A 123,930-nucleotide genomic window follows, 5' to 3' on the forward strand; every position below is an offset into this window, starting at 1 on the left:
TGTCCTCAGCACCAGATCCTTTGTGTCTGGATAATCGGATCCTGAATCTTGCAACCTGGTATTTTACAAACACATCCTAATCATATCCTCCTACACACCTCATAAGGCTTTCAAGATTAAATGTTCCTCTTGAAATACACTTCTTAAAAATTAGGCTGATACTTCAATTAATAGGAAGTAATTTTAACATCATCTCTCCTAATGCCAATGTCTTGCACACAATTTCAATCAGCCAATACACCTAACTTAATCTGTTCTAAATGAAAAACAGGCTCAAATCTCTTTGTACTCAATCAGAACTGAATATGAGGATTGATTTCTGCTAATTTTAACCTGGTTACGGGAATTCAGGTTTTAATTCCTTTATCTAAAGAGGTATCAGTATAAGGAAGCACTAAAATGCTATAAACATCACTGAACATGATAGCTCTAAGATATGTATTAAAAATAAATGTTATTACTAACATACAAGTGTCATTTTCACTGAGCAATGAGACAGGTCTGTCCTGTATACCTTGAATATCCAAAATTTCCATTGAAACTTCTAATGTACACACATACTGCTAGAGAAATATTTCTTCTTTCTTTACATTCATAGTGTGTAACTCTGAACAGCAAACTACCCTGCAAGCTCACCACATAGAAGAGTTTCTGAGGTAGATAAGCATCACCATCCCTGCGGAAATTATAAACAGGTTAGGTTCTCTACTTTAACAGTTTTCTATATAACACATTTCATCCATTGAAAGATTTAACTTTATAGTAATTGGAATAATGATCAGAAAGGAAATTAGTATGTGGTCAGCCTAAAAATTCTCAAAGGACAACAGAATGCTTCAAAAGATTTAATTGTGATGACTTTGATACAGAAGCCATGTAAGTGACAGAGCCCTTCTATAGACTGTTAGAACAGTAATTAATGCACATATGATTGTCTTCAGGCCCCAGTACCTAAACAATACTGGAAGTAAAAAACAAACAAACAAACAAAAACTACAACAACAACAACAAAAAGAAAAAACCAACCAACCAACCAACAAAAAAACCCCACAACAAAACAAAACAAAACAAAACAAAACAAAACAAAACAAAACAAAAAAACCCCACACAACTAAAAAACAAAACAAAAAAAAATCCCCACAACAAAACCCAAAAAGATCTTGCTGATTTCCAGCTGGAGGGGAAAGAGAAACATAAAACTGCATTCATGCATTTTATGGGACAGATTGCATAGCTTGTTTAGAAAGAAAATATCTTTTCATGTCCTTAATAGTAGTAGTTCTGTGCTTCTTCAACTTCTTCATGAGTTACAGATGATCATGTTCCTCCATACAACATTATCAGCCCATAGAATGAGTAAAATGCAGGAGACCCTTTGAGAATAAGGACACAGTTTGAACATTTATCTCGGGAAGAAATGAGTCATGTACACAGTTATCACATACAAAAGGCAAATATTTCAAGTTTTATAAGGACACAACAATCCATAAAATATTGGTTGAAGGTAAGCACCAAAGCCAGCAGTTGTCATTTCAGTGGCTGAAAGGCAAACCTGGGCTGTGGTTGTCTTCAACACTGGGAGCTTGATCTCGACTGCAGTTCTTTCACCTCAGGTATTTTCCATGCAAGATCCCAGCTGTACAACACAGTGATAGAGGCATCTCATTATTTAAGGCCCGTGCTTTCTTTCAAATACTCTTGGAAAACACACCAAAGCTAATCTTTCTCTCAATTTTTTTTGCACTTTTAAGAGCAGTATTAAATATTCATAAATATAAAACCTCTATGGAAATACCTTTAACAATATTCTGATTCTGACTGTTAAAAAAAAAGGGAGGGAAAAAGAAAAACCACAATCCAACAATCAACCATCTTTGCCAGAGTGCTTGGCCAGCAGTGAAGATAAAAATGTGTCTGTTCCAAATATCCTGTAGATCACATGATGCTTCTGTCTGTCTGTGAACCAGAATTATTTCAGTACTTTCTGCTGAGTCCTAAGAAGCCCTCATTAGAGGACAAAAGCCTCTGGAGTGCCTGAGATTCAGAAAGGCTGGACTGGCAGAAACATCTTCAGATTCTTATGTGGAAAGTACTGCAAAGGAAAGAAAAAGATTAAGATATACAAACACATTTGTCACTATGCAAAAAATTTTCCATAAAGTACAAAAAGGAAGGTGCTATGCAAAAAAAGAAAAAAATTACTTTCTTCTTTCACACTTTGAGAAGATTTAAATCTCATGGGAGAAAATTCCATCTTCTGAAAATGTTAGTTCAGGGGCCAAGCTCAATAGTGGATTAAATCAAGTATAAATTGCCCAGTTTGTTGGATGTAGAGCAGAGCTAAGTGTTTCCCAATGGTACTTCTGTTATGGCACAGCATTTGGGTCCTACCCATGACAAATCAGGCAGGTAAAGTTTTCTCTTATTGGACCAAAGAGATCCTGTAGTTATCCTCTATTTGCTCTTTAAAACAGGCAAGCAGGATGGCTTTCAATTGCCCCCAGGCTTCAGAAGGGCTCCCAAGCATCTCAGCAGGACAGGGAAAGACAATTTTAAGAGGGTATGCTGAAACCCCACTGTCTATAGGCAGCAATCTGTTCAAGGTCACGACAATATCAACTGTTTCTTTCTTGATTGACTGAAATGAGAAGAGATTATTATGTATTTCTGTATGTAAATTCTGTAATTTTGTTGCCTACACTGAAAGAAAACATTTTTGGAACATTTGAGAAGCTGCAGACTTTCTGAATGCAAACTCATTGGATTTTGTTTTACCAAATTAGAATCAGAATCTGAAATTCACTAAAGGAAGCTTGTGGTATTTGGAGGAGATAAAATTTCATATTCACCACAGTCCCTAGGGATGTTTCCTCTAGGAATTTATTTAATCTGGGTGACAGTAAAAGATATGCTGTATAGCAGCCTGGCACACCAGCTTAAGCACTGTGAGGGAAAGCAGATAGTGATGCAAATAGTTTATTGACACTAATATTTTTTAAATAAAAGAATCAGAAATATCTTGTTCACAATTCAATAAATGTCTAGAGACTATATAAATCCAAGCTCTCAAAAAATTTAACTCCCACACAGGTAATATCTAGGAGCTAAAAATCCATCACATTCTATGTGAAAACATTTGAGGCGTGAGTCCCCAAAAAAATCCACCCCAATCCACCTAACTGGAAATCTATTTATTAGAAAAAAAGTTCTGTTTTTATCAGTATCATTTCAGCCTTTGAAGATTCAGCTTTTTACTAAGAAGCAGCTAAAATACTCTGAAAAAACACTGACAAAAATTACTCCCTTCCACAGTTTCTTTGCTAAGCATGTCTTGCCAGTTAGTCACTAGCTCTAATATTAGTCCTTAAGAACTAATTAATCTGCATGTTGGGACAGTCTTATGAGATGCACATTCCCTGTAAGAGAACTTCCTTTACTTCAGCATTTGGCAGGATTGTGGTCACAACATCAACTGGTGGCTGGGCAAAGGCCCACAGCTGTTTCAGAAATAACTGCATTTCCAATGTTTAATGTGTTGTTTCTCTCTTGTTTACCTGGCAGCTCCCAGGTATTATTAATGCCATATTCCTCTCAAACCCCATTACGGATTGTTATAGCATGCTTCACTCTCAGGCATTCAAATAAGCTGAAACTTCCAGGATGATTTATAAAACAATTTCCTGTGGAAAACGTGACCAGTCTTGTAGAACAGAACACTTAGCTAGTGCCAGCTCAATCCGCCAATGCTTCCATTAAACTACAAGCAGCTTCTTAATGATAACAATTTTGAGTGAAATAAAACTACTGGGATCAAATTTTCTGAACTAGTAACTGTCATTATCATTTACAGCTCAGTTCAGCTTCTGGGATAACAGCCAACTGCATAGATCTTCCCTGGTTAATGATTAACAGTGGCTTCTTCTAGTCTGGAAAAAATTCCTCAGTGACAGCAGTGCGAATCAGGCAACAGACTTTACTGCATCTTTATTTGCCTGACAGCATCACAAAGCTGGCAAAGGCTGTCTGCAGGAGATTAAACCTACACAGGGTCATTAAGCAAAGGTTTGAGAAAGGAGTGATGAGATAAGGAAAAATCAGTTAACGCAGAGTAGATGAACTTTAGCTCCTAGCAGGTCAAAGCCTGGATCATGATGCCAAAGTTAATGCCTGCTGTGCATGTTAAGTAGGCATAATAATGTGACAGCTTAAAAAACAACCAACATGTGTAAAAAAGGTGCCTCAAAACCTGAGTGCGTATTGCTATAAAAAGCTGGCCTTCAAAGATTTTCCACAGAATAAAGAAGATATTCCTCCTCAGTAACTTTAAATCTCATTTTGATGATGATGATAATGATGATAATTTACAGCCGGATGAAATTTCTCAGTGTTTGTCACAAGTCAGGTGAGCACTGGTCCCATGTAAGAGAGGAGAGAGAAAAAAGTGCTCTATGGCTTTGTACAGATTGCCTCCTCAAGCAATGGCAGAGCCAGGGATAAAACTTAACTGCCTGGAATCCTTTATTTCCTCCTTTTATGATATGAAGAGGTGGCTTTGGTGGGGAGACAAGGAAAAGAACAGAGTAAGAAATCCTTTACTACAGATAAAAATCATCTGGAGCCTTGCAAGACATTCAGTGTTTTCAGAAGGCTCTCATACCAGGTGCCATTCTGATCAGAATACCATGGCTTCACAGCAAATCCCTGCAAACTGCTGTTACCCAGCATCTTCAACTGCTCACTGGCAATCATTTTCAGTGTGGCTATTGCTTTGGTTCCTAGGTATTCCATTTTCACAGTTGCCGAGCAGCTCGAAGTGTAAATAATTAGACCCTTGGGCTTCCTTGAATTTAAATTCTGGAATGCACTCAACTCAAAGTTGGCACAAAAAGTGAAGATGTGCAAAAAAATGAAATTGTGACATTAATGGATTGGTATTTCTTCCACATGGCTGCTTAAGATTTCAAATGGACAATTAATTTTAGGTGAATGCATGTTTTTATATCTTTTCACAATAGTAAGAAGCTAGTTCAGTTTACCACTGGCATATAGGGTTAGTTATCTGCTGTTAAGACACTTCCTGTGCTTTGCATGCTCTGTATTAGATTAGCCAGTGAAGCTGCACAGCCCTGCCTGCCCTTTGGCTGCACACAGCCCAAGGCTATCATTTAAGATAACCATTACAGCTGAAGTCTCAAAAGAGAAGAAGATGAGAGGCCAAGAATAGAGCTAGAGATTAATTCACAAAGATGTAAGAAAGCATTGTTTCAGTAAATGAATAGGTAATGTGCCCAAGACTGCTATGGCACAATTGAACTTAATGAACAGGAACTGGGGTTTTTGTGGTGAGAGATCAGCCACAGAAATTGCATTCTTGTCCCACGTCACAAAGTCTGTCACACGCTGGCAGGCACTGGCTCCTGCCAGAGAGTGCTTGTTTAGTTTTAGTCCCAGTCAGACTTAGGTGAACCTATTGTGGCATTAAACTTCAATGAATCCCATTCCAAAAGTCAAATCTCTCTTTAGAATACAATATTTATACAGTATTTTAAAAATTAGAATAAGTTCCTCAGAACAGGAAGTTCAGTATTAACAAATATGTCAGTCTGTGATGCAGTGCATACAGGAAAAAAATAACTAACAATATCCTAAAAAAATACCTTTACAGACAAAAAGAAAAGTAAACCACAGGAAGGCTCAAATCTTCCATGGTAAACTGGTTTGGATAAAAGTAGTCTCATGACCCTGTCACCTTCTTTTCCTGCAGCTGTTAAACAGAAACCAAACTGGAGAATCTACACATTCTCGGCTCTGACACTTTTTTCCATTACACTATCATTTTCCAATAGAGCTTCAAACACATGTTGTCAAACCATGAGAAACATCAGATTCCATAAGAAATGGTTTTCTTTGTACTGTTATGCCCACAGAAGATGCTGTTATATAGAAACTGCCTGGTCAGAGGCTCTAAAGCAGTATTTTGGTTAGGACGTGGAAAGAGACCCTTCTTTGTATCATCAGGAGCTCTTAGGCCTGAGGACTTCAGAGATGAATCCTATGACCCAGCTAAACTCCCAAACCTGAAAGGGGAAGGAAATTATGATTCCTCTTGAAGCCAGGGATGCCAAACATCCACCTTAAATATGCATGTTGCCTTGTTAAACATGAAGGAGGTATCTTGTCACAGACATGGATCCTAGCACATGTGTTTAAACTGAGCAACTGGATGCTCAGTCTTCCAATACTTGGTAGCCTTGTCCTTTGATTTTATTGGTACTCTCCACTTTCTCTTACCTAATCTGTAATACCTATCTCACTTCATCCCACTTTTTACTCATCATCTTGCCCTGCTGAATACCCAGCACTCAGTGATTTTCACTCATTTCCTCATCTTCCCACAATATCACCAAACTGGAAAAGAAAAATAATTGTGACAGTCATTTCAATGGCTACACTGGCAAACATTCCTCTCTGCAATTTTCTCAGGAAATGGCTGGACTGCACAGCATCCTCAGCTTGGAATTCTCAGTCAGCAGTTTGCAAGCCTCTACAACACAGCAGTAAAGTCAGTCATGGCACAGGAAACTTCTGAAACTGCAGCTTCTGCTGAATCTTCAGATCTGCCTTTAATTCTTCACATTTGATCACTGTTCTCTACCAGATTCATAGGAGCAGCACAGCCTTTTGATTAATTAAAGGAAACTCTACCGGACCCCAGCAGCTTCAACATAGACAGCAGTATAAGGAAAATGTTTTCTTAGCTGGAAATATCTGTAAACAAAATATTGGAATACCTACTGAGCTGAGCCTCACCATAATACATATATATCTTGTATTAAAGAGGTTTCTGTTAATACACTTGATTAGTCAAGGAATGCCTGAAATGTATAAAAGACATTCACATTGAGTGTCTCCTCTCCAGAAGCTGATGTTTCTCAAGGTTCACAGGAATCGTGTGCTCCTGCTTTACTGAATCACTTTAACATCTTTCCTCAGAAGTTTCATGTGTGAAAGAAATACTATTCTTGTTCTGCAGGACACTTTATAGGTCTTCAAAAAACACTTCCACTTTTTCCACAAAGAGATCAATGTGTTTCCCTGTATATTTGTAACATGTACACAACATTTACACACATTCCTATGCAGACAGCTGGGATCCTTGCTATAGGCTTAAGAAAAATAGGAATTTGAGCTGATAAGGGATCAAAATATTTCCCTGAACCACACCAAGAGGGATGGAGGGGCAGGAAAGGTGGTAATTAAAAGTCATTGAGCTTTTGGTCTTAAGTTAAGAGAGAACTGGAATACGCCCTAGAAAAGTAAACTGAGTTAGGTAAGAAGTCATCACCTAGCCAGTTCTCTAGTAAAATACTTATGTCTGATAATTCCTCTATTAGACTGCACAGTGATACCCTAAAAAAATACCTGCAAGTATTTTAAAAAAGAGACTCTCTTTTTCTTAAAATAATACCTGAGAAAGTCCGGTGCCTTGGAAATCATGTTTTCAAAATCTGCAAATCCTAATTTCCCATCACCATCCATGTCAGCTTCTTCTATCACTTTCTCACAAACCAGAGTGATTTCCTCTGCTGTCAGCTCTTCCCGGGTCAGCTTATTGAGGGTTTTTTCCAAGTCTGCTTTACAAATGAAGTTATCTGTGTTAAAATCTAAACAATAGAAGAACCAAAGATCACCAAGTGTCCCACTTATTTACTCCAAACACAAAAAGCACACCAGGGCCCCTCCACACAGTACCATAGATCTTAAAGGCATAGATTGCTTTCAGCTCCCGGGGAGCCATTTCACTGAGCACGGAGAACATATCCACAAAGTCATTGAAGCTCAGGCTTCCCTCTCCATCTTCTGAGAAAGACTCCACAATCCTTTCTTTGAAGGGATTCTCCTGTGAAAGACACAAACAGACTGGTATTTGGAAAATGAAAAAACCTGCAGACTCCCTGATAATAAATATTTAATTGCATGGTTAGCTCTTTGAAGACAATTTTTTCTTTTTTTTTTTTTTCCCAAAAATGCATCAAAAAACTTACATTTGTATGCTTTAGCAGGAAGTTTCAGCAGCCCTTGCTGCTGCATTGTACCACTTCTGCCCTTTTATTTTCACTGATACATGTCAATGTCCAACCTGTGGTTGGACTGATGAAAAATTTCAGAGATTTAAATGAAATTTAATCTCCACAGGAGATGATCCTGAAATCATTCTAGCATCTTAGAATAAGACAATATTCTAACACCATAAACACACAAGCAAACATAAGAAAAGCTGCTTTATTACTCTGAAATCCAAAACAAATGTTTTTTACAGTAAAAACCTGTCATCTGTCTCAGAGCTATACAAAATCCCAACACTAATCTGTAGCTGTATTGATAAAACTTGGAAAATCAATTCAATTCCATTGAATATGAACAGAACACAAACATCACTTGGGCTGTGAGTAGCCTCTCATTAAAGCTGTGCTACAGATCTTTTCTTAAGCCAAGACACTGATTAACATACTGATCCATCAATTTATGCAGCTGTGGTAGTGACATATCAGGTTCACTATTTTTAATATGCATGCAGCATTTTGTTTGGCTTTTAAAAAAGCAGTACTGTGAAAGCTCAGAAGTTCATTCATATATCCATTTAATTTTTTTCCTGTAAATTTAATTACCTAACAGGTATTCATAAGCCATCCAATTATTTAAAATGAAATTTTAAAAAATAGCTATATTTGAGAGACAAATGACTAGAAAATGTTATTTTTCAGTTGAATACTTGAATTCTTTCTTGATAATTCCCATATAGAACAAAAGTATGTATAGAATACATATTTGGCACAATAGTGGAAACTAAAAAAGTAATGGCCAGGAACAAGGCTGTTTTTATGGACAGGTGAAGTAGGGACCACAGAGCCTTAGGCTCAAATGACCCAGTACAGTAGTCAATACTAAATACAAATTCTCCTGCAGGGTTTGATGACTGAAGGAATCCACAATAGGGAACAGGCCTACAGATTTCAAAAGATAGGAGATTAACAAGTTCACTGTTCAGATGAAGACAAAACCAGACCAGATAAAACCAAATTAAATAGTATAGAATAGAAAAGAGAGATTCTTGAAAATAAAAAGCAGCCTCAAAATGCAGCAGGGTCACATCTCTCCAGAGCCTGAGAATGAAAAATAACACCCCAGACCCAGGCAGATGGCTGAGAGAACCTCACTGTAAAAGGATATGTAGTGATCACTCACGTCTCCTGAATGATATGTAGGTACAGCAGGTGTGCAGGGAACTGCTTAGGTTAAAGTACCTCACTTAAATGCCTGGAAATGTACCTGGAATTTTTGTAGAATACACATTCACCTACCTGTAGGATTTACCTGTGGCTATACACGTATACCTGTTTGTGGGATATGTACACACACACATGCAGGGAAGAACAATTGGTTCTATTGTTTTAAAACTGCCAGTTTATAAATAAGCCAAAGATTCATTTGGGCTGAAATATATGAAAAGGCCCACTTTCTTCCTAAAAGCATACAAAAAAATGGTGTGTTACATGTTTAATATTTGAGAATGCCAAACATCAGAATGGACATCAAAACCTATTAGAAATTTATTTTTCATGTCTAAAATGCTATATAGCTTTATTTGGAACAAACCTGATCAGAAGTAAGTGTCATGGTAACAGTAGTAAACTGACATCTTAGAGGCAGCATTGGGTAACAAACCAGGAGCACACAGATGCAAATATCCCTATCAGCAGCGAATATCAAGCCCGGGACTTTGTGCCTTAGAAAGGCTGAGGCAGGATCTCACTGACTCAATAAGCATCTTGCAGTTGTATAAGATGAGTTATTTATTTGGCATGTCAGAGGTCTTGAAAATACAGATGAATTAAGAATGAATTAAATGAACCTAAGCATACTTCTTAAGTAACTCTTTGCCAAATGGATCTCTAAGACCAAAATGAAAAATAAAATCTTTCCTCATATTGATTTCTTTCCCTTAACTTTCTCATATTATGTGTCTTCAGACAGTATATCTGTGGCTTACACAATGGAAAGTATTAGCTTACCTTCACAGATACTTTTCACATCCTTTCTGTAATTTCATTACCTCTACTCTAAAGAGCACAGATTAGGGTTCCATTATATTTAAAGGAAGAGCCATGGGGGAAGGGAGTAAAGGGGAAAATTATATTGTTCTTTCCTAGATTGCTTTCCCATAAGCACTAATTGTTGAAAAAAGATTCCTTTTAAAACTAGAAAGTTACACTTGTCTTAAAAAGCTTTTTCTGTACTCTCATGATAAAAATGAGAGAGGAGACAGAAACAATAAAGAATTGCTACAACTGAAAAGCAACTGCTGTCTCGCAGATAGATGTTGTTGCTGTGGTGGCTGAGAGAATCCTAAATGTGCAATCCATCTTTGTATAGAACACTCCTTTTACTCAGATAATTGTGTTTCTATGCATTTTTAAATCTCACACAGCATCTATTCCAACATACATACCTATAACAGCTTACAACAAAACACAACCACTAGTTTTCTAATAAACTGTTAGAGGGTTTATTCCTGGCATTGCAGCTAAATCACCTGTTATATTCCCCTGTTCTCCAGTTTCCACCCCAGACTCTAGGAAAGCACTCTGGTGGCTTTTTGCCTGATCTGTTTTGCAGCTTGAGGAACTAATTTCAAGCATCCAATCCCATTCCCACAAGCTGACTGCATTTTGGAAATAAGAGGTTGCAAGTGAAGTTCAAAGACAGGTCAAGACAATTAAGTTGGAGATACCAGAGAGTCATTACAAAATGCTGCTTAATTTTCACATCCAGAGAAACACAATGATGATTTTCCCTTTTGTATCTGAACATAAGTCCCCACTGACTTTAGAGAATATATTTAAAAGCATAAAGCTGTCTGTTTTGCAGACTATTGCAAGTCAGAATCCTTTTGGATGCTTTAATCAGAACTTTTTCAGCAACAGTAAAAACCAACCTTTCTCAAATTTCAGGAGTAATTCCAAAAGAGGAAAGGAAAAAAAAAACCAGAAAAAAATTGCCAACAGACAAACATTAATATAAAAGTGGCTAAATTGTTCATTACCAAAGCTCCATAGGAAAGACTGGTGCTTAAGAAGGGAAGAATATTGAGTGCAACAGCAAATTGTCCCTGGAGCAGAAAAAATTGAGTTTCTTTGCAGGGTTTTTTCCTTAATTTTCTTCTTCCTCAAAATCAATAACTTGGGTTTTATGTGTCTATGATTATATTAATGTCATCAAACTTCTCTATGGTGCCTGCAGGGTACTGTTTAAGAAATTCCTGCAGAAACCAAGGCTAAGATAGAGCTAAATTGAAAAGTTTATGTCTTAATAGAAAATACCATTTTGTTCTGTCAGAAAGCAGAAGTGTAAGTTCAGCAATGACTCTTTACTGAAGTAACAACAGCCAAAAAACCAAAGATTCAGGCTGTACATAGAATTGCTTAAATATTACAGAACCTACCAGCAACTCATGGGAAGATAAGGCATTGTGACAAGAACTGACCCAAACTGTGCCAGGGAAGTGCACAGACAATGCTGCAGGGCATCACAGATGTGCAGGCCTGGGGTTTGATGCAGAGAAAACAGCCCTGCTTGTGACACTTGGAGCACACAAAGCAGAGATGCTCAGATAAAGAGGCTCCAGAGAAGCAAGGAGAGTGGTCTGAAGGGAGTAAACATCCCAACATAACTAGAAACAACTAACAGAATGCAGCAAGGATGTTGAGATAAGCTAGAGACAAAGACTGGCCAGAGCAGGGCTTGGGAATATCACCCTGCTCTCTCAGGTGTCATTGCTCATCACACCCAAAGCTTTGAACCTGAAGACTCACTGAAATCACTAAGACCTTGTCCTATTAACACTGTGGAAAGTATTTTTATTTTGAAGCAAATTGATTGCATTCATGTTTTATACTTAGTACAAATAGGCTGCTAACATTGGTTCTGAAATGTGCAATGGAGTCAGTGTTCCCTGTGTGTCCTTCCTGGCTCCTGGCTTATTCCTGCTCCTGCTGCCCATACGGTTTCAGCAGTGGATTTATGAACTCCCTCCCTCCCAGTGCAGCTTATGACAAGGCCTGCAAGGATCAATGAAGTTCCCGTGTGAGCCAAAATGGAGGAAGCAACAGACTGTAAAGTGAGTGAAACAAAACTGGTTCCCCTCCAGCAGCCCTTTGCTGCCGAGCACTGCAGAGAAGGATTGCTGTGCACTGCAGAGCCCACAGAGAGCCCACAGTCTGGGAAAGAGGCAAACTGGGATGTGGGAATGGACACTCACCACTGCTGCCAGCCACAGGGGTCTCTGGCACCACGCTACATTCCCATCTGCAGCTCTGTGGCAATGACAGCGATAATGGGACTGAAATCCACACAGAGCAGTCCATATTATGGCTACAGTTTTGCAGTATTAATTACTGCAATCTCACAGGTGTCTAAATACCCCAAAGTTAATTTATTAGACTGGTGCCTGTGTTACCAAGACTGTGAAAATTAGAGAACAGAGACTGCAATGAAATGGATGGAGTAAAGTAGCTCTGTTAAATTCAGTGTAATGGTAGACCTAATCAACTTAAAGTACCTTTCCCTTCTTTATATATTTATTTCTTGTCCCAACTTTCAACTTTTAAGAATCAGAAATGAGTGAATAATTCATTACCAATTAAAGTGAATTACCATCAGCATTTTTTTCCTTCAAGCAGAAAAACCTGGCTCAAAACATTAATGCATGAGGTAAAGATCTTTCTTTATATTAGCAGAATCTAATTTAGAAAAGTGCATTATTGATTCTATCCATTTGTCAGAACCTGCACTGCTATTGAGCTCAACATTGCCAGTAACTAGGAATGTAATGTGTATATGAAAAAAGCCAGGTGCATTGAAATTAGTACTAACTTTATTAGAATTCAGTAGACATTTAGATCATTTATTTCTATTTTAAGATGTAAATGTTGTCTTTGTCTTCACCTTGATGAAAAGTTACTGAAGAAAGAAAACACCATAATGATTTGTTAGGCAGTCTGGTCAAGTTGCAAAGGTTTAAGATATTTTTTCTTAGCGTATGTGCTGAAGTGAGTACGTAGGTAGCTTCAAAAATAAATTCTTGAGTAAAGACTCTCCCCCTCACCCCTGTCTGCACAGGTGCCCACAAGATGCTTCATGACCAAGATGGACCCCAGTTTATAACAAAGATCCCAGGAATTTTAAGATCTTTTAATGTCAATGCTTTCAAAGAGTTATGGAGTAAGACCTAGTCTCCTCTTACTAGGATGTTAGTGGAAACAAGCTCAGTAGCTATTGAAAGCACTGTTCTCTGTGAGCTCCTAGAACTCCTGAAATAAAATGAGTGGTTTGACATCAATATTTCTAAGGTTCTTCCACAGACTTACGAGACCTGAGAGAGAATTTGTATAAAATTCAGCACTGAGTTTGTACTGTTACTATCATAAAGTCAAGTTCCATTACCTGGAGACATCTTCTAAAGCAGAAAGCCTCATAGACTTGTGGTGCCAGAAGATAGATTATGATCCACCTCATACATGGAAGCCTCTTAGGAAGTCTATTGTTACCACCTAAGTTTGCTAAGCTAGCAAGATATGCTCCTGTATCTCAATAGAGATATGATCCTGCATAAAATTTCTGGTTTGTATGTCAGCTTAAGTATCAGGCTTTCCATCTTGAAAGTTCTCATAGAATGAGCTACTCCTTAAGAGTTCAATCTTCTGTCACTGAAGCCAAAAATACTCTGTGTGATCGTAATTTCTCACTTTCTTTTCCAAGCTTAGCCTTGATTTGTCACAAAGCAACTCTCAGCTGTCTGGCAGTTAAACTCTGAGGAGTCAAAGAACGGTGCCAAAGGATTTCATGCTGTGCTATCAAGATCTCAGAGATGATAACATAAACCCTAAGGAATACTGATGCTATTAGAAAAAGCATAAACATATTTTGCTGAAGAAGCCCATGCTTACTGTGAAAAAGAATTATAAATTATTTCTCAGCTTCTTCAGAAACCCAAGCTGTCCATAGACATCTACTAAATCAGAGTCTGAAGTATAACTAAAGGACAAAAATTTTCCCAAGGTTTCCTATTGAATTAAACACTTGTATGTGTTTAATGTTTCCATTTAAATGAAATGCTGGTCGAACATTTTTCAACACACACAAATTAACAAAACGTGCTTTTTTTCAAGAAACTATATTATTCCAGAATCAAACATACAGCAAGTATGTTTGGTATTAAAGGAACAAAGAGTTCTGTGAACTTCAGCTTGAAATCTAATTCAAATGTTTTTCACTTCATGTTGACTTAGCGTCCTCCACAACTGAATTTCTAAAGCGTCGCTTCTGCTTGTAAAATATCAGATATTTGAATAAAAATACAACACTAAGGAAGAATTTCTAGATCATTAAAATTAAGTGGAAAGCCATCAATTACAAGGTTCTTATTGTAATGTTCTTAAAAAGCTTAATAATGCTTCATGCAACTATCAGATTGAACACATAATTGTTTCCACATTACAGTAATTTATAGACATCAATTGACTAACATACACAAAAAATAGACCATGTGACAAAATACAACATAATTCAAGGAACTGTCTAAAAAATAAATGCTAAAAGTCCTCATTTGTCCTGTTAACACCATAAATTATTAAGCTGTTGAACTGAGAACAAAAACAAACACTGTCTCAATTTTTTTGCACTGATTGCCTTATATCTACTGCTTCTCTTATTTGCAGTTATTTGGACTGTTTCTCCACTTCCTAGCATGTAATTTCCCCATGAAAATGAAAAATTAATAAAAAGAATACTTATTGTGAACAGGTAGCTGAGAAAAAAGGGGAAGACCTTTACTTTTTATTAGAAATATTCTGCACATTGCTAGCAAATTTCCTATGAACAGACCTCATAAGAACTTCAGGTTTCTAACCAGCTCCTCACACAGAGATAGATCCCTGTGGGGACATGGCTTCTGTGGGGGATAGACACAAAAGGCAAAGATTGCTAAATTTAATTTTATTTCCTATTCATTTCCTTTAACATCTACCCCAACTATCTCTTCAAGAAAGAGATTCACCTAAACATGTTCCAGTTTCTGTGGCTGGTTTTGCCCTTGAATAATGACAGGAAGGGGAAGACCTCAGCTTGCCACAGCGCTTCTGGATATCAATCTTGGCAGAAAGTCTGGCAGATGAGCTACAGAAGTTCAGATACAGTTTGCAAGCAGTCAGAAGTGATACCTTTAGCTCAGGCATGTTTATTATAAGCTGCATAGGTAGTTTAACATCTGGGTCCTTTGTATAGTCCATAGGCACAACGTTTGGTGCCATTTCATAGTACCGGCCGTGCAACCTGTAAACAAGCAGAAACAAACAGCCAATAACCAATTTTAAATAACCAATTCCATTCAGACAGTAATCAGATACAAGTTTGTCTGGCAGCTATAATCATTGGTTTCAATTCACAAGTCTGAGCCCACAAAATTCCCATTTTTCTGAAAAAAAGAGGACTTTGATGCAGTATCCAGCATAACTGCTACCAACAGCCACATGTTTCTCATGTAACTGAGCAGGGTTTCACACTGTGTGTATGTAAGATTTAGGCACTGCCAGGTATGTGCTCACAAGGGCTGAACCAAGGCACATACTGTGAAATGCAATTCCTATCATATGTGGAAGCTTAGTCTTACACCTAATTCATAAACTGCTTAGGACAGAAAGTGGTCCCTTTGTCATGTCCTGTGTATTAATACAGTGCATTCTGATGGCTCAGTAGGGCACATGTACTACTTGTACACATTATAAAGCTGTATTTTGTGACTTATTTTCCTTTTAATGAAAAATCCTGCCTACTCACTAGGGATACTAACAACTACATATAGAGATTACCTTTTTTTTAACAATAGATCATAAACAAAGCAGCAATACAGGAAGCAATGCCTCAGCAACCCCTTCACTTCCTCAGCTTTTGCTGCAGCAGCCCTGCAGCCAGCCCCACACCCAACTGAACTACTTCAGATCCCTGTGTGTAAATAAACTCAAAAACTAGGAGAAAATCATCTACAGGCATCTCTTTGCTTACGATTATGATATGCCCCAAAGAACACATGAAATGAAACACAGAAACACATCTTTTCTCCATTGTAGGAAACTGATGTCTTCATCCTGCACAACAGCATTTTGTGCCATACCAGAAACTGGATATCCACTGATCTCAGCACATTTCAGCTGGTCACCACAGCTCACCCTGACATTTCATAAATACTGTGTAATTCAAGATACAATAGCCATCTCCCTCTCTAGCAACTGATTTCTCTATCGTAAATAGCAGTTAAAAAGATGCTTCTAAATACAACAGAAAAAGCAGCTTAAAAGCACTTAAAAACTTGAAAGTACATCTTTCAAGTCCAATATCCATCTACAGGTTACCTACTTTTTGAAATATTAGAATACTGAAATGGTGTTCTAGTCTTCCAAGAAAATTGAGCCCTCATTAAGCATCAAGCAAAACTTGACCATTGTGGATAACACTTGGAAATTCAGGAGCTGACAATCCCTGCTTATTTTAACTGCCAAGATTTCCTTCAGTACTTTAATAGTAGACTTATCTCTTTATAACAAGCAATATCAGTGCAAAGTAAACCTGTCACTTCTTGCTGACAGAATTCACTATCTTGTCCACAGAAACTGCAGTCTATTTATACTGAATTTCAGCCATATTCTTTGGCAGCTGAAAGAAGGATATGGCTCCCAACTCTAGACTTTGCCAGAATTGTCTGGAAGGCAGGTGCTGGACACAGAAACATGCAGGTAACTAACTGCAGATTTGATGGCAGCTCTAGTATCCTGTTTTCCTCCCAGCTAACTCTGCCATTAATTTACCAAACCGGTCAAAGATCTGTGGATGTAAGAGCTTTCTGCCTGAGTGGGTTTCACACTAAAGCATCCAAATGAGCCTGTAGGAAGTGGCTCTGATCTAACGGCTTCAAACTAAATTACCGCAATAAAATACATCTTCCACATGCTTTTATCTGCAAGGATCCAGCAACTCTATTTGTAATAGCGTTATCACATGGCATGATTAGCATTTATGGTGGTGAAAAGTGCCATAAGATTTCCCTATGCCCAACATACAGTATGTTGCACTTACTCCATTATCCTTCAAAATGAAAAACAAAAAACCCCAACCAACCACAAAAGACAGTAACACTGTGGATGCCGAAAGCCTGGTCAGAAGACAAAGTCATATAAACTTTCCCAGGCATTTGCTCTGGGGGGAGCTGTGAGAAGACATTTTAAACAATTTCTAATCTTTGCATCTGCTGTTTTTCTAACTTGTTTACCTGCAAAGATGTTTATGAAGAGGTGTTGGTTTGAATAACCAGTCATGTCCAGTGGTATCAGAACAGTGTATAAAAAGGGGGTGCTTTTTAACAAAGCTTGCTATATGCCCTTCAAGAAGATTTGGAGTCATATTATTTCAGCCATCCCAAATACAATAATGATATAACAACTTTTACTTCTGTAAGATCTTGATGCTGGAAGGTTCTTCAGGGACACTAGGTACTGTTTTATAATAAACAGGATTGCTAGTATTAAATGCTAGATTTTGTAGAAAAAATAACAGCCTTGCTTCAGCCTCTTAACAGGATGCCAAGAAAACCACCTGTCATAAGGAACACAGTCCTTTTTGCAGGAATTCCACCAAAACTCCTGTTGAGTTGAATAACTTGTGTTACTGGGTGAGTCCTTACTTTTTGACAAGGAAACAATACATGTCTGATCAATTACTCTGTAACACAATGTAAAGCGCAGTAGGCATCAGGATTATTTACACCCATAATCCTCCTGCCTGTATGCAATACTTCACCATACCTTATTGTGCACTATGACAAATCCTGTGAGTCAGACTCAGCAATCACTTCCCAAATGCTGCTCTCATTACTGACTGTTCTCTCACATCTCTCAGTAACATTCATTCCTAACTGCAAATAGAGAAGAAACAAAGCTCTAGTAAAGGCTCTGATATTTCTCCTGTTTAGGAGAAGCAGAAGGCTCTTCAGATGACTTCTGAACACATCAGAGCAGTTGTCACCTAGAGGAAAGGCTTTTTGTCCTTTTACTCAGCATGCCCTTCACAAGAAGCATGTTTGAAAACAACCTAAGACCTCTTTTTCTGTCCTTAGACAGAAACATTTATGTCTTGTCAGGGAGGCAATGTAAGGTTTTGCAGTGCTGTCTGAACACACAGATTTGGAAAAGCTGCCATTATCATACAGAGACCATCATGTATATTCAGAAGCCTGAGACCAGCCTCACTGTCATTGCAGCTGTAACTACTACAGATCCTGCGGCTGTATTTCCTTTATAAGATTCTTCTGGATGCATGAAGCATTTTCCTATTCCTGGATGTGCTCTCTTTGTCAGCAGGATTTCTTATTTACTTTGCATGGAAGTAGGAAGTGAAAAATCAGTGTCTTCCTGTCAGAGTCCAGGACATCCCTCTGGCCGCCCTGGAGGGTTTGGAGACCAGACCGGGGGTCTGGGATCTGTACAAGGGGCTCAGGCAGCCTCACACAGAGCCCAGGAGGACACTGCTTTTGATCCCTGTCCACGGGAGTGAATGCCCACATTGTATGAAGAATCACAAGCTGAGAGAATTTGAAATAAGCAGTAGTTAGTTAATCACAGAGTGTAAATGTAGCATCTAGGATTTCTAGTATATGGGTTTGAAGAGGCAAGATGGAGGAATTGGGGAGTGGTCCTGTCCTCCTTGTTCTTGTTCTCATCCCCGATTTTCTGCTGAGTTGGATCACAAGGATTGGTTTAGAGTAGAAATGACATGTTAACATAGGTAGTAAGTTCTGGTAAGGTTTTGTAAATACAAAGTTCGTTGTGGACGGTGGTACATAAAGTCTGGGACCCTCTGATCTGCCCAGTCCTGCCGCGTGTCCTGCTCTGCTGGGGATGCCCTGCAGAGCTGGGAAAGGACTGAGAGATAATGAAAGGATAAACAACCTTGGAGGCACAGACTGGCAGACTCAGTTTGTCTTCTCTGGCTCTGGCACTGGACCTTTCAGGCAAGAAAAGCTCAAAAACCCCACATACCTCAGGGAACAGCAACTCTGAGGTGAATCTCAGGGAAAAGCAACCCCAAGATCTTCCCTGCCACAAATGAGAGTGGGAGGGAATGTGGTGATAAATCTAATGGCAGATTCCATTAACCAATGATGCTCTGTCCCCACAGGTACTGGTATATGCTTATGCTTCATGTACAACATTCAAGGATTAAGGCTGTGATTCTGTACCATTTTAATCCAGGCTAAACCCAGACTGCTGATCTGCCCTTGCAGAAATTTGAAGCCCACCAGCTACTCATGTCCCTTGTATAAGCAATAATACTTAAGAATATGCAGTGAGGTTCAGGAAAATGATGTGTTTGAAAACATAGAATTTTTCACAGTCAGTTCCTAGAGGTTACTGAAGCAGTTGTGACAGCAGTGGAAGAAAATGTGGATTTAATTTTTCTATTAAATTAATCAATAAAGTAAAGGCAGAACAAAACTTACCCTTGTAGACAGCAGTAGTTTTAAAATCAACTCAGCTGCCCATCAGCCAGTGAAAACCAAAAATGCTGTATTCAGAAAAATACAACAGTTTTGTCCCCACAGCCTACTTTTGATTGATTACAACATTCATTCTACCACTTCAGGTCTTTTACATGGCAAAAAACGTAGGTCAGAGTCTGTTCCTATTTCTCAAGGCTGAAACATCCTAGAGTCAGCAAGGGTGATGCTGTGGGTATTTGCTGGACACAGTTTGGGATGTCTCCAAACTTAAAACAGAGCCTCCAGCTATACCTGAATAGATTTGAAAAAAGAGATTCCTAAGCTTACACCCTGCAGTGACCATTTAAATTCACTACTGAGCTTTGGGAGGGAGTCAGACTGTACCCAAGGTCACCAGTGCATGTGTTAAAATACAGAGCAGCTCTTCCTTGGCCTGATGTATATTCATCTCCACCATTAAATGTAGTGACAATACATTACAGCTGGCTGAGCTGCCTTTTTAACAGGAACTCTGCACTGAAGGAGTGCTGAAAACAAAACACAGAAACTTGCAATGGCTCTCTGATTAGAAATAAGTAGAGGCTTTCAAGTAGCCTTTAGAAATGAATAAACATCTCCCCAGTTTGGGTCCCATAGCAACAGTCACTTGATTTATGCTGTAAGGGAATACATTTTTATTCAGAGCAATATATATCTCCTATTTATTCCTACATAAAAGGGATGCATTCAAAGACTTGTACATTACACTTAAGACCACCTCAAAGAGTAAATTCTAGATTGTTCTGCATGTTCAGAAAAAAATAGTAAATGGCTTAAGTAGAGCAATGGAAGCAGGCAGTGAGTGCTGATGGACAGTCCCACCAGAGGTTCACAGGAGCTGTGGCATCACCTGAGCACACACTGTTTGTACATGATGGAACAACCAGTGCCAGCCACAGGACCAGAAGTGCACAGCTGCTGTTCAGTTGCACTTTTGGTTTTCACCACAATCAGAGCTATAGGCTCCTGTCCAGATGCCAGTGCTGAATGGAACAGCTGGAGAATGACTTTGTGTAATACACAGAGAAGAATTCACCACTCCAGAGACCAGCAGGAGAACTGACAATCAACATAAAGCCCTGGAAAGAGCAAGGTCTTAGCAATCAGCCCTTCCAAGCATCTGGGATGGCTGGAAGTAAAAGAAGCAGCAGCACTGAAGATGGGATTACACAGAATGCAGGACAGAATGCACTGATCGGAAATGATTTACAACCCTTGCTACAGAAGCCCTGTACTGATGCAAATCAGTGAACTGCACATGCTCTCTTGTCCTGCAGTCTTTTAATGGACAGCTAGGGAACAGGGCCAGAAAGACAAAAAATCTACAGGTCTGCCACACAGGGAGAAAAAGCTGCTATAGCTCAAAGAGCTCAAAGAGAAGGAGGTTCTTTAATCTGGGGCTGAGAAACTGAGGAAGAAGGGGCCCTTGGTGCTGTCAGCAACTGATAAAGAAAGTACTTGCAGGGTCTCAGATTTATGCCATACATGCACAAACTGTTTTTGCAACTATAAATGTTAAATGCTACACATGGTAACAGAGGCATAAATCTCTGTGCTGCACCAATTCCTCAGTGAATCATTGCTTGCAAGAGGTTAGAACAGTCTGTCAGAGAAGGGGGTCTACCATGTGAAGCTGAAACCAAAATGACAGGAAACTTGATACAAGAAAATTCAGACAGAAACTGAAACCATGACTCACTAAATTGCCACAGTTTGGCAAATAGATAAAGAACAAAGAACAGTGAGAAACACAAGCAGGAAGAGTTGAAAGTTGAAGGAATTCTGTTATTGATATGTCTTGTCCCATTTATGCTTTCTAGTTGAAGTTATTTTCATTGTATCACTAAAATACAGTAACTGGGCACAGAAAACAGATTTACAAAAAGGCAGCATAATAAGATGAGAAAAAGTGGATGGATGCTAGTTTTTAGATAGCATGTATTTATTCATTTTTGCAATGCAAAATGAAGTAGCACAAATTAATTTAAGAGAGTACTAGATAAATATCTTCCTAAATCATCTGCAGTAAAATTAAAAAGAAATTGTGAGAAATGTTCTTGGCAGACAATTTATAATACATTTATTCTAAATCTTATCATCGGTAAGAAAGCTCTGACTTTCAATGTGTGTACTCTACTGTTCCCAGAACGACATGGTGCATAGTGAGTATAGATAAGAACACTTTATAATGTTTTTCCTTCCTTGAAGCACCACTCAAATCCCTGCTCACAGGCCTCTTTTCTCCTGGTGATTCCAAGAATCACATAGTGACTGAAATTGCAAGAACTCCTGAGATGAACTGGTCCAACCTCCTGCCCAGAAAAGACACCTGGAGCAGGCTGCCACATCCAAGTGGAGACTCCACAGCCAGTGTGGGCAGCCTGTTCCAGTCACCCTCACAAGTATTTCCCTATGTTCAGCCAGAACCTCCTGTGTCTCTGTACCCACTGCTCCTTTCCTGGCACGAGCCTCTCTCTCCTTTATACCCTCCAGATCTCAGCTCTCTCAGCCTTTCCTCATATGAAAGTCCTCAGTCCCTTATCCATCTCAATGGCCCTTATGCCAGACCCTGGAGCAGCTCCTTATTTCTCTTGTACTGGGGAGCCCAAAATTGGACACAGTACAGACTCCATACAGATCAACATTGACTGGGGTTCTCTCGTCTCACAAGCCTTAGCAAAACAGGTAGAAGCTGACTCAAATGTAATACAGGAAATGTTTATGGTACAAAAATGCAGGAACTGCCTAACCCCATTTTTTTTCTTTTTTATTCAGAGGATACAGAAACATTTTTAACAGCACGAAGAGTAACATAATTAACAAGATCAACAGTAGCTTCAGGATATATGTTTTTTGTTTATGTAGTTTCTTGCCTAAATTCAGGAAGGTTCCCAAGGGTATAGAGTTCCCCTCGATTTCATTTTTTTGGCTGATGTTTTTTCCCCCAAAGCTGACAATAGGACAGTTCCCCTTTCTGCATACAAAACTTCAAACTCTTCAAAAGAAAACCAGCAGTTGTGTTCTAACTCCTCCTTCCATTTGTGTTGCAGCTTGCTCCACAGGGAGCTGCCTCCCAAGCAGTTTGCTGCATTTGCTCCCTTATAAGGAAGCTTTTCAGACCCTTGAAGGAAACCACTGCTTAATTCTCTGGCAGATTTCAGATTTAAAATCTAACATTCAGCTAGATTGGCTAGAAGGCCTCCTGTCACCTCACCTTTCACCCATCAGGAATAAGCTACGAAACAGATGGAGAGGTTCAAGGGTTTGTTGATATCCCAAATGATGCCCAGTTTGGTCATGTAGTGCCATATTCCCCAGGCTGTTGTCTTACTAGGTTAAGTCACTCTCAAGTAATACAACTTGAATTTACAACTTTTGTGCTTTTTGGCTAGTACAGACATCCAAGAAGACCTGCATTTGAGTGCTTGTTTGGGTGCCAAACTGTACCAGTCTACAGGGAGAAGCAGAAACAGATGGCCAGTGAGCACATAAGCATTATTGCTGGAGTAAAAGCTTGTCTGCCAGAAAATCAGATTTGTAAAACTAAGTAAGATAAATAATATGAGAGACAACTCTGCCATTTGTTCCCATTTACAATCACAAGAGAGGCTTGTTATACAAACAGATTCATTGCTATAACTAAAGTGGTTTTTCAACCTTTCTTCACATCATTTTTTCTTTTTATTCCTGTTTCTCTCTACAGGACATTTTCCAGGATAACAAATCTTTTTTGAATGGTGATGCCCAAAACTGGACAGTCTATTCCTACTGAGGTCACAGTACTGCTGACTGGAATTCTGCCATTTTATAAACACCGTAGAGGCTAATGCATTGTAGAAATGCATTTCTCTTTTCTGCAAGAGCATTGTGGGGGAGGTGTTGTTAAAATTATGTTCCCTTTGCTCAGATAACTAATCCTCCAGCCCATTTTTTTGATACACTGCATTCTGCACTTGCAAATTTTTTGTCAGTTCTCAGGACTTCAGTGTGTGAATTTCCTTTTGCTCACTTTGACTCTAGTAATTTCTCTAACATACTGAGTACTGTTGAAAAAGGTACTTAATAACAAAGGTACTTCATAACATCTGCAACTCTTCCCCTCAATGTTTCTTACCATTCTCACCAATTTTCTATGTTCAGGAGTACTTTGACCAAGAGTTCAGAGCACTTACACAAGTAGAATAGGACTAACACAAACTGGAATATGTAAAAATAAACACAGGTTGCAGCTGCTTCTTTTCTCTGACTCACAAAAGCAGACATTCTCAGGAAGATCTGCTTTTAACCAATCTGCAATGGCTGCCTCTGAGCATGTATTAAGTTCTAGGCACTTAGAGACTGATTGTCTACCAATGTGTTCTGGCATCTCTCCATGCAGAAATCTTGTATCCCAAAGCTACACACATTGGTCTAAATTTCCACATTCTCCATAAGAAAACTGGAGCATGTTTTCACAGCCCTACCACCACCAAAGCAACCAGTAGCAGCTCTAAAAATTTGTCAGCTGACCTACGAGTATTTTAAACAATATTTTGAGTCAGTGATAACATAAATATGTCTACAATAATCAACATTCTTTAATATGTTCTTGCCCTGGGCCCATGACTGAAAGCTCATAGCTCTGATCAGCACTTCCAAAAATTAACCATCTTTAACAAAGACTTAGGAGTGTATTTAGGTTTTCTAGAGATAAACAGCTATCAAACACCAATAACAAACTAGGGTTTCTATTTTTCTCTTTCACCAGGCACACTTGCCTCTGCTGCAGTCTTACTTTTTCTTTTTCCTAGATCCATTTTCAGCATTTTGTGTTAATTTTTTCTTCACTTTAAATTTGTAAGTTATACTATTTTCTAGTAATTTGCAAATTATCCACACTCAAATTACTAATCAAAAAACATGTCTTCAACCCCTCTGACCACAGCCTGCACAGTCTTAAGCTGTGCCAAGGGAAATATAGGTTGGGTATTAGGAAAAAGTTTTTTACAGAAAGGGTGATAAAGTATTGGAATGGTCTGCCTGGGGAGGTGGTGGAGTCACCATCCCTGGATGTGTTTTAAAAAAGACATGGTTTAGTTGAGCTGTTAGGGTTGGGTTGGACTCAATGATCTTGGAGGTCTCTTCCAACCTCGTGATTCTGTGATCTATGTTGACTGAAGCTGATGCTGACACCAAAGCCTTGAACACTAAAGACCGTGTGTAAGTCAATCTAACACCTTACTGATAGGGAAATGCCCTCTTCATTTTCAGTTGCATTTGCTTCCTCTGGCTCTTATGCCAGCTTTGGCACTCATCTCATCCCTTAGATGAGCTGATTCAGCTTACTAAACCAGCAGAAAATAGATTTGCTGTTGTTTGGGGTTTTGATGGGCTACTTTCCCTGTAGGGACAGATAAAAACACTTAGCCCATTTCACTAATTGCAATCTCATGTTTATAGTTTTAGTTTATAGCAAACTAAATTGAAGCTGCCATATTAATCCCTTCATCCCCACCTACACAACAGCCATTAACAGCCATGGAAATACATGGTGAGTCAGACAGGGCTTTCTTCTTTTATTATTTTTCTAAGGTTGCTCCTTGCTGGACCATCTCACTGAAGTTGGCAGCTGCACAAGAAATTGAGTTCAGCCAAAAGAGGACTGGACCTGCACTTCCTCCACATCACCCCTGAGAGCATCCAGCAGTGTAAATAAATGCCCAGCAGTCCCTGGCTGCCCCTTCACCGAGACAGGGAGATGCTAAATCAGTAAGTGCTAATTAACCAGGGGGTCATAACCCGTTTTATTCCCGCTTCCTAAAACTTCACCTCAGACACGTAGAAACACCTCTGGATTCTATACTGACTGCAGGATGTGCCCTCACTGGTGTCTCCGAGCAGAAAAGCAGCAAATCCCTTTCATACAAGTCACTTGCCCTAAAAAAGTTTATGATATTCTCCTTAAACTAATCACTACCTTATGACAATTATATATTATAAGTGTATCTTAAATCCAAACCTATTCTCATTAATTCCTGCAGAGTAAGTGGCTTTATCTGGTTTCCTCACAAATCAGATAAAAAGATTTAGCCCCTTCCACATGGATCATGAAGGAGAAATTTAAAACTATTTACTTACCGAAGGATTTCCTTCCGAGTGAAGAACGTGCAATCCTGTTAAAGAAACAAAATGTGTCATTGTACTAGAGAAACATTGAAAACAACTGCAAAGATTTATTTCTCACCCTTTTGGAAGGAAATTCAGATCTGACAGAAGAACATTAAAGATGTTGTTTGGTTGCTATCTGCTTTTGATTTGGAAAGCAATACACACTATAAAATAACAGAAATATTCCAAGGACAGGCCTATCAGTAAAAAGAAAGATATTGGTAATGTGATAGTTCAGGAGGAAAAAAAACAGATTGCTGAGATACTTCTCCAATATGGAATGACCAGACCAGAAACAAAATTAAATCCAAAAAAGAAGGTATATGCCAAAACTATTCAATAGATGAATATGGAAAACTATAAACAACAAACAGATGACAAAAACTGTTTTCTAACTTGAAGTATCTCCCTGCAGGAGACAACTGGTTTAATAATAAAATTATGTGGTTGTTTATTAGTTATTAACCCTTTTTGCTAACAATCAGTTTGCACTGTAATCACTTTGCTGAATGTTGCAAACTCCTCTATTTTAGGAGCATGGTTAAATGGACAGCCCCTGTCCTGAACAGCAGAAAACTATTCAGCTCTCCCTGTGCTATCACAGAACTAGAAATAGCTTACTAAAATGCAAAAGTAGAGCCTGCTGAGAAAAGAGAGAAAAGCATACAAGCATTCATTTGAATTCTAGATGGCTCTGTCATGTGCCTGAATTGACATTGGTTTAATTCACTTCATGAACACCTGCAATGTACTAGAATTCAAACACTTCACCAAAGAACCACAATATGAGCAGTGGAAGAGTTTGCATTTCATGCATTTCTATGTCAGTCACAGAAAAAGTTATAATTTCTCAGGTGCTGTGAGGAAACAATAATCAGTCCCATCCCATTCAAAAACAATCCCCTAATCTCCACTCTTACCTAGTATGTATTTTATGGACATTTTGCCCTGCATCCAAGACTAGGAACCACTAGGAACACCAGTGGTAATGAAATACTTGATAATCAGTTGGGAACATCATTCATCAATTCAGAGAACGTGCAACTCAATTTCAGAGCCAGCTCCTGAGAGTGTATATATAGGGAATAACCACCAACACAGAAAATTCTTCCTGACTACCCATCTCTCTCACAGGCCAATGTGATATGGCAGGGCATTTACCTAACAATTCATCTCTTTGTAGTTTCCCCCCTTTAATGTAAAGATATTTAGACTATATCATCTTTGAAAATCAACTTGTGACGAGATAACAGTATCAGACTCGGTCAGACTTAAGTCATACTTAAAGAGTACATACAACTTCTTTGACTCTCCCAGCCTTGTTCTTCAGTCAACCAGTGAAAATAGATTTCTTTCTCAAGCTGAGACTCATTGGGGCTAAATGCCTGCTTCTTCCAAGGAGGGGAGAAGCAAAGGATCCCCACTGCAGAAGCAGAGAGCCTGTCTCAGGTGTCCAGGAACGTGATCAGTACCACAGGTATCAATTATTGAGCTGCCTTGCCCAGAGCAGCAGCTCTTCCTTCAGTGGATTGTGCAGTTACAAGACCCAGGAGGAAGCACCTCGGGAGCTGCTAACACCGATGTCACATTGTCTGCAACTGCACAAAGTGACACCGGAGCCAGCTGGTCAAGTCTTCCTTAATTCCACACAATCAACACAGTCAAACTGTCGCTTAAGGATGCTTCATCTGCTACGAAAGGGCAGGTGTAATCTCACAAATAATTGTAATGCCCTCAGCAGCAATCATCTGTAATTATGTAAACAGGCTGGGGAAAACAGCAGCCACTTACCTAGAAAGCTGATAGGGAAGTGATATACAAAGGGAGACCAAGATTAAAAGGAAAAGTTACTCTTTACCTTGCAGAAGTCCTGCAAAAATCCTATTGGGAGACAAATTAGGAGGTCAGATAATAAACCATTTTTGCTGACAGTCCACACATTTTTTATATTTTATTCTGAGTTGCTTCATGACATTGACAACAAACACTGCTGCCTGCCTGTTTTTTAATCAACAAACTTTTTACTAATGTAGTCTAAATCCCACTAATACTGAAAACCTCTACAGCAGAAGTTGCAACTATCTGCCTGACCACCACTACTGACAGCTCTACTTCAATTACACCTGCCGAGTGCATGGAATTGTCAGGGATGAAGGGCGTCAAAAAAATTTCAGAATGGCCTCACTCTTAAGAGAGATCTTAAAGCTACTCAGGGTCAAAGCACCACAAACTCATCATGACCGGCCTAGACTTTTGATCCAGCCAGAAGATATCCCCTATGAAACAATTTATCATTAAAAAGCCTGTCTGGAGTCAAATGGCAAATGCAAAACTACAGCTCCACATGACCTTTAAAGGGGATGTCCAAACATCCCTCTTGCTTCTCCCTCTTTCTTTTTTCTGCCTGTTCCTTTATGCAGACTTCACTTTTATGAGCAGAATAACTGCATCAGAGAACTCTGAAGGAAGGAACCAGAGTGTTGTAAATGAATCTAGCAATAACAGATCCATTTCCAGCTTGGATCATTTCCTTTTAGTGACTTAGAATATAGCTTTGGCAGCACTGGTACAAGAGATGAAGGTGAAACAAGCATTTATTGATGGCAGGAAAGGGGTGCAGGACTGGCAGGACTAGCTTTTTTTTTTCTTTTATTTTTTTTTTTTTAAGCCCAGCCCTCAGTTGGATTAAAATCATGATGGAAAAAAGGTCTAAATAACATAATTACATTTTACAATTGCTGGAACTTCAGCTATTTAATTCAAGACTTTTGTCCAAAGAAACCCAGAGCTGAATCATCCAATTTTCTTCTGTCTACTTTATTCATACAGAAAAATACACAACAAAAGACAATAAATAGTAAATTAACACGTTAAATTCACTCTCTCATAAGGGTAAGGGAAGTGGGCTCTGGAAAGCATTTGTCATTTATGCACATGATAACTTTGATTTTTCTGCAAGCCAGAGATATCATGGAACACATATGCTACTTTGTGGACTATATTTGAGTTTGCTAAGAGCACAAAAAGCAGCCTGTCTGGTCTCTCTGGACACTAAAATGACTGGGAGTCCTGCTAGAAATGCAGAAACTGAATATTGAACAAATAAACATTACCAGAGTTTTCATAATTCTTATCAGTTCAACATTACAGGCAAGAATTGATGCTGGGAATTATCGCCTTTATTTCTAGTGCTATACAATGGTCTGAAAGGCTTCTGCTAACAGCAGGCCCTTGGGGGTTTTAGCTTCTTTAGAACAGAGGCTTTGCCTTGACAGGTCACCTATTTCAGCCCCTGAGAACAAACATGCACCTTCTCCAAGATCAACTCTCCCACTCAGTCTGTCCTTGTGCCCTTAATAATCAAGTTGATTAAAAGTCTAACAAGGGATCACTGATGGTTGTTTGGAGGTAAGATACCACTAAAACAAATCTGCAATTATTTACTTAACATCTTGTAACAAAGTGAATAGAATCACGCAAACAGAAAATAAATTTCTCATTGATTTCAATAAGATCATGACCTTGTAAAATGGGACTTGATTCTCAAATTTAGCATTTAGATGGCTTAACTGCTTCTTAAAATAGTTTGCAGAGAGCAGAAGCAGATATTTGGTGTATTTAAGTTCCACAGGTAGCTTGGTTCATGGTGGTAATTGGACTTTCTGCAAGTTACTCCACATTGTCCGTAAAGCACAATTAACAGTCTCTGCTCTTAAAACTTATTTTTATAGCAGAGCAGCATGCACATGCTGTTAGTTTTATACTTGTATTTCCTATGTCAGATTAATGCAGATTTAGGACAGAACAGACTCAAATATGGTGGTCCACCACTCTGTCCACTCGTCTGAAGGACTTGACTGCAAACTCCTTGGTCGGTTCTTCTTTGTATTGAGTTCTGCAGTGACTTGAACAAAACAAGAAACGAGAGAGAGATGCTCTGACAATGCTGCTACTTAACTGTGTGTAAAGTGTCCATGCAGCACACCAGGAGGTGTGGCTCCACTCAGCCCAGTGTCAGCTGCTCTGGCCATGGACTGCCAGTTCCCGAGGGCATCACACAGCTTAGGAACGGCAGCAGAGCCCATGGAACGGGAGGTTCGCAATCACCACTCCCAGAAACAAGTACTGTGCACACAGCACAGCTCTGAAATAAAGCTAGTCTCATGGTGGTATGCAAAACACTCCTCTACCGAACAAAAACTGGGGAAATGATCAACAGAATGAAAGAATAGAAATACTCAAATATGCTTTCAGTATTTCTGAAAGCCATTAATGTATATTTCTCGTCTAAGACAACACATACATATTCTGCATTGTATATGTACAATTTCATAAGGTCAGGTTTACCTTGATCCTGCAACAGCTTCATTGGAAACTTTTATAAATAAGAAAATAATGCAAATCAGTCTTACAAAATCACTGGAAATTAAAAAAAACCAAAAAAAACCAGCCTCAAACAAAAGCCAGCAAACTACAGATAATGCGGATACTGTAAACCATATAGCTATCTGAGAAAGCAGCTCATAAAAAATGCTAACTATTGGATGCTGCAGCACTTTAAAAGGTAATATGTCAAGCAATTACTTCATTTCCATTTTTAAGATCACAAATGATGTTTTGTACTGTGCCAAAGTATAAAATGTGTGTAAGAGCATTTAATCAAAACACCATCAAAATATCATCCTGTGAAGCAACCAAGAATCTGGTACCAGAAGCAAATGAACTTTTATATAAAAGATCTAGTATTACCTCTGTTCTGGTAATGTTTTACAAATGCAATACTTTTGTTCTACATTCCACACAGCTAAGACTGGCATAGAATTGTGCAAGATTGAGTCTGCAAGATATTTATGTATTTTCATCACTGTTACTGTATAAACAGTTAACAGAGTCAATAAGTTAAAAATGCTGTTTATATCAGAACACCAATGAAATTTTACCATAAAGCTCATCCTTACTTGTCATCATATATACTTTACAATTGTTAGAAATGAGATGCTTGACATGGCCAATATTTCAAGCAGCAATTCAATTTAATAATTAATTAATTAGCATGGTAAAGTGTGAGTAAAGGCAGTGTGCTGGGTGCAGTGGTAGGGGTTTTCCCTTCTGACTGCCCACTGATTGCTGGACTTGCTGGTATTTTATTTGCTATATTCATACATATTCATAAGCTTTCTCAGCAGTTTCTATTTCCAATTTTTAACGTCATTATTCAATACCTATTGTGGTCCATTTTAGATTTCAATATTCCAGGATATGTATCCCAGGTGGTGGGGTCCAGCTTCTATTTTCCAGGTCTATCAGTCTTTGATAGTGATGTTCAGTTTTCCTTTTTCAGGAACCATAAATCAGCGAGCTGAAATCCTTCTTCCATATCCAGGATGGTTTTTTTACTATTCTGTGAGAAAGCCTTTTTACATTGTAAAACTACGGTTTAAAAGTCTTTAATACAAAACAAGCTTCTAAAGTTATAATTCAAAGACTCTTATTACAGAATAGCTTGAGATTTATAATAGGTAATTGCAAGCAAAGTTTGTTCAAAAACCTTCTCCCATGCTTTCCTCAGTTGTTTATTAGAACTCATCTTTATAACTGTCCCATGGCCGTGTTCCACAATTACAACTACACAGATTGTCTTTATTTACCTGACACGAAACACAACTTTGTATTTCACACAATTACACCCAAACCAATCAAAACACCCATTGAGTTTCAAAAGGAAAAAATCTGCATCTTAAGAACTGGTTTATGTAGTCATACAGGGGAGCAACAGGGGAGTAAAAACAAGTCAGACATTAGCAAGGACTGAAAAGAAGCTGCCAACAAAAGTAATTTTGCTCAATCTACAGATGCATCAAAAGGTAACATGAAACCAGAACCTGACCAAAGGATATTTTCACAAAAAACTTGCTCCATTAATATGCTACCTCTACTTGCACAATAACAGTAATACTGTATAAAATGGAAAATACTTTTTACAGAAGATCCTGGGGAAACCATGAATGCACTTGTTTGTATTCTTGCAAAGAGTTAATTTTCCAAGACCCTGGATGAAGTCACGCACAGCATTTTACAAGACAGCTTGATGAACCTGTTTTACTTTACAACTGGTGCTTCTTGACAGATCAGAACATAACTTGTTTAATCCGGTTTTGCAAAATTCTCATGAAATATAGTCGAATTGCACTTTGGTTTCAATTTTGATAAAAGGAAAAAAGTGAGTTCTGTAATAGAGAAATTCTTGTGTAAAAGAAGAATGTCATTACTTCATCGTACTATATTGTATTGCAATATTGCCTGTAAGACTGCCAGGGTAAACATCAGTTTGTTTTGAGACTGCATTAAATAATGCAAAGTAGATAATACCACAAATGAACAAATACAAATGGCTTGCAATAAAACCAGTAATATGCCTTATAATATCTAGGTTCTAGAAAGGAAATAAAAAACCCAAAAACAAACCAAAAAAAGAAGAATCACTGAATTAGTACTGCATTCAGATCTCTTAATTCAAGTGATCACAGAAAAGGGAATGAGATTGACTGAACAGTGCAGGTGTTTGTCCACAGCCCAAGTACAATTTCTCTGCATTTCCAACTCAATTAAATTGTTTTACAGTTAGAAATGTTGTGCATTGAGGTGAATAAATGATTCTGATGTTGCTTTACTGCATACTTGTATTTTCCATTGCTTCAAGCATCTGTGCACAGCATCACTCAAAACACCCTAAAATTTCAATTCATTTTCTTTTCTCAGTATGAGACTTCACTTCCAAAATCAGTAGGCAGCTTTTAAAACCTTAATTTTAAAATGCTCTTTTATTGCAATGAAACCCATCTTTCTTGCCTATCAATACTTACCTTTCCCTCACCAGATCTTGGCTAGATTTCCCATTTTTTACATAAAAAACCCTCACCAACCAAAATCCCCTAAAAACCACAACCAGAACTCTAAGGGTATAAGAATCATAAATGCCCAGTAAAATTCCTTTCTTTACAAGGCCAGTATTTTAAGTAACGTGAATCTCTATGGGGAGCCCAGTGCTAGCAAAATCCTAACTTGCAAAACATTTCACTAATCTTATGAAAATGTAAAGAGCTGACAACAAGAACACTATCATAATAACAGGTGATATGATCTTAACAGCAGGTGTTACACACAAATCTCCTTTCTTTACTTTGCCTCTACCTACCTGAATTTTAAAAAAAGAAAAAAAAAAGCTGAATTTAGAATTGTTTAGGATTATCAAGTTCTATTACAGGTCTCTTGTACAGTTTCAACTGGCTACCCATCACCAGTCAAGAGCATTTAAAAATCTTGTCCATTGAAAACACTCAGGTCATCCTGTGGATGACCACATTTACAACTCTTTAATTTAAAGTTAAAAGTTCTGCTAAAAAGTGGCTCTTCAATATGACAATTTACATGCAAAAAAGGTGCATACACAGGCTTTTCAGAAAGTTTTAGATAAAACAATTTGATTTATTTTATTTCATTATTATTACATTAATGATGTGAGATTTTTGTAAGCTAGCTCTTAAAGCAGATTTTCTGCAGCTTAATCTTCATTCTCTAAAGCCAAAGCCATTTGCATAGGTTTTACCATACTTTAAGCACATGAACTTCTCACTTTTTCATCTCATAGTGTCTTTTATCAAACAATCATGTAAAACACAATGAATTTTTTAAAAGTTATAAAAATTCTCCTCTTCTAACAGTATTAGGTACTATAAGTCCAAAGCAATTTGTACAAAAGACAGAAATAATAGAAGTTACAACCAGATAATACAATGCCCAGAAATACATTTCAATAAAGAAATGACAAGTCTAAGAATGAGGTAAGGTTTTGAAAAGCCTTCCAATAGGAACTAGGAGGAAGTAAAAAAAAAGAACAACCAAGATATATTTTACAAAAAAAATCGACACTTTTTGCTTCTGAATGCTGATACGATGCACACCGTACCCTGGAGTACTGCTGTAAGAAGTACAGTACTAACTCACAGACACATAAATTCACAAGAAACTGCTTTAGGAAAAAAAAAAGACTCAATGATCGATTTATAAAAGCAATTTATATGTAGATGCCTTCCTGATCACTGGGGTACAGATATGCACAACAGACAGTTGCAAAGTGGACTGTGGTACACACAGTGTTTTACTTTGGCCCATGGTTTAGAGGCCCTGTTAACTCAGCTGCTGGCTCAAGACATGAAAAACCTGCACTAAAAAATATGGAAACATTGCTCCATTCCTCCCTTTTCTATTCCGAAGAAATTCCACAAACGAGAAGGAGGCAGGTAAGATGGCAAACTCCAAATCAAACAGCTCCACTTGTATTATATAAAATGCCTTCTCCCCCAGGATGCCGTGGAAAGGCAAGAGCTCTCCGTGTGGGTGGCTCCAGCAGTCAGCCCAGGATCTTTTTGTTTAAAAGACTCAAGATGGATGCAAAACTAATGGATCAGAGGCAAATCACAACCAAAATTACCTTCCTAGCAAATTCTGCAGGTCAGTTATTGTCCTGAAACCTCTTACTTTATAGTACTTGCCAAATATAACAAGTGCTATTACTAGTCAAAAATCGTCTAGCTCTCCACTAATGAACTGCAAGTCTGCCTGTAACAGAGAAATCCCAAAGGCGACTCAATCCACTGGGCCCAACTCCTGCCAGGCTTTGAGATCAAATATCTAGCATTATGAAAGGCAGGGGCTGCAAAAGCCATTAGAGAGAGGCAATTTCTACATGAAGAGCACTGAATTAGGGATGACATTTCAGCTCTTGCATTTGCCAGTTTATGTCAAGAAGATAACATTAATTACATTTGGATTTTGTTTTGTTTCGCTGCAGTTGTGCTCTGTTCTGTGTTCACTTTTATTGTTAGTAGGAAGACAGACACTGGTGCTTTACAGATCTTTGATTTCTCTCTTGCCTATCCAGCAGGGATGTGAAAAAGCTTTTTTGGATCTTGGACTGCTAAGTCTAAGATCATTAACTTAGATTAATACATTACAGACTGCTGGTGAGAAGTGTGACAAAGTGGAAATTAAAAAGGCTCATTGTCACGTTTCCTACAATGACAAAAAACCTGCTAGGTATTTATAAAAGCATTTAATTTATGCTTTACTTTCAGTGTGGGATAATGGTTGAAACTATTTTAGCATATACACCTGGCCTCACTCTGTGGTTCAATATCTACACCTGTGACAAGTCCATCTTAGCAGTGACTTGAAATAAAAATAGTAACTAAAATAATAGTTTCTACTTCAATGGGTTTCATCAAAGATCACAAATGTAAAATGTTATTAAGTTACCCAGTCCATTAAGGGTCTGTATCTGTCCCTTGGTTACCACAAGATAAATTAAATCTTGATTTCTTGTGCTTCTAATTCAATGTTTGTCACTTCATGTAGGAGAACAGAGCAATGCAGCCAACCCTAGCTGCCTCTCTTAATGAGTAGTCAGCTGCCTCCTTCTTTAGCCCACTTCTACTCAACACTTTGCCTCACTGTATTTCCAGAAACTTGTTCAAGATGCCCACTGTGAAGACAGCTTCTGCAATCCATTTCAGTGAGATCTGCAGTGTGCTGAAACATTACTAAAACCTGGGGATTTCTTTTTTACCCTATTTAAAAGCAGCTGATGTAATGTTAAGTAAATAAAGAAGTACCAAGTTATCCCCGACACAAAATGCACACTTACTTATGATGAGGTAAGAAACTGCTTTCCAGGAGAGGATGCAAGCATAATGACACCTATTCTGGAATTACAAAAAGCATATTCCTCTGACTTATCCTTAGGAAGATTGAATTTAGACAAAATCTATTTTTTCCCTTTCTGCTATATTGTCAGCAAAGGCATTGGGGAGAGAAGGTGCTACACTTTTGTCAAGCTAGTCACAATCGTTATTCTGCTTCCTAGTTCAGACACTGAGGATGTGACCCTTCTCCCTCTATACAGAGAGGGAATTAAATTAGTATATTCAACAACTCAGCCTCAGAATATTAGTACAGCTGCTGGAAGGAGGAGTAGAATACATACATGCAGGTTACAAAGAAAGTTTTCAATTATACTGGGAAACAAAACCACTCCCCAAACCAAACAAAAGCCCAAATCATAAATTACTCCCTTACGTCCCCTAATGCAAACCAAGATATCTTACCTGGTAGGCATCTAGCTGTTCATCAGTAAATATAGTTTGCTTATTACCCATCTTAAATGAGGAATTCTTTCTCTCTGCAAATGCATCCCATTAGAAGTAGCTGGATTCCTCTGTATTGTAGGCATTTAGAGCACGTATACTCCGTGAGCGTGCTGAAAAAATCCCAGAGCCTGCATTGAAGTGGTTTGGACTGCACCTGCCCAGCGAGCAAAGCCACAGTCTGGGAAATCTTTGCAAAGGCTTGACTAGAGTCTGCCAGGAAGGAAAGCGTTAAAATCACAGGCAGGTGTGCAAAAGCAGGGATACCAATCTGCTCCTTTTCAGATGCTTTTCTAAGAGACATACGGAGCGTTTATAACCCAAACCCCGAAGAGCCGCTCCCAGCAGAATGCAGCTCTCTCTCGCCTCGGGGGCTCACTCAGGGCGCTCCTCACGGCACCTCCAGGTTTTGGAGCAGCTCTGCGTCAGGCGGCGGCGCTGGGCGGCGCAGCCGTATTGCCTGGCACCCCCAGCCAGCCGGGGAACGAGGGAGCGCACGGGCACCGCGCAGAGCCCAGCCGGGGCTGCCCTGCCCCGGGGAGCCCGGCTGGGTGCAGCCCCAGGGCCTCCCTCCAGCACCAGGAGCCGCGGGAGCTCCGCAGGAAATGTTCGTGTCTGCACCGTGCCTGGTGAGGATGTGCGTGCACGACCAAAGGTCCCAAACCGCCGGGTACAGCACTGAACGCAGGGACTCCTTCGCGTATTAACTAAATTTTTAAAAGTCAGCAAGATTAAAGTAGTTTAACAGCCTCTAACCTGCTTCCTTAGGCTCATCAAGCACAACTGGGAAGGAGAAACCGCTACCACAGCCTAAAGCAAAAGCAGAAAGTGCCAGTAGAGGGCTCACGGGGTGTTTTTAGAGCACCAACAACCCCGCTGACGGGAAAATAAAAAAAAATAAAAGAGCATCTATGAGAAGCAGAGAGACAAAATCATATTATCTAACATCTGCAGAAGGATAAGCTCTTATAACAACAGCAGGAAGAAGTCTGAGTGAGAAAGGATGGCAACGGGGAAGAAGGACTCATTATAAGTTCACTTTCCATTCATGCACATTGAACAGAACAGAGGAAAATTCCCAACTTCTTTATTTGCAGTCTGCCAGTGGTCTTTATTTCCTCATCAAGATAGCAAGTTCAATAAAAACACTTGGAGAATTCTCTTGTGCTGTTACCTACAGCTTCTAATGATCCTGGCCTGATAGCAGGATTGGACAATAGGAGCTCACTTTATCTTGGCGTGTAACAACAAAAAACAAACATTTAAAAATAACAGAGAAAGCAAACATCTTGTATACATAGCAAAAATATCCTATGAAGTGTGTTGGATATGTAATAAAAACTTTCTAAGAAGTGCTGAACCACAGACTTGTAAGAGATGGCTTATTCAAATTATAACATTTAGAAATGCAGGTTTGATTAGCTACAAATCAGCACTGCCCTGAGCTACAAAAATTACAAGATATATTCCATACACAAAATAAATGCCTTGGAAAGAGAATGTTGGCAAAGAGGCTTATTAGCAATAAGCAAACATCAGAATTGTAACATCAAAGAAATGCATTCTAGCAATAGAGCATATTGCAGCACAGTTTCAGAATAAGAGGGAAGGAAGAAGCTACAGTGGTAAGGAAAATGCAAACTGAATGATTTACCATCAGATCAAGAGTGCAGCAAATATCTGTTCAAATATCATAAACTCGTACCGCCTGTTACATGGCTAAACCGATCTGTTTTCCCAGCCACTAGTGCATGGTTTTTGCTTTTCCCTGGTGTGTAGTGGCATTGGATTCCTATTATGTTACAAAAAGTTCCCCACAGGTAATTCAGAACATTAAAAATAGTTTTAAAAAAATCTATAAAATACAGTATTTCATTTTTTTTAATCAAAAACCAACTATAAGGGCTCCTTGAGACTAAGAACTTGCACTGTTCTGAAAGTTCTTACCTGTCCTCAAATCTGAATGAGCTCCATCGTTGGCCTTAGTGGTTATATGTATAATTAAGCATGGTTAATATCTCTGATCTGGTGCTACTAAAATGCAAGAGATAACAGCTGCTCTCAATCAGACCAGGCCAATACTTAGGCAAGTGATTTGCATGAAATGGCGTTCCATTCACAGCCACCTACTTCAAGCTGCCCATCTATGTAAATCAGATTAAATATAAATGGCCATATTACCTCTAATGTCATTATACAGAAGTTAATTGACAGCAGGGGTGGAACTGGCTCCATATCTTTTAATCTTGTGATGCTGTATGCTTAACAGCACTCTTACAGTGAAAACCTGACATCCCATCTCTTCATTTTTCACCTGCATTTATATCCCTGGCTGCTTCCCCTGTACCCTAGATGACACACACATCAGAAAGTCTCTATCTTTTGAATAAAGCTAACAGCAGTAAAACATCAGCAGAGCTTAATGGAAAGCATTAACCAGGTAAGGTTAATTTGTGGTTACAGTGTAGGCCAGAGGATTCAGATATCACTGTACACTACACCAGCTGGCTCTTCTCAAGCATATCTCAGTGGTAACTACACCTCAAAGCACAATTATCTTGCTGTGCTACTTGAATAAAATTTAAAGACATTATAATGCACAAAGTCTTTTTCACTCCTATTAGTTTGCACATTTCAAAGTTCAGATGATCTTCCAATTTACTCTTCTGCACTTCTTCTATCTGTTCATATTGATCAAAGATTAGTTTATTTGCCAGTTGGGTGATAAGCAAACTTACTGCCAGCATGTTGCTGTAACAAATCAATGCTTTTCAATGTGCACAGCAAGAACTGACCTTAAGTACTACCAGTACCACCAGATTTCACTGTATTTCAGCTTTTAAAAACTGTTTGCCAAATCAAGCAGTTTTAAGCTATTAGAAATAAATAACAAACATCTTGCATCAGTTGCAAGGTAAAGTTCAGTAAGGAGGACAGTATATATAGAATAGTCTTGCCATGTCACTGCCCATAGTACCCAAGACAATGGTTAAATAGCCTCTGTAATAAATATTGTATATTAATTTGTGGTTTTGGTGTATGTAAAATGTAAATATGTTTTGTGAAATAAAATACAAGCAGGTCGGGCACAAAACCAACTAATTTCAGGACAGGCAACACCCAGGGGCTGCTATTCCAGGAAGGACAACACCTTGCCTGGAGCCCACTATTGACACCAGAACAAAGGGCAAATCAAGATTGGAATCAGTCCTCCAGGGGCAGCAGAACTGCGAAACGCCCAGCCATTGCCAAAGATACAACCAGGAGGACGCCTCTCATTCAGAACCTTTTCCCTCCCATTCATACACCGGAGGAATGAACTTAGCACCCCTCTCTCCGCGGGGAAATCCCATTCAGCAAACCGGACAGCAGAAATTAATATGAAGAAACTACCCCAAAGACAAAAAAGTGTGGGGAAATGCTCTGCCGCTGGCCAAATAAACTGTATAAAACAGGGACCCCGAAAGGGGCCAATTCATGAACAAGGGAAGTTGCGGTGCTATAGAGGCTGTAAATGAGGTTCACTCAGTGCCGATCCCGGGCATTGACACTGTGCTTCTGATTGTTGGTTTGCCCAAAATTTTATCCTGTAATTCTTTAATTAATAAAATTCTATTTTATTAATTGGAATTGGCTTGGCATTTATAACAGCCCCTGCTCATGTGCTCTCCAAGTTTAAATCCCAGAGCAGGAAATGCACTGTTACTCACACACCCCAGCAGTATTGACAGCTGCGATAGCCTCACCTGGGCACAGCCACAGCTCAGGCAGCAGGACACACCAGGCTGGCAGATCCACACAGCCCTTGCTGCAAGTTTCTCTGCTCTGAAATGTGTCAAGCCCTGGCTGTCACAGCAGGTGACTGACCTGATTTATTAGGGGAGCTGTAAGTTTAATGACCTCCAACAAACAGGTCAGAGTACCTTAAATTGCATCTGTAAATTATGTAGTGTGAATGCAACAGTAGTTTAAGTATAAACTCGTACCTCTTGTAATAAATGACATAGAATCATTCGTGTTATAATGTATATAAAATGTGATTTAAGATATGTTCTGTAAAATAAAATGAACAAGAGGGTCGGGCTTGAAACAAATGAATTTTAGGATGAACAACAGCCGCTGCCAGGAATCCGAGATGGACAAAAGCCTTGCAGAATACTTCCTTGCAGAATAACTGTTCATAAAGAGTTACTCTGTTAGCAAAAAGAACAGTTTTGATTCAGAGGGGCTGCCTGTACATTTATTCTGTTGTTACCTTGCATGAGTCCTTAGAGCCCACTGCTGCTGCAGGTGTAACCACATGCAATGGGAGAAGTTCTGTCCTTCACTGATGCTGTAAAAATCCCCACTGAGTTTTTGGGACTTACTTACTGGAAAGCTGTTCAAAATTCTGTTTGCATACAGATAAAGAAGAAATAATAACATTCACCTAATATGGCAGCTGTGGAGATAAAAGAAAATCCTTAAAGATGCTACAGAGCTACAAAAAATTACAATTGAACAAACTAAAAATAAAAAACGAAATGTAAACACACAGTTATGAAAACCTAAAATAAGTGAAAAATGACAGGTTTTGCTTCTGCAGTGGGTTAAAAAGTTGCTTTTTCAACACATGGTGGATGGGAGGATGCACAGACCCCACTAAATTTGCCTGGAAGAGATATCCTGTGAGAGAAGGCTTCATGGGCCTGAGCCCTGTCTGAGGAATGAGTAAAGAGCTTGAGAAACATGCTAGACCCATGTCTCTCAAACTGGGGAAAGCTGCCAGCTTTGCTATGAGGAGCAGGAACCTTCTAGGGAGTTTTAATGTTAAAGAAAGTAAACAGAAAGGAACATTTTGTGTGACAATCTGTTGGCTTTATGATCTCATCTATCTAGTTTAAGAAATACACTGTGTTAGAAAAGGGAGGTTTCTGAGTCCATTTTGTTAAGCCAAATTTATCCATAATAAATAGAAATTACCTTTTTTGAAAAAAAAAAAAAAGATGTTTTACACAAGACAATGTCTTGCCTCAAGGACAAAATAATAATAATAATAAAGTAATGGTTGCTTTAGCAGGCTAAATGTAATATAATGAATTTCCCCATAGGGAGTCTCAATATAGTGCCCACAGGGAGTCTCAACACAGTGATCACTAGGCGAAAGACAGTATTGCTATCTCCACACAGGCATAATTTTCTTAGGCAAAATAACTACTCACGAGTTTATTACTGTCTTGTGCAGCCCTTAGAACAGATCCAAACCGGCCACTGTTAGCGCCTGATTACTGTGGCATTATTATGGTAATACCCATATGACACAGACAAATGGGTGTTGAAAATGTGTAAAAAAGTTATCCAGAATATCTCTCCTCCCCCCAATTTACAATCCAAGTGCAATCTAACAATGCAAATACAGATACAGTCACAAACACAAGAAAGCAACATTAATATACATGTTAACTATGTATAAAGCTACCAGAAGAAAATCAGTATCACGAGAATTCTGCACAACAGCCAGTACTGACATCTGAATGACAATTCTCAATTCAAAGCAACACTAAAACCAAGATAAAACAGCAACAGAGGAAATGTGAGGACCTCTTGTGTCCTATCATGAAAAAAAGCGAGTCTCAGTAAATGCAGGGTACTAGTGCTGTATACTGTCAAATATCAATTCTAAGAATTTCTACTCACAAATTTAAAAGAAGAGGAAACTAAACACAGCCTCAGTCCTCAGCTTTCAAACACACCCAAGATCGAGCTAAGTAACTGGAAAAGCTGCTAGTAATCTGCTAACTCCATCACCAAAAACTGGTACGAAATTACTCCGAGACAAAAGCCAAATTTTAATATTGCCAAGTGTAAAAGGCGGGAGGAGTTTTTCAGAGCAGTCATTCCCAGAGGTATGAGCTCAAACCGCCTTAGTCCTGGCTCGCTGCTTTACCCTCCGTGAGGCGCCGGGCTCTCCCGCCACCCCCGAGCGCCGCGCCCGGGGCGGGGCGGGCCCGGCACCCTCAGGGCCCCTCAGGGCAGCGCCGCTCTGCCCGCGGACACGGCAGCGGCTTTTAAAAAGAGTGAGACGAGTACCTCAGAGGCGAAGGCAAATGGAAGTCTTAAACGGTGCCAATTTCAACAGCTTTGTTTTTAACACTTTAAAATACAGGGGCTCAGGAGGCTTCTTATCTACTTCAACAAAATTCTAGCGTCTTTCTTAGCAACTGTTTTTTTCCCATAAACGATCCCATTCTAGAGGCTGAGATTGTATAAAACCATCAAACGTTTCAAAGCTGGGGCCTCATTGAAAACTGGTTGTTTTTCTCCATAGAAATGCCACAACGGTACCTCCTCAGACACCGCACCTTGAGGTCCCGCAGCCTCTGGCGGCACTGGGCCGTCCGTCCCGGCATGTCCCGCAACGCCGGGAGCGGGAGACCCCGGCAGCGCCTCCGGGGATGAGGGACAGGGGAGGAGGAGGCTCGGACCGCCTCAGGCAGCGGCGGGCGGGGATTGAGGGCCGGGGAAGGAGGCTCGGACCGCCTCAGGCAGCGGCGGGCGGGGATTGAGGGCCGGGGAAGGAGGCTCGGACCGCCCCAGGCAGCGGCGGGCGGGGATTGAGGGCCGGGGAAGGAGGCTCGGACCGCCTCAGGCAGCGGCGGGCGGGGATTGAGGGCCGGGGAAGGAGGCTCGGACCGCCTCAGGCAGCGGCGGGCGGGGATTGAGGGCCGGGGAAGGAGGCTCGGACCGCCTCAGGGAGCGGCGGGCGGGGGCTGGAGCACGTCGGGAGCTGAAGGACCGCGGTCGCTGCCGCAGCGGCGCTCCCGGGGCGGGGCCTCTCGGGGCGGGGCGGGGCCGCAGCTCCCCGCGCGCCGGTTCCGGTTTAGCGGCGGGCGCGGAGCTCTCGGGCCTCGGTAGCCGCGGTCATGGCCGCGACCGCGTGGATGCCCACGGTAGGCAGGGGGGCGGGCTGACCCTGCCCTGCGGCGCCCAGGACGCGCTCTGGAGCTTGGTGGCTGCTGAGGCGCGGCCGCCCGGCCACAAGGTCGCGGTGCCGCCGGGCCCTGGCAGCGCTCCGAGGACGAAGGGCCGCGGGGCTCGGGCCGAATGGCGGCCTCGCGGGTTCTCTCCTCCCTCCTCCCCGGGACGGCGGCGGGAAGGGGCCGTGGGGGCCGCTACTCGAGCGGGCCGGGCCGGGGGGGCGCCGCGGCATCCCTCGGAGCGGCCTGCGGAGAGGTCGCGCCGTAGAGGTCACAGCAGCGGCGGGACCACCGCGGGTGCGGGCAGGTCCCGGTGCGCGGGGGGCAGCCAGCACAGTCTGGAAACGCCATTCCCGCCGAGAGCCCGCGGTACCGGGCGGTGCAGGGACGGCTGCGAAGAGCTGTTACCGGGCTCTGGCCGGCAGCTTTCTGCCCCCACACCTGTCCCCTGGGATTTACAGCTCTGAACCATCCTGAAACGCAGGCCTTATCCCGGGACTGTCATAGAGATGCTGGTTTTTTGCCTTGAGTAAATGAAATCTCTTTTCATTTACTCAAGGCAAAAAACACCTTTAAACAACAGCCCGCTAGAGGCAAAGTCATTGAGTCCACTCCATTTAACCTATTTGCTAAAACAAGGAAGAACTGTCAAGAGCTAATCATGACACCTGACTTTAAGGTCAGTTTTCCTTGGGTGGATTCTTTTTTGGTGTTACCAATGTTGAACTTCAGTATAATGTACTAGGCCCATGATTTCTGACAAGATAGACTGTGCCTTTTCCAGGGCTACTCTGGATTGTGAATCCTGATTCTATATGCAGGAACTGTACTGTGAGAATACTTACACTGTGCAGTCAACTTTACATTTTCATTTGATTGCTCTGCCTTCATCCTCAGCCTTATGGCCTGCTTTGGTAACACTGCTTGCTGTTGCAGTGACCTTGTACATCTCATGTGGGGCTACAAGTAAAAATAGATCTAGCTTAGATTACTTCTCCCACAGCGTTCATTACAATCTGCATGATAATTATATTGTTTCTAGTTATTTCTGTTTGTGCCAACATACTTTGTTTCTTTTGCCATACACCATTCTGTCAGTAAAGAAATAACAAATACAAGTGGGACAGGAGAGGAATACGAATTGTCAAAGTAACTTCTGGCCTGATAGCTGCAGACTGCCTGTGTATGTGAGTATGGCAGAACTGAGGTAGTGTAAGTCTCTACAGTTAGAAGTCTTCTGGCTCTTAAATCTCCAAGTCATCAATAGTCCTAGAGAGGAAGTTGAGATTAGGAGGCTGTGATTTTTCTGCACATTAGGGGTTTTGTCCATGGTGCTCAGCTAGGCAAGAGCCCAAGCTTAGATACTATGCCAGTTTTAAAGCTTAATGCCAGTTCAGAATACTCAGAAAATGTAATTCTTTGACTGTGGTATGCAGACTTGTTGCTATGGTGAATTTTGTCTTTAATGTGCATTTCAGTTCCACTTTTGAAAAACCATCAGGCATGCAGAAGGCAACTACCACACCTACAGGTATAAAAGGTAGAAGAACAAAATTCACCACAGTTTGAATGGAAGAAGGGACACTAATGTAAAGCAGTTTTGGAAACTTCATCTAAAATGTGTAAAGATACTGTCCAACCAACTACTACCAATCAAGTGTTTGATTTTTCACTTTGCTTTCCACATGTCTTCATCCTTAGCATATCATGTATATAGTTAGAGTTCCTGCAGACTTGCTTCCAAAATGGTGCCTTGGGAAGGCTGACCTGAAACAGAGACTGAACAGAGCTAGAGAATAAAGTAGGTATTTACTTGAAAGGCCTCTAGGATACACACCTTGGGCAGAACAGGGCCTGATCAGGGCTAAACCCAAGGTGGATTAAGAATGGTCACAAAATGGCTAACTGGTCCCAAAGTCTTACACTTTTACATGTTTTGGTCCGTTTGCATATTGGGGTTTAATTGTCCAATGACAAGTTCAGGCTATGAGGTCCCATCCTTATTGTTCCTCCCTTCAGTCCACCTTTCTTTGTGCTTCTGGACCTGAAAGTTGTCCTTGGTCTGCAGCAGGAAAAGGATTTGTTTTGTCTACCTACTCGGTGAAGGGAGCTTACCAGCACTTAATATGAGGCTCAGAACGCCTAGGCAGCACAGAATCTGAAAAACATGAAAGCTAAAACTGAAGGCATCAGGGTGTGTGAGGGCTCCGTGTGGGGTGCAGTGGCCTCCAGGCAGGACGGGAGCGTGGGGCAAAGCGCGGCAGTCCTGGGTTCACCTTGTGCTAAGAATATCCACGAGGCCTTGCTGCTTCTGAGTCTTAGACTACAACTTGGCAAAGCACTGGGTACTCTGGTTTCATTTGGGTTTTCATACTAGTTTGGGATAGGAGATTTAAAGCAATATGACTTTAAAAAGCAGATTTGTTGCAATATTGTTAAACTTGTAAAATGTCATTTGTGCAGTAAAAGAGCACCTTTTTGTTTTGGATTTTTGCAGGTTTCTCGATTGCTAGGTGCTTTCAAAAGCCAAAAAAAGGTGACCAGAAGTTTTGGTAATGCTGTGAGTATAATAGTCCCATTTTTTTCTTTTAAGAAGTTTCTCAATAAGCGGGTTTGGAAATTTTTAAGATCACTCTTGTTATTCTTACATTCCCAAAAAATAAGGGCCAAACAAGAGAACATGCATGCCCATAATGCCATCCTGGATTTATATCAGTTATCACTGTCATGGGCAACTGTGTATCAATGCGAGCATACAAAAGGCTCTAGCAAAAAATAGAAATGGTGTGCAAAGTTTTCACAAAATACAGATGTAAGCCAGGCTTCTGGAATTCATCTGGGAATGCACAAATAAATATTGGGCAAAGTAGAAAGATTGTTGAGAATCTTCTCATTTTCTTTCTTTTGCAGACTTCCCTCTAAGCAATAGATTTACTTTACTGCTGCTTTTAGAATTCCTTGCATCTAAAATTCTGTCTTTTCACGATCCTCTTTAAACTAGTTGTGTATTTCCCTGTAGCTTCTTTATGTGTATGTGTTTGAAGTGCCCATGGGCCTTCTTTTCAATGAAGGCACAGAGAAGCAGGGCTCAGCACCCCTAAGCAGGACTTAAAGAGGAACTGTGGCTTTTCATGATAAGTTTTGTAGAACAGCAGGTACCACAGTTAGAAAAGAAACTGAAGGGTCACTCGCACAGTATAAAAATCAGAAGATGAGGCAACCCTGGTTCTATTGAAAACACAACAGTTTCAGGCTCTGGTGGAGTCCTGCAGTGCTGTCAGACAGCACAACACTACTCTTGAGGCATTTCTTCAGTGACAGCTTCCTCAGCAGCCGTGTTCTTTTATCTGAAGCTCCGGTTTATGGTTGTGCACAGTGAATTTCTTTGGCTCAAAAGTTAAAATCAGTCAATATATATTGAAATTCTGCTTTGTGAATTATTTCTATTGGGAGTTTTTCAAATAATGTACATGAGCTGCCTTTTTTGTAGGTAAAAATGAGGCCATAAAAGCAGTTGGATCTCTTTAAATAAAACAAAATGAGCTGAAGCATGTACCCTTAGAACAGTGATCATATTTTATTTTTTTCTTCAAAGCAGAATACATTCTGCTTGTTATTTGTTAAGCCTGGGCTGTGCATTTTTTTCACTTGTTTGATGATGTTAGAGAAACAAGACTGAGGACATTATAAGAGGAAAATAAGTTGGTATTGTTAAAAATGGGTCTGAGATTTTTAGGAGGTCACTTGAGAAGTTTAGCTTGCCATGACTTTTTTTAAGGTGAATGTAGCTTTTCATACATGTAATAATTTCTAGCATGTGTCAGTATTATGCAGCATGTTGATAATATTGTAGACACATGTGGAACAGAGCTATACCTAGGTAATATAACTTGCTTGCAGGTTTCCAGAGGAAAGCATGCTACATTCATTAATTTCAAGGAGTGCTGAGCAGGAATCAGCCTTTCACATTCAGCCTCTGTTTTGAAATAGGAATAGGTAATAGGCGAATTTTTGAACAACTCCCTCAAAACATTTGCACACTCCCTTAGAAAGCAAACCAGTCCTTTTCATTTCTGTCCAGGACTGCTGGTCTTCTTAGTGAATATTTGGTAAAGGAAATTTTTTTTGTTTTCTAATAGTTACTTGGTTCCTACAACACATGAAGATGTTTTCTATGTAGAAAACAAACATTCATTTGTTGTACTACTGCTATTTCTTTACCTAGGTACAGACAGTAACTTTAATCCCAGGAGATGGCATAGGACCTGAGATTTCTGCTGCTGTCATGAAGATCTTTGATGCTGCCAAAGTAAGTCATATTTGTCTTGCTATTGCAAATTTAACTACAACAACAAATATTAATTAGGCATATTTTAAAAAGTTTAAAATCTCTTTTAAGAGATTCAGTCATATATAAGTTATTAACACTTTTTTCCAGTAGAAAGAGTTTGAAGCTTTAGCTAATAAAAGACAGGAATGTGATACCAAGGCACAGCTTGAAACTGTTAGCTGACAGAAGAGTAGAGACCTGAGAGCAACTGCTGTGTTTAATTTTTGGAAATACAAACTCAATGTCATGTGAAATCACCTTGTTGATGTAGTAATCCTAGCACTGACAGAGGATGTTCTCTCATTTATTATGACTTCAAGTGCAGGTCAAAAGTGTGTGTGAAAGGAGTGGCTCATTTTAGCAATTCAATTGCTGTGCTGCCAAACACGGTAACTTCAGTGATATGAAAACTGACTGTATCCAAGAACTGTTCTCCTATGTATCTGAGAAACTTCACCAGAACTTGTCAAGTTCCCTTGAAAGGAAATACAGCTCTTCAGGCAAGATGCCTGTTAAATTGTTCCACATTAGTATCAGCACCCAGGCATATTCCCTTTTTATTACAACTATCCAATGTGGATTTGAAAACATGAAGTTTCTTTAATTATGTTGTGTCTTTTCCTTTGTGATTGTTTGTGATGAAATGAATGGGTGGCAGCCTGTTTCCCCTAAAGAGTCCTGTGGTGAATGCAAATTCAGAAAGCATTGTGGAGCATGTGCAGATTTTCAGTGAGGTAACAGATGAACATCTGTGTCATACGCAGTCTTCTTGTCAGTGGGGATGATGAGTTCTCAATGAATTCAGCTTTAAAATGTCTCTTGTGTACAAGGAACACAACAGCTCTAAAACCTTTAAAGAAATAGCACTTGTGTATATGATATCTAGGGTGGCATTGTGGTGTTCACATTTATGATGATTTGCTGCTGACACTGTTTCATTTCCACTTAATTACATTTTTCAAAAATTAGTTCAAACATTTCATGTTTACCCTCACTCACCAGAAAAAATACTGTTCAGAAAGGCCTGGAGAAAATTCCTTACACACCTTGTGAAAGTTAAAACTTGAAGCAGAGTCATGACACTGAAGTTAACATAGAGTGTGTGTGTTTAGGCACCTATTCAGTGGGAAGAGAGGAATGTTACGGCTATCCAAGGACCAGGAGGGAAGTGGATGATACCCCCAGAAGCCAAAGAATCCATGGATAAAAACAAAATGGGATTAAAAGGTATTTTAGGAGTTAATACACAGATATTAAATACTGTTATGTTTATTATGAGTTTGATGTAAAGCCAAAGTTGTTCCTCTGTAGCACAATAAAATGGGTAATTATAGGGGACAGCCTGTCAGGTAATCCTGGAACAGTCCTTCATTTCCAAGCTGTAAGTTTGATAGTTGTTGTAGTTGAAGGTGGGTACATACCAACCTTTGGACTCTCTGCAGAAGGCATTTCTAAGATACACAATAGTATGCAATAACTACATTACTAATGAGCAGTATCTTTATATGTTTTACTGAATACATTTTGTAAAATCTGTTCCATGTAAGGCTCACAATTTGGCCTTTACCCAGCTGATTAATGTGCCTGTGTAGTAGCTGACAGAACAGAGAATTCCCATGGCATTCCAGCATAAGGGTTAAACAGGAATTTGGAGATCCTTGTAGGAGTCCCACTTGACCCAGAGTTTCAGCTCTCAGGAGGGGTTTATTTTCTCGTTCATCCTTGTGTACCTTTCCCTAGGGCCTCTGAAGACCCCAATTGCTGCAGGGCACCCATCGATGAATCTGCTGCTGCGTAAAACCTTTGACCTTTACGCCAACGTGCGTCCGTGCGTGTCCATCGAGGGCTACAAGACCCCCTACACGGACGTGAACATCGTCACCATCCGCGAGAACACCGAGGGCGAGTACAGCGGCATCGAGCACGTGGTGGGTGCCTCAGCTGCTGCCTGCTGCCCTCCTGCTTCAGCACTGCTGGCTTGGCCCGTCTCTCTGGGGTTCAGTGGGGTTCTGAACGTTTGGCACCCATGAAAACGTTCCTCTGTTGTGAAATGCTTTCTGCCTCACTCAGAATTCTGCTGCTTGGTTCCAGATGGGAAGCATGAACTTGCACTGCTGATGCACTTCCTGTCTTTCAGATTGTTGATGGGGTTGTGCAAAGCATCAAGCTGATCACAGAGGAAGCCAGCAAGCGCATTGCAGAGTTTGCTTTTGAATATGCCAGAAACAATCAGAGAAGCCACGTGACTGCTGTGCACAAGGCAAATATCATGTATGTTGACAATTCTTTTGAGAAAAACAACAACAACAAAAAATCCCCAAACATTTAATTATAAATAATTGCTCTAAGTCGTATTCAAATGTGAAACTTCTCTTGAGGGCACTGGGAGTCAGTAAAATGGGAAAAAAGTCAAGTAAATAAATGCCTCCTAAGTAAAATGGGCAATACTGACCCAGTATTGACAGGGTTGAGATAATTGTGTACCAGTGTTCTTATTACCAAGTTTGTAGTAATCCTTCCTTCCTTCCAAAACTCTTATCTTGGAAACTTTTAAACAAGGAAAATGAATTTAAAAACTGAGCATGAAAGTGGCTGGTAAATTTTGCAGTTTCCACATCACTTTATACTGAACTGAGTCATAACATTATGATATTATGTGACATCACCTTCACAAATTCACTAAGCCTTTCATAAAAGAATATAAGTAATTCTGAGAAATAATGTATGCTCTTTAAACTACCGATACAGAAATATTTTAGGAGGGATAAATAGTCACAAATTAAGTTTCTGAATTCTAATTAAACCCCTGTGGCATGCAGTTTTTCTCCAGTACTGCTTCCTTACAATAACTGCAATATTCTCTTGCTTATCTAATTTCAGGAGAATGTCTGATGGGCTTTTCTTGAGAAAATGCAGGGAGGCAGCAGAAAACTGTAAAGATATTAAATTCAATGAAATGTATCTGGATACTGTATGTCTTAATGTGAGTATTTATGTTCTAGTTGTGGTTATTTTTTTTTAGTTTAAATTCTTAACCTTAATGAAAATATACTTCTTTCTAGATGGTTCAAGATCCATCTCAATTTGATGTGCTTGTTATGCCAAACTTGTACGGTGACATCCTCAGGTATGGAGATTTTAATTTAAACTCCCAATGTGTAAAATACTGATAATTTCCCAACAGTCATTGAGGTTACATGCAAGCCAGATGGGTGATGATCTTATGCACTCAAACTTCTTAACAGACATTAACTGCTTCAAATATTAATATATTGATGGGAGGGGCTAGATGACAACAATGTACTTTTTATTTTAAAAATTCTGTCCCTGTTTATGGAGGCTATGAATATTGTTCAGATGGGACAGAGAGAAATTTCTCCAAATGTATGAAGAATACAATGGCTTACATTGTAATAGAGAATGAATGCCTGGTTAGATATAAGAGAAAAAATTCCTCATCCTCAGCACTGAAAGAGATTGTGTAGGGTGACTGTGGGACCGTGATGTACACAGCGAGCTCATCATCCAGTTAAATCAGTCTGCAGAGTCACTGAAGAACTAAACGTGTGGCCTCTTAACATTCTGCCAGCTCTTGGTTTATGTATTACTTTTCCTTACCTTCAAATTAAATTTTATATTTGAATTATATTAATACTTGAGGTTCTCTGTGTCTTGAAGACAAAACCCATCAGCACACATTTTCCATTCTGTAAAATTATTAGGTAGAGTGTAAATTCCATTAAACACCTGTAAAATGAAGTTTTTTAATCTGAACTATTAAGTGTATTATGTAACACAGTTTCTTCTTACACCTCTAAGGAGAGACAGAGAAAAGAGTCTGAACTGGGATTTTTATTTACATTTTTGACTATTTACATCTTAGAATCCGTCTCCTATTTTTGTACAGATAATAAATTTAAAGCTAACTTATGGATAAAGAGAAATGGTTCTTAAGCTTCTCTTAAAACAGCACTCTCTCTGTGATAAGGCTGTCCACACTAATAATCAGATTCTGATTATTGCTTCTTGCTTTAAGAATTGATGAAGGCATGCACAGGGCCCTCACAGCAGCTCTTACACTGTTAACTAAGATCAAATCAGAGAAATCTCATCATCAATACCATTTCACAGAGTTCATTATCGCCCATTTTTAAGGTCTCATAGTAATTCCATTAAAAATTCATTTTTTCAATAAATTTGAGTCAGTTCTTGAACAGGGCACTGTCACAACTGGGTGAGGTCTCACCTGCTGCTCTGAAAGTGTGAACAAAATGCCAAGCAGGTTCCTTCGACTGAACAGGTCTGAAGAGGCAGAAGACAATCTCTTCTCTTTAAGCATTAAATACTTAGAGTGACAAAGGCAGACTGTATTCAGTTTTTCCTCAGGCTCTATGCAACTTAGGATAAGGGGTTTATTTTAGCCTAAAATATTGCTCTGCAAAGTCATCCAAACTTTTCTCCTTGTTATTCCTAAGCTAAGGACTAACTTAGATTAGTATGAGCCAAGTTGTAGGCAATAATTATGTATGGATGTGAAAATAACAGATTTTTAACAGCGTTGTTATCAGTGTGTTTAGCTGGGAGGGTACAATATGATGACAATAGACACAGTTCGTTGGTCCTTGTTAATTTTGGTGGAAATCAAATTCAAATTGCTTATATCTGATGATCTGCTAATGTCAGACTTGTGACCTGTAGGCTGTTGAGTAAAGAGAGGGGGAAAGCTAGTCTGGTGTCACTTGGAAAATGTTCCTTCAGCTGCACACAATACACTGCAAAACCACCAGTTACTCACCTACCTGAGCAAAATTCCTCCACGTTTTTTACAAGGAATTTACATAGGGAAAGTAGTTCTCGGCTCCTTCACAGAAGTAAGATTTTTGTATAGTTATAGGGAACTGTACATAACAATTAGTTTTTGAGACTTGTACACATATTCTGTGGTTCTAGTACATCTCATTGTGCCTGTGTCTTATCAGCTTTATTCTAGTGTTTTGAATTTCCCTTTAATTTTCCTTTATTACATTGGCTTCTGCTCTGATGGGGTACAGGTGGCTAACAGCATCTGTTCTTTCTCCATATTATTCTCAGACTGTGCAGGTGTATAAATTAAGTTATAGTTGCAGTTGATTGATAAACAAAAGTATTCTAATACCTTGCAGAGAGGCAACTGTATATGGAAAAACTCGTGGATTGTTTAATTTGGTGGTTGGGTTTTTTCAGTGACTTGTGTGCTGGACTCATCGGGGGTCTTGGAGTAACACCCAGTGGAAACATTGGTGCCAATGGCGTGGCCATTTTTGAATCGGTAAGTCTTGTTACACAAGGAAGAGCAGTAATAACTTTGTCTCAACTTGAGAAGCTAAACTTTTCCATGCTATACAATGTGGCTGACATTTATCTAAAAAAGTTCTTTGTGGAACTCTTTTTTACTGTGAAGATGCTCAAGCTTTATCCTGAGATACCAGTTAAAGTAAATATTCCATGTTTTTTTGCACATCCTTCTTTTGACTGATACTTTTTTCCCCACTTTTTCATATGATAAATATCCCCTATGAAATAGAGCTTGATAGGCACAATTTAAAGATATTAGGTGACCTAGTTTTCCCTTTCTGATGTCTTTGAACTGAATTGTTTAGGTCCTTGATATCTCCTTTCCACTGTATCACAGCAAAGTCCTGCTTTAACATGAAGACCTGTGGCTCAGGTTGCTCACACAACTGCCTAGGACATTTTAATCACCTAATGAGATTATGATGGGTTTACTCTCATTTCTAGGTCCATGGAACAGCACCAGACATTGCAGGAAAAGACATGGCAAATCCAACCGCTCTCCTTCTGAGTGCTGTGATGATGCTGCGCCACATGGGAATGCACAAACACGCCTCAAAGATTGAGTCAGCTTGCTTCGACACAATTAAAGATGGAAAGGTAACAGAAGGGTGTGCAAATAAAAGCAGTGAAGTAAAATCAGATCGTATCAAAGCAAGAATTAACTTGGAAGATTCACACCCAAGTGAGGGATGGCCTGCTGAGCTGGCCTGTTGCATGAGCAGTGCAACTGTCCTTCTGTGACAGTAATTATATTATCTTTGGTGATATTAAATCTGCCCAGTGCAGGAATAAAGGGACAGGCTGTAGCATTCCTTTTGTCTCATCACTGCTCATCTTATATTTCCACAGCTTTAGGAACTCCAGAATAGTGAATTGGATGGCTGTTTTTAAGGAAAAGAATCAGTTTTAAGTAACTCTTAGCATTTCACTTACGAAGTTTATGGAATGTACAAAGCATATGTATTGAAGTTGGGATCCTGAAGTGAAGAACACTCATTTGCCTTTCACAGGCTTCATCATCCACTTTGTTTATAGAATTTCATTCCTGACTGTAACACTTTTGTTTCTGTTTTTTCAGCTCCATTGTTTTCTTTTTTCATTCTTACTGCTTTCACTCATTTTTGACTACAAAAGAACAGTTTTATCCAGTATTAACTTTTTTCTCTGATGATTTTATATGTTTCTCTTTGGAAGTGAGTGTCTTCAGATTCATGACTCATATGGGATGTTGGGGAGAGAGGGGGCTTATGCTCTGAAATTTGACAAATTTGTGGTTTTACCATTATTGATTCACTCCTCTACATTGATGTCCATCTCTTGAAAACGTAGGAAACATCTTGAAGATTGCAATTAAAGAGGATTAGCAGCTAGTCATGCTGGTTTATTTATCTTAGGCAGGACCATGAGAAGCTGCTTTGTAATTAAAAGTAACAAGAATGCTGAAACCAAAAGTTGTCATCATTTTCTAAGTTTGCGACTATCTTGCTATGTTTAGGAGCCAGTTAAAAAAAATCTAAACTTACAGCTCAATAAAGAGGTCCTCCTGTAAAGTTCCCATTTACTGCTCTGGAAATTAAATCCTCCATCTGCAAGTCAATAATTGCATGGAAGATAACAGTGCAAGTTTTGTAACATGGCTACTTGTCTACTTATTGCTTATAATGTTACCACTATATGTTCACAATGGAGAGAACCTTTTAAATTGAAAAATTCCATAATGCAATTTAAATTACAAGATCCTAAAATAGTAACCATGTTTCTATGCTTCTCTTGCCTGTTATTCCTCCCTTCCCCTCAACCAGTTAATTAAGATGTATGTGTGTGTGCTACGTTGGGGGAAAACTAATAATTTTAATAATCTCCTAGAGTGCTTTAATCTAGCTAGGTTGGACAAGCAATGTTGCCCACTTTTTAATTTTTGTGTTACTGTCTTCATGATGCCAGACAGGAGTTGTACTTGATGAAGGAGATTTTTAACTCTGTATTTCCTACCTCTTAAGTAAACTAAGCAAACTTTGAGAATTGTTAACATGCAGCATTAAGAGTTATGTGTGCCTGTTCTCCATGGGTTTCCTTAAAAAAAATACCCAATCTTTCTGAATTACTCTGTTGTCCTTGCGCTGAGCCTGCATATATGAATTTTACTTCCAAAGGACAGACTTCTTACTGAAGATGCAAATACTTAACCTTTACTTACACCATTAAAGGACATCGTAGAGCTTCGACCACACACACTTCCTTCTTGTAGTTAGGATAAAATCATATTAAAATCATGTTCCAATCTAATAACATTATTCATGTATACTCAGGTTTTCTCTCTCTGCACAGTCATTATTGATGAAGTCTGTGGGATGCAGAACTCAAACTTGATGTATTCCCGCTGACCTTATTTACTATCCCTACACAACACATCATGAGACCATCCAGAATTGTTCAGAGACAAGACTGGCCCCATAATACACTTCAGTAATACTGTATTTTCTTTCTTCTTTCAGGTCTTGACAAAAGACTTGGGAGGCAATGCCAAGTGTTCGGAATTCACAGAGGAGATCTGCCGTCGAGTACAGGACAAAGACTAAACCTGCTGCTGCTGCTGCTGGCTGTGGAAGGACGTGTCACAGAGTACAATATATGTAACCTGATATCCACATGCATAGAGTTTGCTTAAATCCTGAGCAAACTTTTTAGCTGAGGCCTCTCCATTAATAAACCTAGTCCAAATGGCTACAGATGATGCTTGTGCCTGCTTTTGGTGGACTTTTCTAAGTGCTTTGTCTTATTTATTTTTTTCCTACCTGGTGAACATTTTTATGTAAGTGCATTCTTTTACTGGCACTGTAACTGTCTAACAGATTCCATTTCAATTAGAGGGTTTTATTTTCCACTTAGAAAAATTATGCAAACAAACCTGTAACAGAATTAGTGAATATAAAAGCACCTTAATGTTTAAAACCTATTTTATTGATCTTCTTGAAATTAAAAAGATAGGTTTTCAGCCTAAGAGTAGCACAAGATGAAGTACACAAAAACAGGTATAAAATAACTTAAAATAGCAATTTTGTGTTAGAAGCAATGAGAAAACCACTTTAGGTACTCTGATGATTCATGAAATACAGCCCTGCCCACCAAAGGCATGAATTAAGAAATACATAATTCTAGAGATTTAATCTATTTCTGTATTTTAAAAAACCCTACAACCATTAACAAGGGTTGAAAATTAATGCTGAAGAAAAGTTATTTTTCACATCTATATACCAAAATAATTCTTAAAAGTTTTCCTCTCTGAAACACACTTTACAATAGAGTTCTAATGAGGGCAAACTATAACAAATTACTTCCACCATATGTTGTGAGGGGAAATCATTAACTTTGCAAATTTACACTAAATATTTCATGAGTTCGGCTAGAGTGCTTTTTGTGTTGTAGTTTCTGCACAGTCTGTTCAGTGTGTCTTCCTGTTCTGACTAGCAATTTTATTCTAGAAGCTCTGAATGTAAGGGACTAGTCCTAAATGGATTAAGACAGATCAGCAGTTTGGCTCTGGTGCCTATGTTCCAGAAATACATTTCATCCCTATTCAAGGGGATCTGAATCTATTTTTTCCTTGCTTATTAAGCTTAATGGGTGTAAAAGCAACTCGTTGCCCTCCCCTCCCCATCAGATGCAGATCGTCATTCGAGTCGTTCTGGTGTGTAGCTATCAAGGTATTGCTTCTATTCCTGCACCTGGCAAGAAAATACGTATTTTCAAACTTGTTAGTATAGCAAAGGATTATCCCTCCTGCTAGAAGCAGGCTTCTTCCAGCTTCATTCTATTCACAGAAAGTAACTAAGTGGAGTAATATCTATTATGACTGTTTGGGGCTGGTTGTTTCAGAAGTTGGAGTAACAACTTCTCGTGTCTAAGCATCTCAGCTTTTTTATACAGTCTAACAACGTGCTGGAGGAACTTTATTCCTCCCACATTCTGCTTTTTGTGAATAGGGCAACATTTCTCTCTGTGTTTTACAAGCTACTGCTTCCTTGTTTCCTTCAGATTAATATTGTTAAATTCTGAATGAACATTGCGCACAAAATGGGGAAGAATAAACTTTTCAAAGTCCTATTGCTTTGTTTTGTTCTTATAATCCTAGGCTGCTGCTTTGTCTTATGTATTGAGCTGGTTAGTTCAACTTGCAACAAATCTTTGGTCTGTAAGACATGGGGGACTGGTAATGGAACTTTTATGGAAAGCTTTTCCTGTTCTGCATAATTTTTTTGTCTCAGTAACGGGCTGTGGCCTACCTGCCTGTGTGAGCTACTAGAGCTGTCTGCCAGAGATCACTTAGAGCACACCCTTTCAACAACTTGGTGCCAAGCATTTGCTTCTCATAATATGAATTATTTTGCGTATGGGTAAGAAGAAATGCAGCCCACATTTGTCAGAATTAGTGCAATGTGAATACTGAATATGCAGATACACACTTACAAACACTGCCTAAAGAAAAGCACTGTAAGCTTCTGTAACAGCATTTCCACGTGAGAGCTCCTGTGGTCTTTCAGTCTTAGGGAGCCATTCCCCTGCTTTTTCTGACCACCTGTTTTTATGAGAAATAGTTATGCTTCTTCCAACATGGACTTAAGAAATGAACTGCTGTGTTCACAGAAGTCTGAATTTTAGGCATTACAGAAATAGGAATGTCTTCAAGTTCTGAAATGTGTTAGTGAACAAGAAATTTTTCTCTAGGAGAGGAAAAAATCCCAGCCCTCTTGTTTTGTTGTTTTTTTTAAATATCACTGGAGTGGTATGCCAGTTTCATTAAGCAGTACTGCTATCTAGCAAAATATATCATGAGCTACAGGAAATCCTGTAGAACAAAAGGAAAAAAGAAAAATGGAAGACTGTATAAAAAACAGTTTATGTTTCAATCTAGAGAAATTAATTATATCTGCTTTATACAACACAGAAAGATGTTTTAGTCATTTAGGTCATAAAGTAAAAGCAGTATTAGAGAATGGACACACTACATGCTTCTGTAAGAAGAGGCCAAATGATCAGGTGAGTATCAGGAACAACTAAATTGACAGCAGCTTTCTAGTGGTTTGGTTCAGTAGGCTACAAACTCAAAGCATAAATTTTTGTTAATGCTATTGATGAGAAAATACTTTCTTTTGCTCACAGATCTTTCTTAGTGCTTGGAGGAAACACTTTTTATTCTTTATAGAAGGTGTCTACTTCATTTCGGTATTTCTCGAGCACAGCGAGCCGCTTCAGCTTCATTGTGGGACCTTAAAAGAGGGAGAATCAATTCCAAAAATAGGAACAAAAATTCCTACTCAGCTTGAGCTTTAGTGCCTAAGGTTTTTATTGAAGGGCATCTTGGGAAGAACATGCTCCCCTCTAAGCACAGATAAACGCTAAAAGTGAGGTTGCCTCCACATAAGCACGAGGACTTCAAAAGGAGCCGCAGATAAGAGGGTGGTAACTGGCTACTACTTTTTGCATACAAATATGTTTTTGAAAGCTTTTAAACAATTCCCAGTTTATTCAAAGTGCCTGGTAATGTGCTTGGGGCTCCATTATCAGGCTTTGACTATCTTGCAACTTAGGTTTGTTTTCTTTTAAAGAGAAATTTTTGATGCCTTAAGTTTTACTTTTATCTTTTCCAGATCAATACTGCTTAAACGTACAACTCTCAAACTCCATAGCCTGTCAGCTACTGTTCTCCCATCTTATTAAGACAAAACAATTTATCTCTAGGCATGAAACCAAAGGTGACCTTATTTTCACAGGCCCCAAAAAATGTAAACTATAGGGAAGTGGGCAGGGGCAAACTGGGGGAATGGGACTCCACTACCTGAAGCTGTAATTGGACAATTGGCCTCAGATATGCAAACAGTCCAAACTTATAGATGTCCAAAAAACACGTGACAGTCATCCTTCTTGGGTGTAGTCTCTGCAAGATCCTGCACTGCCCAAGGTGTAGCTTTATCTTTTAATTCTGTCTAGCCTCTGTCCTAGGTAACCATTCTAGGCATCACTTTCAGTATTAGTACTGGAAGTTATTAATACTTTAATGCACAAGGAATTAACCAAAACTGCTTAATTACCCAAAGCAACCTGAAGTTTAAGAGCTCTACTTGCAAACGAGCACAGACTCATAAATGTGTGCACAGCAAAAATTCCAATTTTTGTATTTCTTACCACATACTGCGTAACCGTTTTTCCTTTCCCTGTAGTGAATATTCTTAGATCAGCAGCCTCTTAGCTTTGTGTACCTCAAGATAAATCAGTAAGTCTTACCTAGTTCTCCCCCAGAAATGGAAAAATCCCTTGGCAGGACGATCCATTTCTGAATGCAATGAACCCTGTTGGTAGCAGTGCAGTTGACTCTGTTGATGCCCTCCTGGATGGCCCCGTAGACAGCCTGGTCTCTCGTAGCTACAATCTCAGACACTTTGGTGGCTTTACTACCCCTCCTCTGGCAGAAGTCTCTGGCTTGCTCTGTTAAAATGTCAGTAGGATCCGATGTATCTGGGTCCAGCACACTCTAAAATATCAAATTAAGTGAATGATCAAACACTCTTAAAAGGCATTAACAGGTTCTCTGACCAGGCCCTTCTGCTTGGGAAGAAGGCTCAGGATAAACACAAAAACATTCTGTAAGCCTTAAAAGCAGAAACACCTACAGATCATAAAGAGCTTTTCTTTCCACTTGGCTACCAAATGCAAATATTTCCAGCTTATATGCAGATGTCATGAACAGACTTAAAACGTGTGAATGAATTAGGCCATAGAGTCCATCTCTGGCCTTGAATTTCATATTTTCCGTATTTTGCAACGACTCCATTGTTAGAGGGAAACATTTAGCTCATCAGTCAATGGAATTATTATGGTATAATGTAAACAGCTTGAGATGGAAGTGTTTCTAAACTTCTGAAATCAGCATTTCTGCTGTACCTGAATGTGGCACGTGGGGTTGTAATTGTAGAAGTTGCTAAGGCCTATGCTCACCAGCAGGCCCTTGGGGCAGGCACAGCTGCAGCTGCATGGCTGAGGTGGGCTGGGGCTGAGGGGCAGTTCTGAGGAGGAACGTGCGGCAGCGAATGAGCGGGAAGCGGCTGGGGATGAGACGCGTGGACAGCGCCTGCGGCTGAGGCAGCTGTGGGAGCCCTTCTCCTGTTAAGCCTTGGTTATGTCCAGTTGAGATTAAAGGTACAAAAGGGGAGTGATTTCTACAATAAAGGGATCTCCTTCGGATGCATCAGGGGGTCTGTGACTCTTTGTTCCCCATTGCTACACCTGAAGATAGGGAGTCATAGAGGTAAACAACTTGAAAACACTGAAGTAGCATTCACTAGGTATGTCCACAGAACTGAAGTGCAAATGTTTTAGGAATACTGTGATTTCTCAATTGAAGCTTATACCACAGCAAGGCTGTTAATTATTTTGTTCCACATCAAAATTCATCACTCTTGTGTTATAAAAATAACAAATTGTAGAGAAATGTTTCTGTTGGAAAGTTTCCGGGTTTTCCCATAACAGAAACATTTGTTGGTTTTGATCACCTGTAAAGTTAAAAGCTATTGTGTTCTGTTACAGTGACTTCTCAGTCTTCCAGCATTTCTTACATAAAAATTGGCATTACAATAGAAAATAGCTCTTACTGTATATGAAGGTGTAGCAGCAGTAAATATGTGAATGTTTAGCAGATCAGGTAACCCTAAATTTAGACCCAGCAGGATTTGTCTGTAGTTGCTACATGTTTTTTCCTCCTGCTAACATCTTCCTATCTAGTCCTAGGTCTTTTTACAAATGGTTCAAAATTATTATTCTTTTGTTAGGTGCAGGTGTATAACTTCACTGAAGGAAATATTAAAACTGGTTTACCTTCAGGGTCAGAAACATTGACAAAAACTTCTTTTTATCTCCAATCACCATAGCATTACTAACAATTGGGAGTTCTTTTTTAACAGCATCTTCGATTGGAATTGGAGGCACATTTTCACCTCCAGCTGTAATAATTAAATCTAGGCAAAAAAAAGAAAGGCTATTAGTTGAATTCAAATAAATTCCAAAGATCAGGTTAATGTCTGGCTTAACCTGGTTTTCTTATTCTAACATAAAAAATAAGAGATTTCTTTCCAAGATAATATTTTCCAGATATCACAAATCCTATTAATGATCTTCAAAACAAAAATGCTACTGTTTTTCAAACATGTGCTCAAGTTCTTAGATCTCCCTCAGTATATTTGCTCCAGATATTTTTTACATAATCCAATAGCAGCTTATTCTCAAGGGACTGTTACATAACTGGAATTTTTCAGTGAGAGATCATCTCTTCCAAATTAGCATAGGATTCACCCTCAATTCTACTGTTGCTATCTCACCAAAAAGCACGTTCATTGTTAACATCATGATTAAAAACAATTCCTAAATCCACCAAGAGAGGTCAGACAAAAATAAGTTACTACTGGAGGAAGGCTTGATAAAACCAACATTTGTTCTGAAGTGTAATACATATATTCAATGAAATTATTACAAACTTGAGTATTCTGTAAGTAAATTCCAATTCTTTGCTTTTGTTATATTGGTGACTTCTCATTGTTCTCAAATAATTGTCTTTGCAGCAGTTCAAAACATGCTTCAACAGCTAATACAGACACACTTTTTTAGGTCTATCTTTTCCTTTCATTCCACCCTCCTTTTGCAATAGTCCTGTCTTTGTCTCAGATCCTCAACCAATCTCTCTGGCCCTTTGTTTTTCATTGTCCTTATTTGGACTTGAATTTTAAACTTCAGTGGACATATGATTATTTTATCCCAGATGGTCTACCTATCCTATAATTCAGAGTTACTGCTATTAGTTCAGCAATCAATATAGATATAAGAGAAACACAAATATTATGAATTGAGACAAGGGGTTGTTACTGTTGTGCCAAAAGAAAATGAATCAGACAAGAAAAGTTAAAATCAAGACAGCTGCATTTGGTGCAGGCTATTAATAGTCCCAGCTTCAGGCCTGATTCCTAGCAGGACATGATGCCACCTGTGACAAATTCACTCATCTGTGTTATCTCCCTAGTGATGCATTTTATGTTCTAAGATGATTACTCAATTTTTAAATCCTCCTCAGTTACATCTTGCCTGTGACCAATCCCACTGTCTGAATACATGTCATGAAGAAAGCCTCCAAGTCAGCAAGTGAGCAGTCTCAGTCTCATGAGCCTTCAGCCAGTGTCCTGTAATAACATTTAAGTGCATTGCTTCAGCTGTAGCTTCCCCTTCTGCTCTCGAGTTTCTGGTCGCTGCAAACCCTTCAGCTGAGGCACCAGAGGACCTCTGACCTACAGCAACAACTTCTATGTAACTAACAGAGGGTGCCTCTCCTGCCTGCCTGAATATTCTAACATGCAATTAAGACACTTTGGCAAGATTCAAAGGGGGACTGGACAGCTTAATGATATCATTCAAATCAAACAAGACACATTAAACCTGTGTTAGTAGTTTGTATTGCTAATTGTACTTAATACTGAGTAAAGGTCTGGGAGATGAAGAGCCTCGTTGTAGGAACTGCATCATCTCCACCTACTACAGACTAGAGGGAAACCTTCCCTGAACACAGAGCACACTGTGGTTTTCTCATAGGAAAGTTTATTTTACCTGTCTGTTAGGGCAATGCTGCCAGCATTAGAGGAAAGACACTTCATTAGATGGACCACATCTGAGAGATGACTGAATAGTGCTGAGTATTTACCATGAACAGAGAGCAAGATTTTGCCTATTACCTTTAATTCTTCCAGTGACATAGAGAAAGCCATCCTTGTCTAGCTTTCCTAAATCTCCAGAATGCAGCCACCCCTCCTCATCAAAGGCTTCCTTTGTTCTGTCTTCCATATTTAAATAACCCATGAAAACAGTCCTTCCCCAGAAACAGATTTCTCCATTGCCTTCTGTATCTTTGTCCACCAGTTTCACTCTGCATCCAGGTGCTGGTTTACCACAGCTACCAGAGAAGAGCAGAAAAACTCCACAAGGATCACAGAAATATCAAACATAAAACTGATGAGCTGGCCAATGTGCCAAATCCCTGAAACTGTCAAAGTACCCATGACTGCAAATATCCCCGTGCTGTAACTGTCCGACAGCCATGGAATACTCCTTCACTGGAGCAGATTTGTCAGCGTGTCTGAGCACTTTCTGGCAGTCTGTCTTGGCCTGTGCTTGCTGGTTCCCCCCACCCCGTATCTTCAGGCATAACACCATTTTTGGTTTTGAGGTCTTGCATTCCTCCCCTGGGCCAGGGCTAGAGTATCCTGTGTTTGGCTATGATGCTGTAGCTCAGTTTAAGTGCTCCTGGCACAGTGCTATGGAGTCAATGCGTTCAAATTTTGATCTGGAAATTATTCTGACTCCCAAAGTCACAAAAGAGTGGCAATGCACTCAAGGAAAATAAAATAAGCTGTAATATCTTTGCTGACCTTAGTAAATAATCTTTTCATAGATAAAATGTAACAGATCGTATTAAAAATAGTAATAAAAGTAAAATTACCTGTGCTGCCTGTAAATGTAAGGCCCAGACAGGCAATGAGGGCCTGTGGTCTCACTCATCCCATAGGCCTCATACAGGGTGATGTTCAGACTCAAGAAGAAATACAGTGTTTCTGTATTGAGAGGAGCAGCACCACAAAAGTGCTTCTCACAGGAAGAAAGCCCCAGTGAACTGCGGATTTTTGCGAGCACTAAGTAGTCTGCTAATCTTGTCCAGAGCTGCTTTAGATCACTGCTGAGTACAAAATACACAAGTCAGAGCAACCTAGGAAGTTTTCAAAACAAAATCAGGCACAGATTTTTCTTGGAGATGTATTTGTCATTTGGTTTTGGGTGTTGACAGAAGTTAGAACATAAGTAAGGTGACACATCCATCTTTCTTTCATTTATTCAGTGTCTTTCATTTCTCCACCTTTCCTACCTCCAATTCTTGAGGTATCTGAGTTCAACAAATACATAAAGAATCTTTAAAAGCATGTGGTATACAACACACCTCTTGTATTGCTGATTTTTTATCAGTTAGATGTGTCTCTGAGAACCTACACCACTGAAATCTGAAACTTACAGGATCTATCTGAGAAGCTGAATAACAAGACGATCAGAGGAATATCATGGAATGATCTTCTGGAATACCATTCTGCGTAAGAAATTTCACACTTTAATGTGAAATAATTGACATCAATAATTGATAATTACACCCTCCCTCTTGCACTATATTTGCTGTGTTGCCAAATCAAATTTTACCCACTTACACAAAGAGTCTTACTGAGGTTTCATGGTTTACTACAAGCAAATTGCTACTTCCAGGTTGCTGGAAATCTCACTCATTGTACTCCATACCTGTTTGAGCTGTTCAGGTTCCTCTCTAAGCTAAGTGACATAGCCCAGGACAGCATTTTCTTCTTCATAAATCCTGCCTGAGCAGAAGCATCCTTTAACTTCTCCATAATTTTCTCCCAAACTCGGGGAACTCCCATGTGAGATGTTGGCTGCACTTCTTTTAGTGTGTTGATCAAACTGCCCTGTTATAATAATCAAATAATTTCAACAAAAGGCACACAGCAGAGATAAAGAGGTTTGGTGAAGTAAAACCTGAATGTTTAGTGCTGTAGAACATCACTAAATATGTAGGACATAAAGAAGGGCTGCTCAGCCCACTTCAGTCACCCACATGCACTAATACGTGTCAGGTCTGACATGACAGGGGAGGTACATACACAAGGAGGAAAAACAAACACGGTTTAGTTCCTCCTGTCTCCCTTTTCCCCAAAAACTGCTTATACTTCTTTCACCTAAAAAGAACCTTATGGATTGGGATTATATATTTTAATTAGAATCTAGAGCACTGGATCACAAATAAAATGAGCTTTATTCTTCTATAACTCTTGCAAAAATGGACTCTCAATCTTCATCCTCTAAAACTTTTCAAATATCATATTCTCTTCTTGGGATGTTCTCTAAGAGAAAGAAGTGCAAACTTAATTAGATGTAATGCAAGACAAGGTACCTTTAGAGCATCTGGCTCAGCAAAGTAAACTTGCTCTCCCCATTTGATTCCAGTCCACAGGTCATAGATCTGTGCAGCTATGTGGCTGAGTGGGAGATAACTGACTATAGACTCCTGTTGGACCTCTGCAGGTTGCATATCTCCTGCTCTGCTGCAATGGGCTGATGTCCAAGTTATCTGTTTAAATAAATAATAAAACACATTAGCTATGGTGGGGATTTTGGTTGGGTTTTTTTCCTTTTTTCCTCTTAAAAAAAGCTAAGGATCCTCTTGTTATGCTAACAAAACTGCAAAAAATCTGTGCTCACAGAGAGACATTGCAATATTGACCACACACCAGACTGTCAGTAAGCTGGAGACACTCTGCCAAAAGCCAGATGACCTTTGCAGCAATACAGAAGAGCAGATAACGTAAATAAATACATCATTTGTGCTGCCTGCCTGGGCAGTGAACACTAGCAACTCCCCATGCCCTAGTGACACACTGAGCCAGGCAGTTATGGGCTCGATGGATGAGAAACAAATTGATCTGTCCTTTCCTTTGCAGCTCTCCAGCTCTGCAGGCTTTCTATTAAACTGGCACCTTCCACCAGTGCTGTATCTGCAAGTTAAAAAAAGAACAATAAATACTAGGTGATCAGTGAGCTCAAAGCACAATTCAGTATCAGCCACAAGCTCATTGCCTGCTACTGCTCATCCCCTGGCTAAGCACTCAAGAGGAAGACAGCAGCTGTGCTCTGCTCCTCCAGAAGCCTCTGGGATATTCACTGCTGTGGTTCGCAAGTGACACATGCACACGCACCCCTCTCATGAGAGGTAGCACATACATTAATAATCTTGAAGTTGTGTTGCTTGACTTCTTAGTGAACATGGATGATGTTTCCCCCTCCTTCTTCCCACTTTATCTCAGAAGATGCAGTTCAAGGATGCTAAATATGCATATCTTCATAATCAGAATACAGCGTATGGAAGACCCATAAATATACGTGATGGTGTGATAGACAGTGGAGAAGATACTTGTGCACAAAAATTAAAACCAAAACAAACAACACCCCCCAAAAACCCCCAACCAAACCAGAAAACCCCAAGCAACAAAAAGAAACAGCTTTTTCTCAGAGGAGTCAGTAATCTAAACTGGGTAGTGCAGGATACAGGAATGAGAGCATTCAAGATGGCAGAGTACTGGCACAAATCACATGTATTCCTGTTATAACAGCACATTCCTGCCAGCTCCTTTGTAATAAATGAGAAGGTACAAATGTAGGCTTCGCCTAAGGAAAAGGAGATTCTCAAGTGAGGGTTTTAAGAAGCAGAGTGCTGCCAGGCCAGGCCATCCAAATTTAGACGGCAGCAATGGGCAAGCGGCTACGGGAAACTCAAACAGTAGAAAGAACAGGATGTCTTTTAGATGTGTCTGTATTCATTGCTTTTACTCCAAGCCTCACACAGGCACACTTACAGAGATCTGCGAGGGTCATGCACGGCTGATTCAGCACTGGTTTTGCACATGAGCAGTGGCAAACATCTTTGACTAAAGAAGGCAGCAGCAGAGCTACAGGCATGGCATGCTTTCCACCGTTTGTCAACATAAAAATAGCCTGTTTGTGATCAGCAGCCAAGAATAGTTTGGCAGCTGGCATGGAAATGACACCAGACTCCTTTGAGATAGAAGAGCATAAATTTGCAACATCAAATCAGTCTTTTTGTCTCCCAAGTTCATTCTGTTCTGCTTCCATGTACTACTGCACTTATTCCCTAATTCAGTAATTTGGGTGAATTGCTGTTTTCACATTGTGCAAGACTACAGTAATTTCAGCTTTAAGGGCCTTTAAGGCCTCAACTTAGGCCATCCCTTTTCACAGATTCTCTGTCTATTCAAAAAGGCTCCCTACCACCTTCCACTCCTGCTGAGCCACCAACCATGTATCTTTCCAAGCAGACCTCTGTGGAAAGTCCTTTTAGCAAACAACTTTGCTTTTGTCTGTAACTGGAAATTTTCTGTTTGCAACAATGCAGATAGGGCTACTGTCAGCACCAGCACTGAGCACTGGAGCTGCATTATCCTCTAGTGACAGACACAGAAACCTACACACAAATCCAGGAACAAAACCCATCAAAGTAAAAAACCCACACATCCACTCCCAATTTTAGTAAAATCTGCAAAAGCGGTCCATCAGGTCGTTTTAATAGTAGCTGGCTGATATATATATATAATTTGTTCATTTCACAGTGACCTATGACATCACTTGAGAGACTTTATGGCAATCTGTGAATTATATTTATGAATTCATACATCGGATCTCTCAAGAAATACAGTGAATAAAAATTGCGTATTCATAAAGAACTGTTCAACTTTCTGAACAGTTTTGAACAGTGCTGTTTGGAGTTTCATTCTTTAGCTTACTTGTACTTTACCAGAAATAGCTGACTGCACTTTGGACATTGCTTTGCAGTACACTATCCGTGCTGTAAAAGCAAAAGCATTTCAGGGCTCTAGGATGTACCAGTCATTTCAAACCAAGGAATAAATATCCTCACACTTTGCTGTTTCTCTGCTACAGGAAGAGCCTAAAGTACCTACGTTGTCATGACTCAGCATGGCTCCTTTTGGCTTCCCAGTTGTTCCAGAGGTGTATATCAGAACACAGCACTGATTTGGCTTTTGGGAGTTAATAATGTCATCCAGAGTACTGTCAGAGATGTCACCTCCCAGCTCCAGAAACTCTTCCATCTAAAACATGGAACAGAAAATACAGGACACCAAATGGCTTTTTACAAATTGACACATTACTGCACCTTTCCTGCCTCAAAAATGTTAGGACATTTCAGTGCCTTGTTCTAAACATGTGTCCAAGGCAAGTTTCCCCAGACCCTAGCTATGGAAGAAATATGGTGAATCTATCTTAGAGCTTAATGCATGAATTGCAAACAGACTATCTAAAATTGTGCTGCCATGAGTCTTTTCAATGTCTAAGAAGGAATAGTAATACTGTTCCTCCACCGTGGATACCATGGAAAAGTCTCGGAGGCTAAAACTCTGTTACACTCTCACACTCTAAGAATGGTTTTGAGCATTATTTAAAGGAATCTGGATGCATCATTTTTAAGAGTACACTTGTGAGAGCTCATCTATAATTCATTGTACACTATATAAATATAACTATAAAGCAATTGAATGGAAGCTTCTTTGCAAAAGCATCATTATCTAGATGTGTGACTGTTTGCCCAAATTATGTGCTCTCTTATAGGAAACAGCATATGATGCTGGTAACAACTTCCATTCTAATTTAGCTCATTCTAGAGTGAGACAAAACTTTTATGACATTGGGCTTTTGTGTCACACAAATTGGCCTAGAAGAATCCTGAACCTGCTCCTCTGTATTATATGGGTTGCTCCTCAATACTTCAGTTGCACACCCCCAATGTGCTATTGAGTGTAACATTGATTGCAATGCTCATTGGAAACCAGAGTATCACAGTACTTTTTAAGAAAATTGATAACCAAACTGTCAGTTTCCCATTGTAATCAGGTGGTTCATTCTGCGCCACAGAAGTGTGTTACTTAAATGCAAGGTGCAGTACCTTCATTTTTCAGTGATTTCTTGGAGCTATATCTAAGACCAAAAAGCAATTATGGGGATTATAAGAAAAATAGAGGTAAAAAAGAAGAGCCTCTGCTTGAAGGTAGTTAATTTTTTTTCAGACCTCTGGTATTGCCACAGGGCTACTAAGATTACAATAGTCAACCTCTGTGGCACCTTAACCTCCTTTTCTTGGGTGGCAAGGCTGTTCTAGGATAATTCATCAGTTTTATACTTTCTTCCAACAAACCACATCTCTGCAAAGAGAGGCACTGCACAGCTCTGCAGCAAGTCAAGGATTTGTCACATTCCATCCCTTCCCACAGAATGTGGCTGCATCAATTTCACAAGCTCCTGGAAAGCCTGGTGGTGTGAAGGATGTAATTGTTTGTGTGCCATTAAGCAGTTGCTCCTGCTTTCCTGACCTTTACTGCATTCTCACAGTTGAATACACTGATCACTGAGAATCTGTTGCCCAGGCTTTGTTTACTGAACAGCACCTACAACAGATGGTGTTGGCATTCCAGCAAGTGTGGAAGGTACAGAAACAGTCACACCACACTCCTGACTCTGCATTTGCCTTCTGGAAACATGCACTGCTCAGCCAGCTCTGCCCCTGTCGCTGCTCATCACGCAGCACAAATCCCTTTCCTCCAACGCCCCGTGGGCTGGAGGTTTGATCTGCATCACACCTCAGCATCGTGCCTTTGGTGATCTGAGCTCTAATTTTTCCTCTAGATGACATAAACTATGGCAACTGTCAGACACTCAGCTACCCTGCTCCTCTGAGAAAATGTCCAACATGACACCTGAACACTGAACCAGTGTTTAAAAATACAGCAATTCTCACACATTTAGATTTCAGTAAGCGCAAGTTGTTCAAGAATTAAATGCTAACACCTAATCTTTTTAAATAGTAAGATCATCATTGTATTAATATTTTTATCGTACAAGATGTAAGGAATGCTCTATACCAATGTGTACAGTATTGGAACAGTAACAGTTTATTATTAAGTTATATGCAAGACGAAAAAGCACAGAAGACTTTTTAAAATCAGATTATCAAAACTGCAAGTATTTAAAAATATTTCTCTGCTGTTCACTGTTCATTAGCTTTTTATACACTCAATACATCATATTGCTCTTCAGTATATTTTTCTGTAGTTGATGATCTGTAGTCCAGTTAAAATACTGGATTTTAAAAAAAATTACCAAATTCACAGGCACCAGGGAGCAACTTTTATTTTTAACCATTTGAGAGTACACATTTCCACCTAAAACCTACAGGTGTTTTAATAACCCAGTGAAGTTAAAGATCAGGAAGACATGAGACAGACAGTAAAGCAAGGTATTTCTTTTCTTAAATGTGAAATATCAAATGTAAATTAAACAGAAAAAGCTGATAAACTTTTTGAATGTGTTTGTTGGAACACAGCAGTGCATTCTAAATGGTAGATAATCACAGCAGAAATTTATTAAATAAATAATACCCCATGTACTAACTGGTAATACACAGGTATAACCTCACAAATTATTTGGTTATGCCTCTGTTCTAGTATTCACTCACCGTATACAAATTTGGATGTCTCTCTGCAATGGAGTCCTTATATACCACCACAGCCTTCAAGTGTGGCAAGCGATTCCAGATCTGTTGCATTTTTTAAAGCAAAGTTATTATTTATTATTCATGTCTTGTGTGGGCTTTTATCCACTCTAATGCCACCAAAATTGTAATGGCTTGACAGGCACAAACCCCTCCCATTTCCCTCCACCTCCAAATATTCTCCCCTAAACTCATCTCCAACTAGCTGAACTAGAGGTGGGTTGAGGAGGAGGGAACTACACAGTCTACATAGACTGCACAGTCTGCTCCAGGAAATCTGGTTTCAGCCAAAAGGTTTAATAAATGAAAAATACACTGGAAATGGCTCCTCAGCATCCTTTCTCATAATGTACAAAAGGGCACATAAAGGAACAGTGAAGGTCAAGCTAGAAGCTGACCCTCGCCTGTAACCAATAGAGACAAAGTCCCTCAGCAAAAACTGATGTTCAAGTGCTAAAAAAAGTTCTACTTCCTTAAGGAAAAAAGCAACAGATGCTGTATGCACATTGTAAAGATAAATAAAATATAAAGCTGCAGGCTTACAGGAAGAGAGCAAGGGGTTGTGTGCTTTGTGTGGCCTGCAGGAAGCACTGATTTCACTGAATTCTTTGGGACCCCACGCCTCACAGATGTCTTTCAATTAATCACACTTCAAACTGAATTTTGCCAATACAAAAGCAGTGGCTTGATAGTAGCCAGTATGTACATATTTTAGAAGGATAGCAATTGAGATGTCATTATTTCAGTCTTGGGTTCCAGAAAAAAGTTTCAAAAAAACCCTCTGCTGGATAAAGCAGTGCTGACCGGAGTTCTCTTATTCTACATAATGCATATGAACCTAACTCCTCACGTTGTTCCATTTGGATTCTTCTCTCTATGTTCACAACAGCATAGCCTGGTATTGTGTCAATGACATTCCAAGAAGGCTTGTGTGACTGTCTGTTTTTATAGAATACTTACAAAAACTCTCTTCCTTCATATTGCATATAAAACACAACTACAAAATATGAAGTAATTAATGAACAACTTATATGAAATACATTTGAATAAAACCACTGCATATTTTCCCTCTTGCAGGTTTTGGCAGAAAGCTCCATCATGGAGGGCCCTCGTGCTTCAGCAAATGGTGCCATTTGAGTCTGAGCCCACAGGCCTGCCTCAGTGTCAGACAGACAGACAGCCCAAGAGCTGCCTGTGCTCCCCTCCCAAGTCTCCCAGCCATCACATTGGTCTTTCCAGCTGGCACTGTTGAGAGGAGCAGGCCCAGCTGCCCAAGTCAAAATGGAGTCTGTTCACTTAGGGAGGCTCCTGCGTCTCACTAAGGTCTGTCTCATGTTAATCATGATGCTACCAAGGAGCAGTAAACTCAAGAGCCTTAATGGCTGATACTACAAGCAGGAAAAGATACCTTGGAAAGAGGAAATTCCAAATACTGACATCCTTAATATTTAAATAGCAGACCTTTACAAACCTGCATCAGCATAATCTCTTCCATTCAAGTGGACTGTGCTTTTCCAAACAGAATCAGGTGGTGACAGTAAAAACATGGGATAAAAATGTGGGTTTTTTCAGGTAAGCCTGCAGTGAACCATCCAATGAGCTCTGTGCTGGAGCCATACACACTGCAGAGGGTCAGTGCCACCCAAGAGCTCTAACACCAGATACCAGATTTCTGAGTAACAACACACTTCACAAAGAAAGGTTTCAGGATACAGAGAGTGTCTATGGTATTTGGGACTAATACAGCAACAAGGAATGAAAAATTGTGGCTTTTCAGTAATCATTCAGCCAGCTTGTACCTGCATTATCTTGTCCAGCTGTTTCTGATTTTCCACAACCATGATATCAGTCTTGCTGTCATGAGCAATGTAGTGACAGGCCTCTGGAGAATTGGTTGTATATATTCCTGTGACAATTCCTCTGCATCAAAAAATTTATATATATAAGAACATACATTTACATGCATATACATACATATACATGCATGTAGTATCAAAAGAGAATAATAACCAAAGATCAGAAGAAACCTGAAGGGGTATGAAGATGTGGAAGCAAGCAGCAGGACAGCTCTAATGTTTGTTTCACATATTCAGATATACATGAATCTCTGATTTATGCACATTGCAAAAACTAATCTCTGAACTATTCAGTAAAAGATGCTGTAGGCTAGAACTCAGTGTTTTAACCCACTTAAGGTTACACAAGAGTTAGCTCAGAAAGTGGAAAAAACATCCCCACTTATGTCCTCGTTTTGTTCAAGCTCCGCAAATACCAATTTGGATTTCATTGATACAGAATAGTTTAAGAAATAAAATCCAAATTAACAGGTATCAGGACAGAGGAAATCAGGGTAGTTAGTATTTATATGTTACTTCATCAGTTTGAATATATCTTACTGTAGATATCATTAATATTGTATTATTATCATTACTATAAAACTGTGATTCTCATCTGCTTCCCACATCTTCCATTGATAAGATCCTGTGTGACTGCCATGGTTAAGCCCATGGCAAACAGCATCCATTTATGAGGGTCTGGACTCTTTGGGATGTGAGACTCCAGTGGAATGTGTCAATCAGTAGCAACACAACTTCCAAGATATAACACAAAGTATTGACTTGATACATTTCCAGACCTTACAAAACAGAAATCCTCAAATCCCCCTCAAAAATCACACACACACAATCCCCCACACCCCCCACCAATATCTTACCCAGCAAAAACAGCTCCAACAGCTGAGATGAACCATTCTGGAGAATTAAATCCAAGGATTGCTACGCTATGGAATCGTTCAAGACCAAGCTTAAAAATAATATACATATAAGGTTACATAATATAGGCCCACAGGAAAGAAACATACACACAAATATAAACCATGGAAACTTTTGATTTATTTTTACAGTATTGACAAGGCACATGAAGGCACGTTTTGGTATCCATACCAAATTGGTATTTGTCAACAATTAACAGGATGTGAATTTTCCACTACTTTCTCCTGTCTAGTTGAACTCTGGTGCACAGAAAGGCCCAAGACCCAGAATATTTTGATATGAACAAGAGCATAATGAGTTCTAATATTACTCGATATTTAAAATGTTCTAAAGAGTGTCCATATCTCACCAAATTCATGACAGTAGTTTTCCCCTACTTCCCCTATTTCTCTTTTTTGATCTTAAGGCTTCATGCTGAGCCCTGCACCCATGTCCCAGAGACACAGTGCAACACAGCTCCTCACTTGCAGTCAAGGTTCCCAGACAGCAGTGTTACCTCTAACCAAAACTCATTTTCATCATTATCATTTCAATCAAGAAGATGACTTCATGTCATGCACAAAACCTCTTATCTATTGTGGGGTTTGGGGCTTTTTTGTTAATTTGTTTCTTGGGTTTTTAAAGGACACAAAAGGACTAAAGGCATTGGTTTTGTTTCCTGTGCCTACCTTCAAGAAGCTCTTGGCTGCTTTCCTAGAGAGGCAATAATATTCTGAAAACGTTATTTTCTCCCATTTTCCATTCTTTTTGCTGGCCAAAGCATTAAGGGATCCATATTTTTCCAGGCTCTCCTTGAACATCTGATGAACTGTTATGGGGGTCTGTGGGCATGAGTTATCTATTCTCAGTCTGACTCTGCCATCAGCAGAAGAAGTCCACAGGGACTCTGGAAGGTAAAGCACCACTGTCAAGGTAATGTGTAATTGAAAAATACCATGTGACTGTGTACCAGAAGACAAGAGGATTGAATGAAGACCACAGGACTAAACACAACTCTGGCACATCCTAGTGCATGTGAGAAGGGCTTTCCAATTTTGTTATTATTAAATATACCATGTAGAAAGAGAAATCTTTATTTCTTATACTTTGTTCTGCATCTTGAATGAAAGTGCCATACAGAATTATGTTGACAATCTGTGTGTTGTAGACACAGCCTCAGTTCCAGAAGAATCTGTTTGCCTGTGCTCAGCTCTGCACTCCCTCTTGTGCCAATGGAGTAGCTGGTGAATCAGAAGGCTAAAGAGATCCAAAAGATATGAAACCTCTGCCCCTGTTCAGTATCCAAGCTCCTTTTGCATGTTATAACTCTTGCCTCCCTCCTGCCCCTCCAGCTATTCTCCCTCATCCTGTTCCTCACTACTTCCCAGAGTTTTTCCCTCAGCCATCTGCCCCATGTTCTAATGTGTCCCTTTCACTTACTTCTGTCCCATCCTGGTTCCATGGATTCATTTTTCATCTTCTGCTCTCGTCTTCCTCACCCTGTCTTTATACCATCCACTTTTTTCTCCCTGTATTTTTTTCTCCCCTTCTTTGACAGGAGAAAAACACAGAGCACCAACAAATGTCACTTGGCTCTCACCACAGGTGCCAAGGACTGGGACAGTCCCTGGCATTCACAAGAAATGTCTGCCTCAAAGACTCTCCTTGGCTCTTGCAAACCCTGCAATGAATACACTCCTTAGAGGATCTAGGATATGTTGGCAAAATTCAGGTGAATTCTCACAAGGAAAGCACAAACCCTCCCACAACTCTCCCATCAAACAGTTCCCATACTTATGAATAAAACAGTACAAGAACATTTTAAGAATATTTTTTCCTTAGATTCATTTTCATAAATGAAGCAATATTTTAGCACAGGCATAAAAAAGTTATATATTCTACAGTGATCTGGTGAAAAAATTTCACACCAAAGAGCTTGGGTTTGTCAGAATTAAGAGTAACAGAAAACAGTATTTTTTGTAATTCCTTGTACAAGTTAATAACCATAATTGTATTTTACTACACCTATGGAAAACAAAAACTGTAAAGCAAGCTCAGTTAGTATCTCTGCTAGTTCTTGCCACCTCAGGGCTGAAAAAGAGCAGTTTGGGAGTGTTCAAAAGTCCAACAGGCATCACATCCCTCTCCAATGCTACTCTAGTTGCTTCAGGGGTCTGGGGACTGCCTCTCTGAGAACCTATGGCAATACAGGAACACATCAGCCATAGCTGGATCCACACCAGTGCTTTAGAACACACGTGCAGCCTCCCTCAAGTCAGGCTTGCAGTCTGCACCAAGAGCCAGAGGCACAGCAAACTGATGTAAGCTCACAAACATTGCATTCCATTCCTGCTCCTCGCTGGCAGATTTGCATTGTTCTCTTGACAAACAGAAGGTGCTAATGACAACAGTAAGTACAAATAAAGCTGCTTCATCTCCATGCACCTTCATTTTCTCATGTGTAAACTGCACATAATGATTTTCAAAACACAGGTGTAGAGCTGTGCTTAGGTCAGTGGAGAAAGGACATCATAAATCCAGACAGTTTAGAAACAAATAGCTCTGAAGGAGTTTAGGTGGTAGACAGACTTTATCAAAGTGTAAGCAGTAGCACCCAATAAATACTTTATGAGTTGAGAAGTTGAAGCAGCTGTTTCTGCACTTAACCCTAATGCAGGTGTGAAAAGAATGAGAGGCAAGACCTGTCAGAGACAGAAGCTATTCTTAATCCAAATGTTTATTGTCTGCAGTGAAACACCAAAGCCCAGATGAAAAACTCCATATAAAGATGTTCTGGCTTCTAAAACAAAGGTGTCAGGGATTGCAGGTGTGCTTGGAGACAGGACTGCTCTGTTCAAAAAAACCCCATACCATATAGAACTAAAATACAACATTCTGGTCCATGTATTAAAAACGTTCCTGAATAAATTAAGTAAAATAAGTACCTCTCTTGAAGGAAACTGAAAATATTAACAACATTCCTACAATAATATTACAGAAGTTTCATTAATAGTGTCTTTTCACTTCAGATGTGCAGCAGATAACAGCACAGTTCCCAGAGGATAATGAAAATCAATCAAATTCCTGAAATACCTCTACATAGAAACCAAAAAGGTACTTGAAAACTGTGTTTTCATTTGTTTCCCTTATGCAGGTTTTTCTGGTGTTAAAAAGGCATCTTTGATTCATATCAAAGACAAAGAACAGAACCACTTTCAGAGACTCTGTGCATCACCTCAACAATACTCAAGATACAGCGCAAACAAATATAAACCTGAATGGCCATTCAGTGTTTGCTTTTGCATGTATTTGCACGCAGAACTTGAATCTCAAAACAGTTCTGAAATCTTAATAACCAAGGAATTCTAAAAATCCAATTAGTCTGTCCCCAGAATTAGTAAAAACCACGGACTATGAACAATAAATTCCTCTGTCAGTTTGCAGAAGGATTTTGAGCAGAGGGCTCATTCTTTGTAGAAAGTGCCTGGGAAGGAATGCCTGGCTAAATACTAAATTCATCAATTATAAATGTTGGGAGAAGCATCACAGGTACTCTGCCTCATTAGCATCTGAAGGTTAAAACTGCAATGTCCAGGCTAGAAATCAGCTCAGCACTTCCTAAAACCAAAGTGGAGATCAGAATAAAACCCCTCAATATATACTATTAGCATTGGTATGTTATACAACTGCAGCTTCAACAAGCACAAGGAAAAACCCAGCACCTCAACTCAAAGCACTTGATGCCACTGAAAGTTTTCTGTATGCAAGCAAAGAGTAGTTGTTCCTTTCCCCTTTCTTCCACTAACTCCTGCATTATACTTCATACTCAAAATGCTTTTTCATGAACTACTATGTCACTATGTGACCTTGGCTCATGTACTTCATATGAATTCTGAAGGTCAGAGATGTTGCAAAAAGATTTCTGCTTCAAGAAGACTATATTGTCAGATAAAACAAAAAGAGCAGAGATTATATTCAGGTAATAAAATCTGGACTGTCACTGTTTCAGGCTCTGGAAGAACATTTTTTCCTTATATCATTCTCTTCCAAGGCCAAAAAGCTCCATGATCAGAGGAAAAGAAGTGAAGAAATGAAGAAAGCTTCATTTTCCACGTTTCACTGTCTTCCCTGCTGAAGGAAGAGATGGATTTGGGTAGTCTCATCCATAAGGTTATAACAGGATGAATGTACTGCAGCCTGTCTTGGGAACTGTTCTAAGGAAAGCTGATCTAAATACCTGGGCAGTTTTCCCACTAAGATGGAAATGGAAGTGTAAATTTTCAACTTTACAGGAGGAAAAAAGTAGTTAAGAACCACTTAAAGAGGCACTTGCAGTTTTCAACTGGTTTTTTACAATACAATTCTAAACTTATCAAGTGTTTACATGTAAATGCTGTGTTATAAAAGTATATTTGTTACTCAAATATTTTCTAACAAGTTTGAAATTATACACAACATAGAACACATTACATATTTTGAACTTTTTAACAGCCAGTTTATTCCTTCCATCATGTACAATGGAAGTTCTGACATGGTACACACCCAGATACCAAAAATTACATTAAACAGACAAGCAGATAACAATTTTTTAGGTTGGGGGGGTGGGATGGGGTGTTTGTTTTGTTGTTGGTTGGTTGGTTTGTTTTTTAAATTTTTTTTATTAATAATCCATCTGGCTGAAACTGCTGGACCTCTGGGATACATGAAGGAGACTGTGTAGTAGTTAAAAAACAAAGACAAGAGAAATACACTAACCCTGCAGCTTAAAGCTAGTATCATTAGTGAAACCTTCTCTCTGTTCACTACCTGACCTGCAAGTATTCTGGTGACTGCCAGAAAGGATTTGAGAATGTAAATGAATTCAGATGTTTATGGAAGAACAGCTCTGAGAGTCATATAAAATGCAAAAGACTCAAGGTCACCTTTCAGACAGATAAACAGACAGGCTGATTGTGGAATGGCCCTGCTGCATGATCTGAGCAACTCCAAGTGATACTCCATAGATGTGCCCTGTGAAGCAAGAAGTAAACCAGTAATTTAACTTCTGCTTGAAAATTAATCAGATTTAACTCACAAAACAGTGTCTTGATTATATGCCAGATGCTGCAAAACATCACTCTGCCCTAATGACGAGAGAAGGAATTCAGCTCTTTGCTGGAGGCATTCCTGTCAGTCATCAACCAAGATTCTACAGCTATGATGCCATCACGTTCTGCTGACAACAGAAATACACCATTCCTCCTCTCACCCACTATTTTTTACTTTTCTTCCAGATGTCTGTGACCCTGAAAGATTAACTTCATTTTAGTAAAAGCTGGAACTGAGTACACACTGTTTGGAGTCTGAGAGCTTGGTATCTGTGTCAAACTTCTCCGTGTGCCAATAAACAGATGAAACAAAGGTACAGAACTTCAGAATTTCAAGTGAACCTGACAGTCTCAGCAAGCCTAAACACACAGTGATTCTTCTAATAAAGGACACACACCAGCTCCCGTGCCTTGCCTTCCACGGCTGGGGGAGAAAATGGTTTTCTGCTATATTACCAGTTTTCCACAATAATCAAATAATTTTATCTTCTCTAACAAAAAAGACAATAAATAGAGGAAATCTTTCAAAATTAGCCAAAACACAAAAAAATATTTCAATTAATGGAAACTTCTACTTTTTTTCACTGGAGGAAAAGGGAACAATTATTAATTACAATAAAATATACTGCTCTTCATATCAGTAAACCCCTACAGTGTGGATTGGAGACATAAGATATCCTTCAAAAATGCCTCCACGAGCTGATGTGGAGGGAGTGGTGCACCAGGACAAGTCCAAAATAAGCTTCATAACAATACTGACGCTTCTAAAACTGATTACAATGCACCACAATGAAAGCATGTGGAGGGTGTAATCAGGAGGAAACATCACTACAGAAACATTGCCCAGGCATGCAGGAATGGAAAGTCAAAAGTCAGAATTGAAATTGGTGAGTAACGTGAAAAGTCACAAGAAGGGCTTTTACATGCACAGGAGAACCAGTGATATTGTGGGCAACTCACTGACACAGGACATGCAAAGGGCTGATGCTCTCAGTGCCTTCTTCACCCCAGTATTTACTGGTAAGGTCAGGCTTCCTGAGCCTCCATGCCTAGTGGAAGGTGAGATATTTTACCTACAGTAGCAGAACATCAAAGTAGGGACTGTTTACACAAACTGGTCACATACAAAAGAGTTGATGGGACGAGATGGGATCCTTCAGAGTGGACACTGAGAAACCAGGCCAAAGCCATCGCAAGGCTGTTCTCTGTCATCTTTGAGAAAGCACAGCTATCTGGTAAGATCCCCATCACAAGAAAAAAGGTAAATGCCACACCTGTCTTCAAAAAACAGAAGAAAGAGGATTCAGAAAACTAAAGACCAATCAGCCTCACCTCAGTCCATGGAAATGCTATAGAACAACCTCTCCTAGAAATCATTTTGAGCTATAAAATGGTGACTGACACCAGCCAGAATGGCCACCCAATCTACCTGCCTTCCAAAATGAGTTGACTGGCTCTGACATGGTGAGAGCAGTGGCACATTGCTTACTCTACCTTTAACACAGTCTTTGACAACTTCTACATAGCCCAGCATCCTTGGAAGGTTTGAACCAGCTGCAATTGGAGGAACAGGTGGATTAAAAAATTGACTGCATAAGTAGTCTTTAAGAACAGTGGTCAGCAATTCTAAATCTTGTTAGCAGTTATTTCCAAGTGACACGCTTCAAGAGTTACTTGTGAGAATGACACTGTTCAATGATGGTACCATTGTCCTGACACAATAGAATGCACCTTCACCAGCTTCAGTGGTGACAGCAAATTTGAGGAAATTACCTACAAGACAAAAGGTAGGGTGGCCATCCGGATGGACCTCAGCACACTGGAAGAACAGGCTGTCTTGGGTTGAAAAATGTGACCAAAAATGTGTATTCTGTCTTCATCTGTTGAAACCAGTTGGGAGATATTGTTCTTTATCTCTTGTTACTCCAGGGGGGAAGAGGGCGGATGCCTTCTGATAATGGGACAACTGATAACAGCAGGTAAGGCAATGCCTTCTCATCTCTTCCTTCACCCATCCTCCTCTGAGGGACATCTCCTGTGAATGGGCCATTGAAGGCCTCTCACAGGACTGATAACATCACTTCATTCCATTGGGAGATGCTCCACCCAATGGGAGGAGCCATAGCTTTCCACAGGGATAAAACCAGCCATCCCAAACACCAAAGGAGCCTGTTTCCACTGGATTCCCAGAGGAAGATTGGACCCTTTCTTGAGGATCATCTTTACTCCAACAGAGCCACAGCTGTCACTCTGGGAGGACTTACTTCGGACTGCTTCCAACACCCTGACCAACAGGGTATCAGGTTTGTATTCTGACTCTGTCAGTGGTTCTTTGTGCTATTGCTTTTATTTTATTTTATTTTTTCCTTTTTTTGTTGTTTCTTCTCTCTCTAATAAATTGTATTTCTGACTTGGAGTCTCACTGGTTTTGCTTTCAAACCAGTACACGGGCTGACACGACCTGAAAGCTCAGCAGCGGTGAAGCCAAGTCTTGCACTCTGGGAGGACAGCCCCATGGCACAGCACGGGCTGGATGCCAGCTGGCTCAGCAGGAAAACCCCCACGGTTCGGGTGGACAGGCTGGCTGCCAATCAGTTGTGTGCCCCAATGGAGATGAAGGCTAACTACACCCCTGGCTGCACTGGCAAGATTATAGCCAGCAGATCAAGGAAAGGGATTATTTCCCCCTACTCAGTGCTCCTGAGGCTACCCCTGAGACAGTGTGAAAGAGAGAGATCCTGACAAGCAAACTGGCACAAGCCCAAAAGAGGGACTCCCAGGCAGTCAGGGGCCTAGAGCACACCATGTACAAGAATCCCTGCAGGAACTGTGTTCCTCCAGCCTGGAGAAGATAAAAAATGAATCTACCTGCAGTTTGCTAATGACCGAAGCAGGTACTACAAGGAAAACTGATTCTTCTCAGAGGCACAGAGCAGGACAAGAGGCAATGGACATGAGCTGCAGCAAGGAAAATTCTTGCTGGATCAAGAATTTCACAAAGTAGGTGACTCTAATCCCTAAGAAGAGAGACTGAAAAGCTTTACCGTTTCCATCCCTGGAGGTTTTCAAAACTCAGCTGAACAAAACCACAAGGCTTCCTATGAGAGAAAGATGTCCTAGTTGTCCTCCAAAGCTCTTTTCCAACATAAATTATTTTGTTGATTCCATCAGTATAAAACCAGCATGGATGAGTTCTCTTCTAACTTCACACTGGTTTTAAGTCAATATAATGCCTGCTGCCAACAGTAAGGGTACTCTGGATTTACATGCATTAGAAAACCCCAAATCTGGCCTGTTTCCACAGCAATTAGCTTCTATATGTTGGTAGAAAGGAATGTGGAAAAAATTCCAGAACAACCTGTGGTCCTCATTAGATAAATTTACTCATGAGGTTGCAGAATGTATCAATTATAAAGTGAGGAAGTCAGTTCAGAACAACTAGAAAATATCAGAATCTCCTCCTTTTTTTCTTTACATACAACGTAGACCCCCTGCAAACAGACAGTGAACTTACTTCTCATGATGGATCTTTTGGGAGGAGTTTTTGAAATTCAGCCCTCACTTCACCACTCAGCATCTGCATAGCAGTGTGATGTTTCCAAGTTAAACACTGCTTCCCATTTAAATGGATTACAAGTAGTGCCACAGATTCCCAGTGCCACAAAGTCAAATAGAAGACAAAGTCTAACAAATTGTAAACTCCTGATTCATCAACTAGAAACATATCTAAACACCAGTAAAGGAACTGCTTAATTAAAATGGATGAGGTGTGACTTGTGTTACACAGGAAATGCAGGAAAATTATGATGGAACATCTGGAATGGCTTCTACTCTTAGCTGTTCACCTCACCTTTTGACAGAGGCTGTGATCACCTCTGCAGGAATGGCTGAATGACGTGCATTCCTGCCTGAGCACTGCTTTACAGCCTAGCTTACTTCTCTAAACTGCAGCCAACAGCAATCTCTGGGAGAGAAACAGGTAAGGAGCTGACAGCATTAACCACTGTCCCAGATAAATTCTTAAGAAAATAGGTCAGAGCCTTCACAAGCACACAAGCAAATACTCTGCAGAAGCACAGTCTCGGTGACAATCTACATAGAGAATGTGTGGCTCAAACAGTTCAATAAGATACCCTGTAAATTTGAAAACAGGAGTTTGTTATCGCCTTTATTCACCCCCATTTATTTCCTGCTCACTGAAAGCATATAGCTAGCAATCCACTTCTTGGAAAGAACCCTACTATGTATTAAAGATCTGCCTATTGAAAAGTAACTATATGTCCATACAGATATGTATTTATACACACATTTAAAGTCTGCATGCAGGATTCCAACATAAACCAGGATAGCATTGTGCTTACTGCTTCAGTTTTCTCCCGGAACAAATATTTTGTTTCAATGAGCACATTTAGGTACCGGTAACAGCATCACCAAGGCAACAGGGAGCTCTCTTAGGGCTACAAACCTTCCAAGGAACCTCAGAAAGTTCTGCTAGCAAACCTCCTTTAAGCCACATGGCAGCACGTTTAGGCAAGCCCTTCAGCACTGCAGCTGCATTAAATGATATCAGTGCTCTGATGCAACACAGAACTGACCAAAGCACAGATACTCCTTTAAAGCCTCCAGTCATTACACTGCACAGCAAATCCTCCCCAGGGGACAGCTGGTGAGTAGGCTGTGATGCCAAAGGTAACCCAACAATTTGCATGACTCTCAATGGGATCAAGCTATTTTTAATTTTTATCTACATATCATCTCACATACAGACAAACACTGGCAGAAACTATTAAATCTATGCAAATTTACAGACAACTCCTGGAAATTTTCCAGCTGCCTTGATTCACTTCAGTTTTATTTTAATTTTGTCTTTCATTATTTAACCCCCAAGAAATTGTCATTCCAAACCTGCTAGAATAGACATAAAAAATAAATCAAAAAGAAAATCTAAGAAGAGCTCGAATTTCCAAGGATCATCTTTTACATGTTTACCTGCTGGCTCTATGCCTTCACCCTGGGTCTCTTCCAAATGAGGCAGCAGATCCCTGCAGACAGTCTGTGCATCTGTAACGGCTCTGAAAGCAAATAGAACTATTAAGATGTTATCCAGGAGCACTAGTAGGATCTACTACAATCAATTTGCAAATATGCAATGTAAGGTATCAAAAGATAAACAAAACCACAAGCAAGTGGAATTAGAAAGCTCGGAGCTATCAAATGCATTTTGACTCTGTTGCAAAGTCCACTGTGACCTAGTTAAACAGAAATGCTTTCACCCTAAGGATAACATTCTTTATTTCATGCTTTTGGTTTCAACATCATGGAATATACCAGATGAAGACCCTAACTTCGAACCTCCTCAAAGAGGCCATGAACCATACAAGTATGAAAAATGAGTTACCAATCTTAAACTTGATCATACTGACACTGCTAATATCACAAAACCTTGTAAATTGTCACTGTTGATATCTGTTGAGGCTCTGAAGTCAGGGGTTTTTTTAAGCCAGGAAGAGAAGGCCATTTAGTTAATAATAGTAATAGTAATAATCATAGTAATAATAATAATAATAATAATAATAATGAACTTTCTCCAAAATTTCAGCAACACAACAAATTATCATTAATACATGGATAAAATTAACTTTTCCTAAAAGTAAACAGACCAAGTTAAAAGCACAAATACAAACTCCAACCCAAAAAGTCTGTAAGGTGACAGACTGCTAAGAATTCTATGAGCAAAATATCGAAACAGTAAGCATTTAGAAATGACTGAATATAGCAATGTACTGCAGATTATTCATTAACAGCAGCGTAAGGATTTCTAAATTTAATTAATTTCATTTCATAGAACAAGTGGTGGGAATCAGCAGCCTTTAGAGGCTAAGAAGCCAGGATTTCCTTCACTCCTTCTCCATAGGTACAACAGAAGAGTCCTGAGTGAAGCTCAGGAAGTCCTTCCCTTCCACAGTGTAATAAATTAACTCAAAATGTAGAAAAAGAAAGTTGAAACAATGCCCTTCACAGCTTTCAAACACATAACAACCTCAAAAGCAGTTTTTACACATTGGTGACAGGAAGCAAACAGCAGGACCAAACACTACGTCAGGCACTATTTCCCATTTCATATTAACAACCACACTTGTAAAATACTTATATATGTGGGACACTCCTAGAATTTATTATTGTCAGTCATATGAAATTGAACTGTAAAAAAGCCTCAATCAAGCTGTGTCCCCTTTACAAGAATGCAGCAGACTGTGTAACTCTTCAGCCCTCAGAAGTGACAACCACAGTTCTATTCCTGCCTCGCTCTTCCCCACAGGTCCCCTAGGAGCAGGGCACAGGTCACAAAAGCAGCTGAAGAAAAACAAGGAGTAATCACTAATGCTGCCTGTGAGGATGTTTACTCTCTTGTTAATGGTATAATGGCACAAAACATGAAAGGGCTTGTCTGATAAGCAAAAGGAGGCTTTGAAAATAATCACTGGCTTGGTGAAGGTGGATGCTGATGAGAAACTGAGTAATTTAAATGTAGAAGGGGATTATCCTGCATTTTGAAAGGTAAGCCTGTGTTTGATAAGTGGAAGAAATGGTGACAAAGAAGTCGGATTGCAAAGACAGAATGACAGACCAGGAAGACTTTTTTGGGAATAAAATGAAAACAAAAAATCTGAAATAACTTAAAATAACTTATAACTTTTTTTTTTGCCGTGAAAGTACAATTAAGAAATTTTCTCTTCCAACAACAATTTCTGTGTATATTCAGAACCATTGCCTCTAAATAGAAAAATGAATGTGGCTTTGATGACTCTACTTTAACCTTTTATTAGGACTTCTACTTAACCTTTTTAATCTTATTTACTTGAAAATTAGGTAAATATCCAAGAATGGTTATGATATCTGGAATTGTTCAAGACTGAACTGAGCAGAATTTGGTGGGGCTGCCTGGTGTCAAGAGTGTACCGAGCATAAATTGCAGCAAGGAGAAAAGGCACTGCAGAACCACGGCGTGGTGCCAAGATGCCCCAGCAAAACCAAAATGCTTTGGATATCTGGACTTTGGCTCTTAAATTTTTTATTAAGACTGAGGTTCTGCATAAATTATTCAGTGTTAGTAGTGCAGGGCCAGCATCTTCCAAAATCCAACTACCAGTTTAAAGGTAGACTTTCTACCTCTGATTTCTGCAAGTTTACAACTCCAAAGGTAATATGCAAAAACCTCTACAAATCACACACAGAGCAAGAATTTAACAGTAGAGGTCACTTGAACAAGTCAATTAGGACAAACTGAGATAATGTTCCAAAACATTAGAACTAACCAAAGCATATTTCTGTGTAACTCCACTGGCATGGGTGATTTTTGAATGACAGTATTTCCTGATGTAATTTGGGCTTTAATTTCAAGGTACCTGTCTAGCAAACATGACCTCATCTGCTGCCTGAATTCACCACACTGCCCTCACCTGAGGCGAAAGCACAGCTTAGGCTGGCTGGCTTATCCAGAGGTTTGGGGCAAAGCCCAACGCTGCCCAACCCATCCGCAGCTCCCACCACTTCCCTGCGCCCCTTGGATGCTATTCCACCCTGAAGCTGTTCTCACACACCAGGCCAACCTGAAAAGCAAGAATCTGAATGTTCTCTACTCTGGATTAACAAAGGCAGAGTTTCCTTTCCCTCTGTGTTTCCATGACTGTAACAGCTCTAGAGAGATTTATCTTTGCAACCCAGTGGAAGTAATGTGTGAGGTAAACGTAACTGATGTAACTGACAGCCCTTCCTGCTAGGCGTGAGTCACCAGAGGAGAAGCATCCAATCTGGATTTGCTGGCTTAGCAAATACTGGTTTTATCTGAGTGTATTTGATAGCAACCACTGAATACAGTACCACTGGGAATTGGAATTTCTGCTTACACCTCACGGTCTAGGCCAAATACAGGCAGATATTTGCTGTCCTCTAAATTGTTCCCTCATAGTAAAATCTGGTGAAAATATAAACAATAAAACTGAAGAGGATCTATGAAGTCAGTCTTTAATATGATAATAAAGCATTTTCTTCTTTGGAAAAAAACATTTTACAGAAGTTCTCACTTGAATAAGTCTATAGGATACATTGAATGTCCAGTATAATTAGGTTGTAGCTTTTCTCTTAAATTTAAAAGCTATGAAATTTATGTTCTAGGATTCATTTTGGTCTTGTTTCTGCAGAGTGATTTCTACTATTACAAACTGCATCAAGAGAATATGAACTGCTATGCAGCCATCATATTATTATGAAATTTAAGGGAAACCTATTCATTAAATAGATTATGTATGGGAACAAATAAAAAGACATCTCATTCTTTGGTATTCCTATTCTTTATCCTACTCCTGTTGTTCAACTCCTGTAATCTTTTCAGTGTTAAGTTTTTACCAGTCAGCTCTCTACAAGGATGATCAAAATTTCAAAAGATCAACCTTTCTATAGAGAAAGAGGCTTTCTATAAAGTTGCAAAAAATAAGCAACTTAACAAATAATTACATATATAAATTGTTAATACATTATTCAAGGATATGACTTCAGAATTTACTCATAACCCTCTACACAAATATAGCAAGTCGAACTACTTTTATGTCTGGAAATCACATTCACAACTGCTCACAAAGAAGACTCAAACAAACTGTTTTTGCCATGAAACCAGTGGGTAGTTCAGGCCACACATTCACCCAGAGCCACACTCTGAGCTTCCAGACCTGTGCTGTCAGACTCACAATGAAGATACCATCTCCTCCTCCCTTTCTCGGTATTCTTGTTGCAGATGCTTCTCCATTATACAGCTTCTCCACTCCCACTCTGTTCCTGGATACTGTTGTGCCACATGTGAGATCACCGTACTGCTAAATATTTTTATTAATCAATTATTTTTATTCTGGTTTAATGGATGAGACATATTCACTGTTGAAGATATTGCATTCATAACATTTCAGATAAGCTGAGGTTGTGATGTGCTGCTGAAGTTTAGAAGAACAGTGCGTTCAAGGTTGCAAAGCTCTGGCTGTGGTCAACCATGTTACTGCAGTTCAGGTCCACTTAACTTCCAAAGCTTTTATTATAAAACTTGCACGACTGTATGATTTTTCTGCTTTTGTCCTTTTGAAATAAATTATCCTGCAGACTGTCTGCAACCGAGAACATATCAAATAAGGAGGGAATGCTCAGTTACAGTACCTGTGCAGTGCACACAATTTCTCTGTCCCTTAGAGGATTTTTTCCAAAAAGCAATCCCATTCAGCATCTCCTGGGAGTGCTCTCACGGCACTGCTTCCACACTCAGTGGCTCCCAGGAAGGCTCCCTGCTGTTCTGCCCTCACTGTGATGATCCAAAGCAGTGCAGCTCCTTCCTCTGCCTTGCTGTTCCTCCCAGCATAGCACTACAAGCTCACCCACTGCCAGAGGCTGCATTCATGTGGCAGTTGGCATGTTACTTCATACTTCTTACAACACAGCCCCCACCTTTTAATTAAACTCCTTTCTCTGCTTGCCTCGCCCAAAGAAATGTTTTGTAAGACACAGGTGTTTATCTTAGGGAGCAATGTGTGCAGATCCCCATTTGCACAAGTATCTTTTTCTCAAATACTTCTTTGTTGAACTGGCTTTCCTAACTATTAAATATTAATTCTATTTAATACACACAAAAAATAGGCTGAAGTGGAAAAATGCATTTTTCCAAGACAGAACATCTTCATACATTTTGTTTTTATCTTTCACTGCTTGCTTCTTGTGAGGACAACCTAGTGAATTCCTTCTCTAAAATCCTACACCTTGGTGGATTGATTATTTAAGAAATCCATTATAAAGTGGATGATAAAACATCCTTTTTCCAATCATCTCTCCATTTGCTGTTTCAGTCTTGGTGACAAGTGTCCTAAATACTGATCTCTGTTCTAACACTGAGAAATTCCCCCCTCCAAGCTTTTGTTGCATGTTCTCCAGACTAATCCAGCTATGTACATTCCACCAGCCTTATTCTCCATTAGAGCTGCTTTGGGGAGTGTTCTGGGTCTACATCTGCACATTCTTAAAACCCTTTCATTGGGTGTTAGACATTTTCAACAGCTCATTGGGGCATTTGAATTCAAGATGGAATCATTAAGTATTCATCTGACAACTCTTCTGGCAGCAAAAAGCAATGGCTTAAACTACCTATGGGTAACCTCTAAAAACTGTAATGATTCTGGCATTTTGCCTAGAGACTTCAGAAATTAAATATCTTCATCTGGATTCCATTTATGAGAAATCCTTTCCCAAATCCCCATGTATCCTACAAGAGCCAAATCCAGTATTTTAAAACAGAACACTGGGGACAGACTGTAGGAATAAGCACAAGACAATAAATTTAGAATCACAGATCTGACCTAAAGTTCTAGACAAAGACAATAAAGTCACTGACTTAAATCAACATAGCACCACAACTTTGATAGGTCAGCATCTAAAGAGAAACCTGTGACTGGCACAGAAATAGCCAAGCAAATCCTGTATCTCCAGACTCTGAGGTGCTGTCAACAATTACCTAAGATGTTCTGAAAATGTTTTCTCATTTTTTTATTACATAAGGGGGAAAAAACCCCACAGTAATGACATACCACATTAGTTCTTTAAACCCTCATTTTCTGTAATGTAATATTTTTTCTATAATGAGAGTCACAGGAGGTCCCCATGGCCCTTTACAGGACATTGCTGTCTATTATGACTGGTCATCTTATTTACTAATTACTCCTCTATTCAAATGAGGGCAATATTATAATACACTCCTTATTAATTCTATTTAAAAGTTCCCCTTTGCCCTTGAAGAACAGGTTAGATTTAGCTGTTAATTGGTTTCCATGCCCTCATGAGACTTAAAAACTGGGCCATGGATCAGCCCAGATACGTTCCTACTCTTGCAAAAAGGCTCAGATGATTTGACAATTGCTTTGACTTTTATAGCGCACAAGAAACCAGTCTTTGTCAAATTACTCACTCATCTTCTTCTCTCACAAAGATATATTCAAAAGCTAAACAAATGCTTAATAAAATACTAGTGATAAAGTCAACAGCTGAGATCTCTTTTACCATATAACACAGCTGGCACACTACCTTCTAGTAAAACCTATGTCTTTACTTGCAAAAACCAGAACTGAAGCTTTCTTCCTCTTGTTAAGAATAAATATCCTCAAAAATCAGGTCATTTATTTTGGTGAGCAGACCAGTTCTACAGATAGCTGAGAACTTCATGGCTGAATGGGAAGAAAAGAACAATGTAACGAGCCTTTTTTTATTCTCTCCCCAGAAAGGCGCTATTCAGCAGTTGGAAGCCTACTACAACCCTGCCCTGACCTTGGTACAGATTTTCTGGCTCTGTTCTCCCCTGCGCAGCAAAAACCCAGACCTGAAGCAGAAATGTTCTAGCAGCTGTCTCTGTATGGCTATTTGCAGGGAATGCAGCAAAGTTAGGTCACACAGAACTCATTATTTCATCTCTGCCTCATTTTTTAGTTCACACTGATTCAATTTAAGCCTTATAAAAGGTCTTTTTTTCCTATTTCCGTCTGATACAATTTTATTTTCTTTGTCTAGTTCTTTCTACTTGGAGTCCTACTTCCAGCAGACTAAAAAAGGGACAGAAGTTTAACTTCAAACCAGGTAAACAACAGCATTTGACATTGCAACTTCAAAAACAAACAAACAAAACACAAAAGTTTTATGCCAAAGACTTTGAATGTATCCAAAGTATTTTGAGTTCTAGGGTTTGATATTCTTTCATTAGAAATTCAGAAAAAAACCCCAAATGCTAAACATCTTTCTAATACAGGAAGCTTAAACTTCCTATTTGCAGTGCAAGCAAACCACTGTGGTTTTAAATTCTCCTTGAATTTTTTCCTTAATGAAGAAAACATAGATTTGTTTGTTTGTTTGGAGTGTTTTGTTTAAGCATATCACAAATAGATCAGTGCATGGACTAAAACAGAGGCATTATTAACTTAGCAAAATCCTAACTTTCATGAGTCAGAGTGTACACATATCTATTCAGATCAAAAATCACACAGTTGTTTATGGTCTTTGGACATATTAAACCAAAAAATGACAATTCTACTACTAACTACAGTAGGATTCCAGAAGCAACAACAATACATTCAAAAGTTCTCAAAGATTTCTTAAACTTCTTCCTGTTCTGAAAAACTTAAATCTTCAGATTGCTCCTCATAATTCTTATCCACAATTACAAAGCCCAGGACAGAAGAAACCATTATGGCAGAAATTATCCCAACCAATCCTTTACTTGAAAGGAACAAACAAATCTTCCAAGAGACATAACATGCAAGTAGTTCCCTAAAAAAAATGTGAAGTTAGCTTTAACTTAATGGAAGACTGAATAGCATACAACAGTTTGGTTTCTGGAAACGGATATTAGCACTTAGCAATACTGACAAACTTCTAACAATCAGAAGCTAAAATATTTCCCATGAGATGTCTTGTTCTAATCTTAACTACTTCCAAAAACTCTAGAGATGGGGAGATCCCCCTTTTAGAAGATCAACAGGTAGAAGAAACAACGTGCTCTTTTTTGTGCTGCCTAGGGCAGAAAGGAGACAGCACCCAGTGGGATTCTTTTACAGGTACAAGGTAACATAAACATTAAAATACACTCTTCTAAAATTCACTTCCCCAATCCCACCTCTGGGAGATGGGTTACTCACTTAAGTTCCGGTGCCTTTGACAGGAAGAAGATGCTCTATCACAAGGATCGATTATTACCTGAGCATTACTCCCCTAAATCCAGAAGAGAAGAGGCTAAACAGCCTCCATCCTATAAAATAAACATTATACAGGTGCATCCCATATGCCAGTAAGATATAAGCAACATAGTCCCTACTCAATGCTGCTATTAGGTTTAAAGTCAAAGTAGGATTTAGCATAGGTGAATAAACCTATTTATAATCTTCAGTAACCATTTTCTCTCATTCTAGCCTTAAAAGATATACTTTATTCTTCATTAGATAGTAGAGACACCAGACAAAATTTTTGTGGGTCTGCACAGTGGTACAAAAGAAACTTAAGCTGGTAAAAATTGGCAGATCGGCTTGTTAAAATAAATGCTCAAGCTACTTTACCCATTTTCACAGCTTCCTGAAACATTCCTTGCATTTTCATCCTGCAATTGTTTTGTAAGAGTCTCTCCACTGTTAGGCATGCTGACAAACCCTGCAAAGCTGGTCACAAATATGCTAAAGAACTGTGCAGATCAGGCATAAATGAGCTACTTGGAGAACCAAAGAAACCAACAGTAACTGTTTATTTGTTAGAAAAAGCAACACGTAATACAAGAGGAGGAGACTACTGCTACAAAAGCTATTTCTTTCTGATTTTAACATGCTTGAAATGTCGCAGTGCCTGTGAGCTGCTTACTGTTAAACTTTCCTTTTAATTCACTTTTCTTTAACTATTCATGAGAAGAATTTTAATGAGTTTACAGTGCATTAAGATGCAAATCTCCTCTTTTGCCAGGATTTCCACAAATTCGTTCACACAAGTTGAAGCAGTTCTAATTTTACCAAGTCTAGTTTCAGAAAAGAACATTCAATGAAGCTCTTTTCTTAAAGAAAACACAGATTAATTACATTAGGAAATGCCTTCAAGCCAATTCCACATATGAAACCCAGTACTGCAACAGCCAAGCACCTCCTCCAGCACCACAACTACAGCAGCACTTCCTGCTCCTCACAGAGCAGGCCTATGGTATAATGTGAAGTTTCTACACATGACTGAACAAATTACTTCCCAGGATGTAAGAGAGTCCAGTTCAGCTATTTAGGCTACTTTATACTGGTAAACAAAACCAAATCCAGAGGATGACTCAAGCCACCCACTGTGAGCACCTTCCCTAGCATGGTTTTGGTCTGTATGAACTGGCATTTTTCTGGGACAACACGGGGCAGAGGCTATCACTGGAGATGATAATAACGATGGCCCTGTCTGGAGGAGGAAGAGAAATGCAAACCATGCTGTGCCATGGCCTTCAGAGCCAGAGAACATAATCTAAAATGTTTTACTTAATGGTACAAAGACATTATTACTCCTAATAATGATTAGGAGTATCTAAGATAGCAAACATTAACTTTATAGAAAGTGTGGATTTTATTCCAGAATGTCTTGAACAACATCCAGATGTATAATTGTAGAGAATGCAATTTGAAATTAAAGAAAACTCTGAAGTGAGATTCTAAGGGATCTATTCTCAACATCAGAAACTTGATTTGAAAATATCTGAACACAAAATGGGGGATATTTCAATGGTAAAAATGTGTCATCATATGCAGCAAAGCTCTGTATTTGTCAGGATTGATTTAGCTCCTTCATTTTCGGACTAATTTTCCAAGCGATTTTCTCCAATGCTTCTCTGAAGAAAGCTGCAAGTTCTCTTCCTTCCAACCAACTTTCCAGTAACATAATAAAGAAAACTCTGCTGCAAGAAAACTCTTCTTTTTCTTCTTCAGGTCATCTAAAATGTTTTAGATGCTATATGAAGGAATCCAATTAGAGAACTGCTAATTACCTTGCTTGAGCTGCATCTTGGGTGTTTAGTGGCTGGATAACAGGCTGGTCTCATGGAAGGAAATGGCTGCTCACTCTCTAAGTCTTGTACTTTCAGTGAATAAACAGAAAACCTCAAATATACATGTCTTTTGTACACACTGTGTTTATGAAAGATTTTTCTGTTTTGTTTTTCTTATGTTTTTCCTAAAACTAGCTAGTGGTTATCAAATTAGTTTGATACAATCAAGCATTCTCCAGTGACAAAGAACTCCCCCAGTAACAAGGACAGCTTGTTACTGCCAGAAGGGAAGCCAGGCCGTGAAGCAAGGGGAATTTATCAGCGGGAATTGGTGGAGAAGAGTTACTCTTGAACTCTCTATTGTGTGACTGTAACAGAAAACTCATGTGATTGTGATAAACTCTGTCTCCTGCAACTGTCAGCTACAGTCTTGTCACTTGAACAGTAGACTCATAAATGTCAAGCTATAATAGGTCTACACAGAACCTACCTTTGCAGTTCTGGTACATTTCTAGGTTGTCTTCAAGTTTCAAGAAATAAATCCTAATAAGTGAGGCCAGCAACTTATACAGAGTTCAGCAGAAAGGACTTTCATCTTGAAATGGCTTTTACATGTTGCACTTTACAAGATGCTATGATCCTTTTCTTTATGCCTAGATTTACCTGCATGCAAGTTGCACAAAACTGCACTAGACCCAGACAGAATTTTTGTGGTGGGATGGGCTGTTTTTGTGGCTATGGGTTAATATTTCTGGGCATTGACAAGCTCACTAAGCTATAAAAGACAGATAAAGCTCACATACCGTTCACATCCTTTGCCCTGCAATTAGGGCTGGTACCTTTCAGAAATTTGCAACTGATACCTCCGAGTTGAAGACACTGTCACTACAAATTTGCACTGTCAAGATCCCACACAGAAATATCAGAGAGGCCAAACCAAAGCCATGTTGTTACTAAGGTCGGTGACCAACAGCACCACGAGGCAGAGCAGCCTCCGCGTGGGTGGAGCATGTTTGGGACAGGATGTTTCAGGTTTAATTCACAGTAAGACTAGGGAAATGTGAAACTAGCCAGGGCTGTGTGCTCTTGTAAGGCAAGAAAGTGAATACCATAAAACTTGTATTTACTTAAAATGAATGGAGGGGTGGACTAAATCTAGATGCTCTTTGTTACTCATCCCAATTAATTTAAGCAACTGTATGATAGGGCCCCTTTTTCCTTCCTCCCTTTTTTGAGTCACGTAACTTATAGTAACAGTGTAAAACAGTACTTTTTGGTGCAAACATGTTACTAAACTGGTAGTTCCATTGTAACTCCCATCTTCCAGCACTGAATCCAAACCAAATCAAAAAAAGCCTTACCTCACAACAACCACTGGCAAAACATCTAATAACCTTTATTTTTCCTGTTTGAAAGGCTTTGATACTTTTCTTTACATAAATGGCATATCTTCTGATCTTTTTTCATTATTTCAAATCTGTTTTCTTAGAGCCTGTCATCTTTTCAACTTGAAACATTGCAGCCCTCTGCCTGCTATGTTAGCAAAATTTACTGTGATTATCTACAGCTCTCTCTTTTTCCCACTTTCTCATAAAATTAAAAATTTTACTTGGTGTCTAAAACATTTTAGTTAAAGTAAAAAAAAAAAAAAAAAAAAAACCAATTAAACTACACAGATCTGCTAAATAAGAGTAGGTTTCAGGGTTTATGCAAAATTCTAAATCCAAACATGTCTTCAAATATTACTGTGGCAAAGCCTCCATTAAGTCTTACTAAACAAGTGAGTCTCAACACTTAAGGATCAACCAATTTATGGTACCTTGGGCCAAGAAGATGATGCTGAGGGCAGATTCCAGAACAAAAAGCTCCAGGCAAGCAACAACTTTTTAAACTCACATATGCTTTTTATACTAATTCATTTCTAATGAAGGAATTCAGATTAGAGAAAGGTATGATTGCTAGTCACTCACTACCCTAAAATTGCTCAAAACAAATGCCATCATTTACATTTTTCTTGCAGATACAGATCTTTTACTTTCCATCTATAGCAAAAATATTTTCCTAATAGCTTGTTTCTGTACAAAATATCCTTTACATATATTAACTATGGGTCCAGAACCATTAAACGTTCCTTAAATGAAACTGTCATACTTTACTGTTTAACATATATTTTTAATAAGAATAAAAATCATAGCTTAAAAGTATTATTTAAAGGATATTTTCCTAAGAAGTTTGTAGAAATTGTGGTAACTTTTGACATCTGGATGCTTGAAAGAATCCAGCTCAGCGTAAAGGAAAGTCTGCTGTGATTCTAATTTCACCTTATAGAGGAGATATTGAATATCTTTATGCACATTTAGTGTGACTGAAAAGAGACACAATCCCTCAGATTCCTGAGCTTTTTCCCCAGTGTTTGTAATAAAAGTTATTTTTGATACTTCTTTACTAGAATCAAGAGTGCTGCAAGAAGCTGCAGCTGCATTTCAGCAGATTGTTCTCTTACCTGTGTCTCCAGGATGCTGCTTTCAAGAGGAATGAGAAACAAGTAATACAGCCAGATAAAAGAAATGCAAACAAGCAGATTCTAGCAGTGGTTTATATAACAGGATTGAAAGATAAATGCATAATTCTTGTAGCATATAAAAATGCTGCATGATCCCAAGATCGAGGAGGAAGCAGTTTTAACTCTTGTTTTATGCTAACCTGTTTCAGAACCAGAGTTCTCTGGTGGTTAAATGAAACAGACTCGAGATCTAATTACTCCCCATTCCCAATCCAGTCCTGCCTCCTTGCAGAGAGCAGAAATTCTCTGCTTGTTTTCCTGTTGACACCCACATGCAAATTTGATATTGTGCTAGTAAAAAGTGACAAGGTGATCCATGTTACATGTGGCAGGAGGGAAGAAAGGGAAAGAACAGTAAAAGAAATCAGCTGTTCATCCGAAAAATGGGTAAGCAACTTCCAGTTAGACTGCACAGACTTAAGGAGGCAAGGCGGGCATCACAAGAAACAGAGTTGGGCATACAGGAACCACCACTGTAACTGCTGAGAAACATGTCTGCATGTTTAGAGGCTGTATCACAATTATTACTAATCATGACAGAATCAGCTGCTGAGGATTCTAACTCTGTTCCATAAATACAGTATTGAGATATAGGAAATGTCTTGCTTCAGACAGTTACAGGACTGTGTTCCCCTCAGGTATCAGAATGACTGCATCACTCAGACGAGAGCGATGTAGGATATGCACATGATGATGCAAAGGATACCCATGGACTGGTGTCTCTCCCATTTTTATAATCTCAAACACCAACCCTTACTACTTTTCCCACTAATTCTTTGAATAAGTAACGATTTGATTGTACCAGCGGGAACCAAAGATTGAGAAAACCAATACTGCATATTAAAGTAAATATAACCTGATAGGTCTCCCTAATAAAATAAAAGAAGTAGGAGGTTCAATTCTCTTAAGCAAAAATCCAAACCAGCCAAGTTTCTGGCTGTTATTACAAGTAACAAATGTTAAGAGTAAGAAACTATCCACCAGTGTGAGTTCTTATTATATTTATCAGTATCTACACACACCTATGTTAGGATTTCCACTCATAGAAATTATACAGTCTTTCTATGACATACTAAAAATGGATCTCTAAAATTCCTATGTGCTTTGAAAGCCTCTCATTTACTGAAGCATTCAGTTTCTATAAAGCTATAAACAGATTTATTGTTTATTTTAAAATGGAAATATTATATTCAGAACTACAGATTACAGTTCATTTATCTTTAAGGTGAAGGCCATTATGAGAATAAACCTTTTTTTTTGCCTTAAAAAGGAGATATTTAGTTCTTTTTACAAGTTTACAGAGTAACTTATTATAAAAATTTTTAGAAAATAATTTCTGTATTTAATTGTCAATATAGTTTCACAATTGCAAAACAGATTTACGTGATTTACAACTGCTGATAATTATGCTTAGGGAAAATAATAATTACCAACACTGATTTCTTTCTTGTGGACTACTCTTTTCATTCATATTTTCTGTTGATTTCCTGTAATTAGCTCCCCCTCCTTCAGTAAAATTACATGCTTAATATAAGTAGGTTGTATTAATTCAATCTTCTCATAGTATTTACCTGAAATGCAGTAGGAAGTTCATTATAACGACCAGATCTCTAAATGCTGAAAAAAATTCATTCAGATCCCACTGCAGCTTTTCCTTACCCTTTTTCTTTTTCCCCACTTCTGACTGTTAGACAACACAATAGGGCACTCTCCTTTGGAGTCATCCTGACTCAATACCTGGGCTGTGGCTGGCAGGGCAGGGCACTGGAACCTTTGGGTTATCATGATCACAGGAAATGCTCTGCTTTCCTAAAATTATTCCCAGGAATAAGGACCTGTTTCCTGGAATTAAAAAAAACAGCTTATAAGCATTGCTGTTCAACTCAAGTTCGAGCAAAATCTGTTCTCGGTTCATGCAGCTTTTCTGTGTTTTTCACTTGAGATTTTTCAGTGTTAAGTTGCTATTTTCTATAAAAATATGCTTTTGCTCAGGTCCACACTGGTACCAGTTATCTTCTTTCCCCGAGCAGTAAATAATTAATTGAGGACTTTCAGTTACCTGGAGAAAGATGAAAACTACCCCAGCTTCCAAGTCTGCTCCAGGTAGGCTGGCTTGAGGAAAGGACAAAGAACGAGCAGATACAGAGGAATACTGGCAAACTTCTAACAATCAGAAGCTAAAATATTTCCCATGAGATGTCTTGTTCTAATCTTAACTACTTCCAAAAACTCTAGAGATGGGCAGATTTCCCTTTTAGAAGATCAACAGGTAGAAGAAACGACGTGCTCTTTTTGTGCTGCCTAGGGCACAAAGGAGACAGCACCCAGTGGGATTATTTGACATGTACAAGGTAACATAAACATTACAATACACTCTTCTAAAATTCACTTCCCCAATCCCACCTCTGGGAGATAGGTTACTCACTTAAGTTCCGGTACCTTTGACAGGAAGAAGATGCTCTATCACAAGGATCGATTATTACCTGAGCATTGCTCCCCGAAATCCAGAAGAGAAGAGGCTAAACAGCCTCCATCCTATAAAATAAACATTCTACAGGTGCATCCCATATGCCAGTAAGATATAAGCAACATAGTCCCTACTCAATGCTGCTATCAGGTTTAAAGTCAAAGTAGGATTTAGCATAGGTGAATAAACCTATTTATAATTTTCAGGACAGAGCATGGATACAGCATTAGCCCAATTTATTTAAAAGGCTCAAAATACTGAGGAACAAAGCATCAGGAAAGCCATCTACTAATTAATCAGAACAAGATGTAACACACGACGTGGGGCAGGTTCTACCAGGGTGCTCGCCAAGCTCTCCCAGAGGCGAATTAATGGAATTCACAGAACAGGGGGAGAAAGCGGCACCGAGTGAGGCGTCAGCCGTGAGGGGCCCCCTCAGGCGAGTCCCGGTACCTCAGGGGGACCCCTCACTCCTACCCGCCCAAAGTATTTTACATTTGTCTACAACTGACACAGGTGGAAGCTTTATAAATTAGACTGAACAGATTGTTTCTACAATACAAAGATATAAAATATGCGGTAGTTTTTAATATATTTTTAACTCCATAGTCACATTTATCCCTAGTGCAAAGCTCATCTAAAGGTTCCATAAAATAAAGCTATTATTTTGGAAGCTTTATTGAGAAACGGTATTACACATAAATCTAAAAGCAATAAAGAAGAGATAAGAATAGACGTGCATTACCACATTAACACAGATAATAATTTACAGCTCCCATTCAATGCCAGCTCCTCGGTACTCCTTTGGAGTACTGATTTGTGTGAGCTGTACTCAGGGAATTCCAGGGGAGCCCGAGCCGTACATCCCGAGCGACCACAGACAGCGCAGCCACCCGCCCACACAGCCAGCCCTGCCACCCGCCCACACAGCCAGCCCTGCCACCCGCCCACACAGCCAGCCCTGCCACCCGCCCACACTGCCCCTTAAACACTGACTGCGAACCCTGGGCCCGCCCCAGGCTCCTCCCCCGCGCGCACTGCCGGTGACGTCACGCGTCGCCGTTCTAGACCGTTCCAGCCCCGTGACGTCACGCGCGGCGTCATTCCAGAAGATTCGGCCGGGGCCCGTATAAAGCCCGCGGAAGAGGCGGGGCTGCCGGGAGCGGTGCGCGGTCGGCGGCGGCAGCAGTAGCGGCATTGTGTGCAGTGGAGCGCCCGCATTGGTGAGCGCGGCCCGCGGGGCCTCGGTGGTACTCCGGGCGGGGTAACGCGGGGTAACGCGAGGTAACGCGGTGCGTTCTCCCACAGGCACCCACCATGGTGAAGGAGACGGAGTACTACGACATCCTGCAGGTGAAGCCCAATGCCTCCTCCGAGGAGATCAAGCGTGCCTACCGCAAGCTAGCGCTGAAGTACCACCCCGACAAGAACCCCAGCGAGGGCGAGCGGGTACGCAGGGCTGGGGGCCGGGGCTGGGCCTGTGAACCACCCGCCCACCGTGAGGCGGCCGCGCTCCCTGCGGCCCCTGCGCCAGGCCGGCCCCGAATGGCTCTTCCGGCGGGCCGGGGCTGAGCTGGGCTCACCGCAGGCGCCGCGGGTTGGGCGGCCCTGCAGACGCAGCCGGAGGCCGGCGTAGGCCGCCCGCGGGGACACCGCGGGTCCCCCATAGACAGGCCGTTGTTAAGTCCAGCGTGCACTCAGTCGGAGTTCAAATTCTGCTTTGCTCTTCCCGGAACGTAATGCCAGTACGTGAAGGCTCTTCTACTTCCAGGGCTCTATTCAGACCTGTGAGCCTGACGGCCCAGCTGTGGCAAAGGCCTTCTTTTAGGATGTGGCGCGTACAGGTTTCACTGTAGTTACGGTGGAAATCATCCTTAGAGGAGTTGGTTAAAACAGGCAAACCTGGCAGGATTTCTAGTGTGTCAGTGGCCACTGTGCTGTCAGACGCTGAAAAAGCTGATAGTAGATCCAGCTGCCAGCACTGTTGTGCTGGATGGATTTGTGTTGCTGAACAGGATGGGTTTTCTTCAGAGAAAAATGCAGATGTCCAAGGTAACTATCCCCGGGGAATCACTGGGCTACACCTGGGTGGACTGCTTACAAAAGAGCTATTCTACATGCTATCAGCGCAGACCCGCTTAGCTGCCTCTGTTGGCTTGGATGATAAATAAGCACCACAACTGGAGAACTATGGAAAACATAAATGATAGGATTGTTTATCTAAAAGCTAGTCTGCTAATACCTTAATATAGGAATATAGGAATAAAGGTCCCTACTTATGTCTCTGGAATACTAATTCACAGAACTCAAACAGTAGCTTAGTCAAAGGTAATCTTTTCTGCTTTTATTTTGGGCCTGCTTTTTTTTCCCTACACCACTTTACATGGCCACGAGTAAATGAAGTTTAAAATGGAAGTAGTCATTCCAGTAATAGCAAATTGTGTTTAAAAATTCAGTTGGTAATCTTAGTAATAGGAAATTCTTTACAGCTATTTAAGAAAATTCCTTGTTCCAAATTGTTTTGTTAAGGTGGATGTGTGGATTTGTATCTAAGTCCTTGTGTTTGTGATGAGTAAGCAAGACAAGTGTCTGGTCACATAAATCTCTGTTGTAGCTGGATGTACCAGCTCAGCAGGCAGGGAGGATCCCTGTGTAGCTCTAGACTGATGAGCCCTGCTGTGGCCATGAGGAGCTGGGCACCTGCAGGACTTGGGGAATAGTGCCATATTCTTTTCTAAATGGATTTGTTAGAGGTTGTAATGGTTGTTGCAACTACCACAATCGACAAAATGTAGTTGGCATATACTTGTAAGGTGGATGTGACTGAATTAAGCCCACTTAAAACATGGGAGGAGGGGGGAGAGGGAGGAAAGGGGTGGTTTTCCTGGACAAAAGTGTGCTATTATAGTCTGTTACCCAGGGAGTTTCCTTTTGGAAACAAATGCTACAAGAAGGTACTGTAGTGGCTCAATCTGTAGATGGAGTTGTATATGAGAGGGCTACTTTTCTTCTTGGTCATAGTTGTTCAGAGCTTCTTTTTTCTTTTTAGTTTAAACTTATATCCCAGGCATATGAAGTTCTGTCGGACCCAAAGAAAAGGGACCTCTATGACCAGGGTGGGGAGCAGGCTATTAAAGAAGGAGGCCTGAGTGGCGGCAGCTTCTCTTCACCCATGGACATCTTTGACATGTTCTTTGGTGGTGGAGGCCGAATGAATAGAGAGAGAAGAGGTACACAGTTCTAAACAAGTTCTAGAAACTCTAACCATGCACTTAAGCATAAAACACCTGTGCTATGGTACTGCTGTTCTGCTGAGTGTACATAGTGTGGATATTACTTGTTGCAACAATAGAATAAGTAAAGTATGATTTTTTTAGTTACTCTAGCGTTAAGATTCTAATAAAGTAGATAACATGGCTTAGCCTTAGCCATTTTTCTGCTAAGTTCTGTTTATTTTTTTTGGAGGGGGAATGGGTAGTCTGTAGGGGAGGGGGAAACATCAGTAAGTCAGCAGTTGACTTAGATCTGTTTAAGTTACCTTTTTTCCAAATCTGTGCCTCACTTGCTCATATGCTTCTGGGCTACTTGCTTCAAAAGGACACCATCAACTTAAACTTCAGTAATTTTAAATCTCATGAAAATATTTGGGAGAAGCTACATGCTGCAACTAAGTACAGTGTGTTGCCAAAGGCATGATATGATTTTTGTCTTTTCCATGCCCAGTGCCTGTTAAAGGAGCAAGTAGTAACTTGCTGTAAGATCATTGAAATTATGCTATGAAGTGGCATGGAAATTCATAGGCAGGCATAATAGCAACTTCAAAATTGACAGACCTGAAGCTGGTAGTGTCCTTGCATCTTGCTGTTTCAGTTAAGCTTATAAAATCAGGAATAGGAGCAGAGATAGGGTGGCTTTAATGATGCTTTGCTTAATTACAGCTCAACTTTTATGTTTGGACATAAATGGGTGGAGTTTAGTGGAAGCTGATGGAATGGCACATGCTTTTAAGGGGCCTGAGTTGTGTTCAGTTTGGAATGAACTTGGCATTTCTTCAGTGAGACTGTGCATGAACATTAATCTTCACAAGAGTTGAACAAGTATTAATATTTCCTTTTTGTTTTTCTAAAGGCAAAAATGTGGTGCACCAGTTAGGTGTATCTCTTGAAGACCTATATAATGGTATTACAAGGAAACTGGCACTGCAAAAGAATGTTATTTGTGCAAAGTGTGAAGGTAAAACCCAAATAGTGTTTTCAAACCCCTCTTCAAATTTATTTGTGTGGATTGTCTGGGGCTGAGAAAAAAAGCCTGAATGCTTTCTTACTTTTCTCTCTTTTTTCTTTGGCTGATGCCTGAAAGTTTGCAAGGGTATTTAATTCTTACTTACACTTCTCCAAGAATCAGTTTCTCAACCACAGTGTCTCTTAAGTGATTGCTCTAATCGCAAACTGGAACTCACTGAGAGTTGCAGTTAGGGGTACCTAAATTAAGATTATTTTCACCCAGAACTTGGATGTAAATGTCTGTTCTGTAAAACTTCTTTTAATTGCTGTGGGTGGAAGTCTAGCTTGTGTTATGCTACTAATTTTACAGTTATTAAGTACTCCCTAATGACTGGTCCTCTTTGAGGTAAATTTTAATAAGGTCTTGTATCTTAGTACTCTGTTAAATATTTAGTAAACAGATTCTTTTCCAAGTATTAATGGAATGTTTATGTCTTGAATTTGGTATGTTGATGGGACCTTGGAAACCAGGATTTACAGCGGGTGGGGCAGAGGCTAATACAATAAGCTGTATAAGCATTGTGTTGGTAGAAACCTCCAGCTTCTGGGACGTGTTTAATGATGGTAACTGAATTCCATCACTGAACTACTTTTAAGTTACCCTAAATATGCTCTAGAAGTCAGTGAGTTCCAACCTGACTACTGCAATTTTTTGAGACTGAGATCCAATTTAACTCTTTTGTCAAAGGTTATGGCGGGAAGAGAGGGGCAGTAGAAAAATGTCCTGTGTGCAAAGGAAGAGGGATGCAAGTTATAGTTCAGCAGATTGGACCTGGCATGGTGCAGCAAATCCAAACTGTGTGTCCAGAATGCAAAGGCCAAGGTGAAAGAATAAATCCCAAGGACAGATGTGACAACTGCAATGGCTGTAAGGTTGTAAGAGAGAAAAAGATCATAGAAGTTCATGTTGATAAAGGTAAGAACTGTGTATTTGTACTGGTTCCCTAATAATAATCTATAATAGTCTATAGTTCTATAGGGAATAAATGGGTTTCTTTTCTTCAGGTATGAAAGATGGTCAGAAGATAGTATTTCATGGAGAAGGTGACCAGGAACCTGATTTGGAGCCTGGTGATGTCATAATTGTGCTTGATCAAAAGGATCACAGTGTCTTTCAGAGACGAGGGCATGACTTAATCACAAAAATGAGAATTCAACTCTCGGAGGCCTTATGTGGTTTCAGAAAGACAATTGAAACTCTGGACAACAGAGTTCTTGTCATATCTACTAGGCCAGGTAAGTCTGTTAAGAGTTGTAATAGTATGTAAACTATCAACTGCTTGCCTGTTTAATTGTCCCTGGATTGAGTTTTTGGGGGAGATTGTTCTATTTGGGGTTTTCTTTTTCTAACCAGATACTGGAACAGGTTCACGAGGCAGTTGCTTAATTTAGTTGATTCTTGGTTGTTGTGCTCTCTCTAAAACATGCAGAGTTATAGCTAAAGCTGTCAAATACTTCTTAATAAACCTCAGTCCCAGCTGGTGGATAGCCAGGAGAATATTAAAGAGGCAAGAATCTTAAATTCTACTAAATTATCTGTTCATTCAGCCTGAAGGCTGTGCCAAGAAAAGCTGATTTCTCTTATAGCAGGGGAAATAGCCTTAAATGGCCTTACTTCTGTACAGCTTGGGTTTAGTTCTTTCCTGTGAATTGGTTCCAATCTCCCTGAGGTGCCATGGGAACGCTGCTCGTGTGCAGCCCTGCCTCGCGTGGCTGTGAAGTGCCCACTTACAGCTCTTGCCTCCATAGGTGAAGTGATAAAACACGGTGACCTGAAGTGTATTTACAACGAAGGGATGCCTGTCTACAAATCTCCAATGGACAAAGGCAGCATGATTATACAGTTTTTGGTAAGCTGCATCCTTTTCTGTAGTCAATATACTCATGTTTGTATATGAATAAATATTAACTTTAAAAAATCTGTACTATTGTAGGTCCAGTTTCCAGAGCACTACTGGCTCCCAAGGGAGAAACTGTCTCTGCTGGAGACTCTGCTTCCTTCACGAGAAGATGTTATGGTTACAGATGAGATGGATCAGGTAGACCTTGAAGATTTTGATCCAAACGAGCAAACCTACCGTAACAGTGCAGGAGAAGCGTATGAAGAAGATGAGGAGGGTCCAAGAACAGGAGTACAATGTCAGACATCTTAAAGCAAGGTGGAGTGGGTATCATCTACGATGTAAATTTTCACAATGAAAACTGCATGGCTGTAATAGCCACTGCTTGTGGTTTTTGTGTTCAGCAAATTGAGTTGCTGCGCTGTCAGTATCACCTTTTTGTAACTAATTTATATTGTGTTCTTGTAGTCTTTCTATATAAAACAAATGTCATACAGCTGAGAACCAACTGAGTTGGTATGCATTTTCCTTGCTGTGAAGGTTCTCAATTTATTTCAACTGTGCTATTTCTATAAGACTTCAGCAATATTGATAGAGGCTAAGTGGGGTGTCTTATGTAAATACTTTCATACTGGAAATTTCATAGAATAAAACATAGCAGAATAACTTCTAATAAATAGTACTTCACCTTTTCTCATGCTTCTCTTGTACTTTCTAAGCCCCTCTAGAACCCCCTTTATTTAAACAAGTTCTAAGCTCAGACTCCTCTCATCTTGTCGAGATTGTTCTCAATATTCAACTTTGTGTTAGCCGCACCACTCATACCTGTCTCATTTTGTATTTCAGAAGCATTTTGTGCATGCCTTCCTCTCTGCCTCACAGCCCTCTTCCTGTGTTCTGTGGGTTTACAGTAGCATTCCTTCAAGCTGCCTCTCTGTGTGTGACCTAAGGCTACAAGTTGTCCTCTAATGTGTTACATAGAAGCAAATACTTGCAAATAAAAGTTTGACCTTTCAGAAGCTCAAGCTTTGTATTTCAGCCTTCCCTAGCAAGGGTTTTTTCTTCCTCCTCAGCATTGTATACTTGTGCCTTAGCTAAAATGAATAAACCAAAACCACCTGCATTGAGTATACTGCTGCTGTTTTATAACATATCTGATACCACAGTACAGGGATCCCATTAAATTTTTTTTCCCTTTTTTGCCTATTTTCTGGTAGTGTTTTAAGTCAGGGTTAGAAACAAGTGGTCCCCTTTAGTGAAATTAAACCATGATGAATGATCTATGTCCATGTACTACACAATTGTTGAAACAGGTGTTCAGCTTAAGTGATCCTCTTGCACTCTTGCACTAGCATCAGGAAAGCTAAGGCTGTCATTTCCCATGTCTGTAACACAGCCTCAGTCCTTTCCCTTATGCTAAAATAAGCTGCTGTGACACTTAGCCCATGCTTTCCAGCTCTGGTCTATTTATGTTTGAAGGCAGGGGCGATTAACTGAGCAGTTACTTCACCCATGACTACATATTTCCAAAAATACTTTTTTCCAAGAATTGGACACAAGGATTTGAAACTGTAGCTTTTATTTTATAAAAGTAAGACTTCTTCTCATGCTAAACAAAATCAAAATTAGAAATAAACATAGCTGGGTTTGGCAGATCAGTATGATATGCTTTTATCACACTGAAAAATCACATAGGACAGTAGCAGTCCCTTGAAACTGCTACAAGAGATTTACTGAAGCATCTGAGTCAAGACATTTAAACTGGACAGTCATAAATATGGATTTCTTGGTCATCACCAACAGACACAATTTTGGACCCACTTCCATTGTATTTCACTCCCCAAACCTGTAAAGACATATACCAGCTTATCAAGAGAGGACAAAGAAAAAAAAAACAACTTTGTGGCCGTCATATTTATTACAAGCAGCAGGGAAAGGATTATTGGAAAGTCTTGGGCTTAGAACTGGTGCAGTTCTGGCTTCTTCCACAGCAGCTAAGGCTGCCAGTGCAGAACAGGATCCTGCCCTCTAGCAGCCTGACGAGTCCTACAGCCACTCCCACTGACAGTGCCTAACCAAGCCAGAGATACTCGAGCAGGGCTTGAAAGTACTTTCCCAGTTTGCATAAAGAACCCAAGCATTTTCTCTCTTGCCCATCCTGCAGCCCTTTCTGAAAATAGTATTTTACAGTGCAGGAAAGCAAGAGAGGAAGTATTTGTCATTTGTCAGCAGACTGACACAGACTGAAGAATGACTTGGTTTATCCTTGAGCTCCTTCAGAGAACCATTGACCTACCAGTGCAGAACTTTAAAAATTCAGGTCAGTCCTCTGACTTAAGACAGTTTCACAAGCTTTTACGTGACACCCATCTCCATCACAATGACATCAGGAAGGGTGAAGGCCACCCAGCACATTAATGTGAAATGCAGAGTGAGTGTGTTGACAACAGTACATTTTGAGCAATCTTGTACACTATTTTGCATGAGTATCCAAACCCAGCATTCCCAGTAACGGATACGTCTCTGTTTGCCACAGACTGAACAAGATTATATTCAACAGCTAAAACAACGGGGCAAATGAAGTCCTACTTGGAACTTCAATATTAAAACCCCCATAGCTATAGATAACTGAAAAGGTTACCAGCAAGAAAGTACTACGGAAGAAAACATTCAAATAAAATCTGGAAGAATATCCTTTGTTTCTAGCTCAGTGATCCATTAAAATATAACATTGTTCTATTTATCACCTGACATTTGGACAAAGAATAAATGGGTAGAAACCTAACTCCTTCCCTCACAACTAGCTATCATTGAGCAATAAATTAAAAACCCTCAAGTATTACAGACACTGGAGGAGGAAAAACTCCCAAGTTTTCAGGCTGCTTTCAAGCATCTGTTTAAGTAATTCCATCCTTTTAAATAAGTATTTCCACCTTTACACATGCACCTGCTGTGTAAGTGACAGAAATAAGTAAATAAAATAAGGTAACAAATAAAGAGTCTGGTGAGACTTTGGCCACTCAGGATTGCCTTTATTTGGGACTGAAAACTGTTAGTTAATTGTATGAGATCAGTGTATACACTTGGGAGTACTAGGTCAATATTAAGTGCTAAATAACCACAACTTCTAGAATTTGATCAGAGCAAGCTAAAGTTGCATTACTGCAAGCCTGGAGCTGCAGCACCAAGGTGAAGCACTATTGTGCACAACTAAATAAGCTTTCCTGGGAATGTGCTGACTTACAGAATAGCAGCCATACCTGATCTTGGTGGTCAAAGAAAGTATGGACACAGGTCCTCATTCCAGCATCCCAAACTTTTACACTTTTATCAGATGAGCTGAAAGAAAAATAATACTGATCAATGTTTAAATTAGTAGATTAACTAAAGTTTAGTGCAAATATTAAAGGGTATCATATGGTAGACATAAGAAACCCTCTTTCACCCATCAAATACAGGGATGAAGTAGCAAAGGACTGCATCTTCTACAAGGTTCCATTAATTTAAAATAAATTTACAGTTTCAACATCCAAGGAAATTCCTGTTACATATACTTGATCCCCCAGCTGTCTCAGCTCTTTTAAGAATTAATACTAAAGTTCAAGGAGATTAATGTACTACTAGTTTAAGTTGTAATTCTTGATTCAACAGCAATTTTTCAGCTATTTAGACTCAAACTGCCCTTCTCTTAGGTTAAGTGTTTCTCACTTGTCAGGAACTACACTGCAGTGGGATGACTTACTCTGTAAAATGCTCTCACTATAGCTGGTATCACACCACAGATTGGCTCGAACCTTTAAATTTTATGTTATTTCATTATAGATCCCACTGCAATTTGTACACATTTAATTTTTATGATCCATCTCCCCTTATAAAATCATGTTTTTTTTCAGTAATCACAAACAATTAAAAATCCTCAATACCTGGAAACAAAATGGGTATCATCAGGACAAAATGCTACATTTAAAACCCAGGATCCGTGACCACTTAATGTACCAGCCAAGTTTGCATGTTGCCTGTGGAAAGAACACGTTAACATCTGCTTTGTGAATTCCAGGGAAAAAGCAACAGGAATATACTCTAGCTAGTGCAATCAAGAATGGTTCAATAGGTGACTTCTGGACATTTGTTCATTCAAGCTGAACTGGTGTTACATCTGATTCTGTTTTTCCATTTCAAATAGTTAACATAAAAATAAATCACTAAGAAGATAAACTGGAGAACAAACAGTTTCACCAACGCCAAAGCAATGCAGGTATAGGGGGTGAAACCACTAGAGCAGGGCCTTTTCCTCCCAGGGTCTTCCAAGGTATTGCAAGATGCAACAGAAACAGGACATAAATATAATTTCTTGTGTACAGAACAGATGTTGAGGAAGGGTGAACACAAGCTCACAGGACAGATACACAGAAGAATTAGCTTACTGCCTCCAGGCAAATATGAGGAAAGTAATTTGTTTTAAGTTACAGCTTTCTTCTACCTCTACACTTTTAAAACCTATGTAAGGATGTAGTATTTTACGATTTAAGATTATTTATTATGTAAAAGTCACCAAAAGCTGAAAGGAATTCTGGAGAGCTGAGGGTTTGATCAATGTTTCACATAGATCAAACCCTCAGCCTCTCTAAACCGTGGCTGTGGTGCCAGCAGGGCTGGGAGTCCCCACTCACACATCGTAGATTTTGATGTAGCCGTCATCGGAGGCGGTGACGAGTAACTGGGAGTCAGGGGAGAAGGTCAGCGAGCGGATGGGCATGGCGTGGCCTGCAGGCACAGGGACACGGATCAGGGCTGGCATTCCTCTCACTGATGCCAGCAACACAGCAGGCTATGCCACAACAGCACTGCCTGCTCAGAGAGAGCAGCCTCTGAAGCCTCTTTCTCTCTAGAGGCTTCTTCCCGCAACAGAAAATGGAAACGGACAGCAATTCTCAACTGTGAATGTTAAGGCATATCTGAAACAGAGAGTATCTCATTTCTTTCAGGCGTGGATCTTTATTAGAAATTATGTCATATTTTATAGTATGATTGCCTATTTAAGTGATTGGGGTTTTGGTTACAACTGGGCAGAAACTGCATGAACATTAAAAGCCCATTTATCTGTTAGAAAAAAATGCATGTCTTCTACAACATAAAATGTTCAGTTATTTTTTAGAACAGCAAAAAGTTGCTTTAGAAAAAACACCATAAAAAACCATGGCATGAAAAACGTATGGCAGAAAAAAATGCATGGCCGCACACATGTGGCTTGGCTTCTTTCCACTGTACTTTTCTGCAATACAAGGAGCTACAATTTAAGAATTTAGTTAAGCATCTGTGACTGTATCTTTTAAAAAAAGCATTTATGATATAAGCCTGAGTTTACAGTTTGCCTCTAATATTTTAAGTGGTTTAGGTTAGAGCACACTAAGTAACTAAATACTATCCAATGGACAAAAATGTCAACTCACTTTTGCCATGGTTGTTGTAGCTTATTCTGACTTGCATTATTACCCTTTAGTTTTGTCAGAAATGAGGCCAGAATTTGGGTACTGCAAATAACCAAACCATACCTTCTAGCGTATGCAGAAGTTTTCCAGTTGCAATATCAAAAATATTGATAATGCCATCTATTGCTCCACTGGCCAAGTATTTTCCATCTGGACTCTGTAATGAAACACAGAAAGTGTGATTCAACATCTGTGTGCATTTATGCTGTGTAAGCTCTGACATTCCCTTGGAAACTTTTCACAAATAATGATCTCTGCAAGATACCTGAGCTCCAAAAATCCAGAAGACTTTAAGCAAGATCCAAATATATTTTCCAGATGTGCAGGGGGAAAATGTCACACAATTTGTATTTGGAACTATGGCTGTCAGTTAGTATTATTATAGAGATAAACTGATAGATGGAAACAAGAATACCTATTTACAACATGTTACAAGAATAGCAATTTCTCATCAGGAATTATCAATTGTGCTTCTTACATATGCAATGCTAAGGATGAACTTTCCTCTGGTGTCCAGAGAATACTCTTTCTTTCCAGATTCAACACCGAAAATATTTACTTTCCCCACGTGACTTCCTGTTGCAAGGTACTGGGAATCAGGTGAAAAAGCCAGGGACCAAGCATCAACTGTATTAAAAAATAAAAACCAATTAGCTGGATCCTGTTCCTGGTTCTTATTCAACAGTGTCAGTTTTGTATGCATCTGTTTAGATTTTTCACCCTCTGAGAATGTACAAGCTCATCAAGTTACCCCTTCTATGTAATTAATGGAGTGTATCTTGAGCCATTTACTTACATTTAGTAAAAGATTACATTCCTAGTAAGACCTTGATCTTATGAGACCCTTGTGTAACAATAAATTTAGAATTTAAGACTGCATCAGTTAAGTCTACATTATTACTTTTTCCCCGGTACCAAAAGATTGAAACTGCTAAAAAATGCAACACTAGTACATAGCAAAGCACAGAAGATGCAGGAGAAATGAAGATATACAAACGTAACACAGATAACATTCCTGCAACTGAATGTAAAAAACGCATCATTTTTCATAGTAATGCAATGTATTTATATGGCACAATGCAATTCACAAGTTTTTTTCTAAAAGCTTAATATTAATTGCCTAAAACACTGCAAGACTGTTCTTAAATTCATGACTTCCAGTGGACTCATGAAATACTTGGAATAAGACCTTAGGCTCTGAATTCCAGCTTGGAGAACATTAGCATTGTTACCATTGATAACTGCTTTGACTTGCTTGCTCAGGATTGGACGTGCTGGATAAAAAAGGATCAAATGCATGGCTCAAATTTGCTGCAGTGTTATGAAGAACATTCAGAGCTCCTTTGTAAATCCATCTGAATAAGCACTTCAATTATTTCTTCCAAATATCCCTTTACCAATACATGCAAGCTGGTTTCCAATCTGCTTTATGCATACAGCAAAAAAGCCAACTATGTGTACCTGAGAAAGCACAAGTAACGTGTAAAAATAAATGTAAAATTGTCTGATGCTGCTTTGTGTTGAGTTCCTAAAACCTTTAAGACTTCTGCAAATATAGAAAAGATTAAACCCCCCAAAGACCTTAATCCCCTCATATACCCCAATCCCCCAGTGTTCAGTATTTGCCAGGAAGGGTCAGATTGTTCTCCTGCAGAGCCAGCTCAGTACTGGTGTCTCACCAGGACCAGCGTCTATGGACTTGATCTGTTTGCCAGTCTCCAAATCCCAGAGGCGAATGTGGGCGTCCAGGGAGCTGGATGCTGCAATGGCACCCGTGTGGCTGATGTCCACAGACACCACCCCCAGCTGGTGACCCTCCAGAGTCCACTGCAGATCCAGCTTCTCATCATTCCTTCGGTGCAAGGGAAAGAAAAGCCTCATTAGGAACAGCTGGGGGTGCTGAGCGATTCCCCAGCCTCACACAAAACAGACAATCCACATGGCTCCATTTGTTCAACACAAGGCAATCCAAGTCCTCCCATGAAATGCAAAGGGCTACACACACGCTCTCAGTACCTAAAGAACTGACAAATCAATAATTTACCATATTCCTGCAAAGCAGGTACTTTGTTTTAAGTTTGGAAGCCATTCCACCAAAAATGTCCATCACACACCAGTCTGTGGGTGCTCACAGGGCTGACGAGCTCAGCACAAATACCATGACTGACATTCTCACAGTCACCCTAACCAAGCTAAACCTGTCACTGCAGGGAAGCACATCCTTCACACTGCTTTGCCTAAGAGACAGAATAACTTCTTTGCTAAAGCACACTTCCATAAGGATTATAAGGATCTTTTTTTCAATAAAAAAAGGAAGATGTCATTTCCACTTTCTCACTATTCCTATTATTGCATTCATATTACACATCTCCAAATGTGCTGTTTCATCAAAAGATGCATATCTCATTCTTTGGTTTAGAAGTACATCAAGTATTCTCTGACATGCATTTCCAAAAGGATTCTCATTCTTTGGAAAAGAAAGCACACCAGAATGCCACCACTCCAAAAGAAAGCACACAGCAGTGGAGATAAACTTGCTCAAAGAAGCAGCTCTGTGTGCCAGGCTACCCCTTCCCTGAGGTAAAGTCAAACATCCCTGCAGCCTGTGGGAATTCAGGGAATTCAGGGCTGCTCCACACTGACTGCTTCCAAGGCCTAACACAGGTCAACATGGAGCCCTTACCACTTCCAGACCTTCACCAGATCATCCAGAGAGCCAGAGATGACTGTTTCAGAACCATCATTCTTATTCTTTCCCCAGGCAACTGACCAAATGGCATCATCGTGAGCTACAAGAATATAAGCACAGCAATTAAAATTTAAGAATTTTCTTTTGATAGAAGGCCACAACCAGTTTTATTAATGTTGAAATGGCTAGCTGCAATGTTGGCAATAACCACCCCCCCCGCTCCTCAGGTCTATTTGAGTGCTCCGAGAGCCTTGTCACTATTTTCTTTGTTGCAAAATATGCAATGTGTTGTGTGACCAGCGTCACTGCTGAAAAAGCAGCACAGCTGCCCCCGAGTTACTCAGATTTATGCCCAATATAAACATAACCAGGTCTCCTCACATGGAAACCTGGCACTATCAACTTTACATCATCCCGGAACACCAACACTGCTCAATACCCGTCAGCGTTTGCTCACCTTGCTCTTGCTTGAAGAGAATACCGTACTAGAAAGAAAAAATAATATTACACATGAGCAGCCTATATATATAACACCTCAAGCCAGCAGTTAGCTTAGCTAACGCTGTGTTTTTAATTACCTGCGTGGTCATGTCTTTCTGAAAACAAGCCCGTCTGGAGCGCTCTGGAGGGAGCCGGACACGGTTCCTGCCGCCGTCGCGCCTTGATGACCTCGGTGCCACCGAGAGCGGCGCTGCTCAGCGCCCTGCGGCTCCGCGCCTGCAGCGCCGCCCTGTGGGCGGGAGGCCCGGGCAGACACTGCGGGAGCAGCGCGCCGCCCGCAGCGCCCTCAGCGTCCCGCAGTTTACACCTTCATCGCCGCCTCTCGCTCACCCCCTCCCGCTCACACATAGGAGCCCCGGTCGCGGGGCCTGCGCCACCGATGTCAGAAGCTCCGAGATCTTCAGTGTGTGGTACCAGTGGCGGATGCCCTGCCGAGCTGCGATGGCGGTGACGGTGTGAGCTGTCACACCCGCCAAGGACTCAGGGGTGCGTTCATTCCGCCGGCCCGGCCCGGCAGGAGCTCCCGAGGAAGGCTGAGCTGGCTGCCTCTTGCCTGAGGTGTGGAGGAGGCTAGGGGCAGGCTGAGCACGGCCTGACCGACCCCACGCTCCTGGGGCTGCAGCACTGCCCGTGGCTCTCACCACAGCACAGAAAGCTTTGACTTCACAGAATCACAGAAGCATTAAGGCTCGAAGGGACCTGCAAGATCATCAAGTCCAACCTAAGTTGACCACCTTGTCAACTAGGCCAGAGCACCAGGTGCCACACGCGATCATTTCTGGAACACTCCAGGCGTGGTGACTCCACCACCTCCGTGGGCAGCTTGTCCCAAAGCCTCACTGCCCTTTCTGAGAAGAAATTCTTCCTGATGTCCAGCCTGAACCTGCTTTGATACAGCTTGAGGCTGCTTCCTCTGGTGCTGTCACTTTTTTCCTGGGAGAAGAGACTGATCCCCTCCACCTGGCTGCATGCTCCTCTCGGAGTTACAGAGAGCAAGAAGGTCCCCCCTGAGCCTCCTCCAGGCTGAGTCCCCACAGGGCTCTCAGCCACTCCTTGTGCTCCAGAAAGGAAATTTCCCTGCTAATCATCTGTGTAAGACCAAAAAAAAAAAGTGACTTTTGTTTTGGAAGCCGAAGTTTTTCAAGTTGCTACCTCTGCTTGAGTTAGAAGTGGAAAAAATGTCAGAACTAAAGTTCAGGAGAATAAATCAGATTCCCTGAGGCTTAAAATTAAAGACAAAGGATCAGTGGTCTTTCACAGCTCTTAATCAGTTTTTATGTGTACACAAAGCTCTTTAAGATCAATAGAACTTGTCTGAGTAAGCAGAGTAACAACCGAAACAGGAATTCTGAATGTGTCTGAACACAGTTCTGCAGTCAAGAATGAAAATCTGGGTAAAACTCTTACACATAATTACAGACTTTTACATATAATTACAGAATCCTTAGTTCTCTGATTAGGTTGAGCTTTGAGAAGATTTTAAAGCATACAGCTTTAATGTCTTGAATTTCAGAAATCCTCGTTTTCTTGTTCGTAATGATGCAATGGTAAACATTCTCCAAAGATAAAATAAGTTATTCTATTTCTTGCCACGATTCTTCTAAGAATTCTTCCATTTAAATGTGCACTTAAAATGTACTACTTTCACCTTATGTTCAAATAATTAAGCTTGGTTTTACAGTTCTGTATAGAGTACTGCAGGACTGTAACATAATCTGTGACAGACAAAGTGTTTCTAATCCCTGCAGAGGTTTCATATCATGCAAAGTTCTCTCTGTGCACTGGTGTTTACTCTGTATAGTGAACATCTTAGGTCTTCCTGGGAAAAGATTGTTCCTGTTCTCCTGTGAGAGAGCAGAGTGAGATTGTGGGATATTTCCTACATCTCTTATGACACAAATCTGTGTTTGATAGAGTGAAAGCTGATTAGATGCTGCTTTGGTGCATCAAGAGATAATCTGAAGCAAAGTGTGCCACATCTCTGATTTACAGATAAATTGTCTCTGTGGAATAGTAACTGAGAGCAGGTTTCTGTATGTCTGTCCTTGTTCTGGAGCATTGTGTCAGTATGGGTATTTCAGCCCTGATCACAGCAATGCCTTGGCAGTGCCTGTGGGTTCAAATGACAGCTTTTAAAACAACGTTACAGGGAACAAACCTGACATATTAAAATTATGATCACCCTCATATTGTGCTTACACATAGAAGTGAATTAGGTCATGTCTTTGGATGCCACATGAACATAGCAAAAGGCACTTCCCAGCCCAAAGTTCAGTTGCAGAAAACACATTGAGAGCACAACAATCTAAAAATAAAGGCTGAGCACCATTGTGGCCTGTTACTACAGTCCCAGTTCAGATCACCATTCACAGTTCAGCACCAACCTCACACACAAGATGAATGCCAAGCAAGCCTTGATTCATTAAGGTCTTGAAGACATATGAACTTCCATTAAACAGGAAGGATAGATTATTAACTGGGGGCTCCAGCTCTGCAGGTACATGAACACTGCTGCATTCAAATACCAGACATGTCAGCTTCTCTTTCTGCTCCACACTAAATAATTCATTTGCTAGTGGGTTTGAGGAAGATGAGAATGGTATTTAAGTTATGTGGTGGTGTTTGCCAAAGTGAGTAATGCAGGAACATGTATTTTTGTGGTTACTAATGTCACGCCATGTTGGTTTAGGAAAGGGACAGTATTACAACTGTACCTGCAGAGAGCTGGATTCAATTCCAGGCTCCTTTCAGGACTGATCCATCAGTTTGGGGTTTGTTTTTCCATCTCAGGGTTCAGTGTAGGATTGGTCACCCACAGGTGCTGCAGAAACAAAGGGCGACTTCTGACAGAGCATGAAGCCTGTGTGCAGGTTTTTATATATATATTTATATACATATTTATATATATAGGTATATGTATACCATCTGCCCGTTGTGGGGCAGCAGGAGCATCTCCATCCTCTTTCCAGGAGGCTGGCATTCACTATGAAACATTAATCATTTCACATTGTTCTGTGTCCAGGGACTCTGAACAGTTGTGGCAGGAGCAGAGAATCCTTTGTGTTGTTTAATGGCCCTGTGTAGTTCCAGCCTGAAGTGTCCTGGTGGGCTTGTGGTCAGGGGAAAGCTTGGCCTGGATAGTACTTTCCTTCAGAATGGATCATGTTCCTTTGGAATGGATAAGGTGGGCAGTGAGATTGGAGTGAATGAGCAGCTGGTTTTAGGAAGAAAAGAAGGAAATAAAACAGTTAATTGAACAAATAAATCCTAAAAACTAGACTCGCTTCCCCATGGGAGGAACGTCATCCCCACCGTCATCTGCAGAGAAGCCAGAATGGTCAGATGTAATTACAGGCCCTTTAACCTCCTGCCTATGGCATATATATGTCAAAGAGAACCTTTCAGAGCACAGTTGTTTTAAAAGGAATAATTTAAAAAACCAAAAATGGGCAAAAGTAATTGTTTTTCGTGAAAGATTTTCTAACAATTGGTGTGTGCTTGATGATAACTGAACCCAGACATTATTTTCTACCTATCTTCTCTTACTCCCAGTGTAAAGACTTCAGTTCTTTCTTCATTTATTTACCTAATCAGAATGATCTTATTTTATTCTTTATTTTATTCTCTCTCACAGCTTTCTTTTTTTAAGGAGCAAGAGGTGCATTAGAGAGAGTTTCTCAGACCTTAAAATGAGCCTGAAATATTGAATGACCATATAGAATGCAACTACGATAAACATCTGGTCCTCATTTGTCAGGATTGAAATAAAGCCCTTTAAAACATCATGCATGTAGTTGGGACTGACTTATAGAAAGCACAAAGTTTCAACCCATGCATCAAGTCTAGTAGTAAAACTTTTCTCTCCAGGATGATGAATTTCACATGTTTTACCAAAATTAATGTATGTCACTTGCTATTGTGGCTTCAGATATACCTGACAGCTGGGAATGACCTGATGACCTTATGCACCAAAACTGGACCGCTTGAGCTTCAGGAAAACACTTTTGGCTGTCAATTAATAATTGACTGTTTAGTTGTGAGCTACTAAGTATTGACCACATAATCTAAGGCACTCTTCTAAGCTTGATTGTGTCCTTTTTACTTTGATATCCATATGTAATGTGTAATGGAAGGTTCTTCTGTGCCACCCTCAGCCAAGTCTGTTCAGTCCCCAAGTGCCAGTGAATGTCTGCAGTCACTGCCTGTGTGAAGTGAGATGCTATTCTCACAAAGCAGGAGGAGGAAGGCATCGGGAATGCCCTGCACTTCTCTACTCAGAATGCTGGCTCTGCCTGCATCTGGGTCACTTGAGCTTATGAAGAGCTGTGGTAAAGAAGACAAGAGAAAGCACCTCCTTTTTTTTTTTCTTTTTCTGATCCATACAGCCAAAGACTTGAATAGGCTGCTGAACTGAACAGAGAGGAAGAAAGGGGTTTCCTTCACCTGCTGTGTAATATTCTCTGCCTGACCAAGCTATTTACAATTCACTAAGGATGAAATGAAGGCACCATGGATCCAGTCTCTGGATATGTTATTTGCTTCACTGTAAAATGTTATTAACTTTATTCTTCTTAGAGACTCTCTTAAAATTGATAATCCACTTAGCTGCTAAAATTGGCTTTTAGACAATTTTTTTTTGCTGGAGTGGGGGTCCAGAGCAATTGTAACATCAAGAGTCTTTTTTATATTATAAACTTTTATCAGGATCAAATGTAGAGGACACAACTCCAGCTTTTTTGAATAATTAGTAAGAAAAACCAGGAAGAAAACCATTTGTTCTTTGGCAGTAGATGCTAAGGATGTTCATAATAATTAGCTCACACTCTCAAAAACTTTTAGTTGTGTTTACTAAGTATTTTTTCCTATGTATTTTTGTGTCACCATTTGGAATATATTTACATAAATAGGTACTTAGATCTTCAGTGCCCATTTGCATGGGTTGCTGGCAGATGGACTGTATGGATACACTTGGCTCAACCAGACAATTACTTTGCCACTTATCTTCATGTCACTGCCCTGCTTTGTTATTGCAGCCTTCAATGCCACTTCTGTCTTCATCAACACTGTCTCATTCATGCTGTTTGCTTTGATGACTTTGCTGGGCAACCTCTTTCGTGTCCTTGTCTCCTTGTGAGAGAGGCTTTTTCTTCTTCAGTTTGCCTGTCTGGCTCACAAACCCCTGTGAATCAAATTGATGGTATTAACCTTACACAGAGGAGTTCTGCTGGAGGATAAATTCCGGAGCTCTGCAAGCTCTGGCTCCCATGGAAGTCAGAGGGAGGAGGACTAAGTATGGCACATCATAAAACATTATGTTCAGCTACCTCTGGATGAGATGCTTGACTCAAACCATACAGATTGGTTAAATCACTGTTGTTGCTGGCTGTGAAAGCCCATTTTACAGTGGTGATTCAACATCCTATTCCTGCACAGCAAGACCATGTGTTCATGTCTCATGGATTTTACTGGGTCCTGAACACATGTTCAAGTCTCTACTGAATTGGTTCCATAAATAACTCATATAAAATGCTGGACACTTTTGTGAGTTCCCATCATAAGTACTTCATTCACATTTGACATTGTATCGGCAATGGGTGTTTCATGTAATGAAAAAAAATTCAGATGTGTGAGGTGATTGACTGCTTTGGTCCACCTATGTTTAGTGATGTGTTACTGACATTAGCAGAAATATGGCATGAGGAAATAGGAGATTTTGTATGTAAGGTAATTGTCTTCTGGGCTTCAAGCTTTTAAAGTCAGACATAGAACCAAAAAAAAGAAAAAAAAGAGAGCGGAAAAACAATTCCTGATTTCCATGAACTTAGATTAATTGCTGTGACTGGAGGATTGTTGCTGAGATCACATAACACTGTACTGGGATTTGGATGCTATGATACCAGGAAATGTTCAGTTCTTTGTGTTTTCTGTAGCAAGAAAACCTTTTCTTTAACACTTTTGATATCTGAGTTAATTTATGAAATGGCATCTGGAACCCTGTGCTTTTTGATTTTTCAGGTCTGATGGAAACACTGTCTAAAATGCAAGTATCCCTTACAAACTGAAGTTGCAAATTCTCAAAAAGCATGTTGGGAAACTGCTGAGGGAAAGTTTGCTTGCAGAGATTGATGTGTTGAAAATACTGAGAGTGCAATTTTCCCTGTGGTGTCTTGGTCCTTGAGGGTAGGCTCCGAGGTACTAAGGGTGAGGAACCCCTAAATGTGTTCATCATATGATGTTTGACAAGTGCTAGTGAAGTGGCTTTTTCAGTGCACAGGAGTCAGTGCTTTCTGTGCTCAGCTAAAAGAGAACAACGAATTTAAGCAGCTGGACTGAGCTCTATTCACATCTGTGACCCACTTAGCTACAGCTCTTGATGCTGCCTAATGGAGGGAAGTCATGCACATCTCTGTAATGACACCTAGGCCAGAGCTGATCCTGCATGAAAACAATTATGCACTGACCCCTAAACTTCCAAGGTCAGGAAAAGAGTGATCTTTTAGGCCCTTGCAAGGCACCACCAGATTCCATGAAGTGCAGTCAGTAGCTCTCATTTATTAGTCTTAGTGCTTTGTTTAATGGCAGAGATTTAGCAGGTTATTGTTTGAAGTGCTACAGTCATCATAGTTTGGTGGGATAGTTTGAATTTGAGTGCCACCACTGGATGTTCCTGTGACATGCAGTGATGACAGTAGGAGGGTATGGGACTGGTACAAGCCCCTAACTGGCAGTTGAACAGCAAAAACTGTATCAGAGGTGTTGAACACCAAGTAAGGTGGTAGTAAAAATATGTGAGTGTTGGCCAGCACAGCAGTGACTGGTCTAGTGCAAACAGACAACACAAGCACAGTCTTAGAAAGCAGAGAACTAGAGTTTTGGCCCAGAGAAGGGACAGCAGAGGTCTTGTCCAGACTGACATTATAAACAGGGATTTTATGAGAGTGCTCAGAAAATGGAGGGGTTTGTCTGGCTCTTTGGCACTGCTGAGCTGGATACACAAAAGTGTGCTCAAGTCCTGATCCAGCACAGTATTTAAGCATACACTAGGTATTTTAGCATTGAAATACAAATATTTGGAATCATGATGTTTTAGTATTTTGCTGGTTCTCACTCTTAATTACAGGAGATGAAGGCAATAAAAGCCTTCTCCCATCTCCTCAGGGAAGACTGTCTCAGTGAACATTGTTGCTCAAGTCATGAAGCATCAGCTTTAAGGAGATATTTAGACTGATGTTTTGCCTAGGTCACATTTGTCAGTTCCTGAGTTGGGATTGCTCCTAGTAGTCTCCATACATTTTGATAAAATATTTGTGGAGTATGGGGCCCTCTCTGAGAAGAGGCACTTTTCAGTGTAAAAGGTGCTCTATAAAACATCAGAAGAGAAAATGGAAAATTCAGCTTCACAGCCGGTGGTCTAAATATTGGCACATGATCCTCTGCAGCAGTTTTAGATTTTGAAAAGCAGCTTTTCCAGCACGTGTTTGGAATAATTTACAATGTGAAGAAAAAACAAATTACAGATTTCTAGTGTAAGTATGAAGGACCAGTCATCTCTTGTTTCCATATACTTCTTCCTGTGCCAGGTTTTGTCTTCTGAGAAACTGAGCAAGGCTCAGGAAAAGGCCTCTTTCTGGGAGAGGAATGCACAAAAGCTAAAGGACACTCGGTAATGTGAGCTGGACTCTGATACCCTTTGGAGCCCTAAGCCCTGCATAACCAGAACCTACTCATCCTCCTGAACCTGTGTGTGGCAGAGTGATAAACCTGGCTGGCTGTTTGTCCCCAGTGCAATGACAGCTGTGGCCAGTGATGCTGCATTGTGGATTCACCTCTTCTGAGCAAATCACAGCAGGAATGGTCCCTTTCCAGAGATGGTGAATTCTTGGGTTTATTACACGTGGCAATGGAAATACATTATAGTAACTCTGATCAGGTCTGATTTAAAGACATGCAGGTCATGGTCTCAGTGGATAGTTTTACCCTAGAGAGACTGAGCAAAAGCAAAACCATTTTTGATTCATCTTGCATTTGAGAGCTAGATTTCTGCCAAATTCAAGTGGGCAAATCCAGTTTTTAACAGAATGAGCTTGCTTTTGAGGATTTACATTGTCTAGCTTCTTGGAGAAAATATCAGCTTGCTAAGTAAACACAATCCCCTTTGCTTTGCCATCTCTGCATTGCTGTCTGCACAAATTCATTTTGTTGTTGCTAGTCTGTTGGGTTTTTTTTCTTTTTGTATGAATTCGGTCACTTTCCAGTCTCCTTGCATTAGAGCATGGTAACAAAATCCAATGTGACAGTTCCCCGAATGTTTCAATGTTTTCAAGAAGGAGGTGTGAGGCAGCAAAGGAAGGCTCTGCCCTTGAAGGAATTTAATCTCTTGGAAAACACAGTCTCAATCCTTCCAGGCTCTTCACTGACTGATTTTTCAGCCAACTGCTGAAAACCTAATTGGACTATGTTTCGATTGGTAAAGAGATCTGGGAGGCCGTGCATTACCACGTTCCAGGTTGGAGGCAGATCTGCGAATGGAGTCTCCGATGCTCAGGGACAAACAGCGCCGTTCATGGCTCATGGTTCATGGCTCATGGTTCATGGCTCATGGTTCGTGGCTCATGGCTCATGGCTCATGGCTCATGGCTCATGGTTCATGGTTCATGGCTCACGGTTCGTGGCTCATGGTTCGTGGCTCGTGGCTCATGGTTCATGGCTCATGGCTCGGGGTTCATGGCTCGGGGTTCATGGCTCAGTGTCCCCTTTCAGAGGGCATCGGTCAGGGTCTCAGCACTGCCCAGCTCACGGGGCAGGGATGTGTCTGCATTCAGCACTGAAAGGGATTGGCTGGGAGCCCTGTCTGAGTTCAAATCCACCCTATCATTGCTTACTTGGGACTTGTTCTAGAATGAACTAGGCTTAGCTGAGCTGGGTTTTCTGTTATGGCCAGATTTGTCTGTCCAGCTATAGATCAGCTATGTTGTGACAGTGCATAAGCAAAGGGGAAAATGAGCAGGGAGATCTGGGATACACAGCAAGTTATTGTGGAAAAGACCATCCTGCCAGGCTCATCTGAACTTTCTCAGACTGCTACGTTGTGCAGGAAGAAAGGAAACATCCCTGTCTACTGCTTCTTCCTTTACCTGCTTCTCTGTGGAGAAATCCACCTAAATCCATGTAAACCTCTTTGCTGAAGCAAGAGACAAACTGGGCAGTATTGGCAGCTACTGGCCTTTGGGGAACCAGAACTTTGCCACATTTTGTGGTGGAGAGGAAGGCTGGAGGAAAAGGCAGAGGGAGTGCTCTCTGCTACCCATGATATTGTTGCTTCTTGCTCTCCATGAACTGATGGTGCTGCATACATGGTGGCTAGGGAACATGTTTACCACTTTTCTGAAGTTTCCTTCATCCCCCTCTACTCTTTCAGGTAATTACTTACAAAAGATAAGAAATCCCAGTGTTTCCTAGAGGACCCTGGCTTAATGCAATCCAATCAAGACAAGAAATTTTTTTTATGTCATGCCAAACTCCTCACATGAACAGCTATAACCTTTCCATTCTAGAGTGGCTATATTTTGGTTTCATCTCTGATGAAACCAATCTCCATGTCCTGTGTTCTGAAACGTTTCCCATGTACTTAAGTCTGATCAGACGTGTTTTAACCCATCATTGCAGTGTATTCACTGCAAACACACATGCTCAGAAAAATTATTGCTGTAGGCATAGTACTTGTGGTTTAGGTGCATATTCTCTTGATGAATCGTTATAATTAAAAACATTGATATGAAAGGTCCAGGAATGTGGAACTGGCATCCCTTTGTATCCTATATGGGGCCTGTATGCGATAAAGCATTCATGTGGAGTGTAAATAAAGTCTGCACCACAAGACAATAAGCATTGCAGAAAAGAGAACTCTAAACATATATCTGAAAAATAGGAGGAAGAACAAACTTGAGGATTCAGAATGAATCCAAGGACCTCACTCTAGTAGGTGACTGTAGATGTCTTCTGGAGATCTCTGTTAAGTCAGAGATCAAGTCCCCTTGATGTTTCTGATTCCCCACTATTTCAAGGGAAATACATCCTGTGTGTAGCTCTAGTTGTTCAGTTGTGTTTGTAGGTAGAAGTGACCTTGTAAAATTAGTGTAAAATTAGTAACAGCTTGTAATTATCAAAGCATGTTTGTTGAAATACATCTCTTCTCTTACGTATCTCTGAGTAATGTAATTTCCCTCTATAATTTCAGTTGGAATCACTGTACTTGTTTCTACCTTTTTTTCTTAAGGCTTCGCAACCACCTGAATTTCAAGCTAGCCAAAAAGAGCTCATTATCTTCCCTATGCCTTTCCCAGTCACTGAGGAAAACACAATAATTCAGTGTATTTCTCAGGTCTGTTTCTCAGACTTGGACTTCATTTTGGACTTGCCTCTTTCCTGTGTTTTTATCTGCCTGTCTCTAAAGCCTTCAGAGATTTCCCCCATAACATATCTATGATAATGACAGCCACAAGGCTAAACTTTCATCCTGGGACTTGAGTCTCTGCTGCTGAAATAGTCTTTTCTTTGTCTTGACGATTTAGATTGCTCTATCCACATTTCTCCTATCACAATTCTGACTCATCTGCACAGATTAACTTGTTTTTGTAACTGTATCTTGCTAAGCATAAGCAGCTTGCCTTCACTCTCAAGACTGTTCCTAGCTACAAACACTGGCTCTTTTATCATCTGGCACTCAATACAATGGGTTCTGCAATAATCTTGTAACAATGGGGTGTAGTTGGCTTCTCTTTTTCACATGCAACAGTACATTCATTACTCCTGGAGCAGCCTCTTTGGTTTCACTGGGCAAACTTGAGAGATTGCAGACAGCCCAACCTGAGTCTGTAGGCTAGGAAGATCTGCTCTGAATTATCATTATTATATAATAAATAATCTCCAGATGAAATAATTGGATTGATGTCAAAATCAGTATCCTTTGAAACAGCCAAGTAACAAGAACAGATGTATCAGCATGTTAGCATGCATTAGAAATGAAGTAAATAGATGCCTGTGCATGAATGCCATGACTGTTGTAACATCCATCAGCTCATGGTTTTTAAGAACATGGGTAAGAAGACGGTGAATAATTAGCATAATTAAATAAACTCAAATGCAATCAGAACTATAATACTGCACTATCAGCAAGTTCAGAAAGTTTTCAGAGACATTTATAGGCAATTTAAAATTGCCTTGCTCAGCCAATAGGCTGATTTATTACTCTTTGATCTTTCAGTGCCCAGGGCTACCCTCTTTGGAGTTAATAGCAGTCATTCTTGGTAATGATGAAACTTTTAGAATGAGCACTAATGGAGATTTAATTAAATACCATTAAATACACTAGAAATAGCTCTTGTGGCCACAGAGAATCATGCAGTCACAGAGAGATGATTGGATTTAACAGTTTCAGTGAACAAAACACCACCTTTCAGGTCCAAGATTTAGACTTTCGTACAATAGCAGCTGAGATTCATTGCCATGATGAAGAATAGTACTTCTCTGTTTGGTTTATCTATTTATTTAGTGTGTCGAGGTCTTTCTCTGTGTGTATTATGCTTTATCAGAAAGTTAGCACTTGACTGCTTTGGAATGGATAATAATTAAACACTTGGAGATAATTATAGTTTATTTTTTAAATGTTGTAGGGTGAAAAACAATGTTTTATAGAGACTCTGATATAAAAAAGTATATCTAAAACTCTGAAAGTGGCATAAATAAGGAATTTTCTGCTTTTCCTTATCTTTTCCCTAGAAGTAGACTCCCCCATTTTCAATTGCATTAGGAGTATATTCATATCAAAGTGGCTTTCTAAGCTTTTTGGAAAATACTCTT

The 123,930-nt window shown here is 39.9% G+C and overlaps 5 protein-coding genes across 10 annotated transcripts; 2 read left to right on the forward strand and 3 right to left on the reverse strand.

Annotated features, from left to right (window-relative positions):
* Nucleotides 1–394: 394 nt before the first annotated feature.
* On the reverse strand, nt 395–42,461 carry CIB2 (calcium and integrin binding family member 2). Of its 4 annotated transcripts, none has more exons than XM_063412331.1 (6): nt 35,956–36,763; nt 25,763–25,797; nt 15,279–15,390; nt 7,753–7,900; nt 7,469–7,631; nt 395–2,092 (listed from the first exon to the last, which is right to left on the reverse strand). In XM_063412331.1, exons 1-6 carry the CDS (start codon nt 36,004–36,006, stop codon nt 2,071–2,073), a joined length of 531 nt encoding a protein of 176 aa, XP_063268401.1. In that variant the 5' UTR covers nt 36,007–36,763; the 3' UTR covers nt 395–2,070. The 4 variants fall into 4 exon arrangements, with proteins under 4 accessions (XP_063268401.1, XP_063268400.1, XP_063268402.1 ...); XM_063412330.1 differs by lacking the exon at nt 35,956–36,763 and adding an exon at nt 42,336–42,461 and having other exon boundaries at nt 399–2,092; nt 7,469–7,664; XM_063412332.1 differs by lacking the exon at nt 35,956–36,763 and adding an exon at nt 42,319–42,430 and having other exon boundaries at nt 399–2,092; nt 7,469–7,664.
* Nucleotides 42,462–42,769: 308 nt separating this feature from the next.
* IDH3A (isocitrate dehydrogenase (NAD(+)) 3 catalytic subunit alpha) lies at nt 42,770–56,718 on the forward strand. Its single transcript, XM_063412448.1, has 11 exons — nt 42,770–42,923; nt 45,448–45,510; nt 47,176–47,259; nt 48,393–48,507; nt 49,021–49,208; nt 49,418–49,551; nt 50,161–50,263; nt 50,343–50,407; nt 52,504–52,588; nt 53,059–53,211; nt 55,110–56,718. The coding sequence occupies exons 1-11, from the start codon at nt 42,897–42,899 to the stop codon at nt 55,191–55,193; spliced, it is 1,101 nt and encodes a 366-aa protein (XP_063268518.1). The 5' UTR covers nt 42,770–42,896; the 3' UTR covers nt 55,194–56,718.
* A 147-nt stretch (nt 56,719–56,865) lies between these two features.
* Nucleotides 56,866–96,878, reverse strand: ACSBG1 (acyl-CoA synthetase bubblegum family member 1). 2 transcript variants are annotated; one of them, XM_063412447.1, is made up of 15 exons: nt 96,861–96,878; nt 96,539–96,643; nt 82,662–82,744; nt 73,275–73,492; nt 72,549–72,637; nt 71,635–71,755; nt 69,800–69,880; nt 67,233–67,382; nt 64,652–64,828; nt 63,985–64,166; nt 63,146–63,376; nt 62,382–62,599; nt 60,484–60,623; nt 58,897–59,143; nt 56,866–57,881 (listed from the first exon to the last, which is right to left on the reverse strand). In XM_063412447.1, exons 4-15 carry the CDS (start codon nt 73,404–73,406, stop codon nt 57,805–57,807), a joined length of 1,845 nt encoding a protein of 614 aa, XP_063268517.1. In that variant the 5' UTR covers nt 73,407–73,492; nt 82,662–82,744; nt 96,539–96,643; nt 96,861–96,878; the 3' UTR covers nt 56,866–57,804. The 2 variants fall into 2 exon arrangements, with proteins under 2 accessions (XP_063268517.1, XP_063268516.1); XM_063412446.1 differs by having other exon boundaries at nt 63,146–63,379.
* A 1,452-nt stretch (nt 96,879–98,330) lies between these two features.
* DNAJA4 (DnaJ heat shock protein family (Hsp40) member A4) lies at nt 98,331–104,520 on the forward strand. 2 transcript variants are annotated; one of them, XM_063412213.1, is made up of 8 exons: nt 98,331–98,491; nt 98,577–98,717; nt 100,318–100,498; nt 101,397–101,501; nt 102,240–102,467; nt 102,557–102,787; nt 103,301–103,401; nt 103,486–104,520. In XM_063412213.1, the coding sequence occupies exons 2-8, from the start codon at nt 98,586–98,588 to the stop codon at nt 103,702–103,704; spliced, it is 1,197 nt and encodes a 398-aa protein (XP_063268283.1). In that variant the 5' UTR covers nt 98,331–98,491; nt 98,577–98,585; the 3' UTR covers nt 103,705–104,520. The 2 variants fall into 2 exon arrangements, with proteins under 2 accessions (XP_063268283.1, XP_063268284.1); XM_063412214.1 differs by lacking the exons at nt 98,331–98,491; nt 100,318–100,498 and having other exon boundaries at nt 98,586–98,717.
* A 434-nt stretch (nt 104,521–104,954) lies between these two features.
* SKIC8 (SKI8 subunit of superkiller complex) lies at nt 104,955–112,286 on the reverse strand. The gene is made up of 10 exons (XM_063412216.1): nt 112,149–112,286; nt 112,028–112,055; nt 111,565–111,670; nt 110,561–110,733; nt 109,360–109,508; nt 108,945–109,038; nt 108,063–108,156; nt 107,316–107,408; nt 106,653–106,731; nt 104,955–105,238 (listed from the first exon to the last, which is right to left on the reverse strand). Exons 1-10 carry the CDS (start codon nt 112,158–112,160, stop codon nt 105,149–105,151), a joined length of 918 nt encoding a protein of 305 aa, XP_063268286.1. The 5' UTR covers nt 112,161–112,286; the 3' UTR covers nt 104,955–105,148.
* Nucleotides 112,287–123,930: the final 11,644 nt, after the last annotated feature.

The sequence above is a fragment of the Prinia subflava genome, chromosome 15 (genome assembly GCF_021018805.1).
Source record: "Prinia subflava isolate CZ2003 ecotype Zambia chromosome 15, Cam_Psub_1.2, whole genome shotgun sequence".
NCBI lineage: Eukaryota > Metazoa > Chordata > Aves > Passeriformes > Cisticolidae > Prinia > Prinia subflava.

What these genes read in the sequence shown, in the direction of transcription:
- CIB2 (XM_063412329.1), bottom strand. Translation starts at nt 36,006, where the DNA reads ATGGGTAATAAGCAAACTATATTTACTGATGAACAGCTAGATGCCTAC. An exon ending in ACTCGGAAGGAAATCCTTCG is followed by an intron (nt 15,391 to 25,762) that starts GTAAGTAAATAG and finishes GCTTGTTTACAG; the next exon opens with GTTGCACGGCCGGTACTATG. An exon ending in AAGGCACCGGACTTTCTCAG is followed by an intron (nt 2,093 to 7,468) that starts GTATTATTTTAA and finishes TTTCCTTTGCAG; the next exon opens with TACTTTCCACATAAGAATCT.
- IDH3A (XM_063412448.1), top strand. Translation starts at nt 42,897, where the DNA reads ATGGCCGCGACCGCGTGGATGCCCACG. An exon ending in CCAGAAGTTTTGGTAATGCT is followed by an intron (nt 45,511 to 47,175) that starts GTGAGTATAATA and finishes TTCTTTACCTAG; the next exon opens with GTACAGACAGTAACTTTAAT. An exon ending in GCGTGGCCATTTTTGAATCG is followed by an intron (nt 52,589 to 53,058) that starts GTAAGTCTTGTT and finishes TCTCATTTCTAG; the next exon opens with GTCCATGGAACAGCACCAGA.
- ACSBG1 (XM_063412446.1), bottom strand. Translation starts at nt 73,406, where the DNA reads ATGTTCAAGGAGAGCCTGGAAAAATATGGATCCCTTAATGCTTTGGCC. An exon ending in CAGCCAAGAGCTTCTTGAAG is followed by an intron (nt 72,638 to 73,274) that starts GTAGGCACAGGA and finishes ATTATTTTTAAG; the next exon opens with CTTGGTCTTGAACGATTCCA. An exon ending in GACATCCAAATTTGTATACG is followed by an intron (nt 67,383 to 69,799) that starts GTGAGTGAATAC and finishes TCCATGTTTTAG; the next exon opens with ATGGAAGAGTTTCTGGAGCT.
- DNAJA4 (XM_063412213.1), top strand. Translation starts at nt 98,586, where the DNA reads ATGGTGAAGGAGACGGAGTACTACGACATCCTGCAGGTGAAGCCCAAT. An exon ending in AATGAATAGAGAGAGAAGAG is followed by an intron (nt 100,499 to 101,396) that starts GTACACAGTTCT and finishes GTTTTTCTAAAG; the next exon opens with GCAAAAATGTGGTGCACCAG. An exon ending in AGAAGTTCATGTTGATAAAG is followed by an intron (nt 102,468 to 102,556) that starts GTAAGAACTGTG and finishes TCTTTTCTTCAG; the next exon opens with GTATGAAAGATGGTCAGAAG.
- SKIC8 (XM_063412216.1), bottom strand. An exon ending in TCTCTTCAAGCAAGAGCAAG is followed by an intron (nt 111,671 to 112,027) that starts GTGAGCAAACGC and finishes ATATTCTTGTAG; the next exon opens with CTCACGATGATGCCATTTGG. An exon ending in GTCCATAGACGCTGGTCCTG is followed by an intron (nt 109,509 to 110,560) that starts GTGAGACACCAG and finishes TTTTTAATACAG; the next exon opens with TTGATGCTTGGTCCCTGGCT.